The 144,179-nt window shown below is 41.5% G+C and overlaps 2 protein-coding genes across 3 annotated transcripts; both read left to right on the forward strand.

Moving 5' to 3' along the window:
* Nucleotides 1-2,565: 2,565 nt before the first annotated feature.
* mtss1la (MTSS I-BAR domain containing 2a) lies at nucleotides 2,566-28,552 on the forward strand. 2 transcript variants are annotated; one of them, XM_063875137.1, is made up of 15 exons: nucleotides 2,566-3,128; nucleotides 5,920-5,981; nucleotides 6,090-6,163; nucleotides 17,822-17,906; nucleotides 18,116-18,207; nucleotides 18,300-18,374; nucleotides 20,778-20,935; nucleotides 21,043-21,150; nucleotides 21,892-21,989; nucleotides 24,602-24,734; nucleotides 25,338-25,412; nucleotides 25,621-25,776; nucleotides 26,134-26,304; nucleotides 26,444-26,609; nucleotides 27,102-28,552. In XM_063875137.1, exons 1-15 carry the CDS (start codon nucleotides 3,060-3,062, stop codon nucleotides 27,902-27,904), a joined length of 2,325 nt encoding a protein of 774 aa, XP_063731207.1. In that variant the 5' UTR covers nucleotides 2,566-3,059; the 3' UTR covers nucleotides 27,905-28,552. The 2 variants fall into 2 exon arrangements, with proteins under 2 accessions (XP_063731207.1, XP_063731215.1); XM_063875145.1 differs by lacking the exon at nucleotides 25,621-25,776 and having other exon boundaries at nucleotides 2,567-3,128.
* A 5,325-nt stretch (nucleotides 28,553-33,877) lies between these two features.
* Nucleotides 33,878-119,712, forward strand: LOC134882563 (neural-cadherin-like). The gene is made up of 33 exons (XM_063910346.1): nucleotides 33,878-34,877; nucleotides 60,461-60,658; nucleotides 63,676-63,901; nucleotides 64,774-64,978; nucleotides 66,142-66,253; nucleotides 69,393-69,642; nucleotides 73,166-73,308; nucleotides 74,811-74,983; nucleotides 76,683-76,851; nucleotides 77,421-77,591; nucleotides 78,119-78,291; nucleotides 80,774-80,941; nucleotides 82,844-83,093; nucleotides 87,756-87,883; nucleotides 88,262-88,448; nucleotides 90,227-90,370; nucleotides 91,747-92,030; nucleotides 92,935-94,543; nucleotides 95,414-95,507; nucleotides 96,309-96,493; nucleotides 98,106-98,335; nucleotides 98,801-99,078; nucleotides 101,047-101,261; nucleotides 102,973-103,100; nucleotides 103,270-103,397; nucleotides 105,151-105,274; nucleotides 106,826-107,009; nucleotides 107,293-107,459; nucleotides 109,805-110,069; nucleotides 110,667-110,862; nucleotides 112,216-112,466; nucleotides 117,664-117,818; nucleotides 118,853-119,712. The coding sequence occupies exons 1-33, from the start codon at nucleotides 33,878-33,880 to the stop codon at nucleotides 119,414-119,416; spliced, it is 8,754 nt and encodes a 2,917-aa protein (XP_063766416.1). The 3' UTR covers nucleotides 119,417-119,712.
* The last annotated feature ends 24,467 nt before the right edge of the window (nucleotides 119,713-144,179 follow it).

Consider the following 144,179-nt stretch of genomic DNA (forward strand, 5'->3'; position numbering starts at 1 on the left):
TCACTTCTTGCGATAAACAAGGCAGGACAAGGGTTCCAGCTGAATCATCGGTAGGATTTGACTCTGAGGGCAGAGGTCACAGTATATCACAGAGCCTGTGTTTCTCTTTTTGTATAGTGGAGAACTGCTTCTGCAGCCGGGTCAAGGTTAGAGGCAACCTGAAATGTCATGCAGAGGGAGCAGGAAGTGAACAGAAGCAAGATTAGGAGAATAAACAGGCGTTTGCTTTAAATTTCCCACCTCGTAACCTTATATAGCCGAGTGTTACAATATAACACCTAACTATATCCAGATTTAAATTACTTATCTATAATCTAAGTAAATGCCAGATTGCTTCTATTGTGTTGCACTCGCTAATAAAATGATGAATTGTTTTCGCTCTGCGCTCTCATATGAATGAGGTGAAACAGAAAAGCAAACAGGCATTACAGCACAATGGTGGAGGAAAATGTACCAAGAAGTCAAAGCCCTTAAAGTCAGTTATATAAGCTGTCAAAATCTTCTGAGTCTCCCCAGCTTGATGTGTTTAGGGATGATGATTACTTTCAGTTGTAAAGCCTTACTGGGGCAAAATTGAAAGCGTCACAAATTTTTTCCTTACTAAAACCCAGGCCTGCTGAATTAAGGAAACTTGCAGATGCACATGCATCGGTGGTATGGCAGTGAACAGATTAGAGGCTTTTTTTTTCCAGGGGGGTTGTTGGTGGTGGTGAGGAATGTCAGCAACTGTGTTGGGGATATTTTCTGTTTTATAGCTGTTTTTCTCAGAGATCTGTGGTGAGAGTGCAGGGACTGGGCTGCAGTCCAGGCCTTTCTACCTAATGTCTGTCCACGTTGGCAGGAGGGTAAGATAACAAAACAGACATAGTTCCTAGTCTCACAACCTAATAAAAATACAGTAAGATTGTGTATGCTTTGTGCTCCAGTTTTGTTCCGACAGTGCTCATGTTTATGACTCTGCTCTTGTTTTAAACGCCTGCTCACAAGACAGGATGCTGGTATCTGGTTGCTCTATAAATATCCACAGTAGAAGTCATGTGTTTCTTCTACATAAGAAGTATAAAGGATATTATTTAATTGTACAACACTGATCATGTAATTGTTTTGTGTGCAACTCTACTGATATGACCCAAGGGCAGTGAAAGCAGAGGAAATTATGTGGTTAAAGCTTGATAAAAAGTAATCTCTCCGAATTATGGCAAAGACAATGTTTTCCGCTCCGGGGTTGGTCTGTCTGCAGACGTGGGCCGTGTTTCACATGGAGGTCTGCCTGGTGGGGTGGATGCTCATTTGTGAAAAAAAGCAGACAGATGAGAGAGGAAGGTGTGTGTGGCAGATGTGCAAGGGTATAAACTGACAGGATGTTTATCAGGAATGCTGTGGGGTGACCCTAGACCCCCGCAGCTACTCCATAATAGACTAGTGATGATGTGGTTTTAAAAATTACACTCCGGAGGCCTCTGACTTTCCCTGCTGAATGTTATGGTTTAAGGGAGACTGCTGAGCCTTTAACTAACTTCAATACATCTACAGTACAACATAAATGTGGGTTGTTGGCTGCTGTAATTATTTTAAATAAATGTGTATTTCTTTACATGACAAACTTATTTTACCTGAATATTTGGGACATCTGCTTGTTTGCTTTCTTGCAAGATAAGAATATTGATGCTAGCCTTGTAGGCCTACATGTAGAGCTACTGCCAGCAGCTGGTTAGTTTAGCTTAGCAACAATTGAAGTATAAGAGCGTAATAGTTGGTTTAAAGTTTGTACAAACCTATTTGTAGGCTATTTATTAATATAATATAAATGTTTCAAAGGAGTGTCTTCTATATTTTTTTGTGAATGGAATATTTATAGAAATGGGAAGATTCCAGCCCAGCAATCTAAGATACAAAATGTGATTTTTATTGTTTTCTTATAAATAAAAAAAATCAGTTTTTAATATGGTGTAAAAAAAAAAAAAAAAAACATATTTCATGACTTTCAAAACATTTTAAATGTCGTTGTCCTGAAATTGGTAGTTTGTATAGTTTCTAATAGTAGGTAATGTCTAACACCAGATTGAAACTTTCTGGTAAGCTACAGTAACTGTCTTTTTGAAGCAGCTTCATTTTAGCCTAGCATACAGATATGAGAGGGCTAGCTATATCTTAACCAACTGGGAAGAAAAGCGATTTCATGCATAGCCTATCCCCGAAATGCTGAACGGTATTAAAGTCAAAGGAAATCATTTTGAGTTAAATTAACATTCTCTGTCTTTTGTCATGTTTATCCAGCAGATTAGCTGATGTAAAGTGAGGAGATCATGTCTCCTGAAAACAACTAAGACCCACACAGAGAGCTGCAATTGATCATTAAGAGACGCGTGCTCGAATACACATAAGAAACCGAGGAAATCCTTCTTTCTCCATCCCAATCAATTGTCTATGAAGACAGTGCTTCACTTTTGTTTGCATGGGGGTGGAAGAAGGGGAGGAGGGAGCAAAAAGGAGGGGGTGTTCCTCCTTGACCCCTCCTCCTCACCATTATGTGAAAAAAACTTGACCAGCCCCTTTCCCATTCCCATGGATCGTATTACCGGAGCTCTGAGACATCTGCTCCGCCACTAACAACGGAGCGCGTCCCCGTGTCTCAGACCTGCGACCGATCCCTCTCCCGTGGTGGCTTCCTGCTGCCCTCTTCCACACAATTGTGATCTGTCTTATTTGCGCCGTGATCATGAGGAGCCACATTGCATGTCCCCGGCTGTAGTTCCCCACGGCCAAAACCCATTCCCGGCTCCATCCCTACCTCGCGTCCGAGAGGCGAGTAGCGGCGGCGGAGCAAGCGGCAGCCCGGGTGCCTTAGAGCAGCACATTTCTTTTTGTCTGTGCGCTCGGTAGGCTGCAGGGTGACGGCTTTTTGGTGGCTTCGCATCCCCTTCTGCTGCTGGACTAGAGATCAGTAGGAAAGGACAACGAAGGGCGGATGAACAGCACACAGATCTCCATGTCTGCTGTTTGATATTTAATCAGCTTTTTGTGTCTTTCTGCGAGCTTTTTTGTTTGTTTTTGACACCATGGAGTCGGTGGAGAAGGAGTGTGGTGCGCTGGGTGGATTATTCCAGGCCATCGTGAACGACATGAAGGTAACACACATACACATTTACATTAAAGTAGACACGGATATTATCTGACCTTTGTGGTTGCACGGTCGCATATTTTTACTGCCTTTGTCTCTTATACCGGGTCCTCCCCCACTGGAAACACTGCTGCAGGACATATCGAGAGATGAAACATGTTTCCCTTTGTGTTATTTGCATAATGTGCAGCAGGTCTGTCAGGCACGGGTTATATTCAACAATAGGCAAAACAATGAGTCAGCTTGTATCTAAAACTAAAATCAGCAAATAAAATGTTTATTTTAGTAATCACATCACATCTTTATGTGTTTGGTTCAGGGGTCAAACCCAAACATAAGTAAAACTAGTTTATTGTTTTTTTCTGTAAGGAAGGGAAACAGAGCTATCAAAATTGAGAGATAATTACAATGTTGTTGATCTCAGTGCAAATGTTCTAGGGTGCAATTTGACCCCAAACAACTGTTCCCCCCTCACCCCAAGCCTCCAAGGTTCCCTAGATTAAATGTCAGACTCACAAGGATGCTCTGATAGAAAAATAAGCAGTTCCATCACCACATCCTCCTGGACAGAAACAGGCATGAAAGGTTATTGATTGCATTTCCTGATGTTTGGCCTTGTGGCAGGAAAGTCTACTTTAGCAATATGTAGCTCAATGAACATTTGAACCAGGCATTAGCTTAGTAACTCAGTCGCCCCATGCTGCATGTTTTTTCTTTAAAACATGAGTTCCCCACCTCTCTAAATTATTTTTTGAGCAGGAAATAGATGCCTCCCATTATCTATTACAGACATGCAAGTGTATGTTTGTGTGTGTTGGGGGAGGGGTCAAGTCAAGGAAGTTGAACCAGGGTGGTCTGTTGTTCAGCACAACAGATGGAAAGTGTGAACTCATTCATCAGGCCTGGAGGCAGCTCCCAGTCTGTCCTCTCATTGTGCAGGACGCTCATGCTACTAAGTGTCAATAAGAGTGAACAAGTCGAGCATCAGACGGCACTTTCCACATAACAGATTTATTATTGATCACTGGCTCACATGCTGTGGTGCTTCTGACTCACTATTTATGTCCCTTCGTTTATCCAATGAAATCAGCTCGAGGCTATTGGCAGTGCTGGTTTGGTTACTTATATTTCCCCTTTGTGGTGTGCTCATGGGCCAGAGAGGGAGAGACAGTGAACTTAGAAAGAGGCAGTCTGTGTATTGATAAGCAGTGCAGATGAATGAGATTGAAGCCCTTAGTCAGCACAGTGTTCATGTCCCCTGTCTGAGACAGACATCTGACCTCATTGCTGCTGCCTGGCTGGGCCACACAGGCCTGTCAGAGCAGCTTTACCCCCCGGGAGCGATGCAGCAGCACAGCTTTCCTGTGCTGATCTAGCTGATTGTGAACAATGTTACAGTATAGTGTACAATTACCCACATGATACCTATACACTGCACTTTGACAACCACAAAAAACCTTTTTACAGACTGTACAGACAAATGGGATGATATAAGCACCACCTGTTGGTGATATAACTCTCTGACAAAGCTGCAGGAAAATAAGTAGGAGGCAGTGGCAGAAAAGGAATACAATGATTCAGCTGGATTACATCAGCAATCAAGATTTAGGTCAGCCATGGATGTGAATATGGATGTGACTCCGTGTGTGGGAAAGCAACCACCTTTAAAAATGCCCTCGAGCAACGCTGCGTGCCACCTCCGAGGATAATAGTTTTGACCTCGCCCCACAGTGAATGGCATGGAAGGAAGAGCCTTTCCTTCTCTCCTTCCTCTGTTTGTCTCCCATCACCTCCCAGGGAGCTGCTGGGTGTGGATGAGGAGAAAATTGCATGTCCCACCCCTCCCACTGCTGTGTACATGTAGCCCTCTCTGCCTGCTCCTTCACCCTCCTCCCTCAGCTGCCTTGGCAGCGCATCCCTGCTACCCGCGAGAGTCACAGGCCACACAAGCTAATTAGACACCTGTTGGAGTCAAGTGCAGACAGCCAGCCCGGGAGGATCATGGCAAACATTTTGATAGCGTTCAATGGCTCCTTAAATCACTTTCTTAGGCAGAGAGAGTGGGAATAAAACACTGGGTGTAACAGCAGAACTGATGAAGAGCTAGACTGTTTTTCAGATTGCAAACAGACTATATATAGTCAGGATGTTTGGCCTTCTTTGGCTCGTCTCCATCAAAGGGGCATGAGGGGTTTATGCCCTTCCTCTCCTTTCTCCAGGGCTCAAGCTCTTGCTCTAATGGGATCTAGCCTCGAATGTGTTTTATGTTTGGCTTCTGCTCTTGCAGCTCAAGGCTGCGTGTGATGATCCTTGGGTAAATCTAATCCAGATTTTTCAAAGACCAGCCCTACTACCTGCCCGGTGCACATAAATACTCCTGATATAAGAGCTTATGCATGTTCAAAGGATTTCCAAACATGTGAACACACATACCAGCCCAAAGCACTGAACCAGGGTGTAGAGGGCATTTAGGAAGATTGAGGACAATTATTACATTAGTGCACTGAGACAATGAGTTAACCTATTTAAAGATGAGTCAGAGCATGGAGCTAATACGCCAACCTGTCTTTAACCTTGGGGTAAAGAGCCAAGCTCCTTCGAGTTTTTGCTTATGACCTTATTTCAAATTTGTCTTGTATCCTGTCAAAGAGAACATTATGTGTTTTCAAGTGTGTGTGTGTGTGTGTGTGTGAGTGTGTGTGTGTGTGTGTGTGTTTGTGTGAGAAGGTATCCCTGTGTATTTAAATGTTCTTGGCGAGATATTTGTTTGACTCATTTCTTTTCTTTTTTCTAATCAGAGCTCTTACCCTGTTTGGGAAGACTTCAGTGCCAAGGCAACAAAACTTCACTCTCAACTCAGGTAAGAAGTGTTTTCAGTGAATAGTGAAACCTTGATGCTAAAAGTTCTTAAGCAATACATACAACCTCTTTATGCAGTCATAATGAGCATGTGCCCTTTTATTTTCAGGACCACAATTTTGGCAGCAGTGGCCTTTTTAGATGCCTTTCAGAAGGTGGCGGACATGGCTACCAACTCTAGAGGTAAGTGAGAGGATTTTTCAGTTTATACAAGTTTTCGTACTGGGAAGACAGAAAGAAGTGGTGGAAAAAAAGGAAGATTGTCAAGATGCAAGTAATGCATTTGTGATGCGTCAACAATGACTGCTCCTAAATGTTGCAATAGCATCAGTTATTACTTATTGTAAGTCAGTTTGGATAAAAGCGTCAGCAAAATGAAATGTTAATGGTAACTCAGTTATATCAGAACTAGATGCTCGAAAGTTAGTTGTTCTTCTGACTGGCTTCAGCAAGACATTATTGACGGATTGGTCATTTATTCACCTGTATCTTTTGAAAGTTCCTGCCCTTTTCCAAACTGTTTTTAATGATGGCTTGTCAACATTTTTTGTAACCAACCCTCCTGCAAGTCAGGTTAAACTGCAGCCGCCATTTAATCACAAATATTCCATCTTAACTGTTCCCACATCTTGAAAGCATACAAGCAAATCTTACTCTATACAGAAAACACCATGAGTACATAAATATTGTTTTAGAAATGAGTTCGCTGCAGAACTATAATGTAAGAAAACTATTGGACAGGCAGTGTGGAGCCCCACCCCCAAGATGCAATCCCGCCACTCTAAGATGGTCAAAGTGGGGATAGCTGTGGGGGTGAAGGTGCGGGGGGACGCAGCTCAGGGAAGTGAAAATCTGAGCTTATTGTTTCTTGGGTCTTAATGAGGTCTGCTGATCTCCTTTGTCACCCCGCTAGTGGCAGCAGACAGGCTGGCCAGAGAGGCGGCTGATTAACACAGATTTCTTGGAGTTGATCGTTGAGAGCCGTATATAGGTCAAAAAAAATGTACAAGCGTGCAAAGGCTCCTGACACACATGCAAACACAATCACACAAGCATAGACGCACACAGACACACACACAGATATTCAAAGAGTGACAGCTGCTAGCCGGCCACCTGACCTGCAGGTCACATGCCAACATGCTTTTAAAGAGGTGCACTAGCACAGCCCCCTACTGACCACTTACTGCTGCAGTGACTAAAGAGGCACTTCTTCAACGTTGTTCACACATTCTCACCAGTTTTACTCCAACAGCCTGGCCAGTAACAGTACAGTTTATTACCATGATGGCGTACATCGACTTTAAATGTTTCCTGATGTGGGTGCAAGATGAAGCAAGGTAGACTAGGGTCAACCCACTATAACAGCTGGCAGCCTTCCTCAATAAAAAAAGGTACAGGGCAGGACTTCAACGGAAAAGAGTACTGTAAAGAAAGTTGAACGGCAGAATGATAGATGAACCACAGTGAGATGAGAAGAGAGGCTGAGTTTTACAGCGATAGATGCATAAAATCCCTCAAAGTGTGTCACTCATACGCCCTCTCACTTTTCTCTGCTGCTCTCTCAGGGAAATTAACTGTAGGATTAATGTCAAGCCACAGACTGAAAGAGTGGTGAAGAGGAAAAATGAACCTGGGTTTTAAACCTGTTTAATTGAGACACAAATTGATGGGCAGAAAATTAAGACATGATGTGGACTATGGATGGGTCTGTTTGTTTGCTGTCAACTGCCACCTTGGTCAAAATGCAGAGGATGAATGCATTTCATTTTGGTGACAACCTGAGTTTTTATCCAGTGCCAATGGTTTGATTTGTTTGGTCCAATTCTTTATTTTGTTTTATGCTGAACATTATGATTTACTTATGTTATTCGCCTTAGCTTGCTACACTAGCATTAGCAGTTACCTGAAAGCAACACTCTAGTGAAGTACAGCTGCCGGCGTGGCTATACACTTTTAGTCTTCTTTTTACTGATGGAGATACAAAATAAGCAATTTAATGTCACCCCTTCTGGAGTTTGTGATTTGCATTTGTTAGTAGATTAATTGGTAGTTTAGGTCTTAGTCGATTAATTATATTTAGTACTTTTCTATTACTTTTTTTCGAAGAAACTCATCAGAACAACTCATGCTAACACAAGATTAAAATTGGTGCTTTTTTTGGATTTGTGGAGAAACTCAGTTTTACAGAGCTGTCAATTACATCAACTTCTTGATTATTTCAAGAAATTGTATGATTGTGGATGGATTAAGAATTTCTTTAGTGGAGGATAGTTATTTTATGACCAGATAATGTCATTGAAATAATTGAATATAAACCGTCTCATTCTGCTTGTGGAGTGTCAAATGTTCAGCCCATTAATTGAACACAAATTGAATCAACTGCTATGAACAAAACACCTTTGTTCCTCGTGGCTTTTGTTTTTTCCAAAACTATTCGTAGGAATCTAATTGTGCATTGTTTATGTGCTTTTAAACCAGCACACCATTTCAGTCCCAATTCTCCTGTGCGAGCCATGTTAGTCATTGTGTGCTTGAACCCCTGCAATTAATTTAACGGGAGGAATGTCGATATTTACTGGAGCTGGCTAGTAGTGGGTTGGGATAACCTTTGAACCCAGTGCCGAGGGCTGCATGGAAATTCAGTTTAAAGTTATAATCCTAAAATACATTGGCATCCAGATGTTCCACTCTTTCCTTTTGCTTTTACACTAGTCTGTTCGGTAAAACGGTGGTAGATAAATTGAGATTACGTGCTCACCGTTTACAAAGTTTCTGTTTTTCCCCCTCTCTCTGCCTTGCTTCATGTGTGTGTGTGTGGGTCTGTCTGCCTGCAGCGATCATGTTTATCTCAGCGTCTGCACCGCCATATAGGGCTAGTAGCGCCACAGGGGGCTGGCCCTTGGCTGTGAACTATTGGCCGCCATCGCTGTCACCCCGATTCCCCTCTCGTGTTCGGGGACGAGCTGCAGCTGCTGGCACAGCTGGAGGTTTCATCGCGATCTTTTTCTGCTTCCTTTAATCTACCTTTGACACACTCGTCAGCCCTTCAACTCTCACACAGTCTGGCTCCAAATTGTTCGCGTTTCCCTGCCAAGAAAAGCAACATTTCACCTCGCTTAGTGCTTTTTGATTGATCCAGGGAGAGAGGATGGTGAATGAAAGAGGGTTTTATGATTTCCTGTCCTGATGCATTTCGGTGTCTTTAAGCTTTTCAAACATACCCAATAATAGCTGTGTTAAATTTGAGACCATCCCCCCCTCATTTCCACCTCATACAACCTCCTCTCATGTTCACATTTAGGCTCCCTTCTGCCCCTGTTGTCCATTTTTAGAGTTTATGGTCACGGCCATGGCGTCAGCGTCTGTGTTTTATGAAAAAGCTGGGGAGGAGGAGTTGGCCGCCAGGCGTTTTGGCACCGTGTCTGACAGAGCTGTTTCTCTAAGATTTGCTGATGCATATATGTCTGTCTCTCACATCTGGGCTCAATTTAGGCTTGCCAACCACAAAGTCTGTATTAGGAGAATGATAGCCTTTTTGATTATAAATGTTTCATATTTCAACAACCATCTTTCTCCGAGGGCTTTGTTTCAGGTTTGCCTAATGGCTTTTGGTGTGTTAAGGCCAGTTTTGTGTAATTGAGAGGACCAAACCCCTGTAAAATAGTGGGCTCTGTTTGGTGTTTTGTTGTTGCTGAATGACATGTATGGTTGACTTAATTTTGAATTAGAGAGAGGTCAAAGACCCGGCATTTCAAGGTTAATGGTCCATCAGGAGATGAAATGCAGGCTCCATATTTTTTTGGAGAATGTAGTTGGAGGGTGGGTTTGGCCATGGTTGGGGGTTGTGGTTGCAGTGGGATTTCCACAGCTCTGGGTATCCAGGCTAGGCAGAGGCGTTTAGCTAATCCTCTTAGCCCCACTCTGTAACACACAGACAGAGAATGCCTTCGCTTCCCTTCCTGATCAGCCACCCCCAGCTTTAAAATTCACACTCTGGGATCACCGGTCAGACTGCGATGCGCTGCAAGTTTGTATCATCAACACTGACTAAACCTCTCACTCTTTACATCTGTGTGCCATTGACCCTGTGGAGCCCGCATACCAGTACAAAAACATTACAGTTCCACTGGGCCATTGCAAACTGTCTGTCTTTCTTTCTCCTACTCATTCAGCCATAATCAGTGGAGGAATGGATGAAGGTATGTTAGTAGATCAGTGTCTCAGTGAAGCAGTAATCTGCTTGGCCCCTGTGCTACTCTGGGTTGGCAGATGGGACGGATATCCCTACCCGCCATCTGGACAGCCTGGCATGGTCGAGAGGCGGCCGTGGCCTAGTGCAGAGCGAGATCAGAGGATTACTGTCTTCTACACTGTCCCAACAGCGTAGCTATTTTTTACCGACATGTCAAATAATGAGTGTGCGACCCACATGACCGGCCCTGACATCCATCAAGCTTGACAATTCATGTTCAGTTCAATTCAGGGCCCGATATTAGTCTCTATTTTACCATTACAGGGGAGCTTAGAGACACATCCTACATGTAGGTTTGACTTTGTGACAATGCTTTATGGATTTTAAATGGACATACATGTACATGAGCTCTCTTCAATGAGTTCACTAGCTGATGCATTATAGTCCTGCTGATGGTATGCCAGGCTCTTCAGGTTTTTCATGACCCACAGCCATTAAGTATCGATAAGGGCCCCTTATTTTTTTCTCAAATGTCTACCTTGGGTGTACGAAAAGCTTCCAACACAGCTCTCCATGTATTCTTTTAGAGTTTATTGGCTTTGACCTTGAATCTTAATGTGGTCGCCGACGCGCACAAATGAATGTTTTCCAACAATTGTATTGACTACAGTACATGCACAAGTTGAAGTGGCCGAGACCATGATATGAGGAACAGGCACACAAGGGTGGAATAATAATAATAATAAGGGAAAGAAAAACAAATAGTTCTGTTCCACATAAGTTGAGTTTGAATACCAAACTAAGAAGAAAAATACGAGGCTTGAGGGGAACACTGTGTTCAGCTATATACTAAATACAAACTCGCTGTGGAAGGGAGCTGGAGAGGGGAGGGAAAACACACCAGAGAGATTGTGATGGAGGAATGTAAGGGAGGACATTAAAGGAGGAAGAAATGAACTGAGAGTGGAGGACCGCTGGTAGGATCACACAATTTGTGTTGTGATCATTTCCAGGAGTCATAATTATTTCTCAATGTGCTGTTTTATGGTTTTCTCCAAAAATACTGTAACCAAAGTCTTTTAGCCATTTTCACATCATGGCACTGGTGATGGCAATGTTGACCAGTCGGTCCACCACTTTAGTCCAGACATTCACAATCCGCGGAGGATGAATCCTACTAACTTTACTTCTTCTCTTGTGCCAACTTGGGGGAAGGGGCATTCTTGGTTATTAATCAAAAGTCTGTATGTATTGGAAAAACTACCATGCAACTTGGGACAAGCATTCATGTTCCCCTCGAGATTAATTTCCGTAATGTTTTAGATCCCTTGGCTTTTTCATATGCTGACGGAGTATTTTCCACCTTGGCTTTATTGTGTGTTAAGTTCTTACCGCCCATGCTAACATGCTATTGGTAGATAACTTGAATGTAAACTTTATACAGCATAAGTATTGGGATGTTAGCATTGTCATTGGAATTGTGTTGGCATGTAAATAAGTAAGATTTTAGGATTTAGCTTGAAGCAACAATGTGTTTAATCCTCACAAAGCTGTTTACATGGCTGTAGCATTGTCAGGTTTTAAAAGTGAAATACTTGACTCTTTTTTTGGTAAGCAGGACTTCCAGTTCCACTTGAACAGTTGATGGCATTGTTGTCAAACTCAATTATTATGGGGAAAAAAGATCTGTATAACTTATGAGGACATTTAAAGGTAGAACGTTCCAGTATAATCTACTTTTTGTGTAGCAAAGAAGACATTTTAGTCCAACCACCCATATGGAAAAGTTTTCATTATTATTATGTGACTATAAAGTATGCACAGAGTTTATATTTGACACGTTGGCCTGGACTGGCCTCTCCCGCAAGCTTGTCTCAGAGGAAAATGTGGAGTGATGATAATAAACCTCCCCTCAGGGTAACTTATGACTCAGACTACAGGTGGTGTATGAAAAACAGCAGAGGTGTTGGCATTGTGTGGAGAATTGTTTGCAAATGAGCGACTTTGGCAGAGCTATAGAGTGGGCAGAACTTTACAGACAACCTCCACAGACTGTTGCCTCAAAGTCTGTGTCTGGCTGTTAGTACTTTCAGTTTAAACACGTCTGGGGTCCTTTTTTTATTGCATATGATCCTCAAGTTCCCCCTTTCGTGGTGAGGTGAAGACAGTCCTTACTGTTCCCTCTACTTATTTCAGGATAAACGACTTCTTTCTTTCCTCATTTTATCCTATTTCGATTCCTCTCTCTGTCTCCCAGTTTTAATCTCCAATAAACAAGCACATCTGGACTGGGGGCGGCATTTATTTTTAGCAGCATTTATGTCCTTGAACAGGAAGATTCTTTAACAGAAAAATATCACCTCCTCCTCCTCCTTCTCCTCCTCCTCCTCCTCCTCCAGTCTCGTCCTAATGCACTCCAGAACTTGTTTACACCACATCAGGAGACACCAAGCTCCTTGGCTGTTTTTTGCTGTGAGGTGAAACTTGCTGTGCATTATGGCCAGACAACAATGGTGTGTGTGTGTGTGTGTGTGTGTGTGTGTGTGTGTGTGTGTGTGTGTGTGTGTGTGTGTGTGTGTGTGTGTGTGTGTGTGTGTGTGTGTGTGTGTGTGTGTGTGTGTGTGTGTGTGTGTGTGTGTGTGTGTGTGTGTGTGTGTGTGTGTGTGTGTGTGTGTGTGTGTGTGTGTGTGTGTGTGTGTGTGTGTGTGTGTGTGTGTGTGTGTGCGCGCGTATAAAACAATTGATCCTGGAGCCGTTTACTCTGCCTTTCATTTGTGTTGTTGATTGTTAGAGGGGCCCTTCCACATGAAAGGAAGTGACACAAAGGGTTTGAATGCTGTTCTGGTTTCTCCAGAAGTTCAATCATGGACATCCTGACAGTCAAGTCAGGGTTAGGTAAATTTCCAAATGTGACGATTTGCTACTTTTCTCTTTATTATTGCATGGTGAACTCAACATCAGTGATATTTGTCCATTTCAAAAAATATATAACAAAGAATATATAAAACATGTCCTTATTTGGTGTCATAAGAGTTCTATATGTTCTTCTCTGCATTTGGCTACTTTTAAGTTAAGTTTGTGGTAAAAAGAATGCTAAGCAGATCAATGTTATGATTTATAAATACTAGATTTTAATGTTGTAAGAACAAAAGCTATCACAAAATAAAATAGGGTTATTTATTATTTTTACAACCCAGCAGTGGGTAATGTGTCTTGAATGTTTATTTTCATTGAAGACAATAAATAAAAACAATCCTGGCCTATTTTTCTTTTCAAACAAAGTAATTTTAATGTGAAACCCCCTTAATCAAACACAGTCCCACAACATCAGGCTTTTTCAACACAGTAAAATATACTCTTAATCTCAGTCTGTCGGCAGATAACACATTTACATAGAGTGAAACAGTCGTTTACAACCACGAACAAAGTATGTTGTGAACTTTTTGAAGTCTGTCTCTTAAGAATGTGAATATACTTACATTTTAGATCAGAGAGGTTCTCAAAAGCCTTGCACACTGTCTGTGTCGGTCATCCACAATTTATGTAACTTCATTCAGATCTAGGACTCTCTTGTTGCCGGCGTACAGTATTCCACTCTTGTTCCACCATCAATGTCCGTGCGGTGCTCTTTTATCTGCTTTCTCTTCCCTCTATCAGAAGTTATTGCTCTCTAACCAGAAGAAGCACAGGAGGCTGTATCATTTTTTAATACTGACGTCTCCAAAGGAGACACTACGGCAGAAGAATTCCAGCTGCGCTTTGAAGCGAATGTTTGATGATTTGAGTGTATGATAGTTTTTGAATTCAGAAATCTCAGCGCCGTATTTGCTCAAGTAGTCGCTACACAAAAGCAGAGAGCTGAGAAAATCAAAGCAATCCTTCTTCATTCTCTTTCTGTTTCTTCACTTTACTCACAAATACTTTTTGTATGGTGTTTTCAGGTTATTGAGATCAACCGTCAAAGATCTTGTTGGTGTTTCATGAACTTATTTTCAGTCATTTATTTACTGGGCCTGATGTGGGAGATTTTGTCCTAGCAAGGCCTGTTGCACCTGCAGCAGCCAACACTTCCTCTGCCCTCTAACTACCCAAAGCCAGCCGGCACCTTAGCAGTCCGTACCCTCTTTCATCCTCCCTTCTCATCCCACAGCCCCTTTCATCCATCAGTGGCCTCCGCTGTGTCCCTGCCAGGTCACATTCTGTAGCACTTAAAAGGCGCAAGGGAGGCTAAAGGCAGGAGGCTTAACTGTTCATGCCAGCGTGGCAAAGGTGCCAAAGTGAGCAATAACTGTTGTCTCACGGATGATGGAATTTCCTTTGCTAAGCGGCGAACTGTGTGAGAGCTTAGCAAAAAATGATATTCCTGGAAGTGTTACTGTGAGGATGTTCTGTACCTTTTCGCTCTACAGCCCACATAAACATGCTTTATTGATACAGGTAGCGGAGAAAGAGGGAGCACACACTTGAGTCAGGAGAACTGGATTCTGCTTGGGAACTCACAAATCTAACAGCAGCAGAATCTCACTCCAGCTCTGTATACCCCAGTGCGAATGAAACCTGAACCAATCAACAGGGTTTACATGCTGAAAGGGAGAGATGGTTAAGCTACCATGTTGAAGGCATCAGGGAGCTCGTGGCAGTTTAGCTCCTGGCTCCTGGCAGGAGAGCCCCCTATAAAGCAGACCCATTAAATGCTCCTCCTACCCAGAGAAACCCGAGTTAATCAGAACCAGAGATTTGGATGGAACCACTTGCTAAACACCCGGACCACACTGTGCTGCTCCTGGATCCTGGAGCTTTAAACCAGTGGTGGAATGTGATGGAGTCGATTACAAAAAGTACAATTTTAGGTTAACAGTAATTTAGCTTCAGCGACATGCATGGGAGCACTGTTTTGATGAACTACACATTACTTTTCAGTTGCTTATCCGTACCCTAAGATATACGGCTATGTTGCATAATAGCTCTCTTCCATCCTGGTCTGTGTTTTACTTCATGTATGCACGTGTGGGTATCCGCTACTAGGAAGGCTGTGCTTCCCCTAAAGCCCCAGGGGTCCAGGTCTGCTAAATAATCACTTTCCCAGCTCCTACACACGTTTAGCCATGTTTCATGCTGCTATAAAGTCCTGTATTAATAAATCCAGATATGGAGATAGTTGTTATATCATATTTTTGAGTCATTTTAATTTTAATAAAAATTTGCGAAACTGCTTCAAAAGGCTTTAACAACTAATAACAAACTCAAATGGTGGGAAAAAGGAAGAATATTATGAAAAGAGATTAAGTTTCCCAATTCAACATCAGCAATCCTTTTTCGAAAAAGACCAAAACAACCAATTCTTTGACTCTTCATCTAAAAATGTAAGGGGGCAGCCTAAATTATTATTATTATTATTTTTTTTACAGTTCCTGTTCTAAACATGTGGCTATCATTTGTAAATTAAAACAAAACCAAGGCAGATTACTTTGGTAGGTAAAGAAAAAAGATCATACATTAGGTTTGTCTACGTATTAAAATTACATAAGTTTAAGATGACTTTTGGTCTTATACAGAAACACCTGTCTCCTGTAATAGGATCTGTGTTTGTTCGACACACACCCACCAACATGACCTCTCTTAAGTAGTTTTCAGCCAACGCAGTTTTGTAGTATGGGAACACAATTTGTAGGAGACCAAGCAGCAGAGGAGAGACAGGATGGGTAGAAGGATGAATGTTATTTATTTATTCAGTTTGAAATCTACAACATCTCAATCCAAACCCTCCTCCTAGCTGGTATATGTGAGTGCATGCAGGGTGCTGTCGGAGTGAATCGCAGCAGCCCTGTCCATCCAGTGGAGGCCAGAGGCCAGCAGGATTTGCGGACATAGGCAGGAAGCCTCTAGACCTCCCCAGGATGTAGCTGTCAGCTGATCCCCCCTCTGGGAGGGGGACTAGGCAAGGAGGACATGGGAGAGGAAGAGGAGGGGAGAGGAAGAGAAATTGGCAGGTGTGGATGGGACAGGAGAGTGGGGGTTGGGGGCTCGCTGGCCGATGGTGACATTGGGAAGGTCTGTTATACAGATACAAGAGCCCACTCTCTCTCCTTCAGTCTCTCTCCATCCTTTAAGAGCTGATTTGCAGCTGTAGGCTCCTGTAATGCATTTAAGAGAAGAAAGTCTAATAAGGAGAGATGCATAACCTGCGCGCACGTGTCCTGTGTTCACGTTTCTCATATGACTTTATGCAGCACTGATTAAAGGCCGCTACATGACAGAAACTCAACACCAGTCCTTCAAAGATGAACACCTCGCGCTATTTATAGCAATAGCTCAGTGTATAGGTTCCACATGTTAACTAAATCACTTTCTGCTGGTGGTTAAACGTCTGCATGTGATACAGCTGGATGACCTTTCACCTGTAACCCTCCGTCTCTCATTCACATAGAATAGCAGTGCAGACACATGACAGACCCTTTGCCTTTTTTCTACATCTGCCATACAAGATGGAGTCCAGATCTGTTGCTCAGTTTCTTTGAACCGCTACAACTATCACTGAAGTTGACAGCCGAGTGGTGAAATGTTCTTTGAACTGGCACTGTGACGTGATATCAGCCGGAGATGGTGGTAACCTAGTTTCTTTTTGTGATAACTGGAAAAATAGCACAGATCTCCCTGGACGTCCAAATGGAGCAATCCTTACTCTGTGTCTGATTTTATCCTCGTTTTATTGGTTGTGTGTTTTCTATTTACTTTTATTTAATGCATCGCTCTGTTTTTTTGCGGTGTTGAAGTCGATTTCTCTACTTGTGCGTCCGACCTGCATGAATAGTGTTTAGGAAACAGAGAGAACAGGAAAGGCAGAGCAGGCAGGGAAGAATAGAGGGATATCCCCTTACAGGGTTCCCTCCTTTTTCCTCCAGGATAGAGGGGGTGAGAACTTCGGAAAGGGTGGGGGATGGTAAATCACACCACCTGTCCACACACAAACCTGTGCACATACGCTCCAAAAAATAATTTGTGAACACAAACGTGCATGCCTCCGCTCCGAGGCCTGTCTACTGCTCAGAGATTTCCTCTCTCTTTCCCTTTGTGTGTGTCTGTGTTTGGCTACAGACCCTCAGATTAGCCCTATCTGGCCCAGATTACAACCGGATCAGTGCTGGTACATATTACACCAGCCTGTGAACCTTTGTTGGGACAGTGGGCCAGCCTTGGCTTTAGGGGCTGAAAAACCCATTTAATTACACTTCAGCGGAGAGAAGAAGTACAGTAACTGATTTACACAAGCTGTTGTTTATACTGTTCTTGTGTGAGTAACGCACGCAATCCCGGAAGTGTCAAAAGGATAAATGCATGTTTTGTGAAGCGGGAGCTGGGAGTGTAGGGCTTAGTTTACAGTGTCACATTTGCTTTCCCCAAACAAATGTGACTTTTATGGGATCTGCTTTTACAATCAGCACTCTTCCCCCTAGCGGCTGCAGTGGCTCATGCCTCACTAAATGAGGGAAACAAACCCAGATAAATCCATCTGACAATACAGAATTAAACCTTTCAAAATGCTCTCTTGATGACATCTCTGTAGAAAAGCATATTTTACCATCAGCAATTTGTAATGAAAACCTCTTATGTTGTGGGTGACAATTTGTTTGTTTTTTCTCTCATCCAAGGTGCCACCAGGGACGTCGGCTCAGCTCTGACAAGGATGTGCATGCGACACCGCAGCATTGAGACAAAATTACGCCATTTCACAAAGTAAGTGTCACTGGCTTATTCCCCCCCCCTCCACTGATTTTCTTACCTCTCTTACCTTGAGAGGATTATTGTGTTTCAAGATCCCATCCCATCCCTGTTGACCTTCCCCTCTGCCACTCTTCACTGAGTGTTTTTGCGTGGATAGAAGTAGAACTATTTGTTATGCCTCTCACTCTCTCTTCTCACACTGTGCCTCCTTGTCACTGCAGTGCTCTTATGGAGGGCCTGGTTACGCCTCTACAGGACAGAATAGAGGAATGGAAGAAGACAGCCAATCAGCTGGACAAAGACCATGCCAAAGGTGAACAACCCTGGAAATATGAACTATAAATATGTGTTGGTGAGCACTGTAAATTTGAGAGGAGTTAACTTTTTTTTGGTTGCTCTACGCAGAATACAAGAGGTCTCGTCAGGAAATCAAAAGGAAGTCGCTCGATACCATAAAACTCCAGAAAAAAGCAAGAAAAGGTGAGATAAATCTTTCCACAATGGCAAGAATGTGTAATTATCAACCTCCCACAACTTCATTGACATTTTAAAGCAGATATTAATGAAGTATGCTGGGCTGCTGGTCTCTTTTCTGCACAAATGGTTCGGATCTGATGGACTGATCTGGCGCCATCTAGAGTGTAGCATTAGAAATGACAACTCAACCAAATCAAAATGCCTGGCACAATTTCAAAAGCTCCTTTCCAGCTTTGGGTGATTTACAGCTTCTACCTTATAAATCAAAGAAATGATCCTCTTTCCTGGCTGTGCTTGCATTGGCCCCTACTGCTGGCTGTAATTAAATGCCTATTTTCATGCAGATTTACTGCAAGCCAGTAGTACAGGCTAGCCATAAACATGCAATGTGCCCTGATGTGATACAGCTAACACTGCCTGTTCTTCTGTCTCTCCTCCCTGTGCCTGTCCCTGCAACCTCTCCTCTATTTCTTTCTGGCTATTTCCCCTGGCTGTAGAGCTTCTAGGTATGTCTGCTGTGCTCCATGACATAGTTTTTAAAGGCATTATAGTCATTTATAAATCAAACTGCCAGTCAAAAAACTGTGTTTTCTTATCATGTTTAGGTTAAGAAAAGGAATTGTTTGACATTTTAGGAAACAGTCTTATTGAATTTCCTGCAGAGAGTTAGATGAGAAGATTGATACCTCTCGCCACTGAATGCCAAAGAGCCTACCAGTAGCCTTTTAGATTAGATTTACACAAAGACTGTAAACAGGGGGAAACAGCTAGCCTTGCTTGATCCAAGAGTAGCAATACTACCAACAAACTATTTTATATTTGCCAAAATAATCTAATTAACCTTTTTTTTTATTCATACAAACAAATTAAATTGTACAAACTACATATTGGTTATTAGTTAGTTAGCTAGCTTGCTCCTTTTCCCTGTTATTAGCCTCTATGATAAGCTAAGATAACCAGCTGCCAGATGTAGCTTTATGTTTTGATTGGTGTCTTTTTATTTAATTCTGGAAAAGAAAGCACATTTACCAAAATTATTTTTGCCCAAACTTGAAACTCATTGTCAATATCCAAACATTGAAGATGTAAGTCATACATGTAAATAAACAGGCTTAGGTCATGGCAGAAATAGAACAGGTGTTACTAATGGCATTAACAACAGCTCTGTTCTATTTAAGTATCCACAATGCTGTACAACAGGACCCTGACACTGAAACAGCTAAATGCTATTTTGCCATCATGGAATGTATCACTCCTTTAAATGCAGCCCTTCAACTCTAAAAGCCTCTTAATAAAGTAAGAACTGACAATTTTTGGCAATGTATCTCTTGGACAATCTTTCACTCCTCTCTCAGTAATTATAGCGTCTTTGTATCGAGCTGACATTTGGCTCCCCTTAGCTAAGTGCTAAAAAACACTATCAGAGACCTAAACTTTGGTTTTAAGGGCCTGTTAATTGGCAAGCTGTCATTGTTATGGGACTCTTAATTCAATCAGTGTCATATTATAAACTGGTGCTCTGCAATATTAGACAATTAATCTGCTGTTTCTAAAACACAGAAAGTGCCAGTAGAAGTATAAAAGACAATAGGACTGTTGGAATAACTATGATAAAGGGAACTGCAAAGAACATAGCGAAAACCATATCTGTATACATATACATATTATTTGCAATCCTGTTCTACGTAAGCTGCCGAAAGATCTGTAGACATCTGGAAAAAATAATTAAATTCCACGTTGGTGGATGACAGGGGTCTTAAAACTAAGATAGATAAAACTATATTTCTTACTTATATTTTGAAGTTGTTAGATAGTGACAGTGAGTGTATTGTTTAAGGTTAAACCACATATGGTAAGATTTATCAGATGGTGTTTATTTTTTGGCAGTGTAATTCATGCCATCAGAGTGACAGAAAATATCGCATCTCCATTGTCCTTTTCATTGCGACCTTTTATTCTTTTGCCTTCCTTCATCCATCATCTAGTGTCATTGTGGTTTGCAGTCTTGAATAACTCTTTAGACATTCTCTTAACATCCATTTCCGGACATTCAAGTCACCACCAGTTGTTTCGCATCAGTTAACGATTGTTGACATGGTTCAGCGTCCACTCATTCCCATGTACATTAATCACTTGAGTGTAATGTTTGTCAGTGTGTTGACCTCTAGTACACAGCAATTTATCATTATGTGTTCTAATCATCTCTCATTTTTTATACTCTTTTCCTCCTCCCTGAACTATGTCCACTTTTCTTCCTTCACATCATTATCACCCGCTCCTCAATTTCTCAATCTCTCTTCATTCCTCCTCCTCTCTTATCTATCTTTACATAACCCTCCTCACATCTTCCCTCCCTTCACCCTCCCCTCTTCTGTGTCTCTGCACCCTCCGCTTTGTCTATAATAGGCAGGGGTAACTTGCGCCCCCAGCTGGACAGTGCCATGCAGGACGTGAGTGACATGTACCTGCTGATGGAGGAGACAGAGAAGCAGGCGGTGCGCAGAGCCCTCCTGGAGGAGAGGGGGCGTTACTGTACATTCATTAACCTGCTGCAGCCCGTGGTGGTGAGGAATATTTAACCTTTGTTCACCTCGCAGGTGTAAACACATGTTTTGCTTTGCTGATGATGAAAGAAGCTGTTAAATTTGACCCATCCTGTTTTCCCCTCCAGAATGTAGAGATAGCCATGCTGGGAGAAATAACACATTTACAGCCAATTGTTGACGACCTCACTATGTTGACTGAAGACCCCCACAAGCTACCACCCGCCAGTGAGCAGGTAAGGGCTGATAATGATACTATGATACTATTGATGCTGCTGTTACACTTATTATCTGACATCCACAGATGGGTAGGTTATTTTGATAAAAATAGAATCCCCTTGAGTGATTGCAGTTCATAGTTTTTAAATGAGTCTGTTGATTCTATGTTTTTCTTTTAATGGGATCAAAACAGAATTGATTCATCCTATGAACAACCATTCTGTGTAACCAAATCCTGGCACAACATATTTTGTGTCAGGGGGCCGAGAAAAGATCAGATTAATCTTCTATTTTATTATGTTTTTCTTTTACATTACTAAGACTATAGAAGATAGCCTAGGCTATTATTCCAATAGACATAAACGCCGGGGCCCCTGGTATATTATGAAAAAAAATATTAGGTCCTACTCCTTGGAGCATTGCATGTGTGGCTTTATCTGCTTGTGAAAAAAGTTGCTAATACAAATACTATTAGTTCCTAATTGAGTAAGAGTACAACAATGCTTAACAATACAATGCCCAGCTGTTTTTGAGGAAATTATAAAGCCTTTTCTGAAATGACATACCTTCCCTATTACGATTGCACCACACCATGGTAAAGCTGACTAATTAAAAATGAATTCATCCCCCATGAGCACATCTTTTCAAATATATTTCTGGGGAGATGAATGATGATACAACTCATAATTAGCATTTTCTTTTCACTATTTTAACAATTACACATAATATCATCACCATATGATTATGTGTTGCCACAGGTGATCCGGGACCTGAAGGGCTCCGACTACAGCTGGTCCTACCAGACACCTCCCTCCTCCCCAAGCAGCACTGGCTCCAGGAAGAGCAGCATGTGCAGGTATAAACTATACACACATATTCGTATACACACAAACACACCCTTTGTTGCGCTTTGTTCAGCGTTATTTGTTTCATTTACCATGTCAGATGTGTTGCTAACGGCAGATTATTATTCATGCTGGATCTGAGCTGTCATGTTGTTTGAGTAAACACCTTTGCACAGTCTTGATTCCGACTTTTTTATTACAGCAAAAGCAAAGGAAAAAAAATATAAAAGTATGTCGTGAATACAGGTGCTGGTGACCCCTCCCCCCACCACCACCCAGCCACACTTATCAGTGACAGGCGACATGCAGTACAAGGCGTATCTCGCCAGCGTCTTCGCTCTTGCTCTGAGCAGATTTGCACTTCTCAAGCTTCTTACAGCCAGATTAGCTCCAAAGCTGTAAAACATTACAGCCTGACAGCCGTGATCCTAGACGAGAACCAAGTTTTACATATTTGAAAGTCTAATGATGATAAATGTGGGTCAAAAGAGCTTTTTGGGTCAAGAGAAGAGTTTCTTTTTACATATAAACCCTTGAAATGTTCAGTCAAAGGAACATCAAGCCTTGAGTCACCCTGCTTTAATGTTACAGTTCATGACATAACATCACTGATATCTGTTCCAATTAACACAGCAGCATATTTTTAGTATTCTACATTTATTGTCAATGCAGCCACTTAAAGGAATGTTGCAAAACCGGCTTAACCTCAGCTCGACGGGTGTCGATGTTTTAGTTCATCGTTAACAAGCTTTTTGATAACAAAGCATGTCATTCTTAAGTTGTGGTTTTTTTTCAGTGTTATATGTAAATATAAATAAAACGTCCTTTTATTTGCAGAGCTACTTTGTAATTCATCTGTTTCTGATCAAGGAAAAAAAGTTCTCAGAATACTTATTAAAATACACAGATGAGAGAGACAGGGGCATAAGGACAGTGTCTAGTAATGAATCATTTGTAGTTATTTCATTTGTCATATTTAGTTTGGCATTCCTCCACAATCCTCATCCCAGGGGATGAAGATTAAGGAGAAGTGATAACTTCAGATAAATACCAGAGGGAGAGAGGGAGGAGGAGGTGTGGGGGAGAAGTACAGAGGGAAGGTGAGACGCAAAAGTTGCACATTTTCAAACGCGTGGGTGACAAAGAGAAGCAACGCTGAGTGACAATGACAGAGCATAAGACACAAAGTGAGAAAACAGATGTTAATGTTCAGAGGGAAAGAGAAATCAAAAGAAGGGATCAATTCTCAATGCTCTTTGATGCACCAAAATTAGGAGAATGGCATCATTTAGAATTTTCTCATAACACTGCCTTCACGATCCCAGCTTTTGTGATACATTTTCCATTGAACTTTTTATCCTCTTTTGCACTGGCCTACACATAAATCTTCCCTTTTAACAAGTTTCCGAACAAAATAAGCTGGGGAAAATGATAAAATCTTCATCATGATCCCATTTTACATTCATAGTGTATGTTTTTATGGAAGATTTACGATGCCGACATCAAATCAAACAAGGGGAAAATGGGGAATAAAATTTTTTGCAGGCCATTTACTATTTAGAAAAAACAACCCGTTTAAAGGCAGAGAATTATCTTTTCTCCTTTAATGTTGACCTGAATGTTTCCATGCCACGTGAAAATAATCTCATCACATTTCAGTTTTGTCCCACAGAGATCAGCAAATTAACTAAATGCAAAGCACTGTCATTACTCGGCATGGGAAGGCATGAAGGGGCTTTTTCTTTTGAGAAGACCAAGATGCATTCTTCATTTTCTAATTGAAACACAAATAAGCAATTGAGCTATGGGGCCTGACTTTATCCTTGCTTAAACAAGCTGATAGCAGCCATGACAGACAGCCATTCACATTAAAATATTTCCCTGTTGTCTAAACGGCTGCACGAACACTACATTCAAAAGCACATAAAAAGAATTCCCAAAATCACACAAAGTCCCGCACATGCTTAGACACTCACTATGATTGGATTGTTGATTGTTTTCAAATTTAAAAATGTATGTTGCATCTTCAAACCGCTGTGCATCTTCAAAGATCAAGTTCCCTTATTATTTACACATTTATGCTGCTCTCTGTTGGAAAACCCAGAAATGCAAAGCACCTCTTCATTCTCTGTTTGTTTCATTTTGATGCGGCGTTCAGAAGCATTTGTTTGTTCAGTAATTATGATGAAACAAACACATCCATAAAAGGAAAATACAAATGACTTTTTCCCTTGTTAGATTTTTCTTCATTTGGTCATTGGAAATCTTTCATTTATCTAAATTATGACGCATATGTCGTTAATAACTGCAATTGGATACCTGGCTGCTATATCTCAGAACGGTTACAGGATGTGTATTGTGTAAATTGTGTTACTTTTTATCTTTAATATTATTTAATGCATGCTTCTTGGGTAATATTAAGCTGTCTTTGGCTCTTTTCTTGCTGTAACAAATGCAAATGTTCCCTCTGTGGGATGAACAAAGGTATTCTGATTCTGAATAGATAAAAATGTAACAAGAAAATACAAATGTATATTTATTTCTTGTTTACTTTGTTTTTATTTGGTCGTTATCAATACTCCATATATTTTGAGTTTAAGCTCATGTGTTATCCTGTCAACAGCATTCTTCAGATGCCCTCTGCAGGCGCCCATCGACTCAGCAGCGTCTCTTCCCATGACTCCGGCTTCGTGTCTCAGGACGCCAACACCCACTCCAAGCCTCCGTCACCCATGCCCTCTGACATCGCCAGCCAGGTAGCAAACTCAGCCATAACACTAAGGATCTTCGATCAGAGGAAACGAACGGAGTTTATGTCAGCAAAACCAGTAATAAATCAGACTTGTTTGCTCTACATTTGTCAGGCCAAACACACCACTTTGTTGTCAGTGTAGGTCTTCTACAATTCTCTATTCTAAATCAACAATCCTTTTCGATCAGGCACCTTCAATCTTGTCAGGTTTGCATCGCAGACAAAAACCCATACGTCTCAATAAGATAATGATTTTTTTTCGCAAACCCAGACCGAGCTTATGGAGTTTTGCTGAAATTTCGAATTTTTATCCTCCAGACTGATAGTTATTCTGACTCTCACGGTCTGAAAAGAGTACAAACTGATGCAATGTTCTTCTCTGAATAAATGATCTTAGAGGCTACTTTATTTTCAATCTAGGCTATGGTCTATAGCTCCCCTCTGAGACCAAAATACCTCCCTCCTCCTAAAGCTCATCAAAACTCTTCTACGACTCTCACCCTCTTCCTATGCATCTCTCATATCTCACGCCTACCTTTCTTTCCCCCTCTTCCTATTTCCCCTCCTCTTGTTTTTTTTTTTTTTTACTCCATTTTCCCTTTCCCAGAAATCAACAAGCTCAGCCTCCTCTGAGACTTCAGAAACCTGCCAGTCTGTCAGCGAGTGCAACTCTCCCACGGCGGTTAGTACTGCATGCATCTAACCCATCTACTTGCTTTATTGAACACACACACATGCAGTCACACACACACAAGCAATGTGCTATGCATTTCATCCAATGTTATCTATAGCTTTAAGAGGCCTGTGGGCTCTTCCTGACAGCCACAGTGCAGTCTGACGTGGTCTATTCATGGATGTTGAGCACTCTGACTTGTCTGTCCGTTCCGCAGTTTGGCTCATGCTCATCCTTCGGTACCTTCCGCCCTGCTTTCTCACACACTGGCACCATCAGGCCTCTGTCTGTCATACTTCCTGTGTCCCCCACATTTAACCACTCCCCCGGATCCAACACCCCCTCACCCACATCAAAGATTCCTAGCTGGAAGGTTTGTTTTCATTTGCAATTTTACTTTTTGCTTCTTTCTTTTAAAACTTTGTTGCTTCTTTGCTTCTTGTGTTTTATTGCCTTCATGCACATTAATAAGCAAAAGGTTAACCTCATAGTAACCATTTTGCGGTTGCTCATCAAGCTCAGTTTTGCAATATTTGCTCAACTGAGACAGCTTTATCATTTAACAACACTGGCATAGCTTGATGCAGCCTGCCCATGTCTACATCTGCATCTAACCAGTTCATGAGCCAAACCAGCAGCTACTGTGTTTAACTGAATGACTGTTGGGCAGCAAACACTGGAGAGACGCGCATATTTAGGACAGTCTTCATTGTTCTGTCTGCTGCTGCAGGACTGGGCCAAATCCTGCGAGCCATCACTGGCTAGCACTCTGCAGCGTAGGAGGGAGTCTATGGATAAGATGAGAGAACTGGAAGCTCCGCCCAGTCCACTGGGGTATTCTGGGATGCATCCCGATGATCCACACCGAGCAAGAATAGGCCCAGGAAGCATTGCAGCCAAGGTAAGAAGTCCTCATGGAGTAAAATTGTAAATGTCAGTATATAAATGTGCCTCCCTTTTCAGAATGTTGTGAGCTGCATAAGTAAGTGTGTGCTAATCTTTAGGTATTTTCCATCTGCCTGTGTCTGTGTGTGCTTTAGCATGGTGAGCCGCTGTCTCCAGCAGCTAGTACTCTGGCCATGGTCCTGACCAGAGGCCTGAGTATGGAGCAGCAGAAGAGCAGCAGGGACTCTCTGCAGTACTCCAGTGGCTACAGCACCCAGACCAATACCCCCTCCTGCTCCGAGGACACCATACCCTCACAAGGTAACCCGTCCTTAATAATCCTTCAGGGTAAAACTTACATGTTTAGGCCAGTCATGATAATTGCGTTATTCACAAATCCTGCGGTATATGAAATGTTCTTATGGATCAAAATGTAGTTGCTCTTTGTAAGGGTGTACTTTCATCATTAAGCAATTAAGCATTACACATAGTCTATGTAATCATTTTGTCAATGCCATAAAATAATGCTAAAATAACAATAAAATTGTTATCGCAATTGTTTTCTTGGCCAATACATTTTCCAACAAATAACTAAACTTATACCTAAACCTAGTATCCATATACATCAAAGAATTTTTGAATTTCCCTGGTGTGTTTTTCAAGTTAACTTTGATTAGAATGTGTCAGACATTTCTGAAACATACAGTACTTCTGTATTTTGAACAAGATAACTCCCTCAAACAAAGTTGTTTTCAGTATTCATTATTATTCAGTGGAAAAACATTGATGCTCATGACTCACTGTCACCTGTAGGTTCGGATTATGAGTGCTACTCTCTCAATGGGGATGCTGACAGCGAAGGACAGGCAGACTTTGACAAGTCCTCCACCATCCCACGCCACAGTAACATCGCTCAGAGCTACCGCCGCATGATCCAGACCAAGAGGCCTGCCAGCACCGCAGGTCTGCCTGCAGGTAAGACCCTGCAGAGCACCACAAACGGTGCAGGGGGGAGCAGCTCAGGAGTCATCACATCAGGGACGGCCACCATTCGCCGGACGCCGTCCTCAAAAACTGGAGTGAGACGCACACCATCCACATCTGGTCCCATTCCCATCCGGCCCCCCATCGTGCCGGTTAAGACCCCCACAGTGCCAAATTCCTCGGGGTATGGCAGCCCGTCACAGTATCATGCGGGCAGCGAGGAGTTTCTGTACGGTGATGACCCAACTGCTGGGGACTACATGAGGGCTTCTCCAAAGCGGATGAGCCTCCCTGACACAGCCTGGGGCTGTGGAGGAGGGGCGGATAGGACCCTTTACACCCAGCAGGCCCTGGGCATGGCCACCCACAGCAATGAGGAAGACCCTCAGCTTGCTGCCAACCGCCATAGCCTGGTGGAGAAGATAGGGGAGCTGGCAGCCAGTGCAAACGCCCTCGGTGAGGGGAACTTCTCTTTCCACAACCCTCTGCCAGGGGATCCGGCTCGGTGTGTGCTGCAGGAGCCGTCCTCTACTACCCAGGAGGACAAGGATATGCTGGTGTCTATACGCCGGGGAGTGAGGCTCCGCAAGTCAGTGACTGACGACAGGTCGGCTCCCAGGTTCTTTCGGTAGCTGTCGGAGAAGAAGGCTGTGAGGAGGCAGCCGTGGTGCCCTTATTTACAAACTGAAGCTTTGTAGTGAAATGAAACAGCACTCATGCGACATAAACTGAGGTACAAGTTATAAAGCGGATGTAATGTGGTGAATGAAGGCCAGTTCAGAGTAAAAAGTGGACAATGTTAAGTCAATTCATGTCATGTATGTATTGCGTACGTACGAAGTAATCCATATTTTTTTGGTTTTTATTGTTCTCTTTTGTTATTATCTGTGGGCTTTGTGGCTGTGCTCTCTGCTCCCTGTGTGACTGCTTGTTTCAGCCCAGTTTGTTCCCTTTTGCCTCAGTGATGAGGACGTCACTAATGTAGGGATCAATGCTCTGTGTCTTTGTTTTTCTTGCTCTTATGATTATTATAATATTGTGCATTTCTTAATTAACAAAGGCCGCCTGTCAGTGAAAAGTGATGGGCACAGTGCTCTGTGAGCCTGTCTGTATGTTGTGTTTCTCATCATTACTGTACAAGTACCGTATTACTGTTTTTGTTTAATAAGCTGAGCAGCAGCTGTGTAAGTCATGTAAAATAGAAGCAATATGGCAGTGCTTTTATTGCTGTACTGTACTGTCAATATATTCTGCAATTAAACAGGCGTTTTACTGTTAAATGGCTTGACTGTCTTTGTCAAAAAATGTCAAATGTACAAAAACTATTTCATCCATTTGAATTAGTTTACCAGTATATGTATATCTATTTCTCCATGTTACCTTCTACACTTTATAGATTCATGAAACCATCATTTTATTAGAAATGTAATTCCTTAGGAGCTTTCTCTACTTCACATTTTATACTGCCCTCAAACACAGTATTTCATAATTTGTCAAGTACTGTAATCTTTATTTTCCAGCGGTCTGTGTGTGGTTGTTATATCTGAAACCCCTATAAATTAGTTTTTCCTGGTCATTTTCTGCTCAATTCACTATAACATTTCCCGCAGCTGTACAACACTGCATTGAAAACAGAGGGGGGCGCTAGAGCCCCTTTACTGTGGCCGAGTTAAATGGCGCCAACAGGAAACAGAATTGGAAGATAACATTACGGTCTCAGTAGAGATACGTATTTGGCAGGCAGGGAGATGTGCAATAAGTGGGATGAAGAAGAAAGAAAGAAGGTAAGCACGTCTCACAGATCACAGCCTCCAGGACAAACTACACCAGTGACGAGCATCAACAAGCTAGCATACTGTGGTTTAAAAGCACAACAAACATGGCCAAAACTGCAGGCTACCTTTCACATTAATGACGTCAACTGAGCAAAAAATAAACATCTTACGTAAACTATCCCAGAGATTCTATTTGTTAACAATATATAGTCGACCCTTATTTATAAATAACTCAACGTGTACTCATTCATTCTGGACACCAGACTATTAAGTGGCTTTTATTTTGTAACCCCCTGTGTCGCTTTGTGAATAAACATTACAGTTTTAAGTAACAATTTAAGTTTAAGTTCTCATTATTCACATTGGCCCATTTCAGAATAATATATCATATGTTTTGATCATCATTATGGATTCATTAATGTGTTTATAAAAGCTGTTAAAGGAGGAGCTTATTTTAATTCCTTGTATACTGCAGGGTAGCTTGTGAATTTGAATCCAGCTGTAACTTAAATCCTGTTTAGGTGTTCTTTTTTTACATAATTTATCCAAACTGCAAAGCAACTAAAGGTATTAAATAAAAAAGTAAAAGTACACCATTTACCTCTGAATTTTATTGGGGTAGAAATACAAAGTTGCAAAAAAGGAAGTGCTCAAGTAAAGAAAATTGTACTTAAATACAGTAATTGAGTAAATGTAGTTACTTTACACCACTGGAAGCAGGCTATGTAAAATGTGTATTCGTAGAGCTCATTATTCTTTAAATGATTGGTCCTGCTGGCAAACAACTTATAAACGGACTACAAAGCTTTTTACCCCCCTGGAATACAGTGATGATAAACAACAGGGCATTTTTTCTGGATAAGTGACTTCTATTGGAAGGCACTACTGTGTGAAATATGTGCATAAAGTCCATTTAAACTAACTCTTATTAAGAAGCACCATAACAGTAAACCTTGGAAAACAACACTATAGCATAAGTGGAGGAATGAGGCAGCGTTTTCAAGACATGAATATTGGTACTCTATTTGAATCCCTCTGAGTCATCCCTGATAGAGCTCACTGATTTACAAATGAAATTGGAGGCTCACAAGGTCGGAATCAGACTTCAGAAAACATTATCAGACAGTTGGATCCAGTGGGCTATATATAATGAGGGGTGAATGTTTCTTGTGTTTGTCCCATGTGTAAATCCTATAGCAGGGCCATCAGAAGTAAAGGAATGAATAAATCTGTCTGGCATAGGAAGCCTCAACGTCATAAATAGCTCATCATTGAATTTACACTATTAGCCTTGAACCGGCCAAGTAATGGAATTTGGCTGGTGCTTGCTTGGATAATTAACTGAGAAAATAATTTAGGAGTTTGGTTGTGAATCTAAGGCTATGTTCTAATTCTCTTAACTGTGTTTCAAAGAGAACATCATCACTGCCTCTTCTGAAAAAATCTCACCTCTTAGTTGGGTAGAGAGAAAGGGACACCAAGCTCTGCTAATTTTTCATTTTCTTTTCTTTTTCAACGCCTTTTGATGATGTGAGGAATCTTTTATGTGCTAATAGGGAGCCGTGATTGTCGGAGGCTAAGAATGAGATAGTGTTCAAATCAATGAACATTTCTTAGTGTGCTAATCACTCGAGCAACCCCGGGCTCCACTAATCAGAATGTAGCTATAATAAAAGCTCTCCTCAGACAAGACGTGGCCCTGAAGTTTGCACTTTTAAAAAAAAAAATTATCAAAACAACACGCCATGCATTAATCATGAAATTGTTTTTGGCTTTTTGAGACAAAGTGGCTGCCGTTTTATTTGCTGTTCCCGTTTGGCTGAGTCTGTCATTCAACAAACATCAGCTCTTATGAGATGTGACATTCTATGTAAAAAGGCCAAAAATATGCTGGGTAATTGGATGGTTTGGTTTGGTTTTGTTGCTGTTTTTCTCACACCTGACATTTTCAAAACACTAAATTCTGAACCTGGTTGCACGCGTCGCTCCATAATTAATACCTCTATTAATAAACAGTTATACTGCACTGTTTAAGCACTACAGTAGGTGGTAGGAGCCTTATGGGGATCACAGATCAAATCTAATTAGCCGTACCTAATACATGTGGGAAATGCCTTTATATTTATCCAGCTCCTTTAAATGCTTTCTGCCTTCAGGTAGTGATGAGGGAAAATGTCCTGAGGGCCTCGTATACAAAGGAACGCGACGATGAATGTTACTACAGAGCTGCTGCTCCTGTCGTGGTGTTGCAAGAAATGGCTCTTTGCAGCTCTTCAAGGGGAACATGTCGGGTAATATTTCCATAAATGTCCACATTAAATGTTCTCAGACGAATAGCAACCAGAGAGCTGGATGCTTAGTCATCCATTGTAATTATCCCATCATTCTTTAATAAACCTGCCTTTTGCAACAAATTGTTTCATTGACTTTCTGCAAAAACACAGTTTTTAGAGGCTTTTTAAACACTCCTTGACTTAAATTGCCTTTTAAATGAAGCTACTTCCAAGTACTCCGAACACTACCTGCCATTATTTCCAGTTTGTTTGTTTGGATTTTTTCCCCCCACGCTTTTCCAGGAAGAATAAAAAAGACAATGTGTGTTCTGGGACCTCCATCCCCTTAAATCCCATCATCCCCTGTCTCTAAGGATCACAGAAGCAGAGGTAGAATGTTTTAAATGCTACAAGGCTTCAACCTTCGCCTTCAAAAGCTAGGTCTGCCTCTGTTTGAGTGAGGGGAATGGATTCGGTCAATTATTCATTAAGTAAGCATGAAGCTTTCTAATGTTCGTCGGCTGCTTTCTTCACTGAGATTTTCCCCCTTTAATGCCCTGCAGCTCTCACTTATCTGTCGAAGAGGGATGATGAGACTGTTTCATGATTTTTTAATATATATATATATTTTAAATCATTAAAGCTTTGTTGCTTTTTATGTGGTGTATGTTGGTGTTTTATCTCAGAGGATAACTGCTGCAACCCTTAAGTAAACTATCCCTCACACTCTGGCCTGGCCCTGTGATCGAATTAGCCTTTGCTACAGCTATCTCTCATGCTGGCAGTCACGGTGAATTTTACCATGTGAGACAACATGATAAAAGACAGGGTTTGATTTGCATTCATGAAGCACTCAGGAAGTTCAAAGAGAAGTTACACACAGCAAAATTGAGAGCACGGACTCCTCAGACAGTTCACACAGGGTCTATTTTACATATCACAATTTCACCTCTAAATGTTACAAGCGGTCATTTCCCGTCACTAGGCTCCCTGTCACAGTTTGCTCTGAGGCTACTTTGTTGCACATATTTTGAAAAGCCTTCCCTCCTCAGGTCAGACACCAGTGAGCATGGGATGGCTCATGTGTTGTGGGGACACAGCCCAAAGCTTCACTGCGTGAAAGAAAACAGCGATCAACCAATATGAGCTTTGTGCTCCAGCTGCAGGCTGTGATTCAAAATTGTCTTGGGGCTCACACCGACAGTTACCGGAGTTATTGCCTGAAAAGAACAGTTTACTGCACAGAGTGGATTGGGCTAAAATTGCAGTGATGGATTGTGGTTGCAAATTGATAAGGATCCTTCAGCGGGAGCTTTGATGAGTTTCCAAACTGAATACAGATGTAGCCTATGTGTGTGAGCGGAGGAATGGCATTGAATTACTTGTCCAGCATAACACCACATCCCTCATTGCTTATGAATATTGATCCATGCTGGTCTTAACGCAAAGGTTGACATGACATGGGAGACAAACTCGATAGGGTGTGCAGCCGTGCTCTCTCTCTTTATTTCTTTTTGACCATTCAGAGCATTGCCATCCATGCAATATTTAGTCTTCTGACTTGTCAGAGAAGTGAGGGGAATTGGAAGTGTGCAGTTGGCGGAAATTAGCAGCTGACACCTACAGATTAGGTTTAGAGTGCTCTTGGTTCTAGACAGGCAGACAGAAGGGGGAGGGAAAGGGAGAACAATCAGGGTGAAGATGTGACTGTGAACTCTGGTTTGCAAAGATGTAAGAAGCTGTGCATCATTGGCTGTCTTATGTTTACACAACAGTCATATCATTTATTTTGATGCAATACCCGTTATTTTTAAAGCTTTAAGGAAAACCTGATTTTGCGCAGATCTGTTTGCAGGAATGCAGTGCATTGAAGAAACGTCAACCTCTAGTTCAAAGGGGAATCCAGGTCATGGAAGGAGTTTGTCAGACAGACAGGGAGCATATGAGTGCAGTGCATGAGTGATTCCTCTTTCAACAACAGCTGTCAAAGTTTTCTTGAGCAAGGCAGCCCCAACTGCTTCACTGCAGCCAGTATTAGTTTTAACGGGGGATGTGTGTTTACTCGGCTTTCCCTGGACAGGAAGGATGAGTGATTTTCACTCTATCAACACTCCAAGCTGAGAGCGGATTTGTGTCATACAGTTGGGGATGCTCCTGCTGCGTGTGTGCACTGCAAGCTCAGCCGGGCGGGTACAGCTTTGAGGCGGGGACCCTCCTGACCAGCTCACAGGGTGGGGTTCATCGAGGAGCTCCGTCCCCTGTGCGCCGCCACGCCCCCGCGCTTGGCGCTGTCCGGTACTCTGGTGCTGAACGCTGGATCCGAACACAAGCCCCACTGCCTGCAGCGCCGAAGACTGCCTGCACGCAGCCGTGCTGCATGGAGCCCAGAGACGGATCTCTCAGGATGAAAAGGCTCTAAGTTGAGAGGGCTATCCGGGAAGGATCATCATGAGGATAACTATGATGGATATGTTTCTCAAGTGTTTCTCTTTTATTTTTTAATGCTTTCTTTGTTAACACCCCTGTGTCGCTTGGAGGTAGATAACTTGCCACCAACATGATTTGGGGTATTTTTTTATGCTGCCTTCTAACACCGGCTGCTGGATTTCAAACACAGGAGCGACTGACTTTCTTTCACGGGCATGTTTTTGAGAACTCCCCGACTGCTTCCAAAGTGAACGGACTGAGCATTCCGTTGAGGCGCATCAACGCGCAAAAATGGTGCCCAGTCTCGGGGATGCACTTGAAACTGTACGGCAACGGCAGCGAAGATTTCCGCGCCTTCGCCCACCACAAGCGGGGGAATATATTGCTAAAAACTTCCCGCGTTTTAGACAGAGAGGCTCGCTCAGAATACCTACTGAGCGTCGTTGTTTGTTGCCAGACGGGCGTCTCGGAGTCTCTTGTCTCCGAGGTCGCAACTGTAAAAGTGGACGTTTTGGACACCAACGATCACGAACCGACTTTTCGCAGTGCAGACACCGTGCACATAACTTTAGACGACACCACTGCTCTCCGTAGTGTGGTGTACAGGCTGCAGGCTTTGGACGCAGACAGCGGCAACAACGCAGAGTTGACATACATGTCCGTGCCCAAAAATGGCAGTTTCTATGTTGTCCCGAAAACAGGGGAAGTTTTGCTAGTTGACTCAATCCTGGGTCTCCCTTCTAAAGTCAAATTCGTAGTTTTTGCCAGAGACCACGGGTGGCCCCCTCTGACCAGTAAAGGTGTATTGGTTACTATATCTCCACAGAGATGGGCCACGCGTCCTGCTGAATTATCGGGGTCAGGGAGGGGGGGACGGTGGCCGAGGGCTTTACTTGACCCGGGCACGGTGGTTTCCCTCAACGTGTCTGAAGACGCCAGCATCGGCTCGGTCATAACGAGCCTGAGCCCCAGCAGGTTTCCGTCAGCCGCCTACGAGTTGGTTTTCCCGGAGTCAGAGAGCTCCCCAGTGGCCGTGGGGCGCGACAGTGGAGATATCACGATCAGCAGCAGACTGGATAGGGAGACAGAGCCTGTCCTGGAGCTCACTGTTAAGATTCAGGACAAACGAGGTGTGTAGAATATTCCTATTAATCCGGATTTAAGTGAGGCTGTGCACCCCCGCCTCCCCCTCACATTCCTTCCCCCCAGGAATTATTTGCATTGTGAGGATGATGCCCTATTTTAGTGGCCCTGCTGCACATAGCATGCATATGTGTTTGTGCCATCTGGGCAGATCGCCCTACACCAATGGCCCTTCGTAAGGCCTGACACATCCATCATATCCATACAGGGCTGTCAGTGTAGCTGCAGCTCATTCCACAGGTGTGCCTCATTATCACACATGCAGTCACATACCAACAATGCAATATATATTTTTTGTATTTCAAAATATTTATCCAATTCATTATGATATGTATGACATATTTGTTGTGATTGGACATTACAAGCTTATTCTTAGCAGGGGGGGGATTTTTTTCCCCTCGGTTTATGCTGTAGGGCCTTTGTGAACTGGTTAGGTATCCCTGATTGACAGAGTTTGTGACTGTGAAGTTGTTTTCAGAGCTAATCCTTGCAGAGTGGCAAACCACTGCGACCCTCGCTCCCTCTCATCTGCCAGCATTACCCCTCTAATCCTCGTCTCATTCACTCTGTAGTCCCAGGGATTTGAAGTGTAGCACCGCCACAGTCAGACAACCTCTCCAATTCTTAGAGGAGAGATGAAACCAGTGTCGTATCAGTTGCTCAACTTTTGTTTTTCTCCCTCTGAAAAGTTAGACTAAAAAAAAAACAGGAAAACAAAAACAAGGAATCAAAATGATTTGCTTTGTAATTGAGCTGCTCGGTGTGCGGGAAACAGTGTGTGCTGTTTTCATTTGAATTTGCCTGCTGCTGTTACACTGCACAGCATGTTCTAGATTGTAATTGCACGCCTGATTGGGCCACATTCTTGCAATGGGGCGTCTGGAGGTTTTTCAGAGGGAGCTAAAATTGTCCGAATTCTGACGGAGTTTTCCTTTAATGCACAGATGCGTCACTGTAATAAGCTGCTCTAGTAAGACAGATATTTAGATACCTCCCTCCATTTTACCTCACTCACTTGCGTAACTCTCTTCTCCTGATCAAAGGCATTGCTTGTCCTTTATCCTGTGACTACAGCTTTTCTGACAGAATCCTTACATCTGGGAGTGCGAGAGGACAGGCCTTTCTTCTACTTGTCTCATACCCAATCCCCGCATGCACCTCTCTCTGAGCAAAGGAGTCCATTTTAGCAGGATTTTTTTTATTTTCCATTTCAGGAGATTGGACCTAATCTCCCAGGTGAATTTTCTTCTTTCCTTTGGATGTGGTTTGGCCCAGGTGTTGCAGCGGTCTGTCTCATAGATAAAGGCGTAGACATGTTACAGAAAGAGAAAAAGGGGGATGCTTTTTTTATGTCTTGTGTTTGTTTGTATGCAAGTATGAGACTGCCATACTCAAATTCATCCCAGGTTCCGATAACAGCAGTTTTAATAAGCCCCATGTGTTGCATCGCCTCAACTTATTTCCCCTTTTGTGGACTCTCCGTAGCACAGAGCTGTCCGTGCTGCTGACAGTCACCTGCTGAATGTCAAACAGAAAGCAGTCTGCCAGGAGTTCAAAGAACATTCATTTCAGCAGCATTCAGTGCCCACCATAACAGTATGTATGTATATAGGGGTGGACAAAATAATGGGCACCCTCTATAACACAATCCAGAGCCACAGCATGACAAACCTTGGCCTTGAAAAGCAATAGAGCTCAAATAAACTGTCCCAGAGACAGGTACTACCTGTGCCTTAAAGTAAGAGTTCAATTTTTATTTTTTCCTGCAGTGTCATTTTAGGGATTCTATTCTATTTTTTTGCCTTTCATTTCAGAAACACACAGATGTACCAATGCTGGTGAAAAATCTCACTTGTGATCCTCTTCTTCTGCGACACTAAAATTGCCAATAGTTACTGTATATTAAGGGCATTGCAAAGCATTTCCCCCCATATATATTTGGATATGAACCAAATAAATGAAAAACTCACCTGATAATGACAAAGTACCTGTTTTTGGACCACATCATCTTTTCTGTATAGGAGAAAAATATCCATCTAAGTTACCAAAACAAATATTTGGGTGCTTTTCTCCTGTTTCTCACCCATTTTCAGATTGTGTTGGACTACTGGAAGGCATGCTTTGGTTGTTTGACTTTTGATTGATCAGGAATAATTGCTGTTGGCGGTTTGCTGTGCATGTCACTCATTCGCCACAAACTCAGTGTATCCATAAATTCTAGTAAAAGACGTTCTCTCATACAGATTTTATGTCAAATCTTTATGTAAAGCAGCAACTAAGTTGTAGCATGATGTGTTTGAGTTAATTGCATGCGCACATTTCAACATTGATCTTCCACGGTACGTATTGTGCAACACTTCTATTACAACTACCACAATTACCACAAAGCCATATCTTCCTGCTTTGTATGTAAACGTTAGACTTTATTGATTTTCTGCTAACAGGGTTCACTGCTTAATGCTTAGTGCCCTTGATAATTCCAAGAATGCAACCATGTTTGTTTCCAGTCTGTTGGGGGGGGAAAGAGTACATATGGTTATTAACTGGTGAACGTAAATTTGCTTAATGTAAAGTGAATGTGTTCATTAGCTGGTTAATGTGAGCATGAAATGCTAATCAGACTTTTGCGAGGCTTTCTTATGTTAATAAGTTTGCAGTGGGTCCAGTGTTATGATGAGAGCCATCAGAAGAGCGGTTATTTGTGCTGTTCAAATGGAGATTAAAAAGTCTGGTTTGACACTTAGATATCTCGGATAAATTATTCTGACACGCTGCAGATAAGGGGGAGATGGAACAGCAGTACTGGATAACTCTCAGTATGGGTCCACCCGTGTTGACATACTTACCTAAAAGAAAATGTGCTTACCAAAAACTCCCCTTGCTTCCCCCCCCTGAGGCTCTTAGAAGTGACTTGTTTGAACACTTACATGTCTTTGTACTCTGTTGTGTTAATCAAAACCAATGTCAAAACTTTTTTTTGGAATACATTTGGAATAATGAGGTTGTTATGTGCTAAATACGCCAATTTTCTTTTTTACTATCATGACAGTTTTGAAGAAATGCCATCCATTTTATAAAGACAGAGAGGCCAACATGCACCAAAATGTGGTCGCTTCTCATAGTCATGGATTTAATTAAGCTAATTTAATATATCTGCTCATATCTGATTTAATTAATCATGGTCCTGATTGCCATATTCTGCAGAAATCAACCCTTTTTAATGTGATCATGCAACATATCGTCACATATGCCCCATCAGTGTGAACAGTGACATTGTTTAACCAGTTTAGGATTATTCTCATTTCTGGAGTAATAACTCTTATTTTACATATTCACATCGCTGTGTTTCATTTGCCACTTTTTAATTACCCCCACAAAGTAAGGAATTACTTTCTCCTTTGCATAAAAACAAACAAAAACATTTTCACTTCATTTCTTTTCTTTTGATAATTACAACACTCCAACTTGTATAAAGTAAATAAGAAAGTTAGGTTTTGTAACTTATGGTCAGAGTTTATATATGAAGCAGTATTTTCAGGAAGCAGATATTTTAAAGGTCCCCTATTATGCGAAATGCACTTTTTGATGTCTTTTATAAATATGTGTCCCACGTGTGTAAGGAAACTCATGAAGTGTCAGAAAATACAACCCTCTCTCTTTTCCTCCTTACCCATATCTCTAAAAACTAGGGTACAAACGAGCTGATCCAGATTTACTTCGGTTATGATGTCATAACAGCGTAGAAACTTCTCTCTTCAGACAGAGAGCTGCGTGACGCTGCAAAGCGGCGTGGCCAGCTTCAGCTCAAATTTAAAGCAACAGTCACAGAATCAGCACTTCAGGAACAGGGCTGAAATAGAGGGGTATGAGGCATGCTACAAGGGGGGATCTGTTTGGTATTTTGAGAAAAACACTTCACAGACAAGGTTTGTATAGATATTGCCCTACAATATATTGTTCAAATATAGCATAATAGGAGACCTTTAAGAGATTGCCAAAAACTGCATGTACATTGACAGTATTGAAGGAACACTTGAAAAGTTTCGCACTGTTTCTATCACTCTGATTTAGGGATGAGGAAATATACTGACTATTTATACATGGTAATTGTAATTGCATTTTGTCCATTTACTGTGACATGTTTACATGCTTTAATGTTCAAAAAGCTCTTTAATTTTCTCATCCGGCCTTTTCACCCTCTGTCTGAAACTAGAGCCCATTAAGCTGTGATTGGTTAGCTGGCCGACTCTGTTGTGATTGGTCAACCACTTAGAGATGTCCCACCCCTTAGCCTATCATGTACAATGTGTTTAAACGCTAGCCAATAGAAGCATTAGCATTACATTGTGACGTTCTGAACGTAAACAAAGGAGTTCAATCGAGGCATTTCAGGCTGTGGGCGAGAAACTCCCATATTCGGGATTATAGCCTTTGCAGACCATTTACATGCATAAAAACCTATACAACACACTACAGGAAAGGGAAAACCCGAAAGAATATTAGAGCCTCTTAAATTAAAGATATACTTTTACTAAAAGATCCACAACTAATTTAAAGCTGAATTGGATTGATAGCATTTTTTAAAGTTTGTTTCCAAATGTCCCACAGCATGCAACGCTATTCTTACTGTGTATTATTGCGCCAGAATAAGGGTGCAGTGGAAATCTGAATCAGCCCTCCTGATGCATCAGATTTAGTATACAGTAGCTTCACCTTGTTTGCCTGAGGAGTCTGTTCTTTCTCAGGGCCCCTTGATATTCCTCCTTTCTCCTTGACTAGGTCCCCTGCTAATGTCGGAGAAATATTTACCTTCTAAACCTTATTCAGTGCACCGATAATCCCCCGAGAAAACAATGAAGTGAGATTTTCTTCATAGCTCCAGTGTATCAAACCAGCATTGTAAGAAGAACAGAAGAGGTAACAGTAATGGAAGTAGGCCATGACTCACAGAAACTGGTTATGTGGTGTTGTTTTGAGGAGAGGGAGTGAGGGACCTCTGCAGCTCTTCCTGTAAAGGATTTCTGTTTGCCCACAGAGGACGTCAGTTTAGATTTGTATTGGTGAGGGTTTTTTTTTTACCTTCTTTGCTTTTGGTTTGTCCCACCCTAACAATCCTTTTCTCCACACCTGAGTAGGAATCTGTTAATGGTATTTGACGGTTTAGGAGGAGTATTGAACCAGCGTTGCAGTCCTTTTCTGAGGTGGAGTGGGGGCTAGTGAAGTGGTTTCTTTCTCTCCTTTAGGTGTCCGTGGGCAGGGTGGCATTCAGCCTGTGGTAATCACCGCTTCTCAGTCTGTTTCACCAGGCAACCTTATTCTCCTCTCTCCGTCTCATAGTCAACATCTCGCCTCATGCTGTCTTTAATCCAATTTCCCTTTTCTTACTACACTCCCCCCCCCCACACTATATTTGCATATTCCCTTTGCGATGTAAAATGAATTGAGAATAGACCCGATCTCATTTTTGTTTGTAATTTGTGACTGTGAGGCTGTTTATTTAAGTAGAAAACATTTCACCCAAAAAAAAGCTGCCTGCATTTATTCAATTTAGTAAAAATGCCCGTGGTGATTATGCTTTATAATGTGTGTGTGATTGTAAGCGTGTGTGTGGTGGCTGCATGTGCATTAACGTGAGGATTTCTTCCCCCCATGCACAAATCTCATCGTGTAAATGTGTTTGAGTATCAGCCTGTTAACTGTTATGACTGTCCTTTCAGTATCCTCATTCCCCGCAGCAGAGATCCTCAGATTTGTTGCCTGACAACATGCTGTGAAGCTGTAACATGCCTGCAGCATTTGATTCCTGCTCGCTGGTCTCTCAGATAAACGTATGTGTCTAAGCAACATCCCTGCAGTCCTCTCTTCTCCATAGTCCTAGCATGTGTCTGATGCCATGAGAATAGGAGTGTGTATGTGTGTCACAGTTTTAAAAAGAAAGATGGGATTAAGCGCAGAGAACAACAGCAAGCTGGGGGAGAGGAAGGAAAAGTCGCTTCCATGTGTGGAGAGATATTTAAAGTGGGAACAAGGGCACTTCTATCACGGGCAGAGAAAGGTCAGGACAAGCTGTAATGCTGGGGGCACGGTCACAGAGCGTGGCTTTAAGATCACAAAGGTTAACCGAGGCAAAGGTAGCAAACCTGTAGAGGAATGAGAAAGACGGGGAAAAGATGTAGGCAGAATGAGATAGAAGGGGTGTATAAAAGCGTGTCTGTGCGAGATTGTTTTTCCCCCCTGTGCCTATAAGCTTTACTGAAGATAAGTAAAGGGCAGCCAGATCAGAGGCTGGGAGTTGTGTACTGCTGATGAGAGGTCAGCCTGGTGCAACATAATTGTCAGATGGTTAGAGGGCAGTTGTGAGAAACTATTGGGGTGGCAGCCGTTTGAATGAGGTGTGCATGTACTCCAGCCTGTAGTGGAGAGGAAGGCTACAGGGCACTGAAGGGGTGGTGTGAGAAAATACAGTACTGCACAGCGGTGAAAAGGGCAGGGTGTGCGGGTGTTTGTCTGCAGATTTTTCGGGGGCAAATGGAGGGAAGATGAGGAGAAAAATACCACCGACCTTTTGGAATGACGTGGACAGAGAAAGCAGAAGATGGAGAGATAGGAAGACAGAATACTGTGATTTCTCACCGAAAACATGATATTCATTTAGGATGTAGCTGCCACTACAGAGGAACAAACTATCTTTAACTTGCAGTTCATGGGGATACCTTTTATGATAGGTAACGAGGAGACGGGGACTCTTCAACACGTCTTTTAAATAAATGGCAAAATGTTTAGTTTGTTATTTCTTTTAATGGTGGTTATCTCTGACTAGTGTGCCAAATATATCATATGAAGTCAGAGAAGCCAGGGGGAACTGAAGACATTTTTATATAAGAATAAATTACAGCATCACGGCAGGTGATGATCAGGTAACACTAACAGCTAAATATAGCACATCGCCCTATAGCACAGCGTAAAAAAAAAGTGTTTTAATTCAAACATGCAAACTTCATAGCAGCTTCATACAACACTTTCCAGAACTGTGTGGCTATGCACACTTTTCAGCAGTATTTCCATAGCTATATATTTGACTACCTTATTTCTTTATTATCTTTATATAACATCTTGTTTTTTATCACTCTATAACAGACAGATAACGAGCAGTCAAATAACCATATTGTGGTATAAACTTCAATAATGATGAACATATTTCACCTGAAATAAAGATGTATTTCTGTGCCTTACAAAACTGAAAAATAAATCATTTCTAGGATATGACAAGTGTGGGATTAATATTTTGTTAGGTGAAGGCACACATATGACTTTGACGTGAGGACATTATGATTAGAATTATAGCAAACTACAAAAAAACTGAAAGTAAACGAAGGGTAATACAAACTGCAACACTTTGATGACTCTTCCCACACCCTGACCTCCCACCTCTGTCGGATTTTGCGGCTCCAGAATACCGTCACACTTTTCTGACTGACAAGAGTCATTATTCCTAGAGGTCACTTACGCCTAAGCGTGTCATTGCGGGGCGTTTGCTGACTGATGCTGTTCTCTTTCTTTGAAGGACACTTGGCAGGGATATCTGTGGCACTACAATGTTTGTTTGGTTTGAAGACCTTCCTGGCCTTAATGAATATAACTAATAGCATGAGCACCAAATGTTATCATGACATAATGACAGAGGCGACTGCTTGATAAGGTTAGAATCGACCCCACACCAGATTGGCAAAAACTAGCAGAGCAACAGTGAAGAAGCTATTTATGCCTATATGCTTATGTCAGGGCAGCACAAGTTGACTTAAGTTGTGAAAAAAACCTAATTATAGAGCCCAAGAGGTGTGAATGTGTCTGTCATACTGTTTACACAAGCATTGCATATATCTCATTACAGCAGCAACCTGCAATGAAAACAGTCGACCCACATAAATTAGGCGAGCGTGGTGTGTGTGTGGTGGGGTGGGAGTTTTGAGAGCTGCATAAGGCGCAGTGCTGTGAGGCCAGTCATGGCGACAGGGAGTTTTTATCTGGCCAAGGGGCTGCATTATTGATGCCCATTACCAGACATTGTCAACCCCAGACACTGCACAGAGGCAGCTGCTGTCAGGTAAATGTCTTGCTGACCTCCAGCAGCACAGATCCCCAGAACGCCTCCCGTGAAACCTACCTGTGAGATAAATGAGGAACATTTGCACATTTACAAATCGACAGCTGACAAGTGTTTTGTTTTATTTAATCTAATAATAATGGTTCTTTAAGGTTTGAGGAGTTTGATGACAGTATTTCCTGCCAAATTAAGATTTTTTAATGAATACAGTGTAGCAGTTGGCTCTCCCCTCAACGTCTGCCATTTCTCCCGTCCATTTAAAACTTTTGTCGCGGCTCCACCTTTTGCATGCTGGATGGCCTTTTTGTGACTTTCCCCCGAAGAGCTGAATTGATTTTGTGCTATTGATTAACCAGGAGCTGTTTTGCTCGCAGTCACAAAACATCACTTTAAACAACAATTTATATGTCGCAGAACAGGCTGTGACAGACTGTTGCTGATAGTTTACAAAGTCGCACAGAGGTAGGTGTGTGATTGAGTCCGAGGGCTGTTAGAACTATCTTGAAGCACTCTAATGAATCAGCCTTTCAGACAAGACCGCTGGAATGAGCAGGGGAAAATTGGAGCTAGCATGAGGAGATGCCATGGGATTTCAATGCTTGTGCTTATTTATCTATTTGGTGTTGAATTTTTCAACCTTTTGTACCCAAAGGTCCAATTAGCTGGGCATAACAATGGTTGCAGCTCTGCTCTCCGTGGGCCAAAAAAGGCACTGATAAACACGCAGGACACAGACAACTTTGAAAGCTTTGCCGGGTGAACTGTGAACAAGCAGATTTTTAATGCAGAAAAAAAAGATCACATGGACAACCAAGTTGCCTAGTGAGATGTTTTGACATGCCATGAACTTTGCTTTGCAAGGAAGCGCAAAAATGGCAGAAATTGCCATAATTGCGCGACACTAATTTGCAAAGTGTGGGCTTTTGTTGAAAAGATGAAAATGACTGCCATACAGAAGCAAAAAAAACAACAGAAGAGATGAGAACAAGACTTTTTATTCTGTCTGGCGATCAGAAAGAATATGTAGAAGGCGAGGAAACTGCCGCTCAAATGAGAAAATGTGTTTGAAGATGGCGTCCATCTCATGGTTCAGTTATTTAATCAATTCGAGGAAACAGGGAGAGAGAGAACGACTGATTACAGTAGCAGGTGTTTTTGATGCGGAGAACATTTTAGTGCCTCTCAGGGCTGATGAGCATTCGGGAGAGAGCATACATGGGCTGTTATATGGATATTTTCCAATGTAGCTCTAGGTGTGCTTCTGTGGGAGTGAGATATATAGGCAGATATGCAAACAGGAGCCAAACACTACAAGGGAAGACATGCAAAAGACCTATTTTTTCCTGCTTGCTGTCTGATCTGGCTTTGACTGTTTATTGTATGCTTTTGTTATGTTCTTCCCATCTGTATTTGGACATTTCTGTTATGTCTGTTCCAAACTTGTGAGTGTGGCTTGAGCGTGTGTGAGGGGGTTTCTCTCTTTTTGTTTCCAGCTAACAATTAGTGTCAGCGGAACCAGCGAACGTGCATGGCTTTTCTTTCTATCTGCCTCGACAGTGAAGGGTTTAATTCTGTGTTCTAATCAGACCATATGGTCTCCACAGTCTGATGATGTGCAGAAGAGGATGGGATAGGGAAGTTGTTGTGTCGTGAGTAGTGCCAGCCTCGCCGCAGAAACACAAAGATTGGCACGAGCCTCTTCCACACATTAAAGATCAAGATCTGGAAATGAGTGCACAGGGTTTGCAGCAGCCCACATAACCCCATTTTACTGGAACAAATAAAAAGAAAAATGAGGGTGTTTAGACTTGAGCTAACTGCATGCCATTTTTCACAAGTTATCTGCTCATAATTACGCCTGCCCTTTCGGCCCCGACAGCACAGCTGCTATTTAATCAGTCATTTGAAAAACAAATTGTTGAAATGTGCGTTTACTTGGTTTTGATGGATATCTCTGACTGAGAAATGGCTGCGTCTGTCAAAAGCTAAATTGAGGATCTGCCCCTAAATGTTCGGTTATCCCCGTGAATAATCGTACGCTCAAAGTTACAAATGAGTCACTCAGCCCGACTTAATATTTGGATGGAGTGCGAGACCAACATATATTTACAGTAAATCCTAATGATGGAGCATTGCTCTTAACAAAATAATAAGTAGTAGATTATCCAATGGGAATGTGTGAATATTAACACAGATTTGGGGCATTAAAGTTGATTAATATTGGTCTTTTCTACACATGTTAGACATAATCATAGATTTCCGTTGTTGGCGTGGTGCTGATAGCAGATATTGTGATTTATTGTGATGAGGTGGGGGAGCTTTAACACTTGGTTTCTCTTGCGCACAGTGGGTGATAAACATTGATCTTGTTTAATCTTGCTGGCCTGCTGCTAATGACGGGAGATGATGGTGCACACAGGACAGACTGCTCACTGGATTAGATATCTAAATGAGGACTTTATCCTCATCCTCTCTTCCTCTTCCCCCATTACCAATAAGCCAGGACGCAGTCACATGCTGAGTTACAGTTTAATGCATGTGAAGAGTGCAGTGTGTAGCCTGTTGTGTGCACATGTGTGTGTAAGTCCAATGCACACAATGGATAATGTTTTTTTCTGTGCGTTTGTGCAAGCATGCAGCATTTACATTGGAGGAACACTGTCAGAGTCTGCTGCTCCATACTGATCTGCTGTACTTCTGCAGAAATACATTTGCAATAATGCAACACATTATTATACCTATGCACAATAACAGACATTGATAGGGTGTTCCATGACCCCCCCTCCCCCCATCTGCTTTGCTAAACAAACACAGACCCGGATTCTGGTTTCAGTGATAGATTAATGCTGTCTCACCCATACACTGTGGCCTGTTTTCCCATTTATCCTGTGAGATTCCCCCTGTTGCTTCTCCGTGGCATTGGTCTAAATTGTGTGTGTTCTGTGTGTGTGTGTGTGTGTGTGTTTGCGTTTCTGACCGTGCGTGTGTTTGTATTTCCTTGCCTATATAGCATGTGCTTCTATGGGTAGATATCGAAAGGGCTCCCAAGACAACCCCCATCAATCACCAACTCAGAGGGAAATGGTGAGAGGGATGGAGGGTGGAAAGAGAGATGGAGGTCGTCACAGGAAGCAACATTCGGAGAAAAGGAGAGGGGGAGACAGCGGAAAACTGTATGAAGGGATGGAGCAGTCCGGGCTGCCTCTGATTGAGCTGGGTAGTGTAGTTTATATCCTTTAAAGATAAGACCGGGGAGTAATGCTCAGCAGCTTCCTCCCCCTGTAGCTTGAACTGAGCGTGATAATAAGAAAGCGTGAATGGGGCAAATTGAATTAATGCCGCGGCACACCATAAAAGCCCTAACTATAATGCATTTTAAAATCCTATAATGAGCCGAGAGCTAAAATAATTTCACGCTCCAGTGAAGAAGATGGCCCTCAAACAGATTTTTGGGCCTGGCTGACACCGCCAGGGCTTTTGTCATTTAATGTGACTGTAGGTGCTATGTCGAAATGATACTTACTCTTAATTCCTGGGGTACGCCGGTGCGGGGCAAACCTGAAGCGAACAAACCGGTCGGAATTCCGGCAACACATGCAAAGCTTTAATCAGAGCGAGGGAGCGGCTGCTTGCCTGCTGATGTCTCGCTTGGGTCAGCTTTACAGTCTCGGGGTGAAAAAGTGTTGCAGGGAGGGCACATCTGCCATGAAAGTACTCCCTCATTTCTCTCCATTAACAGCCCATTCAGTGATGGGTACAGAAGTTGGACCCTATCCCGCTTCTGTCCACACACACACACACACACACACACACACACACACACACACACACACACACACACACACACACACACACACACACACATAGTAAAGGCGCAGATGTGTGCTTTTGGTATGGACACACACACAGGGACACACACAGTATTTTTCACCGTTCCCCACCCTCACATGCTCTCAGCTCTCCCATCCTCATCATTAGAGTCGTACCGTCATAAAGCTGAAATTACCTCTCCATCATCAAACCAGGGAGAGGGAGAAAGATAGCTCTCTGACACACAGTAACACTAACAGACGGCCGCTGATAGAGACTAATGACAAAATGAAAGCCTCTATATGAGCAGTGCACTTTTCTGGCTGGAATGGAGGTAGCAACATGATATCAATCGCCATTTCCTCTCCTCTTCTTTTTCCCCCTGACCTTCAACAACATTAAAACCCAACCCTGCTCACCATTACTTGAGGATATATAGTTTTTTGGAGCATCTTTGGCATTCTTGGAACTCCTACTACTTTCCACTTAAACCACAACAGGTGTGAGCTGAGGGGTGCAGACTGTATGAATCTTACTGTTTCTCCCGGAAACACACGTGCGCATCGCTACTTTTACACATCAGTACACAGACGACACACACACATATCAGGACTTCTCATCCATACATGCACAGACAATTTCACCCAAGTAAAAGCGTAATTGCACACATGAATGCACAAACGAGACGAAATTTGATAATACGTCAATGCTCTGAAGTCTTCGAACTTGTGCAGACAGTTAATACATGTTACACATAAAATGCACACACGAGGTGTGTTCAGTTTGAGAAAACACACCTCTACATGTTACCTGCTACAGGCAGGAAGAAATTAAAGCTCACAAGGCACATACCTTGTATACCCCTTTCTGAGAGACTGCACTTGAATATTGCATTTTTGATACAATAATATTAATAAATAGTATTTATATAGCACCTTTCTTTCATAACATGCAGATCATTTTGCTTCACAGGGGGAAAAAAAAACAATAAAAAAAGAAAAGCAACCATAAGGACAAATACAGAAAGCAATAAAACATGACAAACAATAAGAGGATGAAACCAATGTATGAACATAAAGTCAGAATGAAAACGAGCAGAAGCATAAATAAGCCAGGTAAGCAGTCTGATAAAAAACGAGGTTCTAGATCTGAGAGAAGGTAAGAGTAAGAGGTGTGATTTTCTTGAAGTCACTCACAGACTCTGATTGTCAGATATGCAGTGGTAGTGTTTTCCATAGTTTTGGGGCTAAGGCGCTAAACGCTGCTTCAGCAATTTTGCTCTTACTCCTTGGAAGTGTTAATAGTCCAGAGCAGCAGCTCTCAATCTTTTCTAGTCACGATCCTCTTAGAATATTCAGGTTGGTGTTTGTGACTACCCCTCTCATGGATCACAGATATACCACAAATATATGAAAAAAAACTAAACTAAACTTGAATTTTAATGTTGCTATTTTGTTTGCATCCACCTGGAAACACTCAGGGACGTCCTTTTGGTGTCTAAAGAAACTTTTGACCAGATTCTAAAGATTGTACTGTTTTGAGTGGACTAGGCCTGAATGACATGAGAAAAATCTATGATGTGTGACAACGTTATTCAATATGTTCAATATTGCGATGACAATGCCTTGGGTGTTGTATCCTTGGACAAGTTACTTAACCCCAAGTTGCTCCCGAGGACATGGCCAACGGTGTATGAATGTGTATGAATGCTAGTTTCCCTCAAGCAAGGTGCACTGCTCTGTGTGAATGACTTGTAAAGCGTCTTGAGGGGTCGTAAAGACTGGATAAAGCGCAATATAAGTACAGTCCATTTACCATAACAACATTAAAGTTTGCATACTGAGTATGCATTTCCTTTGTCCATGTCTGGAATTGAACACTTTATAAATAACTCGTTTAAATGTTGTTTCTGGAGCAGCAGCAGCAATGTTTCACAAAAGCAAAGTCACTACAGACTCATTAATATCGCAGTGGAAAATCTGAAATGTCAATAAAGTAATTTATTATCCTGAGAGAAGTTTAGAAAGTAGGAAGAACACAGACATCAGTCAGTATCAGAAATTCATCTGGTCCTCTGTCCTCCTCTGATGTGATTCAGTGCCTGCAGGTACCGCTGCAGGCACTGAATCACGGGGAGGAGGGAGGCTGCTTTGTGCAAGCAAGAACTTCCTACAAGTGTAAACTTGGCCAAATTCTAAGTGGCAAACTAAGTTATACTGCATAGACATCTTTTGTTAGTTTGTCACAATCCGCTATTAGCTTCAAGTTAGTTTCCTTTTAACAGTAGTTATTGACTTTATACTTACAAAGGTTTTTATTGCAGTTGCTTACAGTAGTAAACAAAGTTGTTTGTCAAGTTGAGTCACCTTCACTGCTCTGCTGCTTCTTCTGTGTGTCTGTTTTGAGTATTTGTGTATGTGGAGGAGCTTAGAAACACACAGAGCAGGGATGCGCCTTGATAATAAATACTATGCTCTTTAGCCCTGGAGCCATTTTAAAATCCGGTTTCGGTAACCATCCCCCCCCCTATTTGTTTCAGGCAGCAATGTGTTTATCACACATGTTCATATCATGATGGCTGTGAACATTTGATTTAACAGTCAGCACTAGAATGTAGTGTGACAGATATTCTGCTATTTGTGAGGGGGCCATTTCATTAAGAGTTTCTAAAATCAATAAAATTCCTGAAAATTGTCCTGTCCTATGGGATACAGGTAGCTAGTGCTGAGAGGTGAGCACTGAATGACATGTTCTCATCTTTTTCTTGCTAGTCCCCTCCTTGTGCCACCTTTCCAAATGACCCGTCTGTGCTGTACAGTGTGCAACAGGGTGTGCACACTGGCTTTGGCACATCCATGTCATTTCCAGTGTAGTGGGTCTACTGGGAGTAACGGTGGCTGTGTGCAATGTACTGTACAGTACGTATGCTAGAGTGCATATTATTACTACCCTAAGTGTCTGTTTGGATAGCAACGACATTGTTCCATCACAGATTTGAGAATAGAGAGCATACTTCAGAGCCCGATCTAATTATGTGTGATATCACAGAAAATCATGAAGATACAATACTTGACTACTAATGTAGTGCTTATGCAAATGTGGCCTAATACCTGTGGATGGTGATTTCTTTCTATTTTTATTTAAGTACAAGCAAGAAGATCCCACACACTGTCAATCAACTGTACCAAAAAAAAAAAAAACCTTCGTTTATTTACCTTCCCCTGCCCCTATCAAAAGCTCAAAGAAAACCAACCTCTGTGGCATTTAAGGAGCGGAGATTTAAGCTTCTTATGTTGCCTTCCAATCAATTTTAGCCTTAAGATCTTTTCTTCCTACCCAACAAATGGGCTGTTTGCAGCCGCTTTTAACTCTCAATGTTTCGAGGTTACAAAAAATGTACAGTTAAGAAGTCTAGTTAAGAGATAAAGACAACCGAGCATTTTAAAGCAGGACAGGAAAACATTTACCTTATAAAAAATGTATACAGCAGCATTGTGACTTCTTTTAGGACCCAACTGAAAACCTAATTATCTTTGAACAGTCAACCTGTTACTGCCCTCATTATGCCGTAGGACTAATATTGATTTGTTGGGAGCACTGGGCCTGTTGGCTTTGATGGTGTATTTAGCATTAGCTGAAACGGTGAATGGACTATTAGGCCTGTTTTATGTTTGATACTGATGCTCCTGTTGTGTGGGTCTTAATAGGGAAGTGTAGAATCTACTGTTGGTCTTGCTGATAGTTTGTCAACATTGGTATTGTCCAACTTGACACAATTAGATGAACACTGCTACATTTGGGGGGGGGGGGGGATTAGCATGCATTGCTGCCTCAAGGCAGAGGCAGATAAGAATATCAATATCAACATGATCTCTTTGCAGACATGCTGAAGGTCGGGGTTGTATTTAGCACAGTGTTAGCTTAGCACAGAATGTGAAAGACATTAGCCTGGCCAAATAAATGTTAGCTTACTGATGGAAGTATTAAGCAGGGCCTGTCTACATTCAACCTCGCAAACAGTGAGACCTCGGCCCTGCCAGTCACAAGTTTGACATTCTGTTTGTTCCCTCTCTCCTTGCATACAGAAAAGAGTCAAACAAAACCCTAAAAGTTTATTTTGTATTACTTCCAGTAAAGCACTTTATTCCACTTTGGTCTTCTGAGGACGCGAGTGGGTTGAATTACCGGAAAAACTGATGTCAATGTATATGCACCCCCTATTATTGATAACAGTGCGTGTCATTTTTCCCCTCTACAGGATTTTGTTGTTTATGTAAAACCCATACATTGTGGATTCACTATGGTGGTGTTATACTATACACGTTGCTCTGAGAAGAAGAGCCATTTGACTTGAATCCATGTGTTCAGTTTAAATACTTTCAGTTTGTGTTGTTTGTGTAAACTGGGACAATTTTGTTCAGTTTCATATGAGTGCCTCAGAATCAGCTGGAGGTAAACAAAGTAAACTCCCTCTTAAATACATTTTGGGATTTTAGCCTTTGCAGACCATTTACATGCACAAAAAACTATATAACACTACAGGAATGGAGAACCCCTAGAAGCAGAATAGGGCCCCTTTATTATTGCAGCGCTATCTGATACATTGTTACAGGTTATTGCCAACATATTTTTTTAAACGTTCCCTTAACCTACACATTTAAAATACAACAGTTGAATTAGATGATGTAGAAAATGTTTTTAGTTTGTTTAAAACTAAAGAAAAAATATAATTCTATAAGGTATTGTTTGTTTACTTGTCTGAATTTATTGGCAATCAGATTAGTAAACAGCTCTCCATTGCTGGCAGGACATGCCTTTGTACCTTCATCTATACTCATCCACGTATTCTAATTAGTGTTGGATGTGAAACTCAATATATGCTCGGTCGATCAACATTCTTGACATTTCTCCATTGATGCAAACGATGCCATTTTCCTATTTTGTTTTTCAAGATAGCAGGAAGATACTGCTGGCACGCCTATGTGGCGCTCTATGTTAAGTACTTCCTTTATTCGTTAAATTCCTTTGCTCATCCATATTTACAAATACTATTTTTGAGCCTGTAGTGTGGAAGAGGCTGTTAACTGTGTAATTATCACTTCTCTTTATTGCGACATACTGTGGCCAAGGTTAATGTGGGGTAAGGTGCTACAAAGGCAGATGTCAAGACAGTAAGGTGATCACGTATACATTAAGCTTGTACCTTGAGGCCAATTTGTCAAAGTTAATGTTATCCCTTGTGTGAAAGCAAAGCTATGTTTTCATACTCATCAACAGACCTTTGTATGGTAATGTAAAGGTTTCACAGGGTATTTCTTCCATTTAGCTTCAAAGTATTTCTGAGAACACAGTGAATGCCTTCAGACACAATCATGTATCCAGTGTCATAGGGAAATATCAATAAGGTTTTCTTTTTCTATGTAGGACAACTTAAACAACCATGACAACGAATGAACCATGGCTCTTCTCATGACGCTTAGTCCTTTTATGTGTTGACTTGATAAGCATGATGATTCATGCTTATATGGATATGTTAGTTCATTCCTTTTAAGAGCAAGCCAAACATTTAATTTGGAAAATGGAAAATTGGCTCCATTGACAGCTATTGACTTAAATAATTATGCCTAGTCTGTGTTTATCGCATATGTGAAGAGCCTACATCAGAAACACTGACTACATGTTATACAACTTTATCTCAAAGGCTTACGATATTTTTTCTCCTTCATAGCACAAAATAAACGTAAATAAATATCTGAAGAGGGGCGATGTAGTTCCTGATCAATCCTTATGTTTAGTTATTGCTTCCAGATATTTTTGGCACTCAAAAGTCCCTTTCATGCAGCACCATTCAACGACCCTGTCTGCTAATTGATCAGACATCCCACAGGGCTCCATGTGGTGTCAGACTGACACCACTGAATATATTATTTTGCATATCACACAATGTGGGCATAATAGCGGATCATCCCCTGTCTGTATACCGTACAGTGTAGCGCAACAACCATACAGAACGTTGCATGGATGTGTTATGTAGACCAAACAGTGTGTGTGTGTGTGTGTGTGTGTGTGTGAGTGTGTGTGTGTGTGTGTGTGTGTGTGTGTGTGTGTGTGTGTGTGTGTGTGTGTGTGTGTGTGTGTGTGTGTGTGTGTGTGTGTGTGTGTGTGTGTGTGTGTGCCAATTACATTTGAATAGCACTTGTAACATGGAGATACATGCTAAAAGGAAAGTGTATGTTTTCAATTTAGTTTTTTTTTAGTTTGATCATTTGCATTTTTTACAAAAACTATACTTCTCTAAGAGGAAATTTAAAATTCAGACAGACACAGAGAATACACTTTTACAAATTATCCGGGTACATATAGAAACATTGCTGGCAAAAAGGAGTCAACTACAGTTCCTCTGAGTTTGCTTTCCAACTTCAAATTAAGGCATTTCATTAAAGAGGCCCTATTATACCACTTGGGTTTTCGCTCTAGTGTTCTAGTGTTTTATTTAGGTTTTTGTGCTAGTCAATGGTGTGCAAAAGCTAAAATCCCAATGTCTCTCCAGAGGTAGTTTTTTGTTAGACTTCGTACAATATCTTTGTGTTACCGCCACAAAATCCTGTTTGCATTGTATATTTATTTGAATGAGGTTTCTGGGAAGAACCCTAAAGTCTCTCCCACAGTGAAAAGGAAGAAGGCCTGTTTTTCAGTATAGACATGACATTTTGATTACCTCAGATGGGAAAATTTGTATCCCCATCTTTATGGCCAGCAGGGGTTTGATGAGTCATTTTGAAAGTGACTCAGGTTCCTGTCATGGATGTATTTTTGCTCTCCGCTTCTTTGTCCCTTCACGTTCAAATGATTTCTGGTCAGCATGGTGCTTCAGCAATTTACCTAATTTACATTGTTTATATGGCCCAATCTCGAAGTCAGAAGAGATGCATCCTAACGCAGGTTTTCTTTTAAAAGCAAATGCTGCAGACTCTATTATTCAGTCACTTTCACAAACAAATGTCAATCTTACAACAATAGGCCATTTTCCCTGGAGACATTGTGATTTTTCAACGCAGAGAAAGCACAGCTGGAATGAGTGATGTTAATGAAGGCTGCATTCCATTTATGTGAGCCAGTTTCGCTTAATGGACGTTAATGCTATTGTTATGCTTGTTGTTGTAACAACTGTGGTTTTCCTGCTTTGACAAAATATACAAAAAAAGTGTCCCATGTTTGTGTGTCTGTACTTGAAATGTATGTGTGTATCTGTCTGTCTGTTTGTCCACAGCTAAGGTTGCATGCATTAGGTTAGTTGAAAGCAATAATATAACATTGAAATAAAACAATATGTGAAATGTGTTGCCAGAATACATTTAATTAAAGTCAACTTTTTCAGTTTTTTCACTGCGAAGGTGTCTGGTTGTCTTTCAACCAGAAGGTTATGGGTTCGATTCCAACCCTTGCAGTCAACATTTCGATGTATCCTTGGGCAAGATACTTAACCCTGAGTTGCTCCCGGTAGCCAATGGTGTGTGGATTTGTATGAATGTTAGCTTCCCTACAGCTAAGTGGTACTGCTCTGTATGAATGGTTGTGAATGACTTGTATGTAAAGCACTTTGAGGGGTCATAAAGCGCTATATAAATACAGTCCATTTACCATTGTAATGAATCCATCAGCCCTTAATCTTTTGTACACATTTATAACCTTATGGTTCAGGTAATTCACAACTTTTTACAGACAGTGCAAGGCGATCCGTGCAGTTGTCTAGTGGGTGTAAATGTTCAGGGAAGGTTACAATCTGCCAATGAATAAAACCTGCAGCTACCTAAAACCAAAATAGTTTCTGTGTCTATTCCTGAAAAACTAGACTTCATTCTTAAATTGCTTCAGAGTTTGATTTCATTCGATCAAACATTACGGCAGTGGTGTAGTTACAGACTCTTCTCCTGTTTTAGAGTTCACAGCTCTCGAACTCTTAATACATAATTAAAAAACATATATTATCGAAGTAATGAAAGCCTTGAAAAGGTAAAATCATGTTTTACCTTCAACTTTGTGCTTCATAGCCAGACATTTAGGCCAGGCTTGACAACAACATTTTCTCACTTTAATAACGGCAGTCTACTGCTGTATATTTTATACAAACCTTCCGTATAAATTAAGTAACAGTGTGATATTTCAGCTTTTTTCCTGAGTTTTCTTTTTCCGACTGAATGCTTTGGCATGTGGGTTCTTTTATGAATGAGAGTAACTGTGTGTGTAGGCAGTGTCTGCAGTCTTACGGGGTTTTAAGCCTTGGGTGGAGGAACCCAAAGAAAAATAGTATAATACATATAGGCCCTTTGTTGATAATGTGCGTCTGGTTATCTGTCCTTGTCTGTGGCTATGGAAAGCAGCACACATTAAGTATCACTAGGGAATTGCGGCTCAATATTCTTTTCCTCTTGTTTAAAAAAACAACACCTTCGTAGTGGGGAAGGGAATCAGTCATTGCCCTTTGCTCTTCTTTCCCTTTTAGTTGTTTTTAAAGCTGTTTCCCTTTTTCCATAACTGCATGTAAAGGATTAGATTGAAACAAACATGTATGATAAATTGTCAGACTAACTCATTTTGAACATTTTATTACATATATTTAATGCATATGCCATACAAATACATCCTTGGCTTGTTTAAAATCGAGTTTAAAATATTCCAGCTCACTCGTATTCCCTCTCCCTGAAGGGTATGTACAGTGCCAGTATATCTCCATTGAACACTTGCTTCTCTCTAAATCCTCCTCTTTTATGCAAGTGAATAGGGCACATGTTCCTCTGCTCAAAGCAATAAGACAAAAGGGATTGAATAACTTTTGTAATTCTTTTGGCTGAACTACAAAAAGCATAAACCCACCAGAAAAGAGACTACAGCTGTCTGCTCTATCTGTACATCCATCAATATTGTAAAACCACTTCCTGTGCAGGGTCATGCCGGGTGACCGCATAATACATCTGTGATTTTAAGCGAAACTGAACATCTTCAGTGAAACCACCTTTAACATTATTATTAATATAACAGTTTAGGCCTTAGCTGTACTCCTGGAATAATTACTGCTGTGTGGGTCTTTTCTCTTTTCTACTTGACTCTCTAGAGCCTAGTTAGGGCTTTGCTATGTATTGTTTTGTGGAGCCATGCATTTACCTGTACATGCATTGTTCTATTCTTCCATCCATTTCTTTCTCCCTATACTGTTGCTGTACAACAACTGGCGAGTCACTAGTACTGGCAAGGGGTGGGGGTCCTCAATTTAGACTAAAGTCCATAGGACTCCACCAGTGTGAATGCCTGTGTGCAAGGACAATACATGAATTACACAGACAATATTTACACATACATACTTGGTGCTTGTGAAGAATTCAAATTGAGGAAACAAAAGTATGTCGCTCCCCACACAATAACAAGAAAGGAAATAAGACTAAGCTAAAATAATTTTGAAGAATATATAACAGAATATAAATGAGAAGAAGCAGATAAAAATGAGCCGAACCAAACAGCAGATGACAACCTACTAAAACAGAGAAAGATATGAAAAAAAGTATAGGGAAATGAGTTATAAGAGGGGAAGCTGTGGAGAGAAGTGGCGCAAATTACAAAACAGCATTATGACATGTTAATTTAAAATACATATTTTTGATTAAGCTCTGAAGGCCACCTGTTATCTCCAATTCTATTCAAGTAAATGTAGAAATACTCCTAGAAAAGTCAGTTCCAACATTCAATTTGCTTTGTTTTACATGTCTTGGTGGCCATTTTGAAAATAATTGTTTCGTAGCCTCTAAACACTCCATTAGCAAACTGAAGCTGAGGCGTTTTTTACATATCTACACTCAACCTTTTTTTATTAGCTGCAAATGTTATGTGCACCACAAATGAATATTGTTGGCAGTTATTTGCAGTTACTAAAAGATGTTTACTGGCTGCTTTATCAAACACTTTTGTGGGTTTTCTGCATAGATGCGGATTTGGAGTGAGCAATGTGCAGAATTTAAAGATGTGTTCCATTTGCAATTGTTCTGTGTTGGAAATGCCTGAATATTTGCCTCCAAGTGTGTCAGCCATTCTGAGCCGCAGAGTCCAGACAGTGTGTGGTGTCGGGATCCCTGAGTTAATAGATTTCTGTCCCTGGTGCTTTTAGCGTGTTGATCTCCTGCTGACGGCTCCACACTCTGCTTTAAGCACATAGCTGGGGGGTGGGCGGCTTAGAATAGAGCCTCCTTAACACTGCAAACATTTGGTTAATGTACCTTATTACTCCCCTATTGAGCTGATTTTCCCTTTCCATTCATTCACTGCCAGAAAGGCACCTCTGAAATTCCACGCCTCGCACAGGCCATAGATAATTATGCTTGCAGACGCAGTTTTATTTAATTCCACACAGAAATATTTGTATCCTAATTTCCTCCCTCATTAGACGTAGGAGGATCCAGGGGTCCATTAGAAGACCCTCTGACATTAATTACGCCGTTTGTTCTATATCTTCATTTTCTTCTCCTTTGGTCTGCTACTGCGGGATTTCTCTTCCAACATGGAGTCTCCCAGCATCTTTTGTTGTGTTTGCTTCCTTACGCTCTCGTCTCTATGTTATTCTACGTTCACTGCTAGGCATCACACAATACTCCATCCTCCACGCCGCCTGCCTCTTCCTCTGTAGATATTTGTGTTTCTGTATCTGCGCCTCCCTCCTTCACTCTTTTCACTCTCATCCCCTTCCCACACACACTCACTGTCCTTGTACTGTGGGCAGTGTACATGTGCATAGAAGCACTTGAGCAACTTTTTTTTTTTTTTCTCAAACCGGCAAGCCACTTAGCTGCTTTATATAGCAACTTCCCAAGGAGAGGATTAACGGCAGGAAACATCAACAGGCAGACTTGCAGTGATACAAAACACACACACAAAAAAACACACCACACTCATTGTAGTAACTTAGCTTTGGTACAACCCTGTCATCCACTTCTTTTTGTGTTTTTCTTATGATGCTATTATCCTTATGGGATTCTGGGACACAGTTTAGGCCAGCTTTTCATCATACAGAGTGACGAGAAAGCAAATTTGACTGAATAAAATCCCGTGCAGCCCGTAAGCCTTTTGCCTCGGTTATTTGATCACATTTTTTGTCTCTGCGAGGTGGGGCAGTTTGTGTCGAGTTGCTGTTCATGGGGCATCGCTCACAACCGGCCTGCACTTTACTCACCAGATCAGAGAGGAATCACACACGTGTGCAGCCTCTGAACACGCAGCGTGCGCTCCCACTTGCCCGTGTTTTGCCGCACAAACACACGCGCACACTCACACACTTGTACATTCTTCATTATCATTCCAGAGCTGATAGGCTCTAATTATCTGCCTTGGCTCTGATTAGTCTCTCTGTAACAAGCTAATTAGATGGAGTCTTGTAAAATCATCACCACCATTACCACAGAGACATGGATGGGAAAGACACCAACAAGCAGGAGGCAAGGAATGTGTCATGCACTGCTCCCCACAAAGATTTGATAGTCAACTAAATGTTAAGTGCTGGAGCTGATTTCTTTTTGATTAAGTGCCTTTTAAAGCCCTCTGCTTTGCAAAATAATCTTTATCCTTTCTCATTATTCATCACAGGGAGGATTGTTCCCTCTTACAGGGCAGGATGATCTGGCTTAAATTGCATAAACTGCCGCTGTCGACATTTTAGGAGATAGCATCTGAACATTGATTAGTTTCTGTGCCCCCACGATACAGTTGGCTATTTATCCAAAACCAAGCGTCGTCGGCTCGAGTCAGAAGTTTTCTTCGCGCAGTGGAACTTTAAAGCCTTAGCAGAAAGCTAGATTAATTCTCTCCTCTAGCTTCTTCCTCCCTCCGTTATTATCCCTCCTAACAATCCTTTTAGGAGCTGTCACACACTTTATAGCTATTGTGTTTCAGTTGTGAACACTCAGGAGCTAGTCTGGAGTGCAACACATTGTATTTCCCATCAAAATGCATCTTCAACTGTAAGCTAGTTAAAAAGGAAATGGGAAGTGGGATCTCAGCATCTGTTTTCTACGTTCCAACTCAATCGAGTGCATGCTACCATAGGTGCTATAAAAGATTTATTATAACAATTCATACAGTTTTTAAAGACTTTATATCATTTTCTGCATGCATATACCTCTCATTGCCAATGCAAACCTTTCTATTATTGACTGTAATCGACTTTGAAGATACATTATGTAGCAGAATAATCGGAGGACAAGTAAAGTAGAACTGTTTACTACAACGACAACACATCTGCTGCGTGTCCGCCCTAACTAGGCACAGTAAACTCCTGCTGCTTTTGCTCTGGATTACAAAGTGCATATATAGCCTTTGGTCACACACAGGAGAGCTTTTACATAATGGGATTTAAAATCCATAGTTACTTTTAGCCCTTAGGCAGCTCACCTCTGTGCGTAAGTGTGTACTGGTTTGTGTTTGTTGGAGAAAGGGAGGGCGAAGGAAGGAGACATACATATGTCAGCTTTGTCAAGTGTGCAAGCATGTATCTGGGTGTGACAAGACAACTTGCCTGCATGTCAAAGTTTTGCGATTGTGTTCATACACGTGTGTTTGTCCTGGCAGGGGGTTCTCTTCCTCTGGGTAAGGCAGATGGCCTCTGTGGAACGCAGCCTACTGAACTGGTTGGCAGCTCTTCTGACATTCCTCCATGCCACAGTGACACGAGATCACAGCCAATATTTGCAAAAAATAGTGTCTTACTGTAGCTCACAATCCTGTGGCATGCTCTACTTTGCAAGAATAGAGTCTATGCAGAAAGTGCCCTAGATCGGGCCCGTGACACTGTCAGGAGAGTTTTTGGTGCACATTGTTTTCATATTTTATCACTGTACTTAATGCAGATAATGATCCCCTAGCTTGAGCTCCAGCAAAAGGCACGCTAAGCTAATGTCATAGAGGCTGCAACGCAGTATTATACCACTTCTCCTTGGGCGCTGCTGTGCACTCTTGCTGTCTGCCCTGACTCAGAGTGAGCCAGTTGGTAATTGGATTCCTGGAATCTTCTTATTCACTCCAGTGAGGCAGTGTGCAAGCGACAAAATGCCTGCAGCCATGAGGCATCATCCCTAGGCCCCTGTGGTAAGATCAAGGTAGCTTTACGCAGACTCGGTAGAAGAGACTGTGGCTGAGTCTCTCTCCCATGGGATCCTGAATGTGTGGATGGCTGAATGGGAGCCCTGATGGAGAATGTATGTATGACGTCACATCTACCAACCTTCACCAAAACCACTCCTCACATCCACTTACAACAATCTCCCAAACCCCCACAGCTACGGTGAAGCAAAAGGAAGTAAAAAGATAGTGGGTACATTGCAGTGTTAAAGATAGTGTGGTAATTGACCAAAAACTCTGAGCTGAATCGAGACGGTATAGGCATCAGTTCCACATTGCAGGTACAAGAATGACTGAGAGTAATTCTAATCCTTCAGCATTATGTTTTGCCATCTACTGGGAATGATTTATATCTGGCATACCTTTACCCTCAGTTGACTCGCTGCTTGCCGGTTCCTCGGATTCCCCTGGCTGCTTGTCTCCCCTCTACACACACAGTTACATGACAGCTGTCACTTTCAGTAACCACAACTCCGTCACTATCTCTCCACTATCCCCCAGGCCCAGACTGGTACCTGAACAAGGTGAAGCTGAAGATCACTGATGTCAACGACAACGTCCCTGAGTGGAATATGAAGCTGTACCCGTACCTGGCCATAGTGTCTCCCGAGGCCCCCGCGGGAACATTTGTCTACCAGCTTCAGGCTCTCGATGGGGACGAGGGCAAAAGCGGAGAAGTGGAATACTTTTTGTCAGATGGTAAGCTTCTGCTTTACACACAAACACTCACACACCCATGAGATGTACAGGCGGTATCAAAACCGACTGTTGTCAGAATATGCTGGCCAGCTAAGGACCCTTGGAAATACAACCAGCAAACACCAGCAGTGGCTCAGACATACAGCCTGAGGCATTCACACATTCATTCATACACTCTTTAGGTGTCCATTAGTTTCTTTGTCTCTGTGTCACCCTGCTTCTATCCGCCTCTGTATCTCCGTCCCTCACTCTCTTTCTCTCTCTCCTACAGACGCACACAGCCACAGGCCCTCACACATTTGTTTATGCACTTATCATGCACCCTTGTCTATCTGTCTGCTTCTCTCTGTTTCATACACAGAAGCATGCACACATGCACTCACTAACACAAACGCACACAGTGGGTTGTTGGAAGGCTGCCAGGGAAGTAAAACCCCTGGTGGTTGAGGGGATAGAGATTTTTCAGCATGTCAGAGATGGGGAGAGCGGGTGCTAATCTTGCTAGTGGGGCTTTACAAAACACTAGCGATTTCACTTTGACTAACATAAGTCCATCAAACATATCTACTTATGTGTGTATCACCACAATTACCACAAGGTACCTGTGGTCTATATAAACATGCTTGAAACATTTATCAGCTGTAAAAGTGTAAAATAACTGAATAGTTTCCCTACTGTGGAGACCCGTTTTCAAGATTTCAAATGTGTTTATTTAACCCTCTTATGCAGTGCTTAACTTTAAAGACCTCAAGGGGATGAGAGTATCTGGCCAGAGCGAGGTCAATCTGTCTGATCATATTTTCTGTATTCAACAGTAGTAGGAAAAGTAGATATTTTATTTAAAGGTACCCCGTGGAGCTTACTTGTAAACAAATGTGAATCCCTGCATGATGCAAACAAAACGCTGGTGCCACTATTTAAAACCTCAGCTCCATAGCACTACTTATGGTCAGAAACTCCACAGGGTGGAAGATATATTACAAATTAAGTTTCTGCTTTCCTGCAAGTACATAATGTTATCACCAAACGTACACAACACGTGTTTTACATGTCAACATTCACCAATTAACACACATTCACAAACTCATGGCAGGGCTGCCTTACAAGGGTCCAACCTACTAATCATTGATGTTTAATGGCACACACTCACATCAATGGCGCAGCCCTCATGAGCAATTAAAGGAGCAGTTTCTTGCCCAAGGGCACTTTGAAAAGCAGACTGAAGAAGCCGGTGATCGAATATCCGATCTTCTGGTCTACGTTTTCAGCAACAGCCACTATATTCAGTAATGAATAATGCTAAAATAAAAAACAAATAACCTCTAGATTGTTCATAAATAACTGCCCCCATCAATTTAAATGTAGTCTTATTGTCCTTTCTGAATATTATTGTTGATTATTATTCTGTTTTGTATCATTAAAAAACGTCTGTCCTTGAATGCGGAAAACAAGCAAATTTGATTAACTGGACATTTTGAATTTTATTATCATAAGTTTTACCAGGGAGCAAAAAGCTTGTGACTAGAAATTATATTTATGAATGTTAAATAAATGCAGCTTTGAAATAATTTCTCGTTATTGGTCACAGAGTGTCTGTGACACAGACAGCCACCATTCAGAAAGGGAATATTTGAAATACAAAAACAGCAAGTCATGAACAAGCACATCAAAGCAGTATCAGATTTAATCACACGCATCTCTAAAAATAATAGCGTGTATTGCTCTAGTTGTTGCTGTTGAGGACTAGCTTACCTATTTATAAAGTGTATAGTGATGAATACAAAATCTCCTGTAATGAAACATTGGTGCCAAACTACATCCACTTGTTTATGGGGGGAAATTGTGTCAGTCAGTTCTGTTGCTTTCTATCTTCTGTTCTGTATCTTTTTTCTCACATGAGGTTCAGAAGTACTGAACTGCTATCTCACCAGATTCTTTTGACATTTTTCTTTGATACACCTTCCCTTTGGTACTATATTATATGTATGATTTTAAAAGTGTAAGGTTTTGTACAGAGAAGGTTTAAGACATACTGCAATAAAGAAACGGCTTGAATTAAGCCATCTAAAAAATAATAACTTTTGTATAGAGACCCCTTGGAAATAGAACATTTAGTCCTTGACATCTCCTTTCATTATAAAAAATAATTAAAACGTGTTGAAATTGGCATTGCAATACAACTGACTGGTGTACGGCAGGGATCAGTGTTTGGTCCTTGTCTCTTCGTAATATGCACCACCAACTTACTGCACCTGGTCTGATTATTCATTGTCTCTCTTAAGGGTCTGTTCAGAAAAATGCAGAAGCTCACATATACAATGTTAAACAAGCTATATAATTTTTCAATAGCTGCCAGTTACTGCTCACATTAACTCTAAGTTACCAATGCTCGTCTACAGAGTGGCAACTAACACCTACCTGACCTGCTCCTTCAGCGTTATTAGCCTTTCATTTGCTACGATCTGCAATGTGGACTAGTCACTTTCACTTTTTCTCTTTGAAAAATATTGTGTACCTTATTCTTAAATTGCTTTCGAAAAAAAGTGACTGATAAATGAATGAATATAAATGGAAATGGAAATTCAGCTTTGAATCACTGCTGAATGTCCACCATACTGCCTGAATACAAAGTAGCAATTTAAGAGTCCTTTTAATAAGGCTGCTTTCAATAACTTAATCCATTGGGTGTTACATCATAGTGTTGCCTTTTGGTACAAAACAGAAGATGTTGTTTAAACGTACCCAGTTTGTTTGTAAATTAGATTTATTCATATGTCCACACTGTGAACTTGTTTTGATACATAAATTATTGCACAGGAACATTGCATTAAAATGTTTATTTAATTTGTATCTTGTAACTAAAGGAAAAAAACTGGATGGATCTTGGTCCGTAACTCGGCAAGTCAGAATCACCTATTTGAAATTGCCATCGAGGGTAACATTTAGTATTCAAACAAGTAGTATTGGATTGGTTTGGATCCAGTGCTGGAAAATATAGTCATTGTGTTTCCCTGTAGGTGGTGACGGCTGCTTTGCAGTGGACAAGCAGACAGGCCAGGTGGTGACCACAGGGCTGGTGCTTCAGAGGGACAGAGAGTACTTGTTAAGCGTGGTAGCCCTCGACGGCCTGGGCAGCCGCAGCGCTCCCGCCATGCTCTCTGTGGGGGCAGGAACCAGAGCACCGCAGTTCACCAACACCAGTTACGCCATATCCATACCAGAGAACACCCCCGAAGGACAGCCGTGAGTACCCCATCTGCTACCATCCACTCACACATACATAGGCAGGGATGGTTCAGGCAAAACATCATGAGATATATTTCTTTAGTTTTGTAATTTCTCACATTTTCCATCTAATTACGATATTGTGACATCTCTTTGAAGTATTTTTTTGTAGTTACACAGGAGTTTTTATTCAAATACAGTCTATTCCCACGTGGTTTATCACCAAACGCTCTTTGTCGGATTCTTTGGTTGCCTCAAAAGGAATAATTGCCTGAGACTGAGGAATAGAATAAAAGGGTGAGCGCTATTAAAGTTGTATTGTCAATGTACCTCTTATCTGTAAATTGCAAAACACTAGGATGGATGCCTGCGTGAAAGCAAACTGATTCATCGACACTGGGACAGTTTTAAACGTACGTCAATGTAAAATGAATTAAAACTGAAATGCATGCAGACATGTCTGTGCAAAAAACAACTCCTACATAACAAATTCAGACATGCATAAAGGCACCCTTGTCTGAGATGTTGATTCCCAAACGCTACCTGTTAAGACTTATGCTGATGAATATTCATTTGGGCACACCAGAACACTCGAGCGTGAATTGACATATCATCATCACACACCATTAGGGGAACGCAAACTCTCTTAACCGTAAAAAGAAACATTGATATATGCACAACAGTATTACATTATAACAAAGGACTGACGACTACTGATTGACTGTATTTATAGCACATAGTCAATGGGCCATACAGCAATTGATTTCATTACAGCGCATTGCTGTTGTGGGGAAAGAGGATTTCAATTTTAATCCAACATGTGTGCGACTGATATCGACAGTACAGTTGTTCCTTTCTTTTTAAAATCTTTTTTCTCTTTGTTTCCGCAGCTTCCTGGCGGTGTTTGCCATTTCCTTCCAGAAGCAGCCTATCAGCTACAGCCTGCTGATCAATCCCAGCAGCCTTTTCAGCATCAAGCAGGACACGGGGGAGATCAGTCTGACCAGGACGCTAGATTACGAGAGTGACCAGCGCCGCTACCTGCTGATGGTGCGAAGCAGTGAAGAGCCTGGCAGTCTCAGCACTGCCACAGAGGTTAGTTTAATTAGAGGGAGATACAGCCAGCAACATGAGTCATAGAAGAGTTCATACACTCAGTTTAAATTAGCCCAGAGCTGAGGTCCTCTGTGATGCTTTATTCTGAAGTCTGTCACACAAGCATTTACTTTACTTACTGACTGCTGAATTAAACTGAAAAAGAAAATCAGATTATGTTGGTGCTGCACTGTGCTCTCTCACTGGACATCCATAAAGCTTTCAGAGACACCATTTTTCACCTAAATGTTATGTGTCTGACAAGTCTGCATTAAAGGCAATGATCTGATGTCAGCACTGACCTGTTGACATCACACCCCTCGGTGATAGCAACAGAGAAGATGCAGCAGAGTGTGTGGCTGTCTGCAGAGAAGGCATGGCTGAATGGTTCTGAAATGTTAACAAGTCAACCGGGGAACTCAGCAAATTTTCTTTTCTCTTCCGTTTGTTTTCAGCTTTTGGGATTTTTTCCTAATCTCAGTAAGTGCGTGTTGTTGATGGTGTGATCCTGAGATGAACTGTGTAAAATATAGCACACACTCTGAGGCACTTCACATAAGAACTTCTCATCCCGAAAAACTTAATTCACAAACGAATATTACTAGATAAACTATTCATGAATTCAGGATCATTTAAATTATTAATGTAAAGATTTTGTTTCCCAATTATCATGTCAGGCACTCGCTTCCCACCACAGATTTAGCAGGGCAAAAATGTCCTTCTGCTCAGCCACATGTCTTAGTATAGGAGATGGAGACTGGGGAAACCTATTCCAGCTATTTTAGGACCATTACTCAGCTGTCACTTCACACTTTACACACAGTGGTGACAGGGAGCTTGTAGGACGGGGGATGGGGGGCCTTTGTTGAAAAAAACACCCATGCTCAGAACATTTCTATTTTTGACTTGGAAAAATCATGAAATGGAAGATAAAGGATGTGGTGAACTAGCAACTTGAAAAACTATGAAATGCAATTTAGATTAAGGACAGGGAGAATTTATATACAGGTATACGAGCATTTCGTATGGTTCTCCTGGATGTGAATGTTATTAAAGAAAGGCTCATTTTACATTCTTCCACTCTGATGTTGTCTGTTTTTCTCTCCTCTCCCTCTCCTCTCCTCTCCTCTCCTCTCTTACCCCATCACCATGGCACTAATCAGGTTCAGGTGTTGATAACGGATGAGAACGATTGTGTCCCGGAGTTCCTCCAATCCATCTACAGTGTGGATGGAGTCCCTGAGACTGTAACCACAGCAACCTCCCTGCTGCAGGGTGAGACTCCTCTGACCCCATATTTCACATCCATCTGTTCCTTTGTGGAGAGAGATACTCTCCAAAAAGTCACTTTTTCTGCAGGAAAACAACAGATGTATTCTGGGAGAAAGCCAAGGCGTCAATTCGGAACTTGATTCATCATTTGGCTTATTGACCCATAATACGTACATTTTTCACATACTGAAAGAAACTAATACATCTTTCACATCTGTGATCATCATCTAAATTATACTCAGCTAAACTAGCTGCTACAAAGACAGCCTGTTTTTGTTTTGATTTATTGTGAACTGTATGAATGATGACATGTCAATTTGTCTGTAACTGCATGAGGCTACCTTATAATGATCAATTATGAGGCTGAAGGCGTATGTATTGCCATTGCTAAACTGCAAAACTTGAGTCGAGATGTATGCAAAAATGCACACTGAAAAATCAATCTGGCTGAGGCAAGAGTAGAAAAGTGCTGTACTGTGTTCTCTTTTAAATAATTGGATTTAATTTCTGTTTAACAATGTGTGATAACCTATGTTTCTAACTAGGAGGTTTTCCCACTTGCGATAGCACCTTTTGCTTATTAAATATATTCAGGTATTTTTTAGATACTCTACCTTGGAGATCTGTAACAATATTTCACTACACATATAAATGTGGAAATATAGCCTTACAAATGTTCCAGTCTTTTATATTTTACTCTTTATTTTTACTTTTATAAATGAACACAGGCTTAAGGCGAAAACACCCCGAACTTAAATATAAACACAAGAAATATTCCATTTTCTTTTTATAGCATTTCAACTGTTTAGTTTTTATCAAATGCTTCTGCACCTGTTGGATTTCAGTTCCACATGGACTACCGAAAGTGATTTGTGAGAATCTCCGGCTGGGAGAATGTTTCTAGTGGATTCTGGTTGGGAAAAATGGAACTAATTTAATCTTAAAACATTCGAATACACAGCCTGGAGCGGCAGAAATGGTTGGCTCTGCAGAGCTAGCAGAAGGAAAAAATTAATGGCACCCAACGCAAACCAATGCATCAACAAAAAATAAAACAACCAGTACCGTAGGAGGAACTCAGCAGAGGAGAGATCAAAGGTAGAGAGAGTGAACACAGGGAGTCTTCAGCAAGCCTTACCGATGGGAAGTTATATCACTATGCTAAAAAAAACTGAAAATAAATATATCTTTATATTTCAATAAAAAAGGCCCCTGCAACACCTGTGAAATACTAAATTGTGAGACCAAGGTGTTTTGGCTTGTGGTCATCATGAAATGCATTACCAACAGTATTTAAATAGGATTGCTATGAATCAAAAAACTATTCAAATAGGTAAATAAAATATAAAACACAACCAATGTTATGTATACATGCCAATCGCTCACAGGTGCTTGCTTCTTTACCAGTCTGGGACCAAAAATTGGCCTTGAGCCACACGGCCATGAACGCAACCCACCTTTCAAGGTGTGCCAGCAGTTGATATGTGTGTGGATGCATATGATGGATCAGTTGATATGTGTGTGGATGCATATGATGGATCATCTTTTATATATTTTTTTACCTTTCTGATTAATGCCGACCCTATTTAAATGTTTTGTTTTGATCTTTTTTTATAACCCTAAAAAAGGCCACAAGCCAAAGTGCTTTGTTTTTCCTAAGAAGAGTACATCAAAGCATGAAATAAGTCATTTGTTCTGCTGGCAGTACAGTAGATGACGCTAGACTAAAGTTAATATTTGCATGAGTTGAGTCAAGCATGATAAATATGGAGCAGTTTGGACAATGTACGCCCAAGTAACAACAACTTCCTGTTTTTGGCATGCTTTTTGTTGCCACGCCACGATACCCTCATTCCATGTGAACTCAAGACTTTAACAGCTTATCATTGCAAAGGTCAGGTTCAATGTCTCGAAGGAGTTCATAAAAGTACAGGGCCTGGAAATGGCAAAATAACCATAAAACTACAGAGTAAATATAAAATGGTGGACTTTTTGCTGGGTTTACGATGGTTTTCTTTATACTATACACGTTTTTAGTCCTTTTCCCTTCATCACCTTGGAAGTACAGTAGGTGAAGTTGTGCCCTGACTGCTTTTACAACTGTTTATGGTTTTTAAATTATTTCTTATGTTATACTTTAGTCAACCTTTTTAAATATTTAAATGCCTGATAACAACCAAAGTATCTTTCTATCTCAATGAAGCCAGAAAGCCCCACCAACTCATCACGGGTGCCTGGAAAAGTGGACAAAAAAGCAGAAAAAAAGCAAATTTCTTAATCTGCCGGTCTGAACTGCAAAGTAATGAAATGTCAAAGTTCTCACGCACCAAGGGAGTGAAATCCCCATTACCCCCATATCAGATTGCATTCTACTTGGCAAAGACAGAGAATACTTAACACTGAGGCTATCACTTTAACTCTACCCAGGTAGACGTTGATGGTGAAAAAGATATAAATACTCGTGAGATAAAGCACTAGTGTCAGTGATGTTTAAGAGAAACTTTAACATTTAATGATTCGTTCCCATTCAACACTCAATAGAAATATTTATATATAGTACAGTGAATAACTATATTACAAAACATTGAGGTGAGAAGCATTGAGATGCAAGACTGCTACTGCTGATTCCTGAACAACAGGAAACACAGACATCAAAAGAATGTGTAATGTGCTTGTGTTCTGAGCTAGAGGGACTGTGTGTGTAACACTGACTTTAAGTGAAATTCAAAAAACAGCTAACTTAAATTAGCTCTGCAGCCGAGGTTATCAATATTAGTGGCTGTCGTTCTATTACACATTAGAAACAAAATCTATATATTTTTTTCTGTATAATTACCTCGGAGTAAAATCATTTCCAAACACTTGCTGTGGAAAATACAACTTGTTTATTTCATTGGCTCTTTTTGCCGTCTTTAAGCTCATTTTTGCAAATGATGGTAATTACTCTGAAGGGGCTCAGTCAGTGCAGTTTATGTGCTAGTAATTGTAGCTGTCAGAGCTTATGATCTATTGCATGTTCCGCAAGGCCATAAAGAGATAATGATCTACACAGATGTCAACATATTCATCAGCAGATGCCGTCTCATCAGCTTGTTTCGATTAACTGTAAATTGATGGTCCTTGTGTGATGTCTTTCCCTTAGTGTTGGCCACGGACTGTGACTCGGGGTTAAACGCTGAGCTCACCTATTACACCCTGAGTCCGGACTTCAGCATTTCACCACACGGGACCGTTTTCCCTGCGGGCCGGCTAGACTACGAGAGGCCCAACCATTTGTACGAGTTTGTGGTGATGGCGATGGATGGTGGGGCAGAGCCTCACTCGGGGACGGCTACTGTTCGTGTGAGGATGGCAAACATCAACGATGAGGCCCCCGAGTTCTCCCAGCCTGTGTGAGCAGCTTTACCACTTATTCTTACATAATAGCTGTCCATTCTTTCCCATAAATCCTCCTCCGTCATTTGTGCCATTCATTTTTACACCATAGTTTGGTACAGTTTTTTCTGCCTTTCTGCTAAACAACACAACAGCAATGACCGAGATATGAATTTTAAGAGAAAGCTGATGCTGATGCATTCATCAATAATAATTCCTACACTTTTAGGACTCAGAATGTAGCTATTTGGAAGACTGTATAAAAGAATAAGAAAACGGGTCCAGGACAGAAAGGTGCTAGTGGATCAATAAGCCATTACAAAAAGTATGCAGTGTAAATATGTCTTTGTGAATGTTGCTTCAGAAAACACAAAAATGAGTTTATTTGCAAGGCACACCTCATACACAAGAAGCAGCGTGCTCAAGGTCCACTTGTTTTGCTGTATGCTTTGTTACTGTAGCCCAAATCATAAAAGGAAAAATGTGAATTGTTCTTAGGCCCAGAGTTCAGCTGTGACGATTAAAGTTTGTCTCGAAGATGACAAGTTGAAGGAGTGTTTCTTCTCCCATTGGATTCACCGGATGATCGCATTTCATTACATTTAAGCTTTGCTCTTTGAACCGACAAGGTAGTAGCATCATATGTCTTTGCATTACACATCTGAGACCCGTTTTCCTTCAGGCAATTTGGCGTGGTAATATTTGCTGCTGGCCAAATTGCATCAATGGCGCTGTAGTAAAACCCACACCAGTAAGACAAAGTCAATATATTTTATATGCTCTGTTAATCTGCCAGAAGAACACTATGTTCCTCACATATCACACATTAACCACGTCACAGTGGGACTATTTCATAGTATGTCCTGGAGGTTCGATAAAGAAATGTGTCTTGTTCTGTACTTCAGTGAAATCGTTGGGGTTTATTTTTAGATGTCTTCAAAAGTATGCAGTATACTGACATTCGGATGCAGTCCAGTGTGTCCTCAAGCGCCTTTTTGGCAAAGCTGTTTGAGTGGGTGGGCAGGAACTGTCACTGTGGCACCGCTGCATTTATTCACCAAAACGAGTAAACCCTTGTCCTGTCAGTCATGTTTGAATGACCTTCAAAGAAGGCTGTTGCATACCTCTGTACCTCACTCGTGTTGCATTGTCAGGTGTCAGTCTCGCTGTGTGGCTCGACACAGAGCCAAACAGGCGGGCAGAGAGGTGGAGATGTGGGCAGACAAACATAAAAGTGAGGAGAAAAACACACTGGAACACGGTTGCAGGGCAAGCGAGAGGAGAATGCCAAAACATGCACAGCGAGTAGACGGGAGACAGCCAGTCAGATATGCAGATAAACGGAGAAGGCTGTCGGCAGTCAGACAAATACTCTTGCCAGACCAGCAGACAGAGAGTTAGAAATGCAGGCGTATTGCCAGGCGGGGTGTGTTGGTCATCACACTGTGGATCACTCAGATGGAGATAAGCATTGTGAGAGCAGAAGAGGACTTTACAAGGCTGAAAGATACTATGTAGTTTATGCAGAGGTGGAAGAAGTACTCAAATCTTGTACTTAAGTAATAGTAGAAGTACCACAGTGTAGGAATACTCTGTTATAACTAAAAGTCCATCAATCAAAATGCTACTAACGTAAAAGTACAGAAGTATTGGCTTCTAAATATACTGAAAGTGAAAGTATTCATTAAGCAGATTGGTCCATTTCAGAATAATATATGTTATATGTATTGATTATAAATATTGATCCTTAAAGTATTATCAAAGCTGGTAAAGGTGCAGCTAGTTTAAATTACAGTGTATACTGCAGGGTAGCTTGTGAATTTTACTACAGATGTAACTAAAGTCTGATTGAAGGGTTGATTTTATTTCACATTATTAGTCGGAATTTTCAAAGTAACTAAAGGTATTAAATAAATGTAATGGAGTAAAAGTATAATATTTACCTCTGAATTGTAGTGGGGTAAAATTAGCGATACATTGAAAACTGAAGTAAAGTACAAGTATCTCAAAATTCTACTAAAGTACTGTACTACATTAATTGAGTTACCTTACACCACTAACTTTATACAATTAATCTTCGAGTCAGGCTAATGGCGATCCTTTCATGCTGATATTCTGGCCTCTCAGTTGTCATCTGTAAAGAGGCTCAAGGTGAGCAATGGACAGGCAGAGAAAATGCAAACAGCCTGACATGCAGGCCGGCCGGCAGACGGACAGGCGGCTTCCTCCGTCTGAGTACAACTTCACAGTTCAGTGAGATGAAGGGAGATGCTCCAGGAAGACAAGCTGAGGGAGTGTATACGTCTCATCCCACAGAGCTGCGGAGAGGTGGCCTCTGAGCCGGGTGACAGATTACAGGTCACTCATGTTGCCACGGAGACTGCCGCAGCTGGCGGAGACGAATCACCCATCAGTGTTCTTCTGTAAACCATCAATCACCTCTGACTCCTCACTAGAGACACGGACTCCCAGCCCACACACACACAAACACACACACACACACACACACACACACACACACACACACACACACACACACACACACACACACACACACACACACACACACACACACACACACACACACACACACCCACATTGGGAGAGGATGCAGCACAAAATCTCACAGGGGATGAGTTCTGCTGACGAGTCAAACTCCCAAATCTGTGAGAACGCCGCCCCCTCTCACATCCTGCTCCGTGTCTATCAGGCTTCCTCTCTCTTCTCTCGCACTCCCTCATATCACTTTACTTGTCATTTCAGTGTCAGCCGTCTTTCTTGTCACCTGCTCCTCTCTCGCCTCTGCTCTGTTATTTCCATTTCTCTTCATCTCCGCATCCTCCAAGTCAATGCAGTTCATTTCCACCGCGCGACACTTTGTCCAAAGGAGGTATATCAGTCTCCCGTTTCTCTGCCGGGCATCAGGCTGCCCAGCACCACAAAGCAAGCAAATCACTGTTGACATTTTAAAAGGTACTGGATCAAATGGGCCACAGTGGGCCAGGTCTGCGGAAGCACCATTTGTCCAATGGCTTCACCATCCCGGCAGACGTTATTATTCGTCTCTAGTCTGGCCGATTAAGAGAACAGGTTAAATCATAGTGACAAGGAGAAGCCACAACCATAAGTCTAATCAGCCTGCTGATGCTTTGGACCATATCAATGATTCGTAACTTCTGTTTGTCTCTGTGTGTTTACATCATCAGGTCTGTGCGTCCATTCTAATAATATATATTTTTTATTTGCCAAGGCTTTATCAGGTGCTCAAAGACACAGAGGTAAACATTTTCTATAAAAAAAAGGTAGAAAGTAGATTTAATATTGAGCTATTAAAACAACATTCAGCCCAAGGACACAACATTAATCTCATATTAAAATCCAGTCTGAAAAGGTGGGTTATTTGTCAGTGGGGAAGTCAGTGCAGTTGTTCTTGTGGGTTTCAGAGGGTGGGGGCAGCAATGGACAAGGCTGTGTCCCCCCAGGTTCGGTGCTTGGTTTTTGTGGTTAAAAATTGGATTCTAATTTTTCTCCATTTTGCAGATACCGCACGTTTGTTTCTGAGGACGCGGGGCCCAACACCCTCGTCGCCACAGTTCTGGCCAAAGACCCAGATGGAGATGGTATAATGTACTCCATAACAGCAGGAAACGAAGAGGGAAACTTCGTCATTGACAGCCAGAAAGGTGATACTTCTTCATTTTCCGGCCGGGCCTCACATGCAGCTCGCACTCTAATTCTCACTCCTTCCGTCAAATCACACATTCATTTTCCCCTGATACTTTTCTGCTATAGGGGCACTTTCCTTTCAGAGTCAATTTAAGGAAACATTTTGAAAGTTGATATTGAAAGATGTACATTTCAATAGGAATGACGTTTGGGGACATGTATATAAACGATGACATTATTCAGGAAATGTCCACACTTCTTTTTGCTGGTGTGAGAGGAATGTTTCGGACGTTTCGGAGCTTTCCAACATTGGCGACTGCACAGTTTATCTTTTTTATTCACCCTTTGATCCGAAACCAGTGGCAATCACTGTGACATTTGTCACCCAACCCTTTCAATTCAATTTCACAACAACTGCTCTATCATAGCTCACAATCTCCAGGCTGCGCTCTGTCAGCTCCTCTTTCATTTGTGCCGTCTTTTTATATTCCTCTCCGCCCTTTCTGTGTATCCTCAGAGCAAGAAAAATGCCAAGGCTGATATCCTGTGGGTGCGGGAAAAACCTCTATATGGCTTCCCACTTACTGTATATATTCGAAGAGTGCTGGCTCATTGAAATAGATGCTTTACCTCATGTCGCATTTGTAAACAAGGTTGACATTTAAGCTGGGAGAATTACCGTGTGTACATCCCACACTTCACTTAATTTTAATGTGGTGGTGCAGTGCTGTCAACGTCATGCATTGTCATTAGGAGCTACCCTTCTCTGCTCCCCGGGCGCGTAGGGATCACAAGTAAATTGGGAGAGAGGGGAAGCCAGGCAGTCGCATCTTTGTGTATCAGCACGCTGTGTTGTCTTTAATCAAGTGCATTGAAAGAGATGAATAGAAGCACAACAAGAGGATAAAAAATCTCCCTATGCTCTCACTTCAATGAGTTTCCCCCCACATCACAGGCTGCGTGTCGGTCCTGCAACCTCTGATGTTTTTGTATTACTGTTGACGAGGAAAGATGTTGACTCAGATGCTGCATCTTTTTATCCCACCTTTTATCTTGACTGTTACATGAAAGCAGACAGACTGGGGGCAGGGCGGGGGGTAGAGGAACAGCTAATAGGCATATGCTGAGCCTGGTTAACTTCTAACCCAAGTCACTTAGTACTTTATGTTTTCGCTCAAGTGCGTGAGCTGGATGGGCATCTTTAGGGGAGAGCATGCAATTATTAGATTAGAAATGTGACAAACTCACCACTGTGAAATTGTTTTTTGCGATTTAGTCTGCATTTCAATTTGTTACCTTTCTGTGGACTTCTGAGGTGAATTTCAACAACCCGCTATCTATCCTTCGATTCCTGCAACAACAACAGGCGGTGTGTTTTTATTGATAGCACATCCGTTGCCATGCAAGGCCACAGTGGCAATAACATCCTGCCTAATGCCGAAAAGAATGGTTGTACTTACTGTGTTATGAGGGACCCTGTTTTATAATATGTAATTTAATGGGCTTGTGGTCTTTGTAGGATTGATTCGTCTCCGCTCCATTCCCCTGCCCAAGCTTCAAGGCCTTGAGTACGTCTTGAATGTAACGGCCACGGATGACAATGCATCAGGTGGGCCACACCCTCTCTTCTCCGGCGCTCGAGTCATTGTGGGAGTCGACGATGTCAACAACAACAAACCTGTTTTTGAGGAGGTAAGGATATGTATTTTTGTAACTGAAACTCTCAAACTTTTCTACCTGGGTCTTATTCTCAGAAATCTCCTGAGAAGTTAGCATGATAAGCACGTTAACAAAGAAACAAGACTTTCCTTTTTATACATTTTCAGTTGTTTTTAATAGACAATATTTTTATATTTTATTTAGAAATACTCTTGTCTGTTTTCCTGCTGAAAGTATGTTCAAAAGATCGATACCACTCATTCAAATTGCCAGCAGTCAGTTAGCTTAGCATAAATACTGGATACAGTTGAAAACAGCTGGATTGGCTCTGTCAAAAAGTGACTAAATCCACCTATCAGTATCTCTAAATCTCAATAAATAAAGCTATTGGAACAAGAACCAAGTTGTGAGTATCAAGTGCCATGCTACCACCATCCGCTGTGACTTCAGGAAACACATGTTGTTCCTTTGAGAGCCAGGCTAGCTGTCTCTGTCTGTTTTTAGTCTTAGCACATGTAACCTGCTGTTTGCTCGATTTACAAATAAACCATGTAGATATGACAGTGTTATCAATCCAATTATCAAACACTTAGCCAGAAAGCAAATAGGAACATCTCTAAAATCTTGAACGTTTCTTTTAAAGACTTATTTTTGTTGTTGTTGTTGTTGTTGTAGACAGCGCTGTCAACCTGAATTCTTCTAAATAGCTGACAGTTAGTTGTTTTGCCTGAATTCAAACAATGTGCCTACACAATATTGTCTCCTCGCCTCTGCCTGTCTGGCTCATCTTCTTGGAGCACTTCAGTTGTTCCTCCGTCTATCACTCCTTCCTCCCTCTCCTCATCCCACTCCAGCTTCATTTCTTTGCCAATGTATTCTCATTTCCCTGGCCTCTGTCTCTCTCCGCTCTGTTTTCCCAGGAGTTCTGATTAGCCCGCACACCCACTCTATCTTTAGGCGCTCCGTTGGGATTTCAATTAATTTATGAAAAAAAGTGCAATATCATCACAATATACTATACCTGTTTAATTAACTTCCTCCTTAATTAGAAATGACTTGAACTTCGGCAGAAGACATACTCAGCGGAGCTCTAGCTTCTGATTTTTTTTTTTTTCTTTCTTGTGTGGGCTTGAAGTCTTGGCAACTTGATGTGTTTAAATATCAAGTAACACCTCAGAACCATCTGGGCTAAAATGACTTTATGTTTGATATTATGTGACAGCTACCTACAGGCCCTACTGCCGGTGCCATCACGTCCTATGAACCCTTTCATTACTTTAGCCCGCTCCCATCCTTTGATCCGTCTCCCTCCCTCTGTTTCGCTCACGCTCCTCCTTGCCTATTGTTTTTCTTTTTTCATGGTCATTCTGTTGAAAGAGTAGCTAGCATGTGTGAATTAAAAAAGAAAGACTCCAGAGAGCTGCTCTTTATCTGGGGCATATGTTCATTAGGGGGAATGGATTGAATTCCTGGTTTAGACAAAGCTTTGCAATGTTGGCTCTTCAAAAGAAAGTGTTGTTCCATTGATATTGTATACTCCATCTATAACTTCCCATATTGTTTTCATGTTGAGTACCTCTATATGTGTGCGTAGTGACCTTCTACATAATGATTTTATTTTCCTTTTGATCCCTCTTTTCTCATTAATGTACTCTCACTACATATGATAATTGTTTTTTTGCATCTGTGTGCCCCTCACTTATTTTTCTCCCCCTCCCTGTCTCTATCTCAGTGCCAGCAATATCGTGAGCAGGCTACAGTGCTGGAGAACCAGCCATCAGGGACTTTTGTGTTACGAGTGCATGCGGCGGATGCAGATGAGGGAGCAAATGGAAAAGTCAAATATGGCTTAATGCACAGAGACAGCGCCATGCCTGCCTTCAGAATTCATCAAGAAACAGGTAGAGATGTCACGCATTGTCTGTGCTAAAATAGCTCTCAATTAGAGCCAAGAGTTACCTTTAAAAAGACAGTGCTGAGTTTTAATGGCACATGACAACTCTAATTTAACATTCAAGTAGAACTGTGATCTAACGGGACACGAAATGTGGTTTTTCAAGAATGAGTGAAATGCCAAAATATCCTCCTTTTTCTGTTAATTTGGTCAAGATGGATTGTGATGAAATTGACAACACATAAGGAAGGGATTCTGTTCAGAAGTCTGAACACGTGTTATTCTGTCACTCATTTCTTCAATGGGTTCCCAATTTCTTTATCTCATGGTTTAATAAGAAAATCACTGCACATAAAAAAGATTATTGACCTTTTCAGAAGAAAATGTGTTCTTGTTTTCTTGATGTATGGGTGGATGGTTAGATGGATAGATGAACAGTTGCACGATGAAATGATGGATGGTTGAATGCATGCATTGATTGGTGAATTGGAGATTTGCTGAATGGGTGAATGAGTATACAGGAATTCATGTGTGTTTGTTTTCCGGGGGACCGGGTTTTTTGTTCTGTATTCACAGGAGTTATTGTGACAGCCAGGCGATTCGACAGGGAGCGGCAGAGAGAGTATTCAATTACAGTAACGGCCACTGATTGGGCGGAGGAGCCGCTCATCGGCATTTGTCAGCTCACCATCCAAATACTGGACCAGAATGATAACAGCCCCAAGTTTGAGAATTTGCGCTATGAGTGTAAGTGATAAAAATTACACATGATGGTACAGCTGTTACACGAAAATGAGTATAGTTAAAGGAAGACCGTATCTAGGTCATCAAAGGAATGATTCACCCTCTGAATTTCTATATATCTATTTCTCCTCCCGTGTAATTCTGTAGAATACTTTGTAACCTCACATGCCTCATCTTAGTTGAAGTATTCCTTTAAAAGCACAAAGGTAAAAAGGGATGGCGAAAAGGGGCTCCTTTTCTACTTTAGTAATTACATTTAATTGAGGATGTGTTTTAGAGTGTGGCAATAAATAGGCCTCTACATTTATACCATTCATTCGGCTGCTTAATGAGTTGAATTTCACAGTTAAAACTGGAAATAGACATAAAAAAATACCTTGACAATAACCCAAATTAGTTTTGCATAATAACGACGTCCATAATAACGACGTCCATAACACCCTTCATGCATGACCTTACCCTTCCCTGTGATGTTTCTACCTCTCTGGTCGGCAAACTGAGTGCACATGCATTATTTCTATCGTCTGTAGACTTTCTGAGAGAAGACACTTTGGTCGGTACCAGCTTCCTTCGCGTGGCAGCTCACGATGATGACTTTGGGACTAATGCAGCTATCACTTACTCCATGTCCCTGGAGCTTCCTGAGTACCTGCGGGTCAACCCTGTCACTGGATGGGTCTACGTTAATCAGCCCATCTCACAGGTCAGTCAGCAGTTTCCAGAGGGCTCTCTGTCAGCCAGCAAACACACACACATATACACAAACACAGTGTGTATCACATGGCTGGCCTGTGTCTCTGTGTCAACAAAGTTAATGAATAAGCCACCTCTGCTTCTGTCTGCTACTCCCAATCTCGGGTGTGTACTCCCAGAGGTGCTGCATGTGGACTGACCGCAAAAGAACACGGAGGGAGACTGATTTAGGCTAAACAATATATTTGAGCTGCTTGGGATTCCTGTGGATATATCTGATGACTGAGCTTCTGTCTATTGCACTGATATAACATTTTTTTTGTTAAATATGCATAAACCGGCAGCATCTCTCGACTATCTTCTAGTGTATGGCACAGGTTTTTAAGAAGATAATTATTACAAAGCACGACACGTCCATCTTCAGTACTCTGGTTTTGATATACAGATTCAAGGCTATTTAATTTTTGTTTATCATCTGAGGCTTTAATAGGAAGACTGACAGCGTGCAGCAGCTTTAGACGTATTTTAAGGGAATTAACTGAAACAAATTGGCGGCCTGAATATGCATTTGATCAAAGCACAAATACTCCAGTTTTTTTTAAAAGGTACATTTTCACCTCTGCCAAAGAGGTCATGTTTTCAGTTTGGTTGTTTCTTTGTCAGCTTGTAAGGAAAAAATCCTGGCTCGATTTTCATTAAAGCATGTAGCATTGGCCAAGGAAGATCTATTAGTAGGAGAATCATGGGCGAGGACATAAGGGATTCTAACATTGCGAGGCATTTGTCCTTGGCAGAGGACTTTACGCAGCGAGTGCCCTTCCAGTTTTACGTTGTATAAATTATTGTTTCCAACATGAAAACTAACTATAGCTGTTAGTCAGTTGTCTTGTCTGGTTGATGTTTGTCCACAAATACATGTACCACAAGAGTTTTACAGAGTCAAAGCTCCAGTGATGTAACACATTTCTACATTTTTGGCAGGTGTGTTGTCAACTTTGATGTTTCCTGTAGCCTATCAGCACTCTTCTTGTTGTTTTTGTCTTCCACTTATTCAAATGTAGTTGTTCTTTGCCTAGAAACTTGATAAAGCACTGTAGAACCGTTCAATATTTAACATGCTTTTTAGCGCAGTAGTGTTAGAATTCTCTAGAAATCCTACTGCAGACTTCATGCAAAATTGAAAATGTTAAGCCCAAAACCTCGCTCAACAAAGCTGTTGCATATTTAAACACGGTTTCAGATGCTATTTGAATCATCCGGCAATGCTTTTATTGTAACTAAGATTGTAAAAGCATCTCATTAAATGTTAAATGTCTTGGATGCATTGTTCTATTTAGATTTTTTTCATCATAGTTTCTGATAACAGTGAATACATATAGGGTATATTTTCACACAACACTTCAAGTGTGCGGTATGGTTCCCATTAGACTTCAGTGGAACATGAAGGAAACAGCATTGGACAACAGTGGGCCTTATTCTTAAGACAGCACAGCCAGAGCCAGCCTCAACTTACAGTACAGAACATCTCCGCAGAGAATTACTGTAAGGGGAGATGATGGAAAAGGTTGCTGTTACCACATTCAGAATATTTAATGGGTATGTTCTGGTTCAGATCTGACACCCTTCCTGCAAATTGAATTTAAAACCTTGTTTGAATGTTACCACAGAGACAGTCATTCATTAATTTATTATAAAAGCATGTTAGACCTCACGGATTACAATCTTTGTTCACTGGTTTCAAGCTTCGAGAAAAGTGTTGTACTTGTTCACAAACACTAATTGGATTGTCCCAGACATAGAAAATGGAATTCCTATACTTAAGCGAGATTTTTTCTTTATCAGAAGCCAACAAAAGAGTGGCTATGCCAGGATTTCCATTGATAGAATAATGCAGCTGATGACTGAAATGTTGAATTTATTATTTGAGCCGTTTTTAACAAAGTGGTGTGACTATGACTTACACTATTTTTTACTGGAAGAATGGAATTTCCTAGGGTGGCCATAAAGATGCCCCTTTTAGAGGTTTCTTTCTTCCCTGATGTGAGTCTAATGTTGATGTTACCCATTGTCTGCTATAGATAAACAGAATGAAATACTCTAATGACCTGTTAAGGAAATCTGCTTTCCCTGCATTGTCCATCTTGATGAAAAACAGTTCCTCTGTAAAAATGTACGCCTTTATTTCGTGGCAGTTCAATTATGGCACAATTACAAACGTAGTGGAGCTTTTGTGTAACCTGAATTATAGCTTAATTCATTTTGTGTAAGGATCACACTGCTGCCTCTGTTGCTATATTAACACCTAATTAAATTACTTTTTAAAAATTGAGTTAATGCAACGGGTGATCACACTGAGTGTCTCAATCATTTTTCCTTAAATTAGAGCTGTGTATCATTTGATAGTTGCTAATTACATTTAAATCAATCAACAATCAGTTGATCTTTTCTGCTAGAATTTCTATGATAATCATTTTAGTGACTGAATGTTACAGAGAACCTACATCACGCGGGACATCATAGCTACGGATGGGGGGAATCGGAACACTTCTGTGGAGCTGGCAGTCACCATCACCAACGTGAAGAACCAGCCTCCAAAATGGGATGCAGACAGCTACAGCGTCGTCATTCCTGAAAATTCTGCAAGGGACACACCGATAGTGGTACGTGTGGCTATGATTGGAACAGTGTACATTTGAGCACATATGTTGTATAGCTGGTTCCTCTATCCTCTATCTCTTGCTATCTTGAATCAGCGTAATGTTTGTTTGCTTACCCTCCTGGATTAGTGCACAGCCTTATTCAGACACCGTGTTCTCATTGTGCTCAAAATACACCTTTTGGAAGCTTGTCAGCATGCTGTAAAATCTGTAAACATGTTTTAGTTGGATGTTTTAGAAGAAAGCTGACATTTGATCACATGTGCTAAGCAAGATTTATGACTCCAGGCTTATTAAAACTATTCAAAACGTCTCCTTTGATGTGAGAAATAATATTGCTGTCAAACTGTACAGCACAAAAATCTCTTTGTCCTCCTAAGGTTTTCACAAAGGGGATTCACTTCCAGATATGAGCTGATGTCAGGGCTCTGAGAATATGTTTTACTCTCATCCTTCTCTGAGTTTCTCTAGTTTCTAAGTTCAGATAATTAATCTTGAAACAATAGTAATCAATATTTGACAAGCCTTTGCTTCCCTCAATTATAAACCATTAAAACAGTCATTCCTAATTTTAATCAAGCCTGTCAAATGTGAACAAATGATACCTAACTACCTTGAAAACAGTTTACATATACCCTTATTTGCTCTCTTGTCAAGTTTTGAGTTGGATGATTGATACCACTCGTGCCTGAGCATTAATAATGAAACTACAGCCTGCGGCTGGTTAGCTTAGCTCAGCATCAGGACTGGCTCTAACCAAGTTTAAAAATACTTCTACCATCAGGTGTTATTTTAGGAAATGAACACGTTTTTTGGGTTGATTTCTTTTCCCGCTAGGCTAAGCTAATCGCTTCTCAGCTCTAGCTCCTGACAAAATAATTTGTATAGCGTCCCCGACTGAATGATGGTTTAACTCTTCAACTGAAGGTAACTGTTTAATGTATACCCTTGCTTGCATACAAATTGTTTCCAACGTAAGGGCTATAAAAGAAGAAATAAAATACAACAATCGGTTGCCGTCCCACAGACAAAAACCCCCACATCCCTCAAAAACGAAATCATACAATCATAGCTCCCACCGACAATACATCATGAAACATTAGCTCTTTCAACTGAACATACATACACAATACTGCTCTGTAACTAAATGAGCGGAACACATCACTGTCGGCTATAAGCAGTTTCGCTAATTCAAAGCATGAACACAAAACTCTGCAAAAACCACGAAACAACAAAGCACAACATCACTCAACATATCAAACTCCAAAGGTTATTTACAATTGGTATCATCCAATTTGTTGCAACAAAGCGAATAGTCCTAAATAAATGTTCCAAAATGTTCAACTATTTATTCATGACCAGAATAATAACTTTCTATTGTTGAGTTAGCAGCTTAAATCAGATGAGTATAAAGTTTACAGAAGAGCCCAGAGGCGCTTACCATGCCTAGCTTTAACCGAGAAACAGGGAAACGGCTTACCTGGCTGTGTCAAAGTTGAAAACTACTTTTTACAAACTTTACACTTCTTCTGTCCCTGTGCTATAGGGTTAAGTATTTGATGTCGTAACCACAAGATTAACAGGCAAAGAAAGGAGTGTTCATGTATTGGTACAGATTTTTGTAAAATGTCAACAGAGCTAGCGGTGAGTCTTTATGCTAAGCTTACTGTTGCTAACTTTTTCCTGGCACTTCTATTAGGGCATTTCCCCCCAAAATGCTGAAATATGTTTTAATGCAAGAGGGAAGATTTCGAAATGGATTGAGATAATCAGCCACATTTTGTGCTTGTCTGACCATTTCAGCTGAGGGTGGTTTTCTGCTTTTATGTGTACTGTATGTGGCTTTCTCTACTTAAAATGAGACAGAGGCTTTCAGCTATAAATGTAACTTCTCATCTATTTCAGACAATCAAAGCGACCTCTCAGCTAGGTGACCCGAGGGTGACCTATAACCTGGAGGATGGGATGGTTCCTGAAACCAACATGCCGGTCCGTTTCTACCTCTCCCCCAACCGTGAAGACGGCTCTGCGTCCATTCTGGTGTCCGAGCCGCTGGACTACGAGACCACACCCGTCTTCTCTCTCCGAGTTCGAGCACAGAACGTGGCTGCCGTGCCTCTTGCAGCTTTCACTACAGTTTATATCAATATAACAGGTGTGATTAGTAATATTATCACTTACCAATTACCAATTACTCACCAAGGCACTGGAAGAATTGGTTTGAATATGTTTTAGAAGTATAATCATACAGGAATCAAATTGTCCTGTAATGGGGTTGAATTTAAAACAACCTTAGTGACCAAGAAATTCCTAATAATGTTTGAGATTTCATGCCTGAGGTTGGAAAACGTATTTTCTCAGAGGTTCAAATAGTCCTCCATCAGATGCAATGTTTTTGTGATATATTTTTCATTAACCAGAGAACCCAATGTGCACCGAATTCAGAGAACCACCCAGCTGTCTTTGTTCTATGGTGTCAAATTGACAGTCAGACTTTATTGTTCCCTTAGCCAGTTTTATTGATACTCTTAAACTGTCAGACGTAATTGTGTTTTTGGCTATTTTCACTTTAATCACATTAATATAATTAAGTAAATAGTAAGAGAATGATGGATGATTTCATTAATTGTCAAAATATTCTAGATTGACATAGAATTTGTTGAAAAGGTTATGGACCATGTCAATACTAAGGGTAGGCTAGATCTCACTTCTCTTATCATTTCCTCGCTCCTCGGTCTCACCAGAAGTTAATTTGTTGATTTTGTTTGCGCCAAGGAGCGATAACCGAAGATCCAACAGACCATCCTCGGGTGAAATCCTTAGCCACTCGCCCCGCCCCCTTACTGTGTATCGCTCACTGATTGGACGCTGCAGCACATGCACTGATCTTATGCATCGTAACAGGAGAGCAGTTTAACAGCTAGACAGGGTCAATTTTCAGAAAATCAGAACCCCGAAGGCATTTTGTGAATATTTATAATATACAACATTTCTAGAGGGTATTAAGGGGTGCTGAATCCAAATCTGCTGCATATGATGCTAAACAATTTCCCAAAATGCCTCAAAAGTGAGAAATCCAACATGGCCGCCACCGTCAGGCTGAAATCTATTTTTCAGTATATCTTTTTGACTAAACAAGGTACAAACATGAAATAAATGTGCTTTTGTAAGTTTTCCTACATGAGCAATTCAATGCCATATTCAGATTTGAGATGTAATGAAACTGCTTGGATATTGAAAAAATTGTTGTTTTTAACTATGAATAATTACTCAGTTATTATTATTATTATTATTGATAATAACAATAATAATAATAATAATATCAGGCTACATTAACTTACTTTGTATTTTTTTTTAGGTAAAATGTACAACCAAATGTACAAAAAGTTACAAACTTGAATTAAATGTTCACAGGTTTTTTATCATCCTGTCCTGATTTAGATCAAGTGTCAATAATCAGCTTGAAAATCACACAACTATAGAGAAAAAAGTGGTCATTAGTGATAAAGAAGTTGTCAATCAAATAAGATCCAAAAGCAGGAAGATACATAGGTCATGGTTTTATTCATTGAACTATATCCCAGTAGGAGTACAGTGACAGCTTATTCGCAGTCCTCTTCAGTGTTCTGGCAAGTGTTTCCTGCAGTTGCATGCGTCTATACATTCCATGTTACTCTTTCTGAATAGAATAGAATAAAATAGAATAGAATAGAAAGATTACAACCAGTACAAGTAGAGTTACATTGGAATAGATGTTACAGTTATCCTTACAATTATTTTGTTCCTTTGTTACTTTTTTCCCTCAGTTATAGGTTCACAACTATCAGGTTATGGGTTAAACAATCTGTTAATAACAAACAGTCAGCAGTATAAAGTCTGGCAAATTGATATTCTCTACCAGTCTATCATATTTGTACAATCTTGTACACAATGATCAACATCAGTTAATCCCCTATACACATACCTGCAGCTGCAGCGTTGGCTGAGGCATCCCTTGGTACACCCACATGAAGTGAACTCCCTGCTGGCTTTAGGCATAGGTGGCAGAGACACTAGCCATGGCATAACTGACCTTCCTTGTGCATCCATCCCATTTCATCCACTGGAGGAAGATCAGGATGTGGCAGGTGAGCTTGTTTCCAGATTGTCGCTTGATAGTGTGAACGCATGATATGAAACTTCACTGCATCTGAGGTTGGAGGCAGAGTCTCTTGTGGACGACCTTTGCAAAACAACTTCACTCTTGCTTTGTTGCATGTATCAACCTTGGGCACACCATACATCTTACAGATGAATTTCTCTGTTGAATTCACAATATCTTCTGTGAGAGGGCCCTTCCCAAGGCCAGTAAGATCGGTGTGATGTTGCTCGAACATCTTCCAGGCTGTTTTCTTTCCGTGACTGCTGAACTGAGACACACTATCACAGCCAGTGATGGCATGGAAGGCAAGGAGTGTGTCCACTTGATCATCAGATAGTAACTTGCGAATGTCATGTACTGGGAAATACTTTGGATCCTTTGATGTCCCGGCTTTCATGTAGAGATGGGTACATCCGATTCTGTCATGATGTGCTAGAAGTAGAAGAAGCACGTCTGTGCCACGCGCTGACACGACTATTGTGTCCATAGGAGCCTGGATGCAGTGCAAAATCAGTCGTGTATCAGCCTCCTCATGGTCAACACTCAGAGAGGAGATATCAAGTTCTGGATCTGATGACTTGACAGTGGTCGCTGCAGCAAACCCACCTGATACTACAACCACAGGCTCATGTTCTGGGCAGTGTTCTATCAGATGGTTTGAGAGTAGTTGAGCGAGATCTGTTTTGTTCTCTTCCAGTGCCGTGAAGCTCGACCAGTCTGCTGGAAATGGAACAGAGTCATTCACAATTTCTCTGCATACTGGTTGGTGGTGCTGTTTACGTTTCTTTCTTGTCCCTGTTTTGATGGATTCGACATGGTACCTGTCAAAGACCACATCAACCCTCTGGTACTTCTCTCCCATCTTCAACACTGTGTCAGCAAACATGTTGGCCTAATGTTGTAATGTCAGGCGGCTTCCCAAGTGCCATTACAAGTGCTTGGCCATCAATAAGCAAGCAGCTGGGTTCCTGAAGGGGCACATCTGCAGGGGTTTGGATATGTTTTGTCAGTATATTTGCTAAAACAGATGTGTTGGTGGAATGTAGACTGCCGTTGGTTGCGACCAGAGATGGCGGGATGGGCATCAGTTCATGCTGGAGAATATTTTCCAGGTCTACCTTGCGACCTGCTCTATAAGCTATGATGAGCCTTTGTAGAATCTGCCTGTCCACTTTGATAATGTTTAGCTTGTTCTTGGAAAGTTGCACGATATCAAACAAAGAGGCAAATGTTTTGGCTTTGTTTTTTCGAATGGGTGACTTGAGATCCAAGTGCTGGTCACTATCTGGAGGTTCACACAGACGTTTGTCCACAAACACTTTCATTTGTGCCCGTCCAAGGTGTTCTGCACCAAGCAGAGATTCTTGAATCTGGAGTGTGACCACGTCCACGACCACGAGAAATGCTAAGCCTGGGGGGTGGGGTGGGATTATATTGAGGATGGCAAAGATTCCATTACAGCACATTTGACACATTTTACCTCAAAACAAAATACAAAGTGAGTAAAAGTAGCCTGATAATATTATTAATAATAACTGAGTAATTATTCATAGTTAAAAACAAAACATTTTGCAATGTCTAGGCAGTTTCTTCACATTACATTTCAAATCTGAATATGGCATCGAATTGCCCATGTAGGAAAACTTGCAAAAGCACAATTGTTTCATGTTTGTACCTTTTTAGTCAAAAAGATTAACTGTACTTAAAAATAGATTTCAGCCTGGCGGTGGCAGCCATGTTGGATTTCTCAATTTTTAGGTATTTTGGGACATTTTTGAGCTTCATATACAGCAGATTTGGATTCAGCACCCCTTAATACCCCTAGAAATGTTGTATATTATAAATATTCACAAAATGCCTTCAGCACTTTAAATAAGCACATTTTCAGAAATTCTGCCTAGACTAAGCGGAGAGAAGACATTAAACTCCTCAGTTTTATACAGTGTTTTGTTTCAATTAATATATCATATCTGAACTACAAAGTGGATCTCAAATTAATTTTTATTAGGAACACAATAAAATTAAGAGACAGATTTAACATCTATCCGCAGGAACAGCTTTTTCATTTTACATTTTTAAGAATGGCTATTATCTTTTTTTGAAAATTAGTTCTTAGTTCATTAAATGTATTTGGGTCTACCACAAATGATACAAATGTGTACTAACAGAGGGTTCAAGTGGGGGGGGGTTTGAGCTGGCTGCTGTCAGACGATCCAGCTGTACTGGCGTCATCACAAATGGACATCGCTTTCCGAGCAAAAGGACATCCCTTTGCTCTTAAAACTAATTTCTTAGCTTCCTCTTTCTTCGCCTGGTTTCCTTAATTGCATCTCTCCCTGCATCCCTGGTGGGAGGGACTAATGCGCAAGGAAAAGACGCAAGTGAGGGATGCAGGGATGCAAGTTAAGAGAATTGAGATCTAAAAAAAGACAATTTGATTATTGTCTAACTGTTCAGTGTAGTGCTGGGTTCATCTGCAGGTAAACAAGTTCAGTATCCTGACTGTTCACCTCAGAATCTGCATTAAGATGTTTTGTGTTACACTCAAGACACTAAATCTTTTATGTGTGCAGTTACGGAGGCTACACCTTTGGAAGCTAGAAAATGTATGACCTAATTACTATCTGGATATGAACACATTATCAATTTGCTACTAAATCTCTCTTCTCTCCCAAGACGTCAATGACAACGTGCCATTTTTCACCTCCTCCATCTACGAGGCCTCAGTAACAGAAGGAGCTCAGATAGGGACTTCGGTTCTCCAAGTGTCCGCCCAAGACAAAGACCTAGGTCTGAATGGAGAGGTTTGTGGTTTTTCCATATCTGTTTATATTGTGCAGGTATAAAACAGTATAGACATCTTTAACCACATCGACTCCTTGCTCAACCTTCCATGTTATGCTACAATAAGTAATCTGTTATATCACAATTTATTCCTCCTGTTCCAGATTTGTCAAGGTGCTAATGGGAACTGTGTTGAGGAAATTAGTAACTGATAGTGATAATATCAGAGGGACAGAGTATCGATCACATTTTTTTTGTAATAAGAAGACGGACTCTGGGAATAAGACAGACAACCTGCAGTCATTTCTAGCCACAAAGCCTTTAATTTGTCCTATTTCTGCAGGTTATTGCTTGAAAGAACACTGTGCCTTGATTTTGAAATTCCCTGTGCTCCACAGATCACTTACTCTCTGCTCATTGACAGCAGCGGCGATCACCATCTGTTCCGCATAGACCCAACACTCGGGATCGTCTACACAGAAGCTGTGTTTGATCGTGAGGCCCGTAGCTCCTATTTGCTGGAGGTTCAGTCAGAAGACGGGCTGGAGTCTGCGCGACCTGGCAAAAACAAACAGCCCAACTCAGGTGAGAGATTATTAGGATTTTTTTACATGCATCAGACCATTTGAACTAGCATAGAACTGTTATGGATGTTTTCATCTTTGCTCTACGTCATTAACAATACATCTAAATAAGATTGACAACCTTCAAACACTTGTACAATTAGCTATAGCTTAACACAAAGACAGGAAACACAAGGAAACATCCAGTCTGCTCCACAGCCAACAAAATCGCCCCATCAGCAACTCTAAAACTAACAAATTACCCCTTTTTCGATTCAGAAAACTGCTCCTGTGTCAGGCGAGAAAGAGTATGGCACTTAACTCCCTAGCATAACATTAAGCTTGGCATTAAGCGTAGCATGAGCTAGCTGCCAGCTTCATATTTACAGTACAGCCATATGAGTGGTATCCTTCTTCTTGGCCAAATCTTGGCAAGACAGTGAAAACATATTTCCCATCAAACTATTCCTAAAGCTATTTTTAAGCCAGTATTCAGTAATGTACAGTTAGATCCGGTTTTGTTTATTCCTACCCTTTTAAGTCATACAAAATGTTAGTTTTTCTTTCCAAGAAACAATGTTATTCCGAAGAGTTAACTTTGAAGTGACCTCTGGCCTGTTGCAATGTCCCATTCATAAGAAACAGCATTGTTCTTCCCTTCAAGCCTACAGGGCAATACTGAACAATATGAGGAATTTGTCCTCTGTACACTGTGTTCAAAAACAGGCCGCATTGGCGAAACATTCATTTACACCTTGGGATTGACTTTGAAAGGTGAACCTAATTTGATTTAGTCTTCTGCCATGACTAGACCGACTCACTCTATACAATATGAAACTAGATCAGATTTATTTTCGTCACAAAACCTTTTTTTCCTCCCATTGTTAATTTCCTTGTTCAATATTTAACCTGTGTGTCCTTTGTTTGTTTGCCATGTTCTTTCTATGACATTTTGGCAGTCATAGAACTTTAGCCTGTCCCTAAAGTCACATAATAGGACATTTGCGTCTTTTGTAAATGTTTGCAGAGGATGTATTAGGGGTAAAGGGTGATGTTTTGAAGCAGTAAAGCCTTCTCTCCAGAAGTGCCAGGACTGCTTAGCATTTGCAATGAGCCTTAGCTGCGTCTTGGGCTACGAATCTCCCATATCCAGAAGGGGCTCATCTCCTCTGCAAACATTACCTGTCTCGCTGCGTCACCTCTGGGAGACACCAAGAGGAGGAGGGAAATGTAAAAACAAGCTAAGGAAAAAGAGCCACCTCCAGCACTATCATCTCTTGCTGCAGCAGCTCCAAATTAACATGTCATCCATGTGTTGTGTGAGCAGATAATTTACTCTTCCAAACTACAGTAAGAAAACAGTGTAATGAGGAGGGCACCGATAAGACACAAACACTTGTCATCTTATAAATATTTAACCTCCCTGTAGAGAGGGTCTTTATCTACTCTCTGCAAAAAAGCAGCTTGTTGGAGGGGTTGCGCTTCATAACAGTTTTTCCTTCTTTTTAAAACTGTTTCCCTGAAAAGACAACAATAAAACTCTTGACAAAATGAATCATTTATGTAATTTAAAGCGCATATTTCCAAATTGTGTTTTTTTTTCTTCTGATTTCTGTGTCAATGAGGCACATTGCTTTTGGTTAAGTGCCACTTCCCCGCTAAACAGTGACAATGAATTGTAAAAATCAATAAACAGATGGAGCGAGTATACACACATACCGATTTGACGTAGAGTGTGTGTGTGTATGTGTGTCTGCATGCTGCTCCGTTTAATCTTCTGCCATTCTGTCATTCTTGCAGACACAGCGTATGTGAGGGTTTTCATCAGCGACGTCAACGACAACAAACCAGTCTTTGCTCAGCGACTGTATGAAGTCGGTGTCGATGAAAATGCAGATGTGGGCCTGGCTGTTGTCACTGTTAGTGCTAATGACGAGGATGAAGGTATGCATGAAGAGGCAGTAGACTGATAGGGAGATTTTCACCGATGCCACAAAGGTTGAAGAAGTAAGCCAACCAGTACCTGAGTTATAGAAGATTTAGTGGACCACTTTATGATAACAGTTTCAAAATTGCACTTTTTTTATTTCTCTCACTCTGTCTTGCAATAATATTTTGGCTGTCCATCAGTCAGTTTTCCAGCTGTGATTGGTGTGCCAATGTCGCACTTTCTTGCAAAATGGCCAGCATTCGTAGCAGAATGCATTAAATGACCCTGTGGGCAGTCTTTCCCAATCCGGCCTGAGCTCTGCTGGAATCACGCTGCTGAAATCATGCGGTGTGCTAGATTTAGCACTAGTCATTTGAGTGCTTGGTAATGCACGGTTGCACATATGTTCCAAAGAGAGTGACACGCTCCCACACAGTAGGTGGGCGGGATTTCACAAATAAAGCAGTTGCTCATCCTCCGTACAGCAGTAGCCTAAGATCCCTTTATCAGGCATGTTTAGGTCCGTTAATCAAGTATTTATGGCGAGCGGGGGTGCAGCTTAGGCTTGGCTGCAGCACTAATGATGAATAGCTGTGGAATAACACCAACCCCCAACATTAAGGTTGCAATAGGGTTGCGCTTGCGTCTAAGAGGCTACGCTCAATCTGTCTTGTTTGAAAAAAACAGAAACCCTGTGGGAGGCAGGGAGCACTTTGTCAGCCAGGGTTGTGTTAATAGTAGAGATTAGTGTATTTACATGGGATTGCAGCTACTTTAACCCAATGGGATGATTGAAAATGAAGACTGTTCATTCCAGGAGATGATCTGATCTAGCCCATGTTAAACCGGTAGACCATGTGGTCTCCTCAGAGACACAGTAGATCAGTTCAAGATATTGACTTCCTCTTTACTAAACTACATCCCCCCCACCCTCTCTTGGGCTTTGAAATCGTTCCCTAGAGGCCAGTATCAAAGTGCATTACTTTATGCTGCTTTTTACTTTTTTGGGCACTCTTTTTTTAATTAGTATCTGATTAAAGCCAAGGAGACAAGGTATAACATTTCCATTTAATTAAGTAATCAAAACAAGAAAGGGATACATGAAAACCTACTAATGCTCATGTCTTGGAGGAAATGAGGTGTAATACTCCTGTGGTTCACCGTTCTGTTTTTGCTAGAATAATAAGGCTTCTGAAAAAACACCGTATATAGAATACCACTGACATTTCCAGGAACAACCTGCTCTAAAGCGTATACCTTCCTAAAATGTTGCTATACTCATGTTTCACTTTAAGGTTTCAGTAATCCTATTATAAAACATTTAATTTGTGCAGAATCAGGACAGTGATTACTCATTCCTAATCATGCATTTTTGTAAATCCTGCCACAGGAGCCAATGCCAAACTGCGCTACCAGATTACATCTGGTAACAAAGGAGGCGTTTTTGACATCGAGCCAGAAGTGGGGACGATCTTTATTGCACAGCCACTGGACTATGAACAGCAGAAGAGATACAAGCTACTGGTCCTCGCCTCCGATGGGAAGTGGGAAGACTACGCTGCTGTGGTCGTTACCGTGGTTAATAAGAACGATGAGGCGCCAGTGTTCTCCATGAATGAGTACTATGGATCTGTCACAGAGGAGCTTGACGGGTCACCTGTGTTTGTGCTACAGGTGAGAGGCTGAGATGATTGCTGCTAAGAGGTGTTAAACTGCTCATTTTATATAAATGACTGCAATTCTTAACCGCTTCTCAAGTGTAGCTGCCACTTAGTATTGCTTACAATTTCATATGTTCACATGTTCTTTCTTCTTCTACTGTTTACACTACTGTTGTTTTTAAAAAGGCCCTATTATGCTTTTGTGGGGTTCTCCCTTTTCTTATAGTGTGTTGTATAGGTTTTTATGCATGTCAATGGTCTGCAAAGGCTTAACTACCAAAATACCTGAGGGAGTTTCACTCCCACACACTCCCCCCTGCCTGAAACAACTCAATTTGACTCTTTTGTTTACTTCAGTAACATATTGACATCACTAACACTGGCGCTTCTATTGGCTAGCACTCCTCCAAATTGTAAGTGATTTGCTAAGGTGTAGTCACATCAGAGCAGACTGGGCTCTGGTTTCAGAAGGAGGGTAAAAGAGGTGCTGCAGCACAGGCACTATGAGAAAAATAAAGACCTTTTTGAACAATAAAGCACGTAAACATGTCACAGTAGAAGAACAAAATACAAATGTCAACATTTGCATAATATGTCCTCTTTATATATATTATGTCACATTATAGAATTATCCTTCCACTAAGAGAATCCGTAGTGATGGATATTGTATGGGGAAATGTAGCGGTAAGGCTGTCAGACCCACTCTGAGGCAAGATGTAAGAGACATGCCGGATCAGAGCTCATTGCTCTAATTTAGGTGGTAAGGAAAATGTGCAAACTCTTAAATGGGCTGTCTTAAAAATCCAAAAGCAAAGAAGAACTAGGTGATGGCTGAAAAGAGATAAGAGGAAGCATTCATTTGGGTCTGACTTGATGAATGAACGTCCATTCTTCAAGAAGTTGTCTTGTCTGTGCAGGTGACAGCGAACGACCCCGACAAAGACGCAGACCAAGGCGCCATACGGTATTCCATTCACGGCCAAGGGGCAGAGTCACACTTCATGATCAATGACATCACGGGAGAGATGTATGCCCAGCGCACCATGGACCGAGAGGAGCGTGCCGTCTGGCGCTTCGTTGTCATGGCAACGGACGAAGAGGGCGAGGGACTTACTGGCTTTACGGATGTTATTATCAACGTGTGGGACATCAATGACAATTCCCCCGCCTTCACATGTGCACCTGATAATTGCCACAGTAGCGTGGTGGAGAACTCCCCTCCTGGAACGTTTGTTGTTGAAATGACAGCGGTAGACCTTGACGATGCAGCAGTAGGTCAGAACGCAATCCTCACGTACCGGATTACAGAGAACGTGCACAACGCAAACAAAGAAGACCTTTTCACTATTGATTCCAGCACCGGCACTATATCTGTTGCGGCAGAGGGTCTGGATCGGGAGTTTGCTGACAGCCATCATCTGGTTTTGGAGGCCCGTGACGGCGGGGGTATGACGGGTACAGCTACCGCCACTATAGTGGTGACGGACATCAATGACCATGTGCCAAAGTTCAGAGAAGACCGCTGTGGTGCTTGTGTGCGAGAGAGTACCGACGTAGATGCTCCTATCCTGGAGCTGAGCGCCCTGGATCCTGACGCTGGCACCTACGGACAGCTGGTCTTCAGCGTAGTGGCAGGAGACCCGGAGCAACGGTTCTACATGGTGAGTCACAGACTGGAGCAGACGGGCACCCTGAGGCTGAAGAAGAAGCTGGACTTTGAGAAGCCTGGGGAACAGAGGTTTAACCTCACCGTCAAGGTGGAGGACTCCGACTTCTCCAGCCTCATCCACTGCCTGGTTCTTGTGGATGATGAGAACGACAATGCCCCCGCTTTCAACCCCACCTCCCACCTCCTTGCCTCTTTGCCCGAGGATGTAACCGTGGGAACTACCGTTATTCAGCTCACAGCCACTGACTCGGACTCTGGGTCAAACGGGGAAGTTTTGTACAGCGTTCTTCCTCAGTCCGACCCGCATGGACATTTTACAGTCAGCCGAGAAGGGGTGGTCACAGTTGCCAAGCCTCTGGATCGGGAGACAGTGGCAGGTTATGAGCTGGTTGTCATGGCGACAGACCGGGGTACCCCGGCACATACTGGCAGTGTCACGGTCCACTTGCCGCTGCTGGACTTGAATGACAACGGGCCGGAGCTGGAGACAGCCTACGCTCCTGTGCTGTGGGAGAACAGTCTGGCCCCTCAAGTGGTCCGGCTCAGTGGGAGCTCCACTCTGCTTCACGTTGTGGACAGAGACTCCCCAGAGCACGGGCCTCCTTTCCTCCTCTCACTGCCCTCACTTTACTCCATTGACTTCCATCTGCAGGATCACGGGAACGGTTCGGCCACGCTCACTGCCATGAGGAGATTCGATAGGGAAAGGCACAGCGAGTTCCATTTGCCCGTGATTATGATTGACAGTGGCGATCCACCAATGACAGCCACAAACACACTCACCATCACCATTGGCGACCTGAATGATAACGCCCATCAGGCAGGAGAGAAAGATGTCTATGTGCATAGCCGAAATGGTGAGTTTCTGGCTTCCCCTCATTTCATTCTCCCTGCCCCTTGCTTTCGCTACAGAGCTTTTCACTGCAGGCAGAGCTTGAGTGAAGAGGGGTAACTGAGGCCACATTTTTCTCTCCGATACCTGCTCTGTGTAGACTAGAATTCATAATTGCGTTGTTCCTTTTACATTCTAACAGTGTTTTGTTATGGTAATATCGTTGTCAAATCCTTTCTCAAGCCCTCCGCACATCCTCTATTGCCAGCCCCACGCCTAAAGCTCATCTGAGCATCACATTGTGATTAGGATCATAATTCTTCTTCTCTTTTTGAGGTTTACTACCCTTCAGGTGAGTTGGTTAGGTATGTCGGCTTGTTAGTGTTTTGATCGCATACTCAGCTACATGGCAGTTTTGGTAATTGTTGAAAACAGGAATGCCGTGAATCATCCCGGCTGCCATTGTTTACCCAGCTGCAGTACTCTGGCACTGCAGGTCGATAATAACATAATCCATACTGAGATAGCCCTGCTTCCTTAAGCTCCTCGCTCTCTGAAGTGGAGCACTGAGAGCCTATTCATTCCAGCAGTGGGGCTCCACAGTTATGAGCATAATAAGTAGAACAGAACACAGGAATGCAAGATAAGGAGAAGAGAGGGACGAACAGATAAGTGTTAGCATCAGCAGATCCTGTCCGGACTGAATCTGTGTGTGTGTGTGTGTGTGTGTGTGTGTGTGTGTGTGTGTGTGTGTGTGTGTGTGTGTGTGTGTGTGTGTGTGTGTGTGTGTGTGTGTGTGTGTGTGTGTGTGTGTGTGTGTGTGTGTGTGTGTGTGTGTGTGTGTGTGTGTGTGTGTGTGTGTGTGTGTGTGTGTGTGTGTGTGTACCTGGAACAGGAAGGATGGTGAATGCGGCACTGGGGAAGGTGTATGCCCCAGATCCTGATGACTGGGACAACAAGACCTACACTCTGGAGACAAGCGCAGCCAAGTAAGAGCTCTGTGTCACATGCATATCATTTGTACTGAAAACCTGCTGATCTCCAAATGTGCAGCACAAGTACAAGTGCTAAAGCAGTACAGTACAAGAGGAACTGTCAGATGTGTAGAATTTGAGAAAGAAAGAGGATGTGGACTCAGCTATGAGGCTGTTTTTCTCTATCAAAGCCTCCTTTATTCATATCACTCAGCTTGAAACAGGCGAGTCTTGCCTAACAGGTACTTCTCCCTAATCTTAATCCAATTCCCTGGCATCTAATACAAGGCACGCTTTCCAAAGGGATTTTTAATAGCTGTCAACAGTGATTGCCATTCTGAAAAATGCGACGAGATTCAAACAAATTAAGCGATCTCACGTCCACCTGTATGACGTTCCTGTCCGAGATGACACAGCCTGTACGAGCCCCGTCTGACTCCATCAGGGACCTTGTGAAGCTATTCAGTATGCACACCAGCAAGCTCAGATTAGAAATACCAATTGCATATTTGTTTTATTCATATAAGAAAATATGACAGTTACCATGACAACTGTGTAGCTCTTTTGGCGGTGAAGAATTGGTCGTCTTCTTCTTTTTATATATCGTGTTTTTTCTTAAAATTAACTTTCGTCCTGGACTAAACCCTGCTATCGCTGACCAATTCTCTTCTTGTCTGTCTGCCATCTGTCAGGTTTTCTTTCCTCTGAACAAAAGCGCAGGAACAAAAGAGGCCACTTGTCTTCCCTTTTTTCTTACTCTTTCATCTTCCTCTGAAGCCGTTTTCTCCCACTTAACAGCTTCTCTGCTTTCCTCAGATACTTCAGTGTGAACCAGAGCTCAGGAGTGCTGACCCTCCGCCCGGACACCCCACCAGGCAGCTACTGGTTGAGGGTCGGGGTGTCTGATGGGGTTTGGCCCGACGTGTTCTCAGGGGTCAGAGTTCATGTCAGGGAGCTGGAGGAAAAGGCCATCCTGTCGTCTGCTTCACTGCGTTTGACCGGTAACATTAGCAGAAACACTGACTCTCTTTATGGCACAAACACTCACAAATATACGGTGGCCGACAGGAGCCAATGCGCTACAAATGCCCCAAAAGTAATTCCATTATAAGAAATGCGCTGCACTTTTAAAAAAGATGCAAATGCAACAAAAACACAAAAGAACAGATGGAAATGAAGAAACATCTTCACTAACTTGACCACACATGGGATTACTAAAAGCACTGCAAACAAGATATGCTCCAAATATAAAAAGCTCTGCAAGAAGCTCAAAACCCAATGAAACGTTTGGGGATTAAAGGTTGGCTCACTCTCACTGGAAACGTACCTAAAATATAAGTTTAATTGACTTATTTTAACATTGTGATTGAACATTATGATTGCAGATCTGCTGTAAGCCACAGTAGCTAGTTAACGTAGCTAACCTAGTCATTTCAAATATACTGACAATACACGTGAAACAGACTAATTCTGAGACAGTGACAGTTCGCCAACTTTATAGTCTCCGAATGCCAACAAGCGGTGCCAGCTGTTTGTGTAATTTTTTTGTGTAGCAGTTTCCCCGTTGTGAGCCAGATTTGCAGCAATTTGTTTATTCAGCACTTTTAGTAAACCGCTTCGTCAAGTTGCTGAATGTTTTCTAAATATTGTACGTGTTGTCATGTTGGTGGAGATGTCGCTCTATTTGCATGTGTTTTGGCATGTTTTTGTTTTAACATTTTCATCTTTTTTGGAACTGCAGTGCATTTCTCCAAATGGAAGTGTTTTGGGCTGTTGTAGCGCTTTGCCCCTGTAGGCCACCGTACAACGTAACCCTAAAACCAGTCAAGGCAAAATTGAAATGAATGTGTATTCAGTTGGATTCCCTGTGTCAGTCATCCTCCACCAAATAAAAATGTCTTCCTTGCTGCTGTTGTTGTTCAATTGTGTTTTGAAGCTGACGTTGAAAGAGACAGCCTCTGCCACAGGCATGGTACTTTTCATTGACTTATTATCAGCTTGTCAATCCAGTTAACGCTAAAATAATAGGCTGTCAAGAGACATTCTTACTCTTGCATTATTTAACATTTCTAAGCATTATGTAGCAACCTTTCACACTGCCTGTTGGTAACAGTTTCTTTCTTCGTCGTAGTCTTTAACACTCTAAAGTTTATGTTCGAGTGTTCGTTTTTCTGTCATTCTCTCGGAGCACATCGGAGTTATAAAGGTCAATTTGGAAGTGTCAGGTAAAGTCCTTGACATTTAAAAAGCCGTTTGGCGAATGTCGACGAAAGCTATTATGGATGCCTCTTACTCCAAGTCATTATCATTTCTGGAGATTAAAGATGACTGCCCACATTCTCCAGATGTTATTGAGAGGTGGCACCACGTATGTGATTGATTCTACAGACATTAGAATATTTTGTCCCTAACTTTTTCTCACTGAAAATATAAATGATTTTTACTTGACTGCATCACGACTCATTCACCTTATGGATGATTCAGTGAGGGAGTGGATCGATAGCGGGAGATGTTAGACTACGGCTTGTGCTAATGGAATGAGGAACTCGTAGACTTTGATCAACCCTGTAGTTGTCATTGACGAGTCAGTAGTCCTCTCTTTGTCTCCTGAAGGCATAACAGCGAGAGATTTTATCGACTCTCACGTCGAGGGAAAGAGTCGGCTGGAGACGTTCTGGGACTTCCTGTCTGAAACCCTGCCTGTCAAATCGGGGAGCATCAACATATTCAGCATCGCTGACAGCCAGGAGAAAACTGTGGACATTCATTTCTATGTGCTAACTGATAATGGCTACCTGCGCCCAGAGAAACTGCACGCTGTCCTCGCCGCACATAAAAAGAAGGTATATATACCGCCGTGTCTGATAGATAGAGATCAATGCTCGTATATCAAGTGATACCTTGGGAGCTTGAGGGGAAAAGATAACAGAGCTTTTTATCTGCCCTTTTATTTTCACACCAACTTCCTGTCGATTAACTGCCTGGCCCTGTCATGTCTCTTTGTCTCTTCCATTCATTTCTTCTCTTTGCTTTCTATAATGGCATTCATTTTTCATGTTTTGGTTGTGCATCATTTTTAATCCTCCTGTCTAGCTATTGTTTTTATAAACAAGCGGTTATAGAATATTAAAAGCATTTATGTAGATTAGGCCCTGATTTTCAGCTCCTTTGTATTGCTTGTGAAGTCTTTTTTCCCTCGGAGTGTAAATCATTTAGTAAGTCGCACCAATAAAGATAGAAATCAGTTTATCTTCAGTGACAATTATTGTATTTCCCATTTTTGTCTTGCCTTCTCTGAATCTCTGCAGCTGCAGTCACTGTTGCGTGTGAATGTGAGCCAGGTGCAGATAGATGAGTGTGTGCGCGCGGACTGCAAGACATCCGGCGGCTGCTCCACACAGTTGAGCATCAGTGACTCGCCCACCCTGGTCGACTCAGGAGCTCTCTCCCTGGCCTCAGTGAAGGTGACCTCCTCCGCCGTGTGTGGCTGCGCTGCCAGGGAAATGACCCACCAACCCTGCGCCTCCTACCCTAGCAACCCCTGCCTTAACGCGGGAACCTGCGTCGACACCCAGAGCGGATACAGGTGAGAGTCACGTCTGCAGTTCTTCAGGAGGACTGGGGGTTTTAAGAGGATATAACATTAAATGGGAGATTCAGTCTTCTCTCTAGCCCTGTGAGACTTACTGCAAGAGTGGCATCCTGGAAAATGAGTCCAGCATTACTAAGAAGGTGTCTCTCGTGAGAAGAATCTCCTTCACCTGCATCTTGACCTAACTTGCTTGAGCTGCTCTGCTGTGTTGTCAGCTGAATATAGAGTAGCGGCGTTGGGCTATTTGCAAAAGAAGTAATGTGCATGTATGTGCACATCATTCTGAACTAGGACTGTGTCTTTCCAGTATTATTAAATCAGGCCTTTAGATTTATAGTTGGATATTTTAAATTCTGGTGCACTGTGTGATGCAGAACTTGGAGATAAATAAGGAAGTAGTTTGTGTATCAAGGTCATTAGCTAGTACTTTGAATATACACCCTAAATATTTATGTTATTCTGAAGTCAATATAAAGGCCTTCTACTCTGAGTCTAAGGGTCTCTGTGGAAGTCATAGGCAACAGCGCGCGGTTCATTTCATGCACACACTAATGCTCAGATTAAATAAATATAGGGCAAGAGGATTAGTACAACTCAGGCCCCCCTCTATGCTCACAACTTCTCAAAATCTCATTTAATGCCATTAACATGAACATGCAAGTGCATATAACAGTGTACAGATCCTTTTTTTTCTACTTTTATCTTTTAAGTTTCCTCTGCAGCAGTTGATCTGCTCCCTGCTGAGAGAAGTCCTTGTTCTGTAACAAAGCTATCTCCCTGTATGTGCTATATGTGCCCTCATGTGAATGCAGCAGAACTATAAAGAATCCAATCTTTGATTCTATACTCTGTTGAAGGAGCTTAACAGGCAACTACAGAAGGCAGCTGATCAGATATTGTCAGTCACAACAAGTGGGAAAAACATGCTCCGTACTTCTTGATTTGGATTGGCAATGCTCTCATGAGTCACTTGAAAGAGTGAGGTGCTGTACACAGCGTGTGGATATGTATGCATGCGACTACGCTCCGCCTAATCCGTCCCTTTCGCTGTGTATGGATCAGTATTCTTGACATGTGTTGCCCCTCTGCAGAATAAACCGAGATGGGGAGAAACAGCCCCTAACGGTCTCAGCACACACAGCCTCCCTCAGACACTGCGCGGAAATAGATGGCTTTGACATTATCAGCAAAGCCAGCTTGTCTCACATTGGAGAGGATGAGATCAAGCGGGCCCTCGCATCGCAGTGATGGAATGGACTGCTTTTAATCACTACATGGATCTCTCCCTTTATCGTTCTTTTTGTACGATTATTAATATTAACCATCACGGTCTCCTACTCAAACATGTGGAAGATAGGCATGGAAAACATTTAATTTCCAGTCCCTCTGAGAGCGGTGATCCCCAACACTCAAGCTCTAATCAAACTAGAACAGTACAAGAAAAGGCAACTGCACAGATATCAACCAAAGCATGTAATATCTTAAGAATGAGAAGGGGGCAGGTGAGGATAAGTGAGAAAAAAGTCCACAAAATCAGCGATGATATGGCGCTTATAAGAGCGAGAGAAATAAAATTAATTATCTCCGAACAAAAGAGATGTGATGTGCTGAGCAGCAACCGTCTCCAGAGGGTACAGCCCGGGTGACAGATAAAGAACAGCCCGGAGAACTGTTGTGTTCAGAGTGATTTAATGTAGGATTGAATATTCAGGGTGTTTGTTGCTAATGCAACAATAGATGATAGATTTCTTAGCCGTGCACGTTAGAGCAAAGTCAAAGCCCCTTCCTGTGTGAATCAACAAGGCTGTCAGGTACAGCGCAGAAAGGTCCCTGCACTGAAATTGGACAGTGAGAAGATTTCACAGTGCTCAAAACATCAACGACACTGATTGTTTCTGTCCCCATCTTTCGCCTTGATTTTCCTCACTGTTTTTTTTTTTTTTCTCCTTCTGTATCCTACAGGTGTCACTGCCCCCCACAGCTCGAGGGGCCAGACTGTCAGCAGACAAAGCTTAGTTTCCTTGGCAACGGTTATGCCTGGTTTCCCCCCATCAGGCCGTGCTTTGATAGCCATCTTTCACTGGAGTTTATGACAGGGGAAGACGATGGACTGCTACTGTACGCAGGCCCCTTGGCCACTCTGCTGCCCGGGGAGGCAGAGGACTACATGGCCATAGGTAAATAAATGAGTGTGTAATTAGATGCATGCCGGGGGACCTGCGGGGCCATTACTGCGCTCAAACTCGCACCTTAATTTTGTGTGTTCAATTACTTGGTGGAAGCTAATCAGATATATGAGGCAAATTTTGTTCGTTAGTGTACTGCTGTTGAGGGATTTGAGCACTCGCTCTACCGAGTTATAGCGCAGTTCCTAATGTGCTGCAACACAGGCGACTCGTTCTTACTGTTTTATGTGTATAATACTGTCCTGTGCCTCAAGGAATTGCTCCTGAACACGCTATGTGGCTGGTAAACATTCAGCGTCTCATTTAAGGACACGTCAGCAGGTTTTTCTTCTTGCTGACATAAAGGCTGGAACCCGAATTGTATACGTGAAGGACAGTAGAACACATCTACAGTAAATAAATAAATAATGCTTGGTACTAACTATTGTTAAAAATTAGTCATCAGATTGCATAAGACTAATATGTGTAACCCGACGTGCATTACTAATGATTCATGTTACCTAATGATTCTATGGGTGTCTTATTAAAGCTGAATTGTAAAAGAAATGCATTGCAGACGAAGAAAATACCATTGTAACGGCAAATGTTTTTGTGAAACAGTATCAAATCTCAAATACAATTAATCGTTTTATGTACAACTTTAATATACTAAATCTGTCACCTAACAAATCCTGCATTTTTGTAATATATAGAGTATATATAGATCTATGTTTGATATTCTCAGATTGCAAAAAAACTACAGGGTTACAGGGACATGTGATAAATGCAACTGCAGATTCCGCTCTACCCTAAATGCATAAATAGTAATGCATGCTTTCTAATGTACGTGTTGGTGTGTTTTTTTATACTAAGACAGATTTCCCTAAAGATTGCACTATCAACACCTTGCTTCCAGTATCACATATACAGAGTGTCTCACCAGATTATTTTGCATGCACTGCAATAAATTGATTAAAGTGCATTAAACACACTGCTGCTGCTGCTGCTGCTGCTTGTCCTTGAAGTGGCACAGGATAAGGATAATGTCAAATGAATGTTAGGATTGGTAATATTGGGAATATTTATTTTATAAACTATGATAGCAACCAGTATAATTGCTATCATGGGGCCCATTCTCTTTTAGATGCTCATACATACAGTCTTTAATTCCCAACATTATTTGTATTTATTTACCTGGGCTAATTTAAAGGTTGGTTTACCCAAATCAAACCCATTCTCATTCACTGTCTTGTAGTTTCTGGCTATGCAGAAATGTTTTGTTTTGTTTTGAGAAATAGTTTTTTGTTTCAGATTTCTGCCTCCACCCCAATATATTAGAGGTTAATTCAATTTAATTTGTGGGACTCATATCATTTAAAAATGGTATTTAAAAAGATTCTTCAGTAATATCTCATCCTGGAAACAGTGTTATCATTACTGAATAATGAGTTTACAGAGCTCCCTGTGAACAATCATTTGGACAAACCAACCCTTTTTCTTGATTGATTATACTTCCTATTTCACAAACATGGGCAACTCATTTAAATTACCTTGTTTCAGGTGAGGGGGTGATTTGACATTCCCTGCTATAATTTCCTTTTTTTTTGTGGTTTGTCTGGTCTGACTTTGAGATGCTATCATAATTTTTATTTTTATTTATTTTGGTTACGTTCCTCTATGAATCTGATATTCACATCTGGTGTGTTTTTTCTGATTTCCTCAGAGCTGATTGGTGGGACACCCAGTCTTAAAATGAACCACGGCTCTGGGACCCTGGTCCTCCAGTTAACCAATAACGTTGGGGCGACTGACAGACGCTGGCACCGCCTCGATGTGAGGAGCAACAGCAAAGTAAGAGAAGCGATTCACATTAGCACCTTAACAAATCTTTGCCCGAGTGTAGGGATACGTCAGATTAAGATGCATGCTGTCATTTGTAGAGAGCGCCTGTCTACAGTATATTCACATATCCACATGTGCAGCAGCGGTGACCTCTCTCTGTTCTCCCCCAATTTTAAAGGAAGTGCGCTTCACTCTCGATCGATGTTCCAGTGCGATTATCATGGAGACAGAAGGCGTGGACTCATGGGCAATGACAGAAGACCGCTCATCTTGTGAAATCCGCGGGGTCACACCCAACAGGGACAAGTAAGATAAGAGAACAATGATGCAGTGGATCGGATCTGACCAGCACCGCACTATATAACAGAGTCCTACAGGGAGACAATAAGTACTTCATCAGGGGATAAGTAACACACTGTATATATAATATTTTAGAATAGATACATACAGTATAGGTGTATACATTACTAAGTTTAATGTTTGTGTGTGTTTTTGGTTGAGGTTACCAACAATTAGGGTTTAGAAATCCTCAAAAGGTCCTTCTGGGGTTTTCCTGTGGTTGCAAACTATTAATCTTTAAAGGATTTGTTTTTCTCGCTGTTTATAAATCTAAAAGGATGCCTGGCCCATGGGGACAGTGTCTTTAGTGCCCGATGTCCCCACAGGGGTAAACAATCCTATAGCATCATTAGTAGTCACAGCACAGCACTTTGAAAGGTGCTAAAAGTGAAAAATGATAAATGAAGGTCAGTTTCTGCACACACATCTTCACATCAGGTTTAACTGTATAAGAAATACTGAAGGATTACAATGTTTCTACCCTTTTAGTCTAGTAGTGTTTTAATGATTTAGGTGTTTAATTCTGTTCACTGGCATACAAAACTACAAAAGAAATCTATTATTACATTCAGTATTTTTTGAGCATCTAAATATTAAAGAAATTAATGTGTAATACAATTTTAATTTGGGTCCTTATATTTAAATTATTGATCAACAATAACAAATTATTGATTACCTGATTAATAGTAAATAGCAAATGATTGAAAGATGCAGATAAATTGTCCGTTAATCAAATATTAAATAACTTTGTAAGTTGTTTCACCTCCTTACATTACAACTAGCAAAACCTAGTTGAAGGATCTAACATCTTCTATTCCCTAAAAGTAATAATTTACAGCCTTAAACCTGCTTATGACCTTTCAGGATAAAATAATAATGTCCTTCCCTCTGGTTTTGTTCAAAGAAATGTGCATCATCGTGCAGTTCTTGTGGCGTGATTTGTATCTAAAAAGGTGTTTAATCACCAGCTAAATGGAATCTGTTATTGAAATCAAGTCTTGTAGTGGCTCAGACTGTTGTGAGCTCATAGTGTTTAATATCTGTCCTCTCTGGAGGAGAGCGATTGTTAATAAAATCCTCACATATCATTTTCTTAAAATGCCAATTAATCCGTCTGACTTTGTTTGTGTACATAGTCACAGCTCAATTTCTTTTCCCCCATCGCGGGCTCGGCCTGGCACTGTGCTAATTGTTTTGTTATGTAATTAAACTAAGAGTTTATGAAGTTTAACTATGTTCATCAGGGCATTACGACAGCTATTCATTTGAATAACTTACAAAAGAGAAAAGCATTAACCCTGATGACTTTCCTATTCAGTAATGTAAACACTTGTGTCATTGAACATGTATTTAAGCCAGCATTGAAACACATTCTGCTTTTTAACTCATCATGGCAAGAGATTTCTGTATCTTTCATTTCAGGTAAATACAATTTACACATTTTTGCAATAAGGGAAAACTAAGAGGAACAAGATGTCATATTTGTTTGGGAGCAGTAACAGAGATGACAGCCTCAGCAGGGATAGAACACATTTTACCCTTGACAGATTATACGGTGTGTGTGTGTGTGTGTGTGTGTTCCTTTCCCTGTGCTTGCATTATGTCTTTCTTTATATACTGAGAGCTGCGCTATGAATTCTAACCTTGAAAACCTACATGGTGGTGTTTCCTTTTCCATTCTTCTGTTTATTGTCTATTGAAAGTTGCTTTTATTTCACAGGTATCTGAATGGAAGTCATGTACTGCAGCTCGGAGGGGTCAACCAGAACATATCTTATGAATACCCACAGCTGCAGCACAAACACTACTCTGGATGCATAAGGAACCTGCTCGTGGACAGCAAGGTATTGTGTGGAGCAGGCGGTTGAATAAATACACAATGCCAGGGGGGCTGTTTCTAAAATATGTTGTAGATAAAGAGATTCCTGTATTGAATTGTAACTTCTATTGATATGTGTTTACCTCTCTGGATGACGGGCCACATAGGTGCTGGAGGATCCATGTTGTTGTTTTTATACCTGTTATTGCAGATCTACAGTAAATACTTTTTCCAAACTGTTTACAAAAAGGAAGGTGATGAAAGAAGTATTCAGATTATTTAGCCAAGCACTACCCGAACACAACAAACTGAACATATAGTGTGACCAGGTTTGTACTTAAAAAAGCGCTGTGGTGTTCTTCTCAAAATAGTTTATTGAGATACAGACCTGCGTTGTTGCTTGCTAGTAGAGATACACCACAACACGAACAGTTGATGTGTCTCGTATATCCAATTTAGTTGCGGTCACATTTGCAAAATTAACATTAAGCACATCAACATCAGAATCAGTTTAATCAGCAAGTAGGTTTACACATACGCGGGATTTGCTTTGGTATATGTAGTGCAAAGACAACAAAAATTAAATAGGATTGTTATGATATAAAAAAAACAATTGTTAGACTATTATAACAAAACTATATTATATATGATATGTATGGACATTGTAACGTAACCGAACCACACAAACACAAACAACATGCATGTCGGCACACACAGCCACACACACACATAATGTTGTCGTATAGAACTTTTTATTGTGTGATTGTAGAAAACATTAAGCTTGTAATTTTTAACAAATCCAAATTAAGCCTTGGAGGAACAAACCCCCAAAAAGATTTGACAACAAGACAGTTCTGTAAAACTTGGTGCAGTTTTAGAGAAATCCTTGGGGAAGATAACTTACTCCAAATTGCTATCTACAGTGTTAAAGTGTATGCTAAATACCATGTAATGTAATTTAAATATTGTTAAGTAAATGCCTTTGGTGGAGCTAATAGCTTTGCTATTCTTTATATCATGCTGGATAGTTTGATTTAGAGTATTTTCTAAGATGATCCTAGTTAGGAATGTAATATCTTAATTAAAATGATGTAGTGGCTAAAGCTGTCAAAAGTACAAAATGTTGGCTGCCTCGGTGTAGTGGTGCGGTCTTTGTATGCACTACAAATACCAAAGCAAATTCCTCGTATGTGTAACCTAACTGACTCTGATTCTGAAATGTGGCGGAGTATAGTTGTATAGTCCTTCCTTTCTCATACTTCCTTGTGTTTTTGTTGTGTATATAGCAGATATTCATTATGTATTTAGTATTCTGGTACATTTTTACATTTTTTTGCTGCTGCGTGTCTTCAATTTTCCTGTGTGTGGTAATTCAATATGCAATGTATCATTAAACAATCAGCAATCACATCAGTTTATGGTATGCTAAATTGAATGATAAGATACAATTTTCTTTCTCAATCTGCAATCACATCCCCATTCACTCGGCTACTATTATTGCAAGTACTGAATCTTCCATCCTTTAATTTTCCTCCGGTTACTGAGAATTTCTTTTTCTTCTTCTTCTGCCACTCAGCTATACGACCTTGGTTCCCCGGCTGAAGCCTCCAACACTGTGCCAGGCTGCTCACTTATGGATGACCACTGCACCAACATGGAGCCACTGTCCTCCTGCGGCAAGAGGGGCCGCTGTCATGGCGAGTGGGGCTCCTTCAGCTGCCTGTGTGAACCTGGCTTTACAGGGCCTCAGTGTGATCAAGGTGAGAATAACAGTTTTAATAAGTTTTCTTTTAATTGACCACAAAGTTTTCAGGGGAAGAACAGTCAGATGTCAGTGGAGTTGGGGGGTTTTAAAACTCACAAAGTGAATCCATAGGGGAATATTCTGCCTTCCCAAACGTCACTTTGCTGCAGTGTGAAGATAACCTCGCCTTACATAAAGTGCTTCTGCAGAACAGCACGCCCTCACTGCGATATCCTCGCATATTTCCCACATGACAGCTGAATTAATTGAACAAGCCTTGTGTGTTTTGGATTGACAAGCTGCACCAGAGTTCTCCTTCGACATCCGGAGCCACGTTCAGTTCCAGCTCTTGTGGTCGCTGCCTGCACGACGTACCAGGGTCCAGGTCGGGGTCCGGACGCGTGCCGCCGCAGGTGTCATCCTCAGCCTGCTTTCCCAGGAGCAGAATGAATACCTACGATTAGAGGTGAGTCGCGGCCAGGCGCTCCCCGCCACCTTGACAGCTCTGATTGTCTTTCTCTGTAGGCCTTAAGATGATAATTTGGGCCCAGACAATGATTTCTGAAAACGCTTGTCAGGCTGAGAGTGAGTAATATCAGGGTTGGAGACATATGGGTGGATACTGAGGGGGCCGGGTGATTGACATATGTATGTTCACGACAAGGTCTTTCAGAAAGTCTGAAGAATGCTGCTATTGAGAGGCTGCTATTTAAGAAATGAAGCCTTCTTTATTCAAGGTTATTTTTGTCTCTGGTTAATGTTTCAAGCACAATTCAATATGGAAAGAATGCAACTGTGTGCACTGTAATTCAAGGACAGAGTGCTCTTAAGTGAAGGTCAGATCCCATTGCTCTGAACTTGAGGGTTTTGACACAGTCTGTTTCAAGTGTCAAGCTCAAAGTTATGTCTGCAGTCATGCTGCTCTCTTTGCCACCAGCCCGGAGTGGAGTGGTGCTCACGCTGAGTTTCTTTTCGAAACAAGTCTACCTCACTTTGCCAAACCTCCATAATAGCATGGATGACACATTCCTGAGTGGATTTGAAGCCAGTGTTTCGTCAAGGCCTCTCGTCTCATTGAGTGACAGGTCGAGTGTAAACAGCACCTGGAAGTAAATGGCTCTGTTAGGACTGTCACTTTTATTTTTTTTGGCTAACTCACAGGTTCAGCTGTTTGCGTCAAACCTGTCTCGGTAAGGGTATTCCACACCACTGATCTGCCTTTGGAAACATCTTGTCGTTGCGCTTGTTAAACTTTGGACAGCTTTGTTTGTAAAGCATCGCCCTCATCTCTTGTTCTTCTATGGTTCTTTACTTCATGAGGAAAAACAATGTTGTCCCCCTTTCCCTTGTTGCAGTCCCCGCAGTGACGGGAAGAGGAAAAGGCTGTAGCCCTCACTGTGTGCTCACTGTGAAGCCTCTATGTGAAAGCCTCTCTGGAGCCGAGCTGGTGAGCTGTATAAAACATCTGATGTCTGTCCGCAGCAGCACGCAGCAGCATTTTCAGCCCGGTTGTCTCGAAGCTCTTAGAAATACTTGAGCCTAAGCCTGGTGTGTTTGTCGACAACAAGCCCTAATTTAAAGGGCTGTGTCTTTTCTTTTTTTTCACAAGGGTAGATATGGGATAGAGTGCACACTGAATAAATAACCACACTTTCACACAGAGGTTAGCAAGGGCCAGCTGGGTATAAACAACATGCAGCTCTCCAAGGAATATGGTGTCTCTAAAGAAAAAAATCATCAAGGAGGTTTTTAGGGGAGCGACTGGCAGGCACAGCTTTGGCAAAGACCAGTGACCCTTAAGAGCAGTAAAACTCTACAATCGTAGTCTCTTTTTTATTTTTTGGGCTTTAAATGTGATTTAAGAGTTCTATAGAAATCCCGACTTCAGAAAGACACTTTTTTTGTGCCTAATGGTGATTGCATAGATCTCTGGGGGCGCTGCAGAAAGTTTGTATAATCAGATTTTTTCCTGAGTATTGATTGAGTCCTTTGTCCTTTGTTCATTTTTTGTTGTGGACTCGAGGGCAGGATGAGACAGTGGGGAGAGCAAAGTCAGCTTTTACTGTGAGAGTGTGTCCAGTGGGGGAGAAGCGTTTGAGATGCCCATGCTGAGGGAGCAATAGTTAATGCAGGCTGGGCTGAATGTGAATTATCTTGCCCCACTGTTTCCAATTAAGCTTTGGACATGTACAAGCTGCAGTTATGGGAGCCCCTCATTGGTTGGGTCCATTGTGTTCGCTCATCCTTAACTGCTGAAGATAATTGTTGTTTCTTGTGTACCTTCCCTTCGGGATCGCTCCGGCTCCTGCCACGCAGTCATGTGTACGCCGTAGCTGGAAAGCATCATAGCTGCAGAATTGCCTGAATTAATTCTCACCACTGAAATTTTCATGCCATTTTTCTGGCAGGTTCACCACAGAGGGTCTGTTCTTAGTGTTTTAATGCAGATTTGTTTGTATTGCCCAACCTTTGCTGCCTTTATTCTTCACCACGGGAGCTGGCCTACTTCTTATGATGTTGTTATGCTGAAGATCTCTTTTGCCCATCATCACAGCACAATATGGCAGGAGTCCAGGTCAGCTGGATTAGAATTTGTGACATCCTCGTATAACAATTTTTATTCGCTAACGATTGATGACCCAACATAGCAGCTTGGTTTAGTTTTAACAATGCATAAGTCTTACAAATGCAGCCTAGTAGTAAATCCATAGCCCATCTATAACACATAAAAACACATTTTATTATTTCATAGGTTTCCTTATCTGTTTCAATGCTTGCATTTCAATCAGCATGCTCCGCTGTGCTTCTCAGGTTTTCCAGGGTCTACTCGCTGTTTTCTACAACCTCGGGGATGGAGACTACAACCTGACACTGCCCCATCACCGCCTCAGTGATGGAGAGTGGCATGAGGTGGAGCTGGATCGGTATGGCAGGGAGTTCACCCTGCGACTGGACGGAGGCGGAGGGCGACGAGAAGTCACAGCCTCGCCTGGGCGGAGTCACGAGATCATTATTGACCCCTCGGCCGTGATGCTCGGAAACTCTTTTCCCTCGGGACACAACAGGAGCTTCCTCGGTAGGTGGATACTCAGGTGTCGGTTTAATGAGACTGTGAGTGGACGAATTAATTAATGTTGAGGGGAGAAAATCAATGGATGAGGTGAACCAATCAATATATTCATTGGCAAACTCAAATGAGTGGACTCCACAGTTACTTGTATACCTGAACATATGAATAATTCAGTGCTTATCCTCACCACAGACAAAGTTGTTGGATCATATAGTTTCAAGCTGATGAGAGAATGTGAGTTAGTGTGACTGATCTGTATTTAAATGATGTGTTAGACAGCATGCGTCCTGCAGAGTGAGCAAACTAACCAGCAGAGAAAATATCCTTCTAAAAAAAATGTAAAAAAGAACTCCATGCTGACAGCTTAGCCTCGGGCTGTTTGTGTGTTTTCTGCCTGAGCGCGGGTGTGCGTCAGTCTGCAGGTGTTTCAGCGAGCCTGTTTGTGTGTGTTAATACATGTGTGTGTGTGTGTGTGTGTGTGTGTTTACTCCCCTGCCATAGTGAAAATACCATAAAGACATTTAGCCTGAGGAATGGTGTTTTTTGGCATTGTAAACTCTTTTTCTTACCCTCCCGTTCTCTTTTTTTTTCTCTGCCCACCAGGATGTTTACGAGATGTTAGATTCAACAGCCGCTCTTTACCTCTGGGTCAGGAGCCGCCTGACCCAGAGGTAACAGAGGGGTTTCAGGTGGTCACTTCGCAGGGCGTCTCCGCCGGCTGCTCTTCAGAAGCCTGCAGGAAGCATCACTGCTCCCCTCCCTTGGTCTGTGTGGACCTCTGGAGACACCACGAGTGCAGGTGCTGTAAATAAATACAGAATTAATAACTGGGGTGTTAATGACGCCTTACAGTACGCAAGCATGCTCTACACACATTTGCATGCATACATCTTGAGACAAGGACTGCAAGGCCTTGCTTATAATACAATTAGGAACACCAGCAATGAGCTTGCACATTTTAATAAGAAAACAACATCAAGGAAAACAGGCTCGCACAGTTCTCTTAGTGAAGGTAGATGGAATAATAATATAACCTTTCGGGGAGGAACTTTAAATGTCACGTAACAACATTAACAACTAGTCACGTTAGGTTGAATGCTATTTATTATCATTTGTCTGGTATAAACAAGTTCTGGGAATCTGCATTTATATGTGCGAGTTGACAAAGCATCATATGACCACAAAAGAAATTACCCAAAGAAAACAAGTCATGTGTGACCAGACTGCAGGATCATTGAACCAAAGATAAAATAAGTAAAGGGAATCTGCCTGGAAAAAACTAAGAAAAGCAACGAAGTCAGTGTTTAGTATTGAATCATTATACTGATAATAGTAAGAGACTTCATTTTTTTAGAGGATTTTTTAAAATGGCTTTACACTAAGACAAATAACCTAAAACAGATTTTTTAAAAGTTATTTAATAGTGTCTTTTTTCTCAAACGAAGTCTGGTAAAGCTTTTAAAAAAAGATAGCATATAACTATAAGCTCTATAAACTAATGTTTTTTTTAATGTTTTATGAGTCATTTCATGATGACATAGCAGATTTAGTATTTGTGCTTTTATAGTAAAATGTGAGTCTCCTGAAGCACACATGAAGTCTCCACCAGATGGCAGCTTGGCTGAGTTGCAGCCCTGTTGCTGTGTGTCTAATCATGTGTCAACCTGAGAGAATAGAGTATAACAGCAGCGGCTGTCACAGTCTCGGCTGCCCCTTTAAACTCTGCAGGACCACTGAGTCCCCTGGCTGTGAATTTAGGACTCTGAAGCAGCGTGGGACTTTCTACTGGGGCTGGATATCCATATTCTGTGATTGCAGCACGGCCTCAGGTCACAACGCGCTGCGAGAGGCAGGGGGCAGCAGGGGTGAATGATGTTCGGGGAATGTTTTGTACAAATATACTGTGGGACTGCAAAGCCAATCCTAGCCTTTCAGTTCCATTCCCTCGTTTGTTTTATCTCAGTACATTCAACGCTATAACCTTCAAAAGCATATCTTTGAAGCTCATGTAAGAGGTGTTACTCCTGAGGGATTTATTTTTACACTGACAGCTTAGGTGACATAACTCTCATCATGATAGTACTCAATGCTCTTTTTATCTGACAGTTTCCCCAAGTGTCTCTTTGCCTTACACCGCCATCTCTCTGCACAGGTGCCCTCCAGGCCACATCACCAAAGAAAGCTCTCTTGGTAAAGTATGCATCTACACACTGTGCGCCAGCCGTCCGTGCCGCCATGGCACCTGCGTGGCCCACTCTCCGTCCCGCTACTCGTGCCGCTGCAGCGAGGGCTACAAGGGACGCCACTGCGAGGTGACGCTCGCCATGTTCCACAACGTGGACGGAAACAGCCTCAGCCTCAGCTCCATGTTCGCCATCAGCATCTGTGTCTTGGCCTTTCTAGGTAGCTATGTTGACTATGTCCTCTTCTACCTGTGGTAACCGGAACTCATGTCCTCATCTGTTCTTATGTTCTTTTAAATGTACGTTTTTTGTTTGCCATTTTCTTACTTTTTCATCTTCACTTTACTTTCTATGTCTGTGTGTTCTTGTCTTCATGGTATAATCATTGCACCATGTCTGTAACGTCTCCTGTTTTATTTGTTTTCCACCCGGGTGAAATCTACATACATATATCTTGTAGCCATATTGATCTCTTGAGCTGTAGCAGGATGTGATTTCTCCATGGGTGTTTGGCGGAAACATGAAACAAAACTGGAAGACAAGCAGAGAGGGAAACATTGTATGTCTTAATTTGTGATTCACAGGGAAGCTGTTAAAGTCCCCAGAGAATTGTGGAGTTTCTTTATGTGGTTTTCTATATTTCTCCTCACTGCTGTGTTCCCTGTCTCTTCCAATGTTACGCTTTGACTTCAGAAGTCAATTTCCCTTACCGCCTTACTTTTTATCTGTCCAACTTATTTTATATCCCACTATCCACCCATTTTACTTCCTTGATATATTTTTTCCAGCCTTTCTCTTCACATTTCTGTTTCCCAAGTCACCCTAAATGTGACGATACTGTGCACATACTATGTACACTCTTTGAAGCTGTAATAAGGGAGAACTTTGTATTGTCTCTTACTTTATTCAGGTTATTTTTAGGTTGGTAAAAATAGGGTTGGATAGGTTTCGAAATAGGTTATGGATAGGGTGAGACAAGGTAATCTACAAAAATATTATGTGCCAAAATGCGAGAAAAAAAAATTGAGCTTGATGTTTGAGCATACTGTACCATTTTTGCTATTTACATCCTGTTAATACAACATGTGTATTTCTAGCTGCCGACAGAGGAATATGTTTTTAAAATTACATATGTGGTCATTTTGTTGGAAGCTCGATTTCCTAACTTAAATAATATATAACATATGTTAATGTTGAACTAACTATAGTCTCACAGCACATAACCCGGATTTTCTAAATGATTACTACTGGGTGAAAATATTAAAGCAATAATAAAGCAAATTACGATAATAACGAGTTTATAATAGTGCAAAAAGAAGCAAGTGAGAGAAAAATGATTTTTAAGTAAAAAACAGGATTGTCAAGCCTTGGGTACAGTATGTGAGTTTTAGGAATTCATGAAAAGAGCCTCCCTTTGAAGAGTTTGACTTTAAGGATGATCTAAGGCTGCTTTTTAACGTGTAAGAGGTCACAAGTTCATAAATGTATACCGGAGACCGATCTCTGACTGCTTTATGGATGAGGGGTAGGGTCTTAAACTCATGAAGTATATGTGGTTTATTTTTAGTGCCTGTTGAGAACATAGTGTTTTTTCAAGCGAAGAGGTATGAATACATGGGTAAAATTACATGTACGTAGAATTAATTTGCAGTACATTTCTTTGTTGAAGAAAGCACATTTCAACTACTGTATTTTTCCCAGCATCAACAAGTTAATTCAATCCGAGTTAAAGTGAAAGAAACACATCAAGGTAGCTGCAAGTGCAATCTGTTTTTGAAGAAATGTTATATATTTTTTTTAAGTAGAAGCTATACAAACTGAAAAACAGAAAGCCTGTGGAACACCATACCATTATTTTGGGGGGGAGAAAAAATGGTACTGTCAAATGATCTAAAAAGGTGTTTTAAAGCTAAACCTGGATATAACAGCTATTTCTAATCAATGATGAATCTTCTGTTTAATGTCTCAATGCATCGAACCATGCATTTTCCAGAGCTTTAGGTGACATTTAAAAAACAAGAACAGATCAACAGTCTCGGTCTAAGGTTTTTCCATTTTCAAATGTTTGTTTTTTTGTAAAGAGAAAAACTGAAATGAACCATGGACTGGTTGCTTGTTAAATGCTGATTACTTAGTTAATTTGTTAGATTTAGATCGTCTAATAAAATTGCACAGTTGATGGTGTAATAAGCTGTGGTTAGATCTAATAGGATCAAGATGCAATATCCACCCACATCTGCTGTCAGCAGGTCCCTGTTTAATGTATATGTGATATCTCTACAGAAAAGATGTCCCTTTAGTTCAATCTTAAGGACAAAAATGTGTTAATTACCTTAGTTTAAGGCAGTATGGGCTATTATAGCAAAGTAAATGTGGTTTTTCTGGTCCTCACTAAGATTGACGGACGAGTGTGTGTAAGTGGCTTGCATGTTGCTGAGCTCACTGCCGTCTGTAGGGCCACATCACTGTTTATGAGTCTTTCTGTCAGAGTGACGCTTATAAAACGCTTGGGCAATTCAATACACTGTCCCTGCCTCCATAACTGACTCAACGTTCCCTCCAGGGCATGTGGCTAGTATTGGGACATCAGTTATTTTGACACTTCAGAGTGAAACGCATAAAGCGGTCTTCAATATTTGATAATGAATTCAAACATGATAAAGTATGGCCTTGGCATCCTTCATAAAAATCATGTGTTGCTTGCATGCTAACCAAAGAAAAGGTGCAGTCCATTTGAAGTGGTTTCGCCTGCTGTCATGAAGGCATTTATATTCAAGGCTCCAACTTTTCACCTCACCAAGAATCACCGTCTGTTCCGTAATATAATTCAGATTGGAAAGAGCTGTCTTTGATGACTGTAATTACATTTTCACACCTTGGAAAAAAGAGCGAATAAAACAAGCTAAACAATTCTTTCTCTCAAACTGAAAGCAAAAAGAAAGGCTGGTTTTACCTCAGGATAAAACTCTCTGAGTGTGGAAATAAGAGGAATCCAGCGGTTGGATGAACAGATGGTTGTACAATATGGAGTAGTTTAATGATGACCCTCCTCACCACAGGAACCACTAGCATAAATATGCTCTCTCACTCTGCACTAAGTAAGACTGCTGGCCGGGTGCTAAATTAAAGGGGGATTCCTTCTCTGCCTCAACGTGCATTAAAAGTTAAAATGATCATCCATTATTAAGTCCAACATAAGCCATCGATGGCCGACCAGAGTGTTGAGCTTGTGTTATTGACAGCGCCAGATGATCTGATGTCTGACCGAACCTCATTAGTCTGACATCAAATCTGACATTATGACTCTTGAAGAATGGAAAGAATTAGCTGTCCATATGGTCCGTGTATGCTAAGCGATCATGTAAAGTGCCTGTACTTGTCATTCCCTGAAAGATTTATAAATAAATTATTTTCTCAACTGTTTCCCATCTCTCATCTGTCTCACTTCCTTCTTGCTCGTTCATCATTTTCTCTCCCCCCCCGCCCATCCTATCCTCCCATTGATGTTTCATCCTGTACCTCGCAGCTCATTTTTTCTCATTAACCTCAGACTGAGAGCGGCAGTTAAAGGGTTAAGTGGTTTTGATCAAGTTGGTTGTAGTTGTTTACTCGGCGCTCATTCATAATGCACATTGGAGTCCAGGCTAACATCATGATACCCTGCTCATGGCAACGGTTAGAAGGTAGAGAGGCAGCAGCATTATGGATTGATGAAAGACTGTGATGTTTGTTCTCCACCCTGAGTTATATTGATCTCGCTGGAATGTAGCTGCACACACACATACACATTCACAACTCTGGGCTGCAGGCGTATACGTTTTTCAGCAGGCAACGACCATGTGTGTGTACAAAGATGTGTTTACCTGGCCCTAATTATGTGTGTGTGTTTGTGGTGGAGGTCTTGTGCTGCCCTCTGTGCTGTGTATCGAGCTCTCCCCCCTGTATAGATGTGTAGAATATCAGCTCAGGCGGTGTTTAGGGTTGAGTTGAGGGCGGGCCTGCAGGTGGCACCTCGGAGCAGGTGATTTTGGGGATGAGAAGAAGTAGCGGCATGTGCTTGGCACCTACCTCATCGAGATTCGAATGTTTTGCTGCGAGGGCGCTCCAGCACAGCGGTGAAAGAGCCGGATCAGCTGATCAATACAGCACACCCTCCGCCCCATACTGAGACTGGCAAGCTCAGGGACAAAAAAGAAAGCTTACAATCTCTCTTTTCTTAAATAATTTGAGAGTAGCTTAAAAAAAAAAGGGTTTAGGAGCTGAAGTGGTAAATATGTTCCAGGCTGTGAATAAATGGAGATGATGATTTTTAATTGAGATAACTTTTTTCTGTGTAGCAGGGATTAGCTCCTGGGGAGTTGTTTTTCTCTCTTTGTTTATGAATACCTGCCTGTTAGTGTGACCCCAAAGAGCCGTCGGTGCATTCTTCTCTTTCAAAGCAATTACTTTAAAAATACAGACTAATGTGATTACCTTGCATTTCTCAGAAGATTTCCAATTAAACTGCTACTTAGCACGCACCATATAAACCATTCTAGTTTAAATGGATCCCATCAAGTGTGAGAGATAAAAGCTGGGGCCAGACAGGGGCCAGAGAGGGACTGGAAACAGCAACCGTGAGAGACTTAATGAGAGGGGAAGAGAAGAAGAAAGACAGAAAGAGGCTCCAATACTGAGAGGCAAATAAAAAGAATTAGGGAGATAAAAAAAGAAAGGGTGAACTAGGAAAAAAACTGATAGTGAAGAAGGGAGAAGCTGAAAGAGAGGAATGGCAGATGGGAGAAAATATTGGTTGAGATTAATGGACTCTAAAGGTCAGTCCTCCATGTTGTATAATTCAGCACACAATAGCTGTGATTGATGTGTATGCTTTAGGACCTTTTCTGCTCGGCTCACGCGGCATTCCTCTCCACATTCAGCAGAGCCACCAAGGCTTAAGAGTTTAAGCTGGGAGGAGTACGCATTCAGTTAATAGGTTCCAAAGGAGCTGCGGTCTTTGATAAGACAGGAAACAGAGATGCAACATCAATGGGAATAGGTGGAAAGGTGCTGCCTCTGTTTCCATGCATGCTCCATTAGTTTGTCTTAACTGTACGGTAAGTGCATCTAATAGGTCTAACAGGACAAATTAATGTGATGGAAAATCCATTTAGTATGTATTACCTATTTATTTTAAAGGATGTTTGGTGAAGGATCTATATTCCCATCCTACAATCAGTGCTAAGTATTTCAGTGTTTGCATCATCACTCTCCCGCTCATGTTGTCAATTTCATTTACACCCAAAGACGTGTTTTTCTGCTCAGCATCTCCTTTTCATTATTTGTGTGTGTGTGTGTGTGTGTGTGTGTGTGTGTGTGTGTGTGTGTGTGTATGTGTGTGCTCTCGCTGTGTTAACCTGCTCTCTGGCACCCCTCAGTGTTGATGCTGGGCCTGTTCCTCTACTCCTGCTGGAGGAGACACAAAGGTCTGAAAGAAGGTGTGTACCATGTGTCCGCACACCACGGCGAGTGGGAGGACATCCGAGAAAATGTGCTCAACTACGACGAGGAAGGCGGAGGCGAGCAGGATCAGGTAAACACACACACACACACTTTCTGGTGTTTACTACTGCACAAGCAGGGAGAGTAAATATACAAACATTCAAGGGGTGTAGGATCTGGAAGGAAACATCCACAAACTTCTAATTTGTTCCTAGCAGTATTTTGCTAAAAAATTAGAACATAACCGTTATCTGTCAGTGTGTAATCTATGTATATGGTTCACAATCACAACTCAAAATATTGTGAATTATTTACTTTTTATTCTTGCTACAGTTTTTTTAGCGTATGTTTTCAATGTTCAGAAATTTGTAATAATGAGCAAAACCTTGCAAAAACACTACAAGCTATTCAAATCCAGGGGGTTATACATTTATTAGAATTAGTTAATGTATTATTGAAGTGAGGTTACTTCCCTGAGCAAAAGACGGAGCCGTTTTAATACATTATATTCTGATTGGTCACCTGGCGCCTTGATTTTCCTTTAAATAAATAAAGACATATCCACCATAAATTGGTGCATAAAACCCCCCCAATGAAATAAAATTAAATGTACCTTCTTGTAAACATTGCACTGCTTTTAAGTTATCATTTCCATGTGTATGTGATTCAAATGTCATCATATATTTCAGGGCATTTGAAGAAGATAAACCATCAAACGGAGACATTTGAACAGTGTTTGTTGTTGCCCTGAAATGATAATCAAATATCAGCTCTCTGGAGATCTGTGCAGCCAATTAGCTGAAATTAAGCAAGTAGACATTAATAGCTGTTAATGCCTCTGTTTTAATAGTGCTGGTAATAGCAGTTTCCACCCCCCTCTGCAATCAGATAATTAATTACTTGGCTGATCAATGGAGCTGTTGATGCCAACATCTCTTTCTAACACGCTGGATCTTAGTCGTATTCTGAAGCTTCATTTGCTGGCAGAGGCATTAACTTAGTTTCACTGCTCTGAGCACAAATTGGTGTCATGTGGCAGTGTTGTTTTTCATTATCTTTTAAACCCCCCAAAAAAGATTACAAAGGGGGAAAAAACGTCTGCTTTTCTCTCTGTTGGTCTTTCAGAACGCCTTTAATTTGGTGGAGCTGCAGCGCTCCCTCCAGCCCAGCCCGGCGCAGTCCCTCCGCTACAGCTACCCACAAAGCATCATCTCCTACCCACAGACTAAGCTTCCCCAGGACAACAACAAGAAGGGGGTGTCCAATGGGAATGGAAGTGCAGCTATAGCCCTGCGCCTGGCCAACCCCCCCTCAGAGACAGAAACTCTACCGTCCCCTCTGACCTTCCGTCGCTCCCACAAAGCCCTCTCCTTCTCCAGCCAAGACTTGGCCCGCTACCTGTGTGAGGTCATCAGGGACACGGAGCACCTGGGGGAGCTGGGCACCATGACTACGCCGCGCCGTCCCAACGGAAAGGAGCGCGGCCTGGCGGCGGTGCGCTCCCTCAGCTCCCTCAGTGCGTCTCAGGGCTCAGAGGTCAGGCTTCAGACCCAGAGCACCCGCATGGACAGGTTCAAAAGCCTCCGAGCCGTGGTCAGCGATTTGAGAGGAGACTCCAAGACTCCAGAGGGCAAGAAAGACAAACTGAAGGAGAGCAGGGGGCAGCTGAACTGCGAGAAGAGCGGGTGAGGCTGCACTCGCAGAAAACGAACTGAAGGTTGCAGAAAAAGCAACACCAATCAGAAGGCTTTGGTGGAATTCCAAAGGGAGGTAATTAAATGTGAAATACTCAGAGACTGGGAGGTTGCCCAGGGTCTATGTGAAGTCTGCTATAAATGTACTGTATTGATGAAACTTTGAACATTTAAGTTCTTTGATATAAAACATGTTTACCAATGAATGATCAGATGTGATGTATTGTTTACTTGGCATTGCACTGTACAGTATTTACTCCACAGAAAGCACTTTTCGGGAAGCGCCCTGTGTCAAAAGTATCCATGTCATAAAGCTCCCTAGACTAATGTCTGCTAGTAAGACTGCAAATGAGCTTCCTTCCAGAGAAGCGGGATCTTGTTGCCGTTAATGACTCATGAAATCATTTATGTGGCAAACTGATTTTGTTTCATTTGTATTATCCTTTTCCTTTTAAATAAATAATTATCTTTGATAATATTTCAGGCTTGATCTTGTTCCGACACCAGTTCGCATTAGTGATCGTTAAATCTCGGTTTTGAAGTTCAAGACAACTTTCATCATAAATTCTTTTTTTTTCATAACGCTCTGCAGAGACAAAGTGAAGAAATATCCTATTACCTGCACATGATTCATCTCATACATATTTCCTGTCTGCCTTTTTTCCTGGTGATTAGGATGACTAACTGGAACAGATCTACGTTTCTAACTATTACCAGCAACAAGGGCCCTTGATGAGAAGAGTCAAATTTCAGGATTAATCATTCATGTCCAGAGCCTATAGCCTTCTGACCTGAGCTTCTGGGAGTCTCCGGCATGAACCCAAAAGCGTGGGGGTCCCAGCAGGTCGCCCTACATCATACTTAATTATCTGGCATTACTGGAGTTAAACAGCTGTGACACAGGAGCGAGCCGCCGGGGACCCACACCGAGCTGCAGCAAGCCCATGATGGTCTTGATGTCTGTATCCGGTCCATCTACATAATGCATCATAAGATATATGCAGGCTGAGAGGATGCTTTCAACTCCCTGTGGGTTTTTAAGGAGCTTCACACTGATCCATTTTGTATTCATGAGCCTCGGCGTATACATATAAAGTACCAGATCTCGCTGTGTGAGCTCAAAGATCATCACTACATTAATGCTACAGTACATCTGCTTCTGTGCGTTTATTAATATTATGACTGAATTATCTATTTGATGTGTTCTTGTTCAGTCATAATCTGTGCCATGAATGGTTTGCATGAATGCACACTGCCACCTATTGGCGAGCTGCTGGCACCACATTTGAGACACACAACAGCTCATTACTTCATTACTTTGCAGTTTATCTCAGCGGTACACACTGGTGGGATTTCCTCCCAAAAGCAGGATCAATGGAATGAGTTCATGGTTGTTTCTGGCGTCATGAATTACAATTAAGCTCTAATTACATTTATTAAAAGTTGCCCAATTACTGTATGCATAATGAGCTACATTTAAAATGCTAATTTGACTTACTGCTGTATTTTCTACCTATTTACTGTATAAACAGTTACATAATAAGAGTCTAAATTTGAATTAAAAACAAAATTTTAAATGGGGCTACGGAGCTGCATGCATCCGTTTCCAGGTCACTAATGTTCAGGGGCTACATTTTGACATTCCTGGATCCAAGACCCTCAAAATGTCCAAGGGAGCTGCTCAGTAGCCAACAGACCAGACTGTGGGAACACTGGGCCGCTCCCAGGTGTGACTTCCAGCGGTATGTTCTTAAAGGGACAGATCACCCCGAATTTCGAAGATGTCGTTTTCCTCTCACCTTTGGGACTGTTTATCGATCTTGATCATTTTGATGTTGGTTGCTGAGTGTTCGAAATGTCATCCTTTGAAATGTCAGACAATTTGAATGGAATCGAATGGTACTCAAAGCAGCAACAAAAATATGAAAAACACTTTTTTTTTTCCAGAAATCATGACCTAGTTACTCAAGATAATCTGCAGACCTTGTTGTGAGCAAATTCATGGAGGAACTATTTTGCTTCAATAAACTACACCCACCAACTGTATCGCATCCCTCTAGGAAGTGTGCATCTACTATAGACTGTGCATATAAAGGCATTTACTCACAGACAACACTGTTGTGCTCGGTCATTGGCTGATGTAGAAAATAGTTCCTATGACAATGCTACAATCTACATTTGTAGATTATGTTGAGTAACCAGGTAATGACACCAAAAAACACATTGCTGTTGAGTTTTTCAAATGTGTTTTGTATACACTTTGAGCACCACCACGAGTGCCTTATTGTCCCCTTAATATTTGAGAGGATATACTCTGCGGCTGATATCTCTAACACTCTGCAACTTACACAAAACCAATCTCGAATGATAAATAGTCCTACAGGTAATGGGTGTGAACGGTTTATTTAAAAAGACTAAGATGTCCTCAGGGCCGCTGCTAAGCTTTTGGAGGCCCTAAGCAGCCCCCGTTCTTTTTACATATTAGGTAAAAACATCTAATTTGCCCGAATTGAGGGATAGGGTACATACTTTTTTTTTTTTAAACAATGGTGGGCCTGTTCCTAACTAATTTATATATATTTGTTCGTGTAATAATGTAATGATTATTATGACTTTTTTGAATCTTAATTTCGGGGGCCCACACCAGGTAGGCTACTGGGGGCCCTACCCGCTCTGCGTACTCTGCGTATAGGGAGTGGCGGCCCTGGATGTCCTATACAAAAGTATCCTGAGCAAAACAAGGAAAAGAAGAGAAACCATCATTTTTTAATTGCAATAGATGTGATTTACCTTTCAGCCTCTAGAGGACACTGTAAGACCATCAGAAGCAGCATGGTGACAGGAGCAAATTGCAAAAGAGCTGAGAAGCAAGCACAAAGAAAATACCCTGAATAATCAGGGAAGAAACATCACTGAATGGTTTGGTAAGTACAACATATATGTGATACATATTGATACATATAATTCTCACAGTCACCAAACCTCAACCCACCTGAAAACCTATGGGATATTTTAGAGCAGAACGTTAGACGGGGTTCTCCACCACGCCATCATCAAAACATCAGCAGTGGAAATAAGTGCTCCGATCTGTCACTTAAACAGAAGAACTAATAACACATCTCAGAAATAAGTGTGATTTTATCAGTATGTATCATTTGCAACATGTACTGGAAGTATAAAAATGTGCAAAAGTACCAAATGCTGAAACATTTTCCCAGTTTTTTTGTTTATTTTTATACAGCTGGGAGGTTTTAGTTCAGAGGTTCCTAACCCTAGGGGTCAGGCCCCTCCAAAGGTCACAAGTTAAATCTTAGGGGGCCGCAAGATGATAAATGGGAGCGTCAATAAACTAAACTTTGTATTTTATTTTTTATATTGGATACTTTTAACTCTTTGGGTCCTGAAAAGCTATTAAAATAGTTGAAGAAGTTCAAATGGGATATGTTTGTGTGGAACTGTTAACAGCTCATAGGCATATGAACCATTTGAAGGGGCCTGAACATGGCACAAGATGTTTGCTTTATGGGCTCATCAGGTTGTTTTTATGTAACATCAATAAACAATACACCAAATCTATAGTACATTATGAAGGCAGTGTACTATAATGCATTTATAGTGCTTTATAGCCGCATATAAACAGACATAATGCTTTCATATGCACTATCAGCATCAAAGAAGTGACTTATAATGAATTATGTGTCTTATGGATGCTTTTGACTTGTAGTTTTACTGACAGGGCTTATAATACATTAAACCTGTACTCACCTATAAACACCTCAACAATCAACTATGGTATGACTAAAATTATAACCATCATAAATGATCATTGTCTGTGTAAAGTAAAATGTGAAATCGGGGGTTAGCGGTTGAATCCTACGTAGTCAAAGATGTCCTTGGGCAAGATACCTAACCCAGACTTTCTCCCCGTTGGCATGTCTTTGGTATTGAAGTGTGTGTAAAAAAGAGTAGATAAAAGAGTGAGCCAAATACTATTTAATGTAGTTTAATAAGCATGCATTTAAAATAAACTATGCTGCATTATAAAATATTCATTTATAAGACACCAAAATCAAGGTAATATTCAAATGACATCTTGAGTTATAAACTATAGGATACATAACATTTCTATTAAGAAATGTGGGTAACTATGTGATCAGATGAATTAAAGAATAACTTCCAGATTAACGTAGTGGAGTAAAATGTATTTCCCTTTAAATACAAGTACAAAGTAAAAGGAAGTAGAATTACTTAAGAAGTACCTTAAATTGCACTCATAAAGAAGTACTTCAGAAAATGAATGATACTTACCCCCACTGCCAAATACTTAAAGGAAGCTGTTGTTGATTCTTACTTGTATTTGAGTATTTCGGTTCTATTCAACCTTCTACTGCATTACATTTCAATGTCAAATGTTGTTATATTTACTTCACTAACTTTATTTGACAGCTTTCAGATTACGAAACCCTTCCTGTTCAGTGAAAACATTTCCAAATTTGGTGTATGAATTTGAATATTTGTATAAACTGAAGGACGAATGTTTCTTTTCTTCTTTGAAATGTCTTACTTTTTATCTAAATAATCTATAAATACCTCTCAGATCAGCTGCAAAATGGTCTTGTCAGAAAGCTGAAAATAATGATTTTTCTTTTAGCTCATAAATGGACTTTTAATTAATATGGTTCTCACCGGACAGTAACTTAACTGTTACTATATGATGATTTTATTAAATGTGATGAATTGCTGTAGATTAAATTACTAGAACACAGAATGGAGAGCTTAAAATAAGTATAACCATGAACATTTACAGCAGTAAAATTGATAATTAAATGATCTGAATAAGGGAGGGTGGGGTAAGACTAGCTGGTGGGTTAATTGACCCAACCCCTTTATCTAGGGAACTGTGCACATTTGTTGTCATGTGACCATAAATTCAGGAAGCACCCATCATTTCTATGTGGCTGAGATGGAGAGAAGCACATGGTAAAGTGGTAAATGTGTTTTCTCCACAATAAACCATGTTTTATGTTCAACATGTCAACTATAATTATTGTTATGTCAAAGCAAATGTATCCAGGTCTTTAAATATGTGTCATACATGTTGGTTAGTAAGCAATGTGTAAAACCATGTGTATCACTAGATAAAGATCAGCATGAATGACCGAGCTAGACCATTTTTCCCCCTAAAAATTGTCTGTGGGGTAAATTAAGTCATTGGCTCAAATGAACCCCCCATGTGGCACTGAAGTTAAGTTAAGTCTCTGTAGTATAACATTAGTAGAAAAGCTATCATGCCAGGAAAGAACAAGAGAAAGACAGAGCATCCACTGATGGCAAGAGTGGAAAATCTATCAGAGGAGCAACAAAAGACAGAAATATTGACAGGTCATCCCTGCAGACCATATCAAAAAAACTGGCTGACCAGTTCCATGGCCTTACTCCAAAAAATGCTGTGAACTGGCCTTTGAATTAGCAGAAACAACCTTCCTGTACCAAACAACTCAGGTTTAAACTTGAAAAGTCACGGTCAACTAACCCAGATGGCTCAATTCAAACTTTGACATGGAAACTGATCTAAACGCTCAGCACAGCATCCATTACTTACACATCAAACCTTTAATAATCAACAGCCAAAAAAGGTACATAAAACATTACAATTATTTTTAAATCTGACAAAATAAAATACATGAGCTTATCTAGCATCTCATTTAAAACCCATACGTGCCTGCTCTGCTTTATATATTTATATTTTGGGAAACTATGCAAGACAATTGTTTGCACAGTGGGATTAAGAAGAAATCATTGTCCAATAACAAACATAAAGAAAATATCTTGTAGGTCTAATTGGGTGATAGGAGGGGCGGTAGGGCATTCCATTCACACAGCTGTGACCGACAACATTCCAAGTCTGACAAATAAACAGTCCAATTTTGTTGACAGAACACACCCCAAGAGAACAACAAAAGTAAACATTGGCTCATCTTACCCCAATCTCCCCTACTTCTTCCACCTTTGTTTTTTTCCCCCCAACATTATTTGAGCATGTACATCTTTTTGTAGCTCTAACTGCTGTCCCCAGCAACTTGAAACCCTGAGAAGAGCAACGTCTTCACTTGAAGTGATCCTTAGGCTACGTGCCCACGACAACGCTCTGAAGCAAAAACGCAGATGTCCGTTTTTCCCCTCCACAATTTATCTGCGTTTATCTGCGTTCTCACGAGCGTTTTGGGGGTGGATATCTGTCTATCCATGGGAACAGGGAAAACGTATAAAACTCATAATACTCGCAGTTTGCCGATGAAGTAAGCACGCCCCGGACGTAGGTGGCAGTAGCAACAATACCAAATGCCTGTTTTGTGGCTACTTCCTCCGCGTCAGTTAGAAGAAAATGGCGAAGCGCGGCGGCAATAACAGTACGCCTAGTTCAAACTTTGTTTGGACAGATGAGGAGGTCCAGTTGCTGCTAAACACAACTTTAAACTACAAAGCCAGGAAGGCAGTGGATAATGTTGATTGGGAGAGTGTCCAAAACAAATATACTGAAATATGGGAGTCGTTCATGGAGAACTACCCACTAAACGACCCAAAGTACCCTCATGCTAAGGACCAGGTTAGCAAAGGTCATGTTGCAACCAAAATTAAAGCCGTGCGCATAAAATATAGGCATGCTGTGGACACCCAGAGCCGTAGTGGGCACGGGAGGGTGGTGTCTTTGTTTTTCGAGCTATGTGATGAAATTTGGGGTACCACCCCTGCCTCCACAACAGTAGAGCATGGCCTCGAAACGGCAGACGTAAATGATGGGGCAGCAGAGCTGGGCGGTGTAGAACTAGCAGAAGCAGAAGAATCGGTGCAGGAGGACAGCTCATCTTCGGAGCCGGGCGGAGAAACTCTTTCGAGGAGGAGACACTTACTTCAGGTAAAACTATGTGTTTGACGCTAGTGTTAGCCCCAAACATCATGGCAATGTAAGGGGCACCTGTCCTGTTCCGGGTGTTTGGTGTATATATTTGGGTCCGAGATGAACCGTAATTGCACGGCACGTGTCTCGTACGATCCTCGACACCGTAGATCTCCCCAGACCAAATGAATTTGCTGTTTTGCGGAGGCGCCCCTCATCGCTAAGATAGTACAGTGTACATGCCACCTTCTTCAGAGGCAGCACTGGCTGTCGCATATTAGTCGATTGACCCTCGATGTGAGGACGAAGTAGGTCAGTCAGGGCATAAAGGGAGTCTTTGGTCATGCGGAAATTTTCGTACCACGCTTGCTCGTCCACCACATCATTAACGAAGTTCTCCCACCACTCGGAGCTTCTCCCTGGCCTCGTCCACACTCGTCTCTCACTTCGTCGTGTCTCCTCCTCCGGTGCGTCAATAATGTCCAATATCCGTTGGTATCGTCTCCTATGGTCTAAATGACTCTCGGTAAAGAGTCTCGCCATTTGTTGGCCTGCATGCATACCATTCAACGCGGCTACTGCTACACGTTCATCCATGTTTATCAAAGGGCAGGCTGAAATTTGGCGCTAGAACGTCACTTCCAGATGCCTGTGCAAAAAAAAAAACCTGTGCAAAAAACGCACTTCTGCGTTTTGAACTGTTCCTACGGCGACGAGAGACTGGAACGTTTTCAAGATCTCCACTTTGAGGGGCGTTTGCGTTTTCTCCGTTTTCAACTCCTAAAAACGCCGTCGCCGTGTGCACGATAGGCACATCTGTCGAAATGTTCTACGTTTATCTGTCGTTACCGTTGTCGTGGGCACGGGGCCTTAGATAACCACTCTCAAAGAATGACAACAGCATGAGGCGATGTTTACTCAGTGCCTATCAGGATGGATGATACACTGCGCCTGGGTACATGCTCTCTCACTACAGGATATATTTCTGATGAGCTCTCAGCACACAACGCGAGGGTGGGTTGTGGGGGGCAGTGGGGCTGAATCTGGAGGCGGAGCAACACAGGAGCAGAGTGTTTGATGTGACATCTGGAGATTGTAAGAATGAGGGGTGACACAGAGCTGCAGCATCCTCATCACAGGCCTGGTCACCCAGTCAGACTGTCAGTCAGTCACTCTGAGAATCCAGCTCTGTTTACTCTTGTGTTATTAACGTGTGTGTGTGTGTGTGTGTGTGTGTGTGTGTGTGTGTGTGTGTGTGTGTGTGTGTGTGTGTGTGTGTGTGTGTCCGTGTTTATCCTCAGGCAATGGATCTAGGAGAAGTGACAGTGTGGCGTGGCCCTCTGTCAGTCGCCCAGTAAAGTGGCATGCGTGTCAGCTCTCCTGACAGACGCTCTCATCCTGCTGGCCAACGATGGCGGCTGCAAATGTGGGACATGTCTTATGACAGAGCGACACAGCCTACACGACAACCTCGGCGTGCAGACAGGACACGAGCAGTCAAGTTTGATGTGAGGGGGTCAGCGCTGAGGGCCCGGGCCCCTCATAGGGTGAGTGAAAGCTGCAGTGATCCCTGCACAGCTGGAGACGCAGCGACTACGCTACACCTCACTTACCGTCTTTTGTTCCTAAATGGATGTAAGAGAAACCTGTTCTCGTGTCAGCAGACATGGTTCTCCTCTGTAGCATGTTAACATCAATAAATCATTAACAAACTCATCCTGGGACGTTGTTAACAAACAAGAAAATCACTGAGAAGATTAGCAGGCCTCTTCATGCCTCCGTACTGCATTTAATATTAGGATGATTCTTGGATTGCTTTATGGTGCAAGATTTAATGCTTTCTTGCACACAGCAGGAGAAAAGCTCATGTTGTTATGTGCAATGGGAATCCAAACCACCAGAGACAGATGGCAGAGAAATGAAAAATCAACTCAAACTTTGTTTTTTAAAAAGGAACAGAAGTGTTTGTGTGTTGTCGTTATTTTTACATAGAATAGCACCAAATGGTTTGAGATAAACAAATAAAATGAGAAAAACATAACAGATTATATAATAAAGAAGGAGAAGAAGTCTGATTTAGTATCAGAACTGAGATATTTATTTAGAGGTAAAAGATCACTAGGGTAAAATTTACAGAAGTGCAAGGTGCATTTTACTTTTTGCTTGCCTCTGAAGTGTATACAATGTTATTATTATTTTTTTAATACCCCATATTTTCATTTCAGCTTTCCATTGCATGGTTAACGAAGGGTAAAGGTATCTATTGCAGAAGTAACAATACATTTTTCTTGTGTGCAGTGGGTAATGAAGGTGCTGCCATATCGACCATATTCAATGCTATTAATGCATCATAACAAACAAAATGTTAAAGAGGTCTAAAATAGGTCTACTTTATATATACTTAGTCAAGTTAAGCCTTTAGTTGTGTTCCCTAATTTTTATGCCGAGTGGATGTGGCATAAAAGGCAGGAAGTTTTCTTTTGAGATTTTGCACTACAGTAAGTGCAGATTCAGTTGTCATTTGTGCATTGGTACCTATTTTGTAAACAAATATTTCATATTGAAGTTTGATTTACAAAGCATCCTCTCACATTGTGTGTACAATAGCATTTAAAGCTACTGTATACCAAATCATTATTAGCCTATCTTTAAAATTGAGTGTTTCATGGTTATTTTATAATTCAGGGATGGAATCAAAAATCTAATTTTAATGGAAATATAAGAGTAACCCACCCCATCCAAGTCATGTTTTGCGTTGTGCCTGAATCATTGGCTTTATAAGTTCTTAAAGATCTGAATTTGGACCTCAGCTTTTAAGACACATTTTGTTAAAGACATGTAAGTGTCGAATATCACCAACTAGGCAAACTCAATTACCTGACAGCCATTATGTCATATCATAGACAGTTCAAGAAAAGCTGCGAAACAAACCTCTTAAATACTGTTTCCGATTGCACATTTAAAGCCTTGATAGATGTAGTTCGGACTTGTTTCACAATATCCCATAATGCAGTTCTAGTCCTCCGCCCACAGATGGCACACTCTGCCACACCTGAGCTCTGACTCACTCCACTGATCAGTGCTCACATCAAGATCCTCAGGTTTCTTTTCAAACTCAGACAGATAGATACTCCATCCCCTCCCGGTGTGCTTGAGTGCTCCATCTCTCTGCAAGGATGCACCACACCACCTCCCTGAAATGCGCTGGCCGCAGTTTATCATTGACTGTATTGGGAGCCTTTAATGGCACAATCGTGATGGATTCTGTGAGCAGTTGATTTATTGATCACTGTCCTCAGCTAAGCTGTGAATACTCAAATAGTTACCAATCACCTCCAGAATCCCCCCCCCCCCCCCCCCACAATGCTTTCTGTTCTGAAGTTGTTAATGGTTCTGTTCTGCGCCACAGGTGACTTTGAGACAATAATTGATTACGGGATTACATAACAACAAGTGAAACTGTGAGGTGTTCTTGTGTTGAATGTGGCCATTTGAGGCTGTCGAGGACTTTATGCATCCATCAGTGAGGAAGAGGAGGGTGGAGCAGAACAGCAATGGTGGAGAGGAAGAGGGGAGAAGCAGAGGGCGTCTGACAGATGGGCTTAGTGAGTGAATCATTGACAGGGGCCTGCTAACGGATGCTGGCTCCATCAATAGCTCAAAGCCTGCGTGATGAATTACTGCAGACAAACAATGCTGAGTAAGCAAATGTGTTTTTAACAAAGCCAGGTGGAAATATTACGGCTTCTTTTCAGAGCTTCAGACATCAAAAAACAAACTGTATTCACTTTATAGGGGTGTAAAGAAACACACAGCAGAACATAAAGCACAGCATTTTAATATGTATAATTGTATTTCAATTGTTATCTTTAAAATGTTATCATTTATTTAAAGTGCCACCATAGCATGTGACATATTTAACAAATTGGTTCAAATTGAACCAATTTGTTAAAAGCTCTTTATGTTTAAAAACTATCTTTTCGTTGAGAACATCCTTCTTTTTTATCATTGTTTTTTAATGATGATCCTTTTTTATCAGATTTACAAAAACACTACTGAATTTAGCGCCTCCTGCAAACAATACATGCATATACACATACATACATATTCTTACAATACTTTTTTTGACAACTACTCTACAAAGCGGGAGTAACCATTGCTTTACTATTCTCTGTTCAATTATTATTAATATTAAATGTGTTGCATGCACCATTTGGGTTACCAGAAATACACTCAAAAACTGTGAACAGTCCTCGAGATTGTTCACATTATCTTGTGCAAACCTACCTTTCTCGAAGTGTACAATTCTTTGTATATGCTATTTTCAGAACATTTTTAACAAATGATCCTAATGCAAAGTGGTGGGGACAAAATAAATAAATACTTTAAATCACATTACCTATAATTATGCACACTGGGAGACTAAATGGTGTTATGTACCACATTGTATTCATTTATTGCAACATTTTAATAATATAATAATACTCAAGATTTCAATTCAAATCAAATCCTGTTTTGGGGCATTTTTTCACCAATAAACATTTCTTAATTTAATTCCTGAAATTTCCTTTCTATAGAGTTTGTTTCATTGTCAATGGCTGGGTCCACTTTTCCCACCATGGATTCAAAGTGCTTGTATGCATACCTACTGTGTGTGTTAGTGTGGCTGCACTGTAAATACACGGCCACTTGTTCTTTTGTTGTATTTCAGACGAAACAGCTGCTCAGGGAGTGTTTGCTGTCCTAAGGATTCTGGGACCTGTAGTATTAAAGCACTCTCACACTTAGCCTCAGTGACCACAGGTATTTTCAAATCAACTTGGACTGCATTCTTTGAAGTTATAACTTCTATATAAGATGTTTTTGATTAAAAGTATTTAAAAGACAGCTAATATTAAAATGCAACCATAACTTTTGTTCCAAAATCTCAAAAACAGCAGCCTAGAAAATGTTGACACCTCCCTTTCTAATTCAATGCTTCCCCCCTACCCCCTTATGCGTGTCTCCTCCTCCCCATTACTGCAGTCTGAACTCCACCAGGTGCTGCTGGAAACAATGGCTGGCCCATACAGGGATCAATGCCAGGCCACTGATGGGCTCTCATTCCTTCACCAGCAGACGTGATAAATGACAGGCCACATATGTTTCAGCAGCCGAGACTCTAGCCGCCAGCCTCCTTTGTCTCCAGATCTAAAGGGAGTTATGCTGTGAAAAATGTTATTCTCACACATACACGCAAACAAAACACATTTAGAAACACATACATGTTTTTGTCAAAAGCCAGGATATGCTGTATTGTGTATCTATGTTTAGACAAGAACTGATGACAAAGACTCACTAATTAGAGGCAAATCCCCATTGTTTATAATAATAGATTCAAGCAACTACAGTACGTGATTCTTTTGAAGAAATTTCTATGCTCTCCTCCTTTCCTTTATTCTCTTCTCCTTGGCAGCAGTAAATCCTGATGTCTATACAGGTAGCAGTTCTCTGGCCCCTGCCTGCGTGTCCCAGGTGTCTTGTCAGCTGTCAGAGACGTCCGACAGCAGACAGGGATGGCATGACCAGCGGGCCGGGCCGTGTTGGACGGGTCAGCCGTCAGCGTTGTGGACAGACAGGCATGTGGCAGTGATCTCCCTGTGACAGGCTGTCAGCGCCGCGAGAGCCACCAAGCAGCGCTCGCCCCCCCCTGTCATCCCACCTGACTACAGACAGAGGGGAAGCTCTGAATTCTCAACTTGGCACCCAGACTCCTCTGCTCCCCCCCCCTCCCTCACTGCATCCAATGTGGCTCTTCAGTTCTTTATCTGTGAAAAGCACTGCTGGCTCAGTAATAGTGTCGCCCTGTATTAGATATTCCAATTGAATGTTGTGAAAGGGTGATTCAGTTCAAGGGCCTTTACTTGCTTCACCTCAGGAAAATGTACACCTACAGGGCAGACTGAGAGACGAAGACAAGTTCTACAAGAGGACGAGATGCAAACCTGTCAAATGACATAATTGCCATTTTCTAAAAAGACACGTCTCTACAGCTGCTGATCCTTTACCCTGATGGGAGTGTGCGCTTAAGTGTGTGTTTACTTCAAACCACTCTCTGCCCCCTATTCTCTGTGTCCCTGTCTGACAGGTGACATTTAGAGCGGTTCAGGAGATGTATGTGCCATTTGTATCCATGGCAGGGTCAGAGCATGTTACATGACCTGCAGGACAGAGAGCTAGAGAACAGATACTAATCTCGCCCCGGGAATCAATACGGCACAGAGAGGCACTGATAATTGACCGCTGTCAATCAATCAGCGCTGTGTTTGTGCAGCCATTAAACGTCTCTTTGTGAGAGGAGGAAGTAGAGAAGGTATGGTGAGATAAAAGCAAAGAAAAATCTCTAATGAAGTTAACAGCTACAGTGACAGAAGTATTCTGATCCTTTACAAAAGTAGCAATACTGGCGTATGAAAATACTCTATTACAAGAGGAAGTTGTGCATTGAAAAAACACATTGGTGTTAGGTACGTCCCTGTACGTAAGCTCAATTTGGACAAATTAGTGCTTTTTATTCAGTAGTTCTACTGTTTGCTACTTTAGACTTTTATTTCCTTGATAGAAAAAACTGAAACTGTGACTTAAATCAAATGAATGATACCAACAAATGTCACCTAGCTCTATTAGGTTAGTTGTAAGTAATAATATTAAGTTGAACCTAATATGTTTTATTTGAGCTTAATATTATTGCTTACAACTAACCTAATACATTTATGTGAAGTCAACTTTTCAGTTTTTTCAGTGTACATTTATTATGCTTTGGTAACATAAATCTTCCGAATCCTTTTATTATTACAAAAAATATATATATTTTTGTAAATAAAACTACCAAACAGTATGTAAAGTATAAACTAGCCCCACCTTTTCCAGCGGCAACAACAAAGTGATACATATTGAAATGCATTCATAAATATAAGACAATATTAAATATGAGTGCCTTTACTGCCAGTACTTATATTATCTATACCTCAATGCATATACTGTTCTACTTTTATTCATGTAACATTTTGTACGATGGCCTTTTACGTGCTCAACAAGTATCTTTGCTGTAGTATTGCTACTTCAATTTATTTCAATTAAATATGATTTCTTCTTTCACCTCTACCAATGAGCAAAAATAAATGTGTACAATAAGCCAAATGCAGTTATAATCCTACCGTTCTACTACAGAAGCAATCTGACAAATGAATTTGAGTAAAAATGTAAGTCCCTTTTAAATGTAAATAGTAACCGTACTGTAACGGAATGTCATTACTTTTTTTGTTATCAAGTAATGTCACATCAGAGCCATGTGTTGTAAAAGTGTTGCCCTTAAACATCATGAAGTTAAGACCAAACCATAGCTACAAATCAATTTCCAGATCATCTGTAACTTGCAATGGTTATTTCACAATAGAGTTACAACATTGTTTCATGATTTGATAAACATTGTTCCTCGCTGTTGGGTTTGGTGACATTGTGAAGGAGAGAACTTCAGTAGGGGGTTTTCTTCTCTAATTATCCGAGGAAAGATGCTGCATATACACTCTGCAATCATGGAGGCATTAGTAACATAAACAAGAGTATTTCCATAAACATGTCTGTGACAAGAGTGATTGAACACCAGCATGTCTCACTGTGTTAATGGGTGGCGTAGTTAGCTGTGTCTGGACTGTTGGTGCACCACAGAGGATACACACATGTAGACGTGAACTAACACAAACACACACTGAGATACACACACACACACACGTACACCAGAGGCGTAGACTACAAATGCATGTGATGTTTTGTAGAGGAGGTGACATCAGAATATGCAAAAAAGACTTTGCCGCAGGCCAGAGATTTTTAATGATGAATCCATTCATTATAGAATAAGGTCATTATGCTTTTGTTGTCATGAAATGTACACATTCATCATCAGCGTGCCCAGCGCTGAGCATTGTCCCTCTTCACCGGACGACCTTGAAAGGGAAATTTATAAAGCGAAAAAATAACAAACGCACACAAACACAAACACAGATGCAGCGCAAACATGCATACCAGTGCACACATTAACATCCCCAAGGACAGCAAACATACACACCATGAAATATTTTACTAAACCCCGCTCATTTCATCACATCGTTTACAAAGCGAGCAGAATTATGCTTTTTTTTCATTTGGTGTGTTGTTCAGCTGTTTCATATCCTTACCAGAGACTAAACCAGATATATGAGCCTGTAATGAAACATTTTATGCTAATTGTATTTGTTTATGAGCAAATTAATGGCAGCCGTGCAAAACGGATGATGATGTGAGCACATACACAACATGATAGGATTCCTGAGGAATTCATTAGCTGTTTGCAGGTAATTAGAGGAAATAATTAAGGTGATTAGAGTGCGTCACGTGCACGTACACACACACACACACACACACACACACACACACACACCTCCGCACAATTGTACAGTATACATCAAAAGATCTCTCCCCAGTACCGCCCCTCCCTGGTTTTCTGCAACTCTTTGTGGAAAGTGCTGACAGTGCTGTCTAGAATAACCCAATCACTGGATACATAGAGATTTTGATCCCCTCTTTTTCCCCTCATCTTCGCCTTCCACGCATAGGTCTCCTGTTTGCACAGTTCCCCTCCAGTCACAAATCCCTCATACCGGGCCTGGCCACAATCTGACACATGCAGAGGTGGCATATTGGTGCACCAAAAGATACAATCGATGGAGAGCACTGGCAACACAATGCAGGAGTGATAAATCAACAAGCTGGAGCTCCACAATAAAGACAGCACAGCATCACAGACAATAGCCTGCTGTCCATCTGCAGGGCTGTAATATGCCCACAAACACACACATATGTATACAGTAAATATATATATATATATATAAATGCAAAATTCAGTCATGCACATCCTGCAGAAAAATCAAATGTTCATGTGTGTAGCAGGAGCTGTACACAGAGGCTAAAACCCGCTGATTATCTGAGTGTAATAAGCAAGCAGCCTCTTCTCCGGTGTAATTGGTCTGCAGTGGATCTGCAGCCGAAGCTCGTTAGTGTCACAGCAGAAATAATCACGCAGTAAAAACCCCTCCTGTGACTGATCACCATATATCATACACATACACACTTACAGATGCATGAATGATTCCCTCGCACACACACACGCCTAAGCTCTTGATAGGTGGAGCTTTAGTGTTATAATGCAGATTGGTGCATTAATGCAGAATCTAAAAAGCGAGCGTAATAGGTTGCTGTGCGAGTTAGGATTTATTTGGATACGTCTTTGTTGCTATTCTGTGGTGGAAAATTGTTTAAAATGCTGCTTGGCTATTAAAGTCTCAGGCCTGGAACACAGCAGCAGCTGCCTTTGCAAATGCAATTTTAAGTCTCATCTTTTCCCCACCGAAATATTAGTTTCTTAGTGACATAGCGTATATATGAGTAAAATATCATCTGTCTCTCCATCAAGTTCGAGAATATGAGATTTGGTTGATGTATGACTCGAGGCTGCAACATTTTCCACCAAAAAAGATTTATTTCTCTCACATTTCCCCCTTTTTTTTAAAAAACTTCCTCCCTTATTTTCATTCAGCTAGAAAGAAAATGTTTGTTTATGAGTATCATTTATATCTGTAAGCATGAAATCTGATGTCAGTTTCTGACTCATCTCTATAAATTGAGGTAAATTATTTATATTCTTTCTTTTCATATGTACCCTCCTACATGCTTGCGTCAAGTCATATGCTTTATCTGGTTTAAATCCTGCAAGAACCTCTGCATGCGTGTTGTTCTGGATGCGGTATCAATAACAAAAATGTGCTTCAGACTCCAGCCCTACAATTCCACAAAATATCTCTTAAACCTCTGATGTGCCTTAGAGAGAAATTGTTCTACAAGAGCGATCCTATGAGGAGAAATAGTGAGTAGATGGCATTGGAGCTATTACAGTTAAGAGACTGTAGACCCTTTCATTGTTTAAGATGAAGGTGAGAGGCAGAGTATGTGTGTGGGCGGTGACTGATGATCCTGATTCAGATAGGGGACCTACACATCGTCTGAAACAGAATCAAACCCCGACACCCAGGTATACACCACCTGCACCAGAAGTCATTTAAATGTCCTCCTGGGCCATCGCAGCATCAGGAAAATTCAATCACCCTGTCTGCAGTTGGAGGGAGGACAACGTTTCCCGAGATTACTTGCAAAGAAACTTAATAGCTAAGAGCATTAAATGCTGGTTGTTGCTAGCACTGCTGCCAATAGTGAATAAATGATTTTGGCAGTGTATACAGACAGGGAAATCAATACCAGAGGGTTTTCTGTGGCGTTGGGCTTCTGTATTCATGTAAACATGGGAAGTGGTTTTCCTCACACCTCAGAGCGAGATTACCTCTCACCACTGGAGGCTTGCCCGAATGCAGAGGAAGATGCAGCTCTCAGCTTGAGTCTGCCACCGGCAGGGAGATGATGTTTGAACATCACCTTTTCCATTACAACGTATGCAAATATCAGGCAATTTTTTTTCTGGCTGCCCACGCATCGTGTTAGTGTAGGGGGGAAAAAAAATCTCTGCTTTGATAAGTGAGTGTTCAAGCAGAATAACTGTTGCGCATTTAGTGACAGCTGCTTAGAAGACTTGTGTGATCAGTGATAAGCTAAAGCTATATTTCATGTCTCTGTAATATCCTTAGTCTAAGCTGCTGTTTATTTTTGCTCTTTTGCTGTCCTTTCCCCTGTTGTGACCCCTCCATATCTCCATCCAGACTTCTGTTAGGGGGCAAATGCAGGGACGGAGACGGGAGGCCGAGAGGAGGAGAAGGGGGAGGAGGAAAAGGAGGAGGAGGAGGAGGAGGAGGAGGAGGAGGAGGAGGAGGAGGAGGAGGCAGTGTTGTGAGGGGGCTACTGCTCAGCCATAGTGACCGGGTGAAAAGGCAGTGCAGATGTAATTTGTCCTCAATGGCTGTTTGGGAAGAGTAATTGTGGTGACATTGGCGGGTCGATACTATGGATTTTTTGTTTGGAGTGCCCTGTGTGTGTGGTGCTAAGGGGAGGCCAGGAAATATAACACTGCTGCTCAAATACAATAAAAATGGATCGAGGGTGTGGTGGTTGTTTGCAGAGCTGGTAGCCATCGTTTGGCTGTGGATGTCATACTGTAGCTGCTGCGGTTATCAAATACACCCCGCCGTTCTGCCCTATTAACACCAAATGTTCAAGGCTTCAAACAGGTTTTTCACACAGGTTTAAACGCTGGAACAAAACCATCAGTTAAGACGTGTTTTACCAGAGAAAATGTGTCTCGAATACAAAAAATGGCTGTGCGCTGACTCAAATGCAGATCTGTTTTAAATGATCACCCCAGGAAATCATGACAAAGTGATAATGACACATATCAATCAAAACAGGTCTTTAGCTGAAGGTGTTGTAACACTGCAATGTATTGCTTATGTACAGGAACATATTAAAGGTTTTCAAAAGGGTTGGCTGGTTGACCCTTGTTCCAGTCATTGTACAGTCGCAGTGGGGGGTAAGGAAGAAGCCTCAGGGGAGGCTAGTGGACGCCAGCTCTGGTGTTCCAGTCAACTTTAACATGATCAGGCAATGGTGTGTGAGCAGTGCACAATGTGTTTTGTCCACCCTAAGAAACGTAATGATGGAGAAGAAAAGGGGTTATGACACAGTGGAGAGACATACACTGTCCGTCTGTCTGGCATTGGATGAAGTCTCTTGTGGGGGTACAAGGTCAGCATGTACACCATTGTGCATTTAAAATCGCTCACATAAACATTCACTTGAAAAAAGAACAACCTTTCACTTAACCTGAATTTAACCCTGGTAAAGCCTCTTTAAAGTACTAAGGCCTTGAAACACACTGAAAAAATGTCAACGTGTATACATTTTTCAGTGCACATTTACTGTACATCTCACAAGAAAAAATGGGATAAAAATAGACTGCTTTCCAATAGCTGGTAGATGAATATGCCTGTTCTGTTTTATTCCTCACATTCTACAGGAACAAGCCCAGCTGGTACCAGAAGCAGGGTTAGTAAATAATAACTTCTCTTTTAATATCTGTTACTTATTCAGTCTTTTTATAAAACTCTCTGACTATAGTAAATTATTGTTGGACCATTTGAAAATAACAGTGTTTTACAATCATATGAGTGGTAGAACTACTGATTCTGTCCATGGTGTCTGGTAGCTTTAAGGAGCGCATTTTACTATAATTATTTTTAGTTTGTTAATACATTAGAATAATTGTTCAAATCCCAGTTCATTTAAATTATTAGATTTACACTTAAACATGTCATAGCATCACATTGGAAAATGGACAAGATTTTGTTGTCCCAGGTGTCATGTTTCTATTTTTAGAGCCAATAAACAACAGTGACTACAGCAGAGTAATTTTTCCAGTGAATTAATGGCAAATTGTAACCTTTCTCTCTGAAGACAACTGCAAGATGTTAGTGAGTGTTGGTGATACTTATGTTACAATGACTGCACCTTCTTGTTGCCTCCTCAGTACCCTCTGCTAATCTTAAGGTCTCGGTAACACCTTTACATTATATATTTGGCATTCATCCTGGTCAACACACTCAAGCACGTTGATAATGAACAGTGTGTGTCCCATCTTGATAGGACACTTCCCACTGAGCCTGGGATGGTTCATCGGACATAGTCAGGCCGGCTCTTCTGTGTCACCCCTATCACCCCCATCAGATGCTGTTTCACTCCAAAGTGGTGCTCTTTGGGGTAAAACCATTAACAGAGTGAGCGGACACAAACAGCAGCACATTTTGACACTCAGCCGCCACCCTGACATAACCGAGCACGACACCTGACGTGGGGAAAAGGTCACACAACTTGTCAAAGAGACAGGGGTGCCTCAGATTGAGAATGCGAGGACTCAAAAACAGACGCCTCCCGACGGTGATGATGGACACATGGCTGAAGCATGGCCTTCTGGGAGCGGTGGGAGGAGTGGACGTCCTGCCAGGAACTGTCCCTTCCGGTTCCTCCGGCCCGCTGACGAGTGGTGTCCTTGCTGATCTCACATGATGAGAGTCACGCTAAGAAGGCAAATCAAATGTGGTTAAGTGTGGACAGTTTCTCGTGTAATCAGAGTCGGCTTGACTGTTGTTAGATATTCACATGGTTGCTGATAAACCTTAACAAACGATGCTTAAAAGTGAATGTGATTCACTCTAAAATGTATTATAAAGTGCTGACAGTACAATTATTTAGTTGCATTTGTTTCTAGATTCATTAAATTGTTGAAACTTGTGTAGAATATATGATATTACCCAACCCTGCAACCCTTCAGCCAAAGCTACTAGCCAAGCAAGCTAAGATAAGCTAGGCTAAGCAAAGCAAAGCAAAGGTTTTGGATCACTTTTGAAATTTAAATACAAATATACTGGTATGTAAAATGGGTATTGTTGGTGCGAGTTTCTTAGTTGATGTATTATGCATACATTTTAATGCCCTGCCTATTTGGGCAGGTTATAATCCTAATGAGACTTTTTAGCTTTAAAACTAGACATTGAGAAAACAAATGATTACATGAAGGTGTGTATTAACAAATGTACGATCAAAGATATATTTATTTTCATTGTTGTATATTTGTCGAGAGTTAGATGAGAAGACCAACTCTCAAATACAGTAGGCCTATGTCGCTTTAATGTGACACTACGGCTACTTAGCTTTGCTTATTTTAGCAATAATAATGGAAGCAACTTTGAAAGATACTATAACGAAAGATGTCACCAATTCATAGCTAGATAATTAACACAATATGTTTTGCTTGTGTTAACAGGCCACTTTGCAATTCAATTTAGCTTCAGTTCTTTCAAGATTTTTGGGGTAAGATTAGCCTTTATTAGAGAGCAACGGTGTTGAAAGGGGAGATGGAGAGGATGACACGCGTGAGGCACCACAGGCTGGATTCAAACTTGCATCCTTTGCAGCTAAACAGGAGTTCTAGCTTCATTTTTTTCCTCTACAAATGTAAAAATAATATCACATTTGTGACCAACAAAGAAAACAAATGTATTTCCTTGTGGGAGAAACTTTTGTTGTCGGACTTTGTGTTGCATAGTATATTTTTAATCAGTCTTTTAACTTACTCTTGTATCTGTAGATTCACAAGTGTAATAGGAGCAGTGTGCTAGGGGCAGATGACAGAAAGAGATCGGCTATAGAGAGCTAGTGAGGCAGGGAGAGAAAGAGGAAGAGGGTGAAAGAGAGAAAGAGAGTCCCCGGGGCCCCATTAGAGGCAGTTCTGAGGGCTGGTGACATCTGACTGGATCAGTGTTGTTCAGTCAGAAGCTCTCCTCTTATCCACTCCTCTACTGAAGTCAATAAACACATCACCTACGCACAAACACATACACACAGTAACTGAGCCTCTAGGGTGAACACCAGATTAGTTCATTTAGAGAGGGTTTGATTCTTTCTCCTTGAAGGTACACAGCTTACTAAGGACTTAATGAGAATGTCAGTCCTGTTGCATATATGTGCTGCACCTGGAGTTTGTTTTTAAAGGCATAGTCATTTTGTAAATTGCCTCACTTCTGTGCCTGTAACTACAAATATGTGTGTGTGCCGCAGGATGTAAATGTTTAGAAGAATCTCAAACTTTGTTTTGTATTTTCAAAGAAAGGGTAGTTAGCAAAGACTGCCGGCTAACTTGACAGAAAAACCAACCGACGAGCCGTAAACACTTCTCTCCCCGCGCTGACAGTGCGGTGGCACCAAGCAGGGTGAAACTTTGAAAGTCAAGCGGTCCTTTATCCATCCCTGCTCTGACCTTTCTGCTAGGCTGCCCTGTATTCACTGGCTGTCAGTGTGAGTTTGTCAGGAGCCATCCGTCTCTGTCCACCTCCACCCCCTTCCCCAAATCCCTGCCGACCCATTAGCCGCTAGGATCCGGGGGAGCGGCGGCAAGGCCGGCCTATGGGGGCCTATCCTCCCTCCCTCCCTCCTCCTCCCCAGCCCTGGTATCCACGTAGCACACAGCTCATCCAGGTACCCCAGAGAGGCAGCTAGCTGGCTATATATATATATATACAGCATGTTGCAAAAGCATCAACACAGCAGTACTGTCTGACGTGTGGCCCAGGGGAGCTGCAGAGCGGCTGATAGCTGCTGGGACAGAGGGAGAGCTGGTGGCATCACTGCAGGGGTAATATTGCTGCTCCATATGATCTACCGTGTCCCAACTTAACACACCGTATGTTTATGGACAACAAGCTAGTCACACCCTCTCTTTATACAATGTATCCTAGAATTTAGACCACCAAATGTATTCTTAGATAGAGATTTGGTTTTAGTAACTGCCAGGTGTAATGTGACATGTTGTGCTATCAAAGCTTTGTTTAGCTAACATCTGTTAAGCTCAAAGAAAAAAGGGATATTATGAAATGTGGTCAAAAATATTTGATCTGATACTTATTTGGCAAATCTCTTTTAAATAATTAGACTTAAATTGGAACTTTTAGGATTAACCAGAAACACAGGGCTCGAACAGATTAGCATGATATTCGCATTCTTAACTCTTAAACAGGTATTTCTCCATGCAGGCATATAGTTTTATATAATCCGTTTTGCTGCCCTTCAATGGAACTGGAAAAATAACAGTTGTGAAAGCTTACAAGGCATGATGGCATCTAAGCCACTGAGGCACAAAAAACAAAATAAGTAATTTAACAAACTAGCAAGCGGGTAAATTATTACAGTAAGTCCAAAGGCAAACTGACAAGGGGAAAAAGATGAAGGAGGCACTATACTTAGATTTAAAAATAATTGGCTTTCAAATATAATTTATGTCCACGATTCCCTAAACCAATTTCAGGCTGTTGTGTTACAGCTTGTGACTGGACAGTGCTACAAATGTTTCCTTAACTAATAAGTAACTCCTACACTTGTTTTGGTAAAACTTCATTTAATAAAGTTAGAATATAAGTAGTCACCAAGAACTCAAAAGAGATTTTAACACACAAACATGGTTATGCATTTACAAAAAGCCTAATCCAGCAGAAGAGGATTCTCTTATTTATGCTGATATATGTCATATTAGAGGTACATCTCTCTAACATAATGCCACAAGTCTGTGTTGGCTTCAAGCTGAGGGAGGGGGGTAGCACACTAGTGACAGTCAGGAATTAATATGATGATAGAAAGGGGGGTGTGAGGAAGAGAAGTAAGTCAGAGTTTGGAAAAAAGTGATGCAATTGTGAACGATAGAAGGATAGATGGATAGCCCCAGTGATGGAGGAGGAGTAGAAAGGTGGAGGGAGGAGAAATAGACAGTGAGAGAGGGAGGGAGGAGGCAGTAACATGTGATTAATGGATGGGTGGTAGTGGGGAGGTTGAGGCAGACTGGGAGAGAGCAGAGTGACAGTAATAAAGTGAACCTGCCTCCCATTCATCTCCCTCAACCCATCTCCCGTCTGACTGGTAGGGCTTTACACACTCTGACTAATGCCACGCTCCGCATGCGGGCACAGACAGGAGTGCCACACACCGCTTTTGGCTGCGATACGCCGCCACATAAATGAACACGCACCCTCTCATGGCCTCCCATCGCCGGCTTTAAGCTCGTCCCGGGCTCAATCATTCATCAGCCGTGATAGCTGTCTGAGAGATCAACACTACCTCATCGCTTTTTATGGCTTCTAAATCATATTGTGTATCAGACTCATCTGGCGTAAAACAATTGCTATCGTCGCTTTAACAACAGGTCAAACATGGCGGTCGTGATCGTCGCAGGACAAACGCACATGACCTTTCCCAAATGGAATGTGAGCTTGGGTGCTTTTTGTATCGCAGTAATGCTATAACAGGGTAATGGTTTGGTGGTGTTTTGGTACATTTCACACTGCTTTTCAAGGATGATTCCCAAAAAACAGCGGGCTAAGGTAAACAGTGGTGTTTTGTGACCTTCCCTCTGGCTGCCCTGATGAGATGCATATCCCAAATGTAGCCTCATTAACCTGTCCTGAGCTGTTTCAGGTCACGTGTTTTACATTGATTCTGCACTGGGGAAACGTAACCTCACTGTAATAAGGTTATGTTAGGGTTGTTACCTCTGCCCATAACACGCTGCCTTCACTTACACTTTCTGTAATTATAATGAATTAGACATGGCTCACAGTGGAAAAGATGAACCTAAATATTCATCCCTCTGGGAATGCGCTTTGCATTTAAAGTGAACCTTCCCTGACCTTGCTAGTGAGTCGAGAGTCTCATCCCCCAACCCTCCCAAATGAATATATTATTATAGTCACTCCTGCATATGTGCAGGTGAACCTAATGTTGGAATAACGTGTAGATGAGTGATCATTCATCTTTCAGTCAAATTCTGACGTGCAGCACTAAATCACAATGTTTGAAAACCCCCAGCCTCCAGCGAAAATAAAATGTATGACTAAATTGGCTTAAATTACTTTGGCGTTCACTTGATAGAAGACCCTCCATGTTATTTCAATCATTAGTGGTTTTAATTGCTCCAAGGTATAATGAACACATTACTAATTGATAAGGAAACCAGTAACAGTAAAAATCCCTCTCCAATGGGCCCCACCTGCATGGGGTAAATCTGTCTTCATATCAGCCACATGACTTTTGCCCGGGCAGACAATAGATTAAACAATGAATGAATGATTTATTAGCTGTCGTTGTCATGCTATTTAGATGGATGGGTGTACACGCGGCATGACCTCACTTCCTTGTTCTCTGCCTTGTATTCGAGGGTATGAAGAGAGGAGGGGGGTGGACGGGAGATGTTGGCAGGGCGGAGCGGGTCAGGCACACCACTGGCCACTGACAGGACCCAGCCACT

This window comes from Eleginops maclovinus, chromosome 2 (assembly GCF_036324505.1).
Source record: "Eleginops maclovinus isolate JMC-PN-2008 ecotype Puerto Natales chromosome 2, JC_Emac_rtc_rv5, whole genome shotgun sequence".
NCBI classification, from domain to species: Eukaryota; Metazoa; Chordata; class Actinopteri; order Perciformes; family Eleginopidae; genus Eleginops; species Eleginops maclovinus.

Bases quoted from the DNA above. Each gene is read 5' to 3' on its own strand.
- LOC134882563 (XM_063910346.1), top strand. From the start codon at position 33,878: ATGATTTGGGGTATTTTTTTATGCTGCCTTCTAACACCGGCTGCTGGA. The intron at 74,984-76,682 runs GTAAGGATATGT...TCTCTATCTCAG, and splicing joins ACAAACCTGTTTTTGAGGAG to TGCCAGCAATATCGTGAGCA. The intron at 101,262-102,972 runs GTAAATAAATGA...TGATTTCCTCAG, and splicing joins AGAGGACTACATGGCCATAG to AGCTGATTGGTGGGACACCC.
- mtss1la (XM_063875137.1), top strand. From the start codon at position 3,060: ATGGAGTCGGTGGAGAAGGAGTGTGGTGCGCTGGGTGGATTATTCCAG. The intron at 3,129-5,919 runs GTAACACACATA...TTTTCTAATCAG, and splicing joins CCATCGTGAACGACATGAAG to AGCTCTTACCCTGTTTGGGA. The intron at 21,151-21,891 runs GTAAGGGCTGAT...GTGTTGCCACAG, and splicing joins TACCACCCGCCAGTGAGCAG to GTGATCCGGGACCTGAAGGG.